Source organism: Myodes glareolus, chromosome 11 (genome assembly GCF_982192425.1).
Source record: "Myodes glareolus chromosome 11, mMyoGla1.1, whole genome shotgun sequence".
Lineage (NCBI taxonomy): Eukaryota > Metazoa > Chordata > Mammalia > Rodentia > Cricetidae > Myodes > Myodes glareolus.
Genome location: NC_142036.1, coordinates 7,461,570 through 7,605,748, shown reverse-complemented (window position 1 = coordinate 7,605,748; position 144,179 = coordinate 7,461,570). Strand labels below are relative to the sequence as shown.

At 38.2% G+C, this 144,179-nt stretch overlaps 1 protein-coding gene, 1 pseudogene and 1 gene segment (V, D, J or C); 1 reads left to right on the top strand and 2 right to left on the bottom strand.

Moving 5' to 3' along the window:
• Positions 1-28,184: 28,184 nt before the first annotated feature.
• Positions 28,185-123,045, bottom strand: LOC125395292 (immunoglobulin heavy variable 1-84-like). The segment is given in 2 exon segments: positions 28,185-28,528; positions 122,921-123,045. Coding segments are annotated over 2 exon segments (375 nt in total).
• LOC125395291 (Ig heavy chain V region 186-1-like) lies at positions 68,692-69,180 on the bottom strand (annotated as a pseudogene). The gene is made up of 2 exons (XR_015004374.2): positions 69,097-69,180; positions 68,692-69,022 (listed from the first exon to the last, which is right to left on the bottom strand). The product of XR_015004374.2 is annotated as an Ig heavy chain V region 186-1-like (transcript).
• Positions 123,046-129,151: 6,106 nt separating the features above from the next.
• LOC148120339 (endogenous retrovirus group K member 5 Gag polyprotein-like) lies at positions 129,152-130,132 on the top strand. Its single transcript, XM_087911839.1, has one exon. The coding sequence runs from the start codon at positions 129,152-129,154 to the stop codon at positions 130,130-130,132; it is 981 nt and encodes a 326-aa protein (XP_087767965.1).
• Positions 130,133-144,179: the final 14,047 nt, after the last annotated feature.

Genomic DNA, 144,179 nt, shown 5'->3' with positions numbered 1-144,179 from the left:
GCCAGATATTTTTTTCTGATATTATTACTGTAAAGGCAGGTAGAACTCTGGGGAAGCTATTCTGGAGATTTTTACATGTGAATGAGGTTAAATTTTGCCTTTTCTACCTTTTGTTCTTGTTCACCAAATTCGACCATTTTCTCAATCTTTTCAAATCTGTTTATCATTGCCTTTTTTAATATCTTGGGCTATATAAAATGCAAGCTATTGAGATAGATAAAAGCAATTATGAAGGTTTGAGGATGAGAAAGTTTAAGTAATGATACAAAAGTGATTGAGTATGTAAGCAAGAAACACGTTCCTGATTTTTTTCTATTGCTATTCTGCTGTTATACTGGGACTCCAAGGGTTCTTAATTTTAACAGAAATTAATAAAATCTGATAAACTATTATTCTGATTCTGACAAAATATCACTACTATTAAAATAACCACAAATTATAAAAATGTTATGTACTTGTATTTTTTTGTCTCTATGAAGGTTCTTATAGGCTCTAAATTTCACCATGAATTCACCAATACCCATAGGTGGAGATAAACTCAAGAAAAGTCCCACTGAGCTGTGATTTGTTCCCCATCAGCCTATTTTCTTAATGTCTCTCTCTCTCTCTCTCTCTCTCTCTCTTATAAATCTGTATTCCCATCTACCAAGACTATTTCCCCACTATAATTTTTTCCTGAACTAGTTAACTGTATTTCTGTCCCTAGTCTATCTGTCCAACAGGTTTCAAATCAACCACAGACACCTCCAGTAAATCCAACATCAACTTTAGCTGTTTCCTCAGAATCAATATCCTGGTCCAGCATCACAGAATACAAATCCCTAGTCTCAGATGGTCTTACAGGGCATGAGCAATGAGAGAAACAAACTGAATTTACTGGACTTGGCTAATATTGTACTTTTTTTGGCTTCCCAACTACAATGCCTTAATTTCAGCATGAAATAGGAAGATGATAAATTGTACCTTGTCATTCATTTATTATCAACAAAAAATCTACAGAATTAATTTCTTAACTTAGTGCCTATGGATGAACCTTTTATCATGAGTAATAAAAGAAATTACTAATGTTCTTAGTAAATCTAAATAACTTAATGCTGCTTTATTTGGGCATTATTATACACATTACTACTATAAGAACTGTTGTATATACAACTTCCTTTGTACAACAGGTTCCTACTACAAAGGATGTTAATTGACTCTCAAAATTTGTTGTCTGAAAATTCCAATAAATCTAAAAGACAGGGCCCTTCAGGATCATGTCAATGCTTTGGAAGAAGCTTCTACTTTACAGGAAGTCAGGTGAACGATATTAATCTTAGACTTTGTGTTCATTGTCATTCAACCTTTAAATGAATTTCTGTGACTGTTCTTCCTTATAATGCCAGAGTATATGATTGGGGTCAAGTTCAGGCACATTTATAGAGTAGTTGGAATAATTCTGCTTTATCTATGCACATAGATTCCTCCCTTCACCAGAAAATCTCAGACAGGATCCCTCTGTGCACAAATTATGGCTGTCTCTGCTTCCTTCATTGTCGAAGGTGAAAGTGAGTACATGCTTCAAGAATGAATAGTGATCTGTGCCTCAGTTGATTTCCAGATCTCCATGAAACCCAGTCTTTTCTTTGTTGGATATAGGTGTAGCAGTGAACTCTGAAAACGAAGTGAGTTGATAGACAGCACAATTGAGTGATGATATTCACAAGTACTCTACCATTCAAAAATGAAAACACATTGTAGAACAAAGGTGACCCCAGGTTGATATCCAGAGGCGATGATGTATCACTATAATTCTATGTTCTATAAAGGTTTGGGACTGTGGGGCAGGTTTCTGAGAGGGAGAAAGAAGTAAAATGGGACCAAGGACTAATGTATGATCTCAGAACATACCTCAATTAACATGAACATACATTGATTTGATTAATGATTTTGTGAAAAAGAATTTAATATTACTCTTTGCTAACGTACAGGAAGTATATTCATATGCAGTGTATTTTGACATATATCTAACATTCCAAGAGACTAGAACTTCTGCAGGACAAGACAGCCAGAGTTAGCTCTAAATCTAAATTCATGTAACATTTGAGACTCTGAAGGACTTTTGTTTCTCCAGCAGTTATTATTTGAATTGTATTGCTCAAATCCATATTTCAGTTTATTAAAAACTACCTCCAAAATGTCCCATCATTTTAGAATCCAGAGATGAATATTTTTTTACCATACTTCATAATCACAGTTCTCACTTTTAATTGTTTAGTTAATGGAGAAACATTTCAATAAATGTGGTCAGTGGTGAAGAGTTTGTGAAGGTGTGGTGTACACTAGTCATCCTAAATCAGCATCCCTTCATTCACAGATATAATTTTGAAAAGTTCTTATAAAAAAGTAAGAGATAAAACAACATTCAGAATGACTGTTTCTGTGAATGTCTTAAGGCTCATCTTCTCTCTCATGTCAGTGCCAGGGCAGCTTCCTGCTCCTCCAGGGTTTCTGACACACCCAGGATGTGGTTGCAACACTGTGTCTTGCACAGTAATAGACTGCAGAGTCTTCAGATGTCAGGCTGCTGAGCTCCATGTAGGCTGTGCTGGAGGATTTGTCTGCAGTCAGTGTGGCCTTGCCCTGGAACTTCTCATTGTACTTAGTATTACCATTTCCAGGATAAATCCATCCAATCCACTCCAGGCCCTGTCCAGGCCTCTGTTTCACCCAGCTAACATAGTTGCTAGTGAAGGTGAAGCCTGAAGTCTTGCAGGTCAACTTCACTGAGGTCCCAGGTTTCCCCAGTTCAGGCCCTGACTGATTAAGCTGTACCTGGGAGTAGACACCTGTGAAGAAATAGAGTAGATTGTTAGAGACCTTGTCACTTCAGTCCCTGTCTTCTCCTCAGGTTTGGAATTAGAAAACCCTTACCTGTCACTACTGACACAAGAAGAGAATGATATAGCTCCATTCCATGGTGTGGGCCTAGCGTGCTCAGTGACTGTGGAGAAGGCACTGATCGTATGTTGTTGTTGGGTGTGGACATTCTTGTATTTACAATAATAGACTCAGGAAATTTGCCTATTCAAGAACAGGGAACTTCTTAAATAAGCACCTAGTTCAGTTTGAGAAGGTGGTGTAGGACACTTGAGTCAAGCAACACAATGGTGAAGTTCAAGGCCTGATCCTGTCTGAAGAAATATATCTCACACCATTCCCTCAGCTCTGCAGATGCTGTGGGTGTAACAATAAGGACCTAAACTCTCAATAGATAACTGGCCTGAGGCAGTTTCTCCACTTTGTGACAAGGTTGTCTTCTTGATTTAGAGAAGGAAGTTGTGATGATGATGGTGGTGAAGTTTAAAAACTTGCTAAATTTTTAGAAATTATAGCCTCATTTCAAATGTTTAATATTTGCTATATCAGAAGGTTCAATAGAAAAACTAACTGAAGTGACCGAAAGAAGCACATCTCAGAAATATTTACACATTAATGTTTAATACAGCACCATCTATCATAACTTATGGAAATAAGCTTCATGTCTGTCAGGAGAAGATTGCACAAAGAAGACATGACTGTATGTGTGACACAACAGGAATAGGTCATTGGAAAGAATAAGAAACTTATACCATCTTTCAGAAAATCAATGTAACTGGAGACAACTGTATGAATTAAAATTATGTATGAAATACAGATACTATATGAAACTCTAAGTAGTTTTTATATATTGGATAAGTACACAGAACTATTTGTGCAAATATCTAACAGCTTAAAAATGAAACTCTTTAGCAGAATATAGCAAAAACAAGAATATCAATAATAAAGGGTAGGAGTTGTAGGGGAAATAAGCACAGTGTAAAATGGGCAAGTATAAAAACTCTAAACATATATTAAATTGTTATCTTCATTTTTCAAAATAATTGTGCTTATTCTATAAAATTTTCCTTCATGTATAAATTATATTGTGATCATGTCTATCCCCAACTATGTTACTCTGAATTCTTTGGAACCTTCCAAAAAGTCTTTGTTTTGATTCATAATAGCAGAGTAAGTCCAAGCTGTGCTATGTATATAAAAATAGGTGTGTCGTTCCATAGTAAAGAAGGTGATGAAGGAGCCTCTAGAGACCTTCCCAAAAGTGATTATACTTTTTTCATCACTCATTCAATACCATTAGAGTCAAAGTTTGGAGTATGAACTGAATTTGATGAAGAATCCCTGTCTAGTATGTTGCGATATTTCTTCAAATTTTTAATTGTTTTCTCATAAAGTACATCCCAATCAAAGTTTCTTGCTATTCTTCTCTCTCACCCATACTTCTGTCTCCCACAGATGCATCCTGTTCTGTCTCCACCTAGAAAATTGCAGACATTCCAGAAAAATCCATAAAATATGGCATAACAAGCTACAATAACACCAGGCAAGAACCATATCATCAGCCTGAATTAATCACCCCAGTAGAAAGAAAAGTGTCCAACATGTACGGCAAAAAATCAGACATTTACAGTGTCAATGGTTTTGTGACTGGTTTGGTGTTTTACAATTTTCACTTTAGACCTTGCATGGTTACAGAAAGTATTCTATTCAGAAAAACTGGTGCAATGGAAAATCTATGCAATCTATGAAGCCAATCCTATGAAATATTTCTAAAAATAGGGGACACTGAGCCATTTATTATTTTTTTTATTGTTACATTGTGTTTAATGGTGAAAGCAAGGCACAAATAAATCAAGATACCTATAAAAACCATGGAATAGAGATTATGAAATTCAATTCTCATTTCTACCAAGTAGATACAAAGCAATTCAAGCAATATTTCCAAGCTTACAAGTAGACATCTTTACTCACTCAGTTACTTCAAAGACTCTCGTGCTGTAATGTTGACTTGCTTGGTTTGCTGAGATCATGAGCTGGTAACTGTTGATGCTGAGAGTTCATATGTATAGTAGCTATGTCAGGTCCTGAAGACAGTATTTCATGACTACCCACCCCATATTTTGGTTCTTAAATTTGATCACATCTTTTTTGTGAAGGTCCCTTAGTTTTTGGTTTAAAGTGGATACAGATGGCTCATCTATAGATGAGTACTCAGTTTTCCATTATTAGCACTTTGACCAGGTATGAAAGTTTTACATTAATTATTACTCACTGCACACGGAAGTTCTTTTGAGCATGGCTGAGAGCAGGACTAATCTATTCGTTGTAAAAATAAATATTTATATTGCAATTTGACAACATGACTGTTATCAATGAAACTTGGGTAGGGTCTACTAGGGCCTATTTTACCCCAAGCCATGGGCTTTTGAACATGTTTACCTGAGATGAATATTTACAATGAATTACTCAAAGAATATAGTTAGATTAAAGTTGATCATCACATAACTCTCAGGCACTAGTGGGTATATCTTACTAGAAGGCTGTTATTGAAGACCACAAAATCTGGTACTTTAGAAGATCATTGATGTCCTTTCTCCCAATGCAGACTGAATAACGCCTTCCCACGTTAGGAAAGGTAGATGAAGGGAGAATTTTCCATTCCATTTCTGATTGGTTTCTCTATGGCATACAGTGATACAGTCCTTATCTCACAGTGAAATGCAGTTCATAACAACTTTAACATTCCATTTTTACCTCAGTTAACATGACTATGAACAAGAAAATAAATGATAACAAATGCATACTTGGTTATGGAGAAAGGGTGATCATCATGCACTGTTGATGACAGTATACACTAGTGTCCTGACTTTGAAAATTTCATCAAAAATACTAAATAAAACTATTCTGTGCTTTAGCTTTATCCCTCCAAGTATACTCAAAAGACTCTAGAGCTTACTGTAAAGACACTTGCACATCAATATTTATTGCTACTCTATTCACAACAGATGGGAAATGGAATCAACCTAGATTTCCACCAAAGGACAAATAGATAATGAAAGGTGGGCACATAAACAATGGGCTATAACTCAGTAGTAAAACAAGAATTATGAACTATATAATTAATGGATGAAACTGGAATGAAAATGCTGAATGAGGTCACCCATGTTCATGAACACAAATGCTTCATGTTCTGTCATCAATGTGATTCCATGATTTGAATACTTGCTTTGTGGGTTTCATTTGTAGAAGCCAACTGACTAGAGATGCGTCATTAGTGCCTGAGGTATTAGTGGAGAAATATAATAAAACAGGGACAAAAGAAAACCGGAGGGGAACCCTGGAGAAATAAAGTCTCAAGCATGAAGGGGCACTTGGGGATTGAGAAATCAGTAACTGGTATAAGGCAAGCCAAAATTAGGGGTGATAAGAAAGCTATGTGTAAATATAGGATCTTGCAGCAGAAATAAAAAATAAAGATGTAGTCTACATGGAGTGTGTGTTGCATGACAAAATGAAGTTATATTGCTTACAGAAAAGTTAAGTATACTATGCAATAACGAAAAACATATATTACTTTTTTGCTTCAATAACAGAACGTGTTGAAATAATAAACAGTAAATAATTGTCTTGTTCTAAATTTGCAGTTTTCCTTTGTTGACAATATTTTAGTGTTAAGATAATAACATGATGAGGGAGCATTTACATAAAAACTAATGAATTAAAAAAACTGTGGACAAATCTTGTCATATCTAGATAAGACTTGTAGTTTAGCTGTTAGTGCTATATCAGTGGTCTGTTCTTATCATGATCTATGGTTATCTGGGTTATTGCAGAAACCTGAGCAGAAAGTACAAGGATTAACTATGAATTTGATTTTAACCTGTGAGCCTTTCAACAAAGGTACCTTCCTGGGTGAACAGTGCTGCTTTCCAAAAACATGAGTTATTAATTTATTATCTCAATGCCAAATTAAAATAACTCTCTATGAGTTAGTGGTCAGAGAAACCTGACAGGTATAAAATCAGTATAAGGTATTGAAATTGTCCTTAGTTGACCCCCAAAACTCAATAGTTAGACTGGAAACAAATAAAAACTCAATAGATTGAAGGAGCCAGAGCAGATTATGTTTCCTAAGGAAAATATCTTAGAGACATAACAGGACTGAAGCAGAAGTGAACTTACAGAGATTATGAAAGCATGCACAATGCCTGCAAAGATTCGATCCAAATGTGTTTCCATTGATGAGAGAGGGAGGGAGACTGACAGACACAAGCTCTTAACCCAAAGGAAGAAGTTTCAGCAATTTTTGCTTGTGAAGGAAGAATTAGTTTACTGTAATTGAGTGTCATTAGGTATATTAACCACTCTTAAGGGTGAATTCATGCCCAGGAGTAGATGGCCAACACAAAAGGACCGCAATTGTATGTTTGTAGATATTTTCTAGCATATGAATTTATACTGCATTTTTCATCTAATATGTTTTTGCTTAGTACTATGGTTCGAGGGTTGAATTGCTTAAATTTTTTGGTTGTTTTGGTGTACATTAGTTTTGGTTTCTCTCTCTCTCTCTCTCTCTCTCTCTCTCTCACTCTCTCTCTCTCTCTCTCTCTCTCTCTCTCTCTCTATCCCTATCTCTCTTTCTCTGTGTGTTTATTTGTGTGTTTCTGTATTCTTTGTATTTTTTTCTTGTTTTAATCCTATTTTTAAACCTTTTTGTTTATGTGTTTGCTTTCTACAGAGTGAAAGAGCTGGATGTTAGGGAAGAAGGAAGGATCTAGAAAAAGTTAGAAGATGGAAATCAGTAATTATAATATATTGCATGAATACGTATGGTAAATGAAAACTGAGTAAAATAAGTAAGAAAATTTAAACCTCCGAAAATTTAATAAATAATTTTTATTGTTCTTGAGCATGGAAACATCACATGTCAACCACAGCAGGTGCAGAGCAGCTAGTAGATTTTAAGTTAGGATACCACAGAGAATACAGAGTAGCTTCCACTCAAACCTCATAATTTTACTGTGGATTCTTGGTACCATTGTGCCCCCTTCTGGTTCTGAGATCCCCTGCAGGTTGGTTTGTCAAGGCTTACACAGGGGTGGCCTTGTCTGTCATGAGCACCAGCATCCCTGCAACTTCAGTGCTCACAGAGCTCAGCTGCAGGGAGAAATGGCTCTGATTCTTAGGTGATGCTGACTCGATATTAGATAGACTGATTTTAAATTATGCATATATGATTGTCAATGTCTCTCTCAATGCCAGGCTCTGCTTGGGTGAATCAAGTTCTAGCTGTTCCTGCTTATAATACACAAAATAAGGACAGACCTGTGTCTTTATAGCTTTCATCTTGTGACAACTGGGGGAGAGCACCTGAACTCAGAGAAGCTCAGTGGATCTTGAGTTCAGCTGTATTCCCTCAGGTGTTCATGTATGAATTCCTGAGACACTCAGACACAGGAGTCAAAAGAAAGAGGACTAACAACTATGACACTCATAGATTAGGTATAACTCAGGAAAAATGTTTCACATTCAGAAGATGAAAGTCAGGTCAATTTGAAATTCAACCCAATATATTTACCATAAAGTATTTAAGAGAATGAAAGAGGAGACATAATCTTTTCACAAGGATCCTCATGGGTAGAGAATATATCTCTTAAGATACTTTTCTCTCTCTCTTTCTACCCCTCTGAATTCAGGATCTTCTTATTCTTGGACAGACAATGTGTTAGCAAAGCTTTACAGGAGTTGAATGTTTTCACAAGGAAGGATGAATTTGGAAGGTGCTTCCAGGAATGAGAAAATCCAAGAACACTACATAGTATTATGTCAATATGCCTGTTTAAATTTCTGAAGTGTAACTACAAATATTATCACAAAAATTCAAGCTACAGAAAGACAATCTACTCATGTATGTTTTGTTCTAACTTCAGGACCATGAATCATTTGTGCCTAATATTCCAGAATTAAACAGCTTGAACCAGTCAGTTACATGGTTTCTCTTCTATCACTGACCATAATTGGTGGTAAGTCTTTGGGTCTTTCAGTTCATAGGGCAGCACCCTCAGGGCAACATCTCATTATAAAGGAACAGTTCTCCATAGAGTTCAGGGTGCTGAAAGGACTTAAGTTGGCATTTTTTATTCTGTTCTTGTCAGAGTGGTGTCCATAAGTCTTCACCTCATAGTCTAGTTTGATGGGATGCTGATGGCTATCATGTGTGACAATTTACAGAAGTCTTACAGCCTGCTTAATCCATATGGCTTCACAGAGACAGCCTCCTCATATAACGAAATATTTTCACAAAATTCTGGGCCCTGAAATTGTTGAGAGATGGCATGAGAGTCTGCTCCTAAGGTAAACCAATGTGCGTATTGTAGCATGTCCTCTTCTGATGCAATATCTGTTGAACTATGTCAGACTTATCCAAAATACATGAACACATTGATTTCTAGCATTCTCACACACTTTTTCCTTGTGGATTATTTCCAAATTCACATCTGTCTGGGGCCTTGTTTTATTAACCAGAAATGCACAGTAATTCCTTGTGTTATTGTTTTTATGTTTGATGCATCTTCATTACTGAAGTTTTGCACATGATTTTCACTATTCCTGAGTCCCTTTGCAGATAGGTTTGCATCTGAAACCTGGATCATACCTTCTCCCTCTGTTTCACTCACAGAAGGAAACAGTATGGTTTCCTCAGTGGTCAGATATCTCAGCTGAAACAAGAACCAATTTAGATGTGTTTCTGCAGTTGTCTGGAGTGTCTGCTAGGCAATTCCTGAGAAGGAGGTTAGAGATATTGTCTACATTCCTCTCCTCTGGAACATAATGAATCACTATCTGGAATTACTATCTGGAATTACTACTGATAGAACACCTAGAATGCACAAATCAAGGAGAATGTCTATGAAGGTTTATTAAATGTGGACCCAATACTTCTTATGGATGGGACACCTGATGGCACAATTAGATCACCAAAAAGCATATAAAGCAATTACAGGCCACCAATGTGTAATCATACGAGAATAATCATTAGAAAGATGTAGCACATTGATTGGCATCTGCAAAATTTTAATGAAATACATATGAATTTTTGGTGTTCTAAGGAAACAGAGAGTCAATACTAGGATATGGATATTTCCTATCTGTCGAAAAGAGACTTAATGCAGACAAGATATTATATGCTTTGAGTATGTGAGGAATAAGAGTTGAAAAAAAGAACACGATAGAATTCCAAGATTCATCAAGTAAGAAGTAACCCTACGTTTCCTCACTGAAAGTGAACTGTTTTCTGAAATCCCAAGGAGTAAGTGTTCTTGGAAAAGCAACTGTCATCACAGAAGGGAAACACAAAAAATATGTATATATGTACTCTGGGGTCATGAGAAGTCCTAAGTAGTAATACATGTCTCTCCTACCCACCAATTTATTCCTATGGACCCAACACTCATTATCATCTCAGAAGCCTGAGGTGTTTTTGATGTGATATAAAACGTTGTGGCCCTTCTAGCAGCATTGTAAAGCAGCTATGTAGTTGGACCTTCAGTTAAAGGCTTGCAGCCATGGTGGATGCTACACTCATTGTGTTTGCAGAGTCTATTCACTTCTGAATTAGAATGTTCCTAATTTTTCTACATATTGATCAATCTCCATGTTGCCATTGGAGGAAAGCAGTAATGTGTTTTGGAAACTCACTGGTATTTTATGCATTATTTCTTATTTTCAATGTTTATATAAATTTGCTTATTTTACATAATGGCCACAATTTCCTTCTCCCTTTCTCTCTTCCCAGTCCCTTCCCACAAACATTCCTTTTTCTACTCCTTCTCTATTTCTCTTGAGGAAAGGACAGTTCTCCCATGAGTATCAAGAAAATGTGGCTTATCAAATTGCAGTAAGACTAATCACCTCCATGTACTTTGACTGTGCAAGGAGACAGAGTGTGACAATTAGGGTCCCAAAACCAGTAAAAAGTGCTTTAGACATTCCCTGTCCCCACTGTTAGGAACACCACAAGAGGATCAAGATACCCAATTCTAACATATATGCAGGGGACCTAGACCATTCTCTGCAGGCTGTCTGGTTGTCAGTTCAGGTTCTGTGAATCCCTATGATCCCAGGTTAGCTGATTCTCTGAGATTTCTTGTTATGTCCATGGCCTCCTGGCTCCTACTATCCTTTCTTCACCTCTTCTGTGGGATTCTCAGTGTGTCTGCTTCTCTTTACATATTTTGATGAATGATGCCTCTCCCAGAATAATTGGACCAAACTACAATCAATGAGTGTAGCAGAATTTTAATTCAGCACACAACTGCAAAGTTCTAACTTAGAATTGGAGAAGAATATTCACACTTGCTAAAAGGTATTAATAGAATGATAACATCTATTCAGAGCATTCAGATTTCTCATGGGGAGAAACTCTGTGTTGGAAGAACATGCAGAACAGGTCACTGTTCTCAGCTACCCTTCTCAATGCCAAGCCCCAGAGATCACAAGTGCCATGTGTCTCTATGCTTCTCCTTGCTTAGATAGTCATTCAAACTGAGTATGTATCCTCAAAACTGTAGAACAGGTTATTGTGGCTCTGAGGTTCAATGAAATGCAATATGCTATGAGTACAAGGCAGGGTATTGGGACTTGGGAAGACTATGAATGTTGAACATGTGACCAGCGGTTAATCTCTGAACCTACCTCCCAGAGACCATGAATAAAAACCGGGATGATGAAATCCTTTTTGTTAGTAACTCAAAAATAATTTTAGACATCTCCTGAGATTTAGACTTTGATGTATTAGGCGATCAAACACTTCTACTCCAAGATATTTGCCCAGTTATGGTAGTAATCTGAGCTGATATTAATATCAACATGGGGATATGTATCAACTTTAGTAAAATGAAGCTTCCTCCTCTCTATATCTTGAATGAAGTGTCACTAGGAAATTAATATGCTCTAGAATTCATTCTTAGTCCTGTTATTACTTTCCTCAACCGTTATCCGCTCTTTTGAGCAAGTCTTCATGTTACTCTTCTCTCTCCTCTCAGTAGCAAAAAAGCTTCTTGCTCCTTCAGAGTTTCTGACATGCTTCAGATGTATTCTGTGACCCTGTGTCTTGTACAGTAATAGATAACAGAGTCCACAGGTGTCAGTATGTTGAGCTCCATGTAGGCTCTGTTGAATATGGTGTATGCATAGACTGCGGCTCTGTCCTCAAACTTTTTGCCTATAGTATATTCTACCAATGGTTGGGAGTGTGATTCTAATCCATTCAAGCCCAAATGCTAGCATCTGCCTCACCCCACTCATATTGGTGAAGGCATGAGTCAAAATCCTTGCAGGACACCTTTACTGAAGTTCCATAATCCCTCAATTCAGACACAGACTTCTGCAGATGAGACTGAGATTAGACTCCAGTGGAGAGGAAACAGTGGCTGTCACTGTCTTTTCACCCACATTCCAGTTCTGAGGCCTAAAACTAAAGATTCACTTATCTGTAGCTGCTGCCACCAGGCCAAACATGATCCAGCGCAAGTTCATGTTGAAAACATGTGTGCTCAGAGAATAGGGACAAATGTGTAAAAATATGCTGCTGTAGAGCTTATGGAGATCTGTTTATATACAACCAGAAACTCTATTATTTACAACTAGAACTTCTGTAAGTTATATATTCATGAGGGAGGGTATCTTAGGTCAAAAATTGATCCTGTTTGAGACAGAACAGAAAGAAAATTTTGTTTTAGGCAGCAACGTGGTGAAATATGAGCCTCAAATCTGTATAAGGAAATGCATTTTTTGCTCCATCCTGGTCTTTGTGCACACAGAGGACTTCCATTCCACTGAGAATCAGTTCATCACATGCATTAATGTAAATTACCCTTCAGTGATTCTAGGGAGACCTGAATGTCCTTAGTTTCAACAATTCGTTGTGATGTGAGAAGATCCATTGAGATAATCATGGTCCAATAAGACACTAGCACAGAATATTGGAGACAGCTGTCCACGACAACACCAGTGATCAGCAGGACTATGGATACCTATGATATCAGCTGAGAAGTCTTGGGATACTTTTTCCCAAAAAGGTTTTTCAGGCTTGTGAGGCCCACATAACCTTAATCTATGCTGATAAGTGTTTCATGTGTATACAGAGACAATAGGAATGCAATGTGGTTTTTGTTGGGTTAACAAATGGGTAATGTCAGCTACACCATAAGTTCTGAGTGTAATAAAATTGTGAATGGAAACCAGGCTCTGTTGAAATCTCAATGTACAGCTTCCTGTTCTACTGCTGCTGCCAATTACTTTATAGGGATTAGTGGGTCTACAATGACCCCTTCCAGTCTTAGGACCCCGTTTCTTTACCTTTGTCTATGCTGTCAGACAAAGTCCTCTTATAATGGCTCCTCCTTCTCTTTTTCATTCTCTAACTGCTGGTGTTGAGTAGATATTTAGTGAACAAATGATAAGAGGGGATTTCCTCTTTCTGCATATTAAATTGTCCTGCAGTGCCATGGGTAGTGACAGAAATGACTTCTATTATGAATGCTATGGCTGTATATTCGTGTCTATATTCCTTAATTTTATTTCAACATGTTTACTTTTATTTGTATAATTTAGTGTTTGAAATTATTTTAAAAGATATTTGGAAATACTATTTATGCACATTCCTGATTAACATCACATACATAAGAACATGAATTTGATTCTACTACTCAAAAATAACAAAATAAAAAAACACTATTCAAAACACTGAAAACTATATTCACATATCTATTGGCTACTTTTGTTGAGAGTTTGTACAGACACTAGCATTGTGCTCAGCATTCAAAGTGAAGTTTCTTGTTGCATTAGATTAATAAAGAAATCTGTAATTAAAATAAAGAAATCTATAACTGCTGAGGATGTGTTATATTGGAGGGTTTGACCCTAATGTAACAGCTATATCAACTCATCTATGTCTCAATGTGCACTGGAGAATAGGGGATAGAAAACAAGTATGATAAAAGAATGAGAATATATGTGCATCAGAGGTGTTTCCTATACATAAAGTAGCTATTTATTCAAGAAGTAGCTATGGTTCTATGTATGATTCCCGCAGATTGAGAACCTCTCAGGTTCATCATGGACAGTGGCAGAGTATCCAAGGCTTCACTCCTTCCTGAATGACTATTGACAAAATGTATGTTGCAAAACGTGCTGTCATTTCTTCAGTCATATACCATCTGGAAACACTTTCAGGATATCTACTTCCCCCATTCAGTCAGCATAAATACAATTGGTTACATATAAAGGAAGACAATGATGTGCAACAAAAAAAGGAAATGATGAGAAAGAAGAATGAGAGTGAAAGTAACCAAACTCCTTTACACATATTTATAAAACTTCCTAATAATTATTTCAAAATTGAAAAAAAGAAATTAATTGGAAGTAATGTAAAATCATCTATGGTGTTAAGGTTTTTATCTATATAAGAGCAGGCAGATCAAAAGGGAAATGAGTTCAAGGAGCAAATATTAATTTACCTCACAATGAAAAGCTTCTAACATATGTTTGGCCAAAGGAACTCACTTTCGCCAGAAGACAATCTTAGCATGATACTCTCCATATTAGTCACATAGCATCTTATTTGTTCCTGGAGAGACTGACTCCTAGAGGAACCTAATTAGTGACTGTTTAGTAAAGAGACATCCTAATGATGTTTTTTATTTTGAGATGTTAGTTTTTTTCACATATTTTTTTTCAAAGTATACAAAGGAAGAAAGAAAGAATCTTTAACAAATGGTGCTGGCATAACTTGATGTCAACCTGTAGAAGAATGAAAAAAGATCCGTATCTATCATCATGCACAAAACTCAAGTCCAAATGGATTACAGACCTCAATATGAATCTGAACACACTGAACCTGATAGAAGAGAACATGGGAAGTAGTCTACAGCACATGGGTACAGGTCTACATAGGAGACCACATCCTATGTAAAACTCCTGTAGCACTGACAATAAGAGCAACAACGAATAAATGGGACCTCCTGAAACTGAGAAGCTTCTGTAAAGCAAAGGACACTGTCATTAAGACAAAAAGGCAACCTACTTATTTGGAGAATATCTTCACCAACCATGCAACAGACAAGGGTCTGATAACCAAAATATATAAAGAACTCAAGAAACTAGACATTAAAATGCTAATTAATAACCCAATTTAAAAATGGAGCACTGAACTAAGAAATCTCAACAGAAGAAGTTCAAATGGCCAAAAGACACTTAAGGTCATGTTCAACCTCATTAGCAATCAGGGAAATGCAAATCAAAACAACTTTGAGATACCATCTTACACCTGTCAGAATAGCTAAAATCAAAAACACCAATGACAGCCTTTGCTGGAGAGGATGTGGAGTAAGGGGAACACTCATCCATTGCTGGTGGGAATACAAATTTGTGCAACCACTTTGGAAATCAGTGTGGCAGTTTCTCAGGAAATTCGGGATCAACCTACCGCAGGATCCAGCAATACCACTCTTGGGAATATACCCAAGAGAAGCCCTATCATACTACAAAAGCATTTGTTCAACTATGTTCATAGCAGCATTGTTTGTAATAGCCAGAACCTGGGAACAATCTAGGTGCCCCTCAATGAAAGAATGGATAAAGAAAGTGTGGAATATATATGCACTAGAGCATTACTCAGTGGTAAAAAACAATGACATCTTGAAATTTGCATGCAAATGGAGGAAAATAGAAAACACTATCCTGAGTGAGGTAACCCAGATCCAAAAAGACGAATATGGTGTGTACTCACTCATAAGTGGATTCTAGGCATAATTTAAGGACTTTGAGCCTATAATTCATGATCGTTGAGAAGCTAAATAAGAAGATGACCCCAAAGAAAAACATATAGTTATCCTCCTAGATATTAGAAGTAGACAAGATTGCCAGGCAAAAATTGAGAGATTGAGGGTGGTGGTGGGGTGGACATAAGGGGAGATGGGGAGAGATAAGTGAGAAGGGGAGGATGGGGAGTGCTTCGGGGATTGGAACACTTGGGAAGGAGGAAGGGTAGATATGGGAACAGGAAAGTATATATCTTAATTAAGGGAGCCATTTTAGGGTTGGCAAGAGACTTGACTCTAGAGGTGTTCCCAAATGTCCAAGGAGATGCCCCCAGCTTGTTCTTTGGGCAGCTGAGGAGAAGGCGTCTGAACTGGCCCTATCCCATAACCACATTGATGAATATCTTGCATATCACCATAGAACCTTCATCTGGCGATGGATGGAGATAGAGACAGAGACCCACATTGGAGCACTGGACTTAGCTCCCAAGGTCCAAATGAGGATCAGAAGGAGGGAGAACATGAGCAAGGAATTCAGGACACAAGAGGTGTTCCCACCCACTGAGACAGCAGGGATGTTCGAATGGGAGCTCACCATGGCCAGCTGGACTGGGACTGATAAACCATGTGATAAAACCGGACTCTCTGAATGTGGCTGGCAACGAGGGCTGACTGAGAAGCCAAGGACAATAGCACTGGGTTTTGATTCTACTGCATGTACTGGCTTTGTGGGAGCCTAGTCTGTTAGGATGCTCACCTTCCTAGACTTGGATGGAGGGGATCAGGACCTTGGACTTCCCACAGGGCAGGGAACACTGACTGCTCTTTGGAATGGAAAAGGAGGGGAGGGGGAGGAAGGAAGGAAATGCGAGGAAGTTGAAATTTTTAATTAAAAAAAGAATGACACTTATCAAAAATAAAAATAAATAAATAAATAAATAAAGATACTTTTGGGCCTTTGTGATAAATTTTATTGAGGGTAAATTAAATTTGATATTTTGTTAGTGCTGACTGAAACAATTTTTATTAAATTTTTAGTGCTTGCTTATGTTAACAACATAGAGTCTTCCAAACAATCCATTTCTTTTTTCTTATTCAAATTTTTTGTTTGTTTGTTAATTAGTTTTATTTTCCATTCATTAAATTGCACTTCCTCCCTTCCTCCCATTCCCCTCCCACTTTCCCATTCACCCTCCTTCCTCCCACTCCCTTCTTGAGAGAGGGCAGGGAACTCTGCCCTGTGGGAAGTCCACGGTCCTCCTCCCTACATCCAGGCCTAGGAAGCTGTGCATCCAAATAGAGTAGGGTTGCAAAAAGCCAGTACATGCAATAGAAACAAGTCCCAGTACCTTTACCAATGGCTTCTCAGTCAGATCCCATTGTCAGCAACAATCAGAGAGTCCGGTTTGAACACATGCTCCTTCAGTCCAACTGGATTTGGTGAGCTCCCTTTAGAACAGGCACACTGTCTCAGTGAGTAGACCAACCCCTTGTGGTCCTGACTTCCTTGCTCATCTTCTCTCTCCTGTCCTTCAACTGGACCTTGGGAGCTCAGTCCATTGCTCTGATGAGGGTCTCTGTCTCTACCTCCATCCTTCGCCGGATGAAGATTCTATTTGATAGTGGGTCAAGGATAGTTCAAGCATCCTCTCCTTTGCCACCCAAGGACATACCTTGGGACATCCCCTTTGACACATGGAATCCCCTCTAGAGCCAAGTCTCTTGACAAACCTAAAATATCTCCCTTAATGTAGATATATTCTTCCCTGCTCCTATATCAGCCCTTCCTCCATCTCTACCCTCTCATTCCCACAAGCTCTCCATAGACTTTCTCATCTCCCTTCCTTCTCCCTGCCTCCCCTTCCCCCACCAGTACCCCAACCCTATCCCCATCCCCACGCTCCTAACTTTTGCCTTGCAATCTTGTTTGCTTCCAATTTCCAGGAGGCTCTCTATATGTTTTTCTTTGAGTTCACCTTGTTATTTGACTTCTCTATGCTTGGGAACTAGAGGCTTAATGTTCTTTGTTTGTGGCTATAGTCCACTAATGAATGAGTACATACCATATGTCTTCTCTAATTTTTTCACAATATTTGCTATGTTGAACTTTCACATTGTTTTATTCCTTGCTGCATAAGTTGTTTTCTTTTTTTATTATCTAAAAATTACCAGTCCAAATTCCCACTTCCTCCTCTCCTCCCAGTCCCCTTCAGCTCCCTCCACAGACCTTCCCCTTACCCCTACAACTCTAAGGGAGTGGAATGCACCCTACCCTGTGAAAAGTCCAAGGCCCTCCCTACTATGTCTAGGTTGAGCAAGGTTTACATCCAAAGAGAAAAAGATCCCAGGAATCCAGTTTATGCAAGTAAAGACACATCCCAGTGTCATTATCAATGGCAGGGCTAGGTCAACGTATGAATCAGTATATTCCATTATATAAATAAACTGAAAGAAAAAAAAACCATATGATCATTTTATTAGATGCTGAAAAAGCATTTGACAAAATCCAACACTGAAAATTCTCGTGTTGAGAATTCTCTGTTTAGATTTGTACTCCAATTTTAAATGGATTATTTAAAATTCTGATGTCTAATTTCTTTAGTTCTTTATGTATTTTGGAGATTAGTCCCCTGTATGATGTAGGACTGATGAAGATCTTTTTTTTTTTTAAAAAAAGGAATTCTATTAAATTATAAAAGTTTCCATTTACGCCCCTCTTCCCAACACCCTCCCACTCCCTCCCCCTCTCCTCCTCCCTCTTTGGTCCCTAAGGGCAGTCAGGGTTTCCTGCCCTGTGGGAAGTTCAAGTTCCTTCCCCCTTCCTCCAGGTCCAGGAAGGTGAGTATCCAAACAGACTGGATCCAAAAAATCCAGTATATGCAGAGGAAACTAGTCCCAGTGTCATTGTCAATGGCTTCTCAGAAAGACTCCGGGCCAGCCACATTCAGAGAATCTGGTTGGATCACGTGCTCATTCAGTCCCAGTCCAACTGCCCTTGGTAAACTCTCATTAGAACCGACCCCTTGAATCAGTGGGTGATAGCATCCCTCGCAGTCCTTCGTCATTTTCTTCGTCCTTCTGCTCCTCATTTGGACCTTGGGGGGCTCAGTCCGGTGCTCCAATGTGGGTCTCCGTCTGTATCGCCATCCGTCACCAGATGAAGGATCTATGGTGATAAGCAAAATATTCATCAGTATGGTTATGGGCCAAGGCCAGTTCAGGCACCCTCTCCTCTGTCCAGAGAACAATCTGGGGATCTCTCCTTGGACCTGGGATCCCATATATAATCAAGTTTCCTGTAAACCCTAAAATGACTCCCTTAGTTGAAATATATTCTTCCCTGCTCCCATATTCATCCTTCCTCCCTTTTCCCCATCCCGGTCAACCGAGCTTTCTCCATTCCTCCCCTACTCCCTTCTCTCTAACCCTCTCCCCTTCCAACAACCCTCCCATCCCCCCCCATGCACCCAAGGATACCTGGGACTCTTGACTATTTCCTACCTCCTGGAGGATAGCTAAATAATTTTCATCAGGTTCGTCTTCTTATTTAGCTTCTCTAGGGTCACGAATAATAGGCTCAAAGACCTTTAATTATGGTTAGAATCCACTTATGAGTGAATACATACCGTGTTCCTCTTTTTGGGTCTGGCTTACCTCACTCAGTAAAGCTTTTTCAATGTCCATCCATTTGCATGCAAAATTCAAGATGTCATTATTTTTTACCGCTGAGTAAAACTCTAATGTGTATATGTTCCACACCTTTTTTAACCATTCTTCTATTGAGGGGCACCTAGGATGTTTCCAGGTTCTGGCTATTACAAATAGTGCTGCTGTGAGCATAGTTGAACAAATGCTTTTGCAGTATGTTAGGGAATCTCTAGGGTATATTCCCAAGAGTGGAATTTCTGGGTCCTGAGGGAGGTTGACTCCCACTTTCCTGAGAAACCGCCACACTGATTTCCACAGTGGCTGCACAAGTTTGCATTCCCACCAACAATGAATGAGTATTCCCCTCACCCCACATCCTCTCCAGCATAGGCTATCATTGGTGTTTTTGACTTTAGCTATTCTGACAGATGTAAGATGGTATCTCAAAGTGGTTTTGATTTGCATTTCCCTGATCGCTAAGGAGGTTGAGCATGACCTTAAGTGTCTTCTGGCCATTCGAAGTTCATCTGTTGTGAATTCTCTGTTCAGTTCAGTACCCCATTTTTTAATTGGGTTAATTAGAGTTTTAGTGCCTAGTTTCTTGAGTTCTTTGTATATTTTGGAGATCAGACCTTTATCTGATGAGGGGTTGGTGAAGATCTTCTCCCAGTCAGAAGGCAGCCTTTTTGTCTTACTGACAGTGTCCTTTGCTTTACAGAAGCTTCTCAGTTTCAGTAGATCCCATTTATTCATTGTTTCTCTTATTGTCTGTGCTGCTGGGGTCCTACTTAGGAAGAGGTCTCCTGTGCCTATATCTTGTAGACTAATTCCCACTTTCTCTTCTATCAAGTTCAAAGTGGTCAGATTAATGTTGATGTCTTTAATCCATTTGGACCTGAGTTTTGTGCATGGTGATAGGTGTGGATGTACTTTCATCCTTCTACAGTTTGACATCCAGTTATGCCAGCACCATTTGTTAAAGATGCTTTCCTTCTTCCATTGTATACCTTTAGCTCCCTTGTCAAAAATTAGGTGCTCATAGGTTTGTGGGTTAATATCCGGGTCTTCTATTTGATTCCAAAGGTCGATTTCTCTGTTCTTATGCCAATACCAAGCTGTTTTCAATACTGTAGCTCTGTAATAGAGTTTGAAGTCAGGGATGTTAATGACTCCTGAAGTTCCTTTATTGTGTAAGATTGTTTTGGCTATCCTGGGTTTTTTGTTTTGCCATATAAACTTGATTATTGTTTTCTCAAGGTCTGTGAAGAAGTTTGATGGGATTTTGATGGGGATTGCATTGAATCTATAGATTGCTTTTGGTAGAATTGCCATTTTTACTATGTTGATCCTCCCAATCCAAGAACAAGGGAGATCTTTCCATTTTCTGGTATCCTCCTCAATTTCTTTCTTCAAAGACTTAAAGTTCTTGTCAAATAGGTCTTTCACTTCCTTGGTTAGAGTAACCCCAAGATATTTTATGCTATTTGTGGCTATCGTGAAAGGTGATATTTCTCTGATTTCCCTCTCTGCTTCTTTATCATTTGTGTATAGGAGTGCCACTGATTTTTTGGAGTTGATCTTGTATCCTGCCACGTTACTAAAGGTGTTTATCAGCTGTAGGAGTTCTTTGGTAGAGTTTTTGGGGTCACTTATGTACACTATCATATCGTCAGCAAATAACGAAAGTTTAACTTCATCCTTTCCAATTCGAATCCCCTTGATCTCCTTATGTTGTCTTATTGCTATTGCTAGAACTTCAAGCACTATATTGAAGAGGTATGGAGAGAGTGGACAGCCTTGTCGTGTTCCTGATTTTAGTGGAAAGGCTTTGAGTTTCTCTCCATTCAATTTGATGTTAGCTGTCGGCTTGCTGTATATTGCTTTTATTATATTTAGGTATGATCCTTGTATCCCCAGTCTCTCCAACACCTTTATCATAAATGGGTGTTGAATTTTGTCAAATGCTTTTTCAGCATCCAATGAAATGATCATATGTTTTTTTCTCTCAGTTTATTTATATGATGGATTACATTGATAGATTTGCGTATGTTGAACCAGCCCTACATCTCTGGGATGAAGCCTACTTGATCATAATGGATAATTTTTCTAATGTGTTCCTGGATTCGGTTTGCCAGGATTTTATTGAGAATTTTCGCATCAATGTTCATGAGTGAGATTGGCCTGTAATTCTCTTTCTTGGTTGTGTCTTTGTGTGGTTTTGGTATTAAGGTAATTGTAGCTTCATAAAAGGAGTTTGGCAATGACAATTCTGTTTCTATATTATGGAATACATTAAGGAGTATAGGTATTAGCTCTTCCTGGAACTTCTGGTAGAATTCTGCATTGAAACCATCTGGTCCTGGGCTTTTTTTGGCAGGGAGATTTCTGATAACTGCTTCTAATTCTTCACGACTAACAGGTCTATTTAGATTGTTCACCTGTTCTTGGTTCAACTTTGGTATATGGTACTTATCTAAAAAAATGTCCATTTCTTTTACATTTTCCAACTTTGTGGCATATAAACTTTTGTAGTAAGATCTAATGATTCTCTGAATTTCCTCTGTGTCTGTGGTTATATCCCCCTTTTCATTTCTAATCCTATTAATTTGCATGTGCTCTCTCTGCCGTTTGATAAGTTTGGATAGGGGTTTGTCAATCTTGTTGATTTTCTCCAAGAACCAGCTTTTTGATTCATTGATTCTTTGGATTGTTTTCTCTGTTTTTATTTTGTTGATTTCAGCCTTCAGTTTGATTATTTCCAGTCTTCCACTCCTCCTGGGTGAATCAGCTTCTTTTTTTCTAGAGCTTTCAAGTGTGCTGTTAGGTCTCCAATGTGTGCTTTCTCCGTTTTCTTTATTTGGGCACTTAGTGCTATGAACTTTCCCCTTAGCATTGCTTTCATAGTGTCCCATAGGATTGAGTATGTTGTGTCTTTATTTTCATTAAATTCAAGGAAGACTTTAATTTCTTTCTTTATTTCTTCCTTGACACAGGGGTGATTCAGTAGTTGACTGTTCAACTTCCATGAATTTGTTGGCATCCTGGGTGTAGCACTGTTGTTGAATTCTAACTTTAATCCATGGTGGTCTAATAAGACACAGGTGGTTACTAATATTTTTTTTGTATCTGTGGAAGTTTGCTTTGTTACCGAGTATTTGGTCAATTTTCGAGAAGGTTCCATGAACTGCAGAGAAGAAGGTACATTCTTTCCTATTTGGGTGGAGTGTTTTATAGATGTCTGTTAAGTCCATTTGATTCAATACCTCCAATAAATCTCTTAATTCTTTGTTTGGTTTCTGTCTGATTGACCTATCCATTGGTGAGAGAGGAGTGTTGGAGTCTCCTACTATTAGCGTGTGTGGTTTGATGACTGCCTTGAGTTCTAGAAGAGTTTCTTTTACATATGTGGGTGCCTTTATATTAGGGGCATAGATAATCAGGATTGAGACTTCTTTCTGATGAGTTGTTCCTGTTATGAGTATGAAATGTCCATATTCATCTCTTCTGATTGATTTTAGTTTGAAGTCGATTTTGTTAGATATTAGAATGGCCAAGCCCGCTTGTTTCTTAGGTCTGTTTACTTGGAAAACCTTTTCCCAACCCTGTACTCTGAGTAGGTGTCTGTCTTGTGGTTGAGGTGTTTTTCTTGTAAACAGCAGAATGTTGGATCCTGTTTTCGTATCCAATCTCTAAGTCTGTGCCTGTTTATAGGTGAATTGAATCCATTGATATTAAGAGATATTAATGACCATTGGTTGTTGACTCCAGTCATTTTTTGGGGGGGGGTAATAGAGTGTATGTGTTTTCCTTCTTTGAATTGTGCTAGTGAAGGGTCGCTAGCTGTCTGAATTATTGTAGTCAGTGTTAGCAATGTTGGATTCCTTGGGATGTAATTTTCCCTCTAATATTCTCTGTAAGGCTGGATTAGTAGTTACATATTGTTTAAATTTGTTTTTATCCCGGAATATTTTGTTTTCCTCCGTTGATAGTGAATGAAAGCTTGGCTGGGTATAGTAGTCTGGGCTTGGATCCATGGTCCCTTAGTTTCTGCAGTACCTCTGTCCAGGACCTTCTGGCTTTCATGGTTTCTATAGAGAAGTCTGGTGTAAGTCTGATAGGTTTACCTTTATAGGTTACTCGACCTTTTCCCTTTGCAGCTCTTAATATCCTTTCTTTAATCTGAATGCTTTGTGTTTTGATTATTATATGGCGAGGGGATTTTTTTTCTGATCCAGTCTATTCGGTGATTTGTATGCTTCTTGAACCTTCATAGGAATATCACTCTTTAGGATGGGAAAGTTTTCTTCTATAATTTTGTTGAATATATTTTCTGGACCGTTGATCTGCAATTCTTCTCCTTCTTCTACTCCTATTCTTCTTAGATTTGGTTTTTTTTATTATGTCCCATATTTCCTGAATGTTTTGTGATGAGAATTTGTTGGATTTGCTGTTTTCTTTGGTCAGGGCGTTTATTTTCTCTATGGTGTCTTCATAATCTGAGATTCGTTCTTCTATCTCTTTTATTCTATTGGTTATGCTTGATTCTGTAGTCTCTGTTCGTTTACCTAGATTTTCCATATCCAGCCGGCCCTCAGTTTTTGTTTTCTTCACTGCCTCCATTTCAGTTTTCAATTCTTGAACTGATTCCATTACCTGTTTGATTGTTTTTTCTTGGCTTCCCAGGGTATCATTTACGAATTTACTCATTTCTTCAAACTTTTTGTTATATTTGTCTTCCATTTGTTTACTCATTTCTTCCATCTTTTTGTTATATTTCTCTTCTATTTCTTTAAGTGAGTTATTCATACCCTGTTTAAGAGACTCTATTGCTTTCATAATGACACTGTTTTCCATTTCTTCCGGAATAGTGCGTTCAAGTCCTTCTGTCGTAAGATCGCTGGGATCTGGTGTTTTCATGTTGTTTTTAAGATTGTTGGAGGAATTCTTGCCTTGACGCCTGCCCATCTCTTCCTTCAGATGCTCTCCAATGGCTCTTCCCTCCGCTGGGTCTTCTTCTACTGGATTAGTGCCCCTTGCTATCCAGGAATCACTTTGCCTGCAGCCTTAGCTTACTGCAGGCAGGCTATTAGAACAAAGGGACTTTCTTCCCTTTGCACTCACCACCTGTCCCGACCCACAGTGCCCACCCCGGCTGAGATGGAGGAATTTAAGCCCCGAAAAAGGGAGAGAGGACAGGAGGGGTTCGAGGCCGAAAGCTGGGATGGCGTAGCAGGAGAGAGGGATTAGCTGGGGGAAGCTGCCCCTTTGGAGTAGCCAGGGAGATAAGGATGGTGGGAATATTGTGTGTTCCCTAACCGGACTTGTGTGGCGGTCAACACACTTACCCCTCCACAGGATCAGAGCCACTCTCTGGTCAGAGGTCTCCCTGCCTGCAGTCTTAGCTTGCTGCAGGCCGGCTATCAGAACAAAGGGACTTCCTTCCCTTTGCACTCACCACCTGTCCCGACCCGCGGTGCCCACCCTGGCTGAGATGGAGGAATTTAAGCCCCGAAAAAGGGAGAGGGGAGGGGAGGGGTTCCAGGCAGAAAGCTGGGATGGCATAGCAGGAGAGAGGGATTAGCTGGGGGATGCTGCCCATTTGGAGTATCCAGGGAAATAAGGATGGCGGGAATATTGTGTGTTCCCTAACGGGACTTGTGTGGCGGTCAACACACTTACCCCTCCACAGCATCAGAGCCCCTTGCTGGTCAGAAGACTCCCTGCCTGCGGTCTTAGCTTGCTGCAGGCCGGCCCTCCACAGGATCAGAGCCCCTCGCTGGTCAGAGGTCTCCCTGCCTGCAGTCTTCTGAAGATCTTTTCACATTCAGTAGATTACCTTTCTGTCTTATTGGCTGTGTCCTTTGTTTTACATAAGCTTCTCTGTTGTCAGGGTTTCTGTCCCGCCCAGTCACCCAGTCCAGTTCCCACAATCAATAAGTCCCAAATAAATCACACAGAGGTCTACATTAGTTATAAACTGATTGACCCATTAGCTCAAGCTTCTTATTAACTCGTTTAACGTATATTTGTCCGTTATTAGTCATTGTTCTTATCTGTGTCAGCCATGTACCTCATTAAGCAGTACAGTCACATTTTGCCTCTTCTCTGTTCAGATCAGGAGTGCAGAGGAATGGGCTTCTTCCTTCCCAGAATTCTCCATTTCTCATCGATCCACCTCTATTTCCTGTCTGGTTGTCCTGCCTATATTTCCTGCATGGCTACTGGCCAATAACTGTTTATCCAGACTATCTGTGTATTTTTCATCTTTAAGTGGCTTTATTTTAACCTCTATTTCTTTTATTTTTTAATTTTTTGGCTTTTTGAGACAGGGTTTCGATGTATATCTTTGCCCTGGAACTCCCTCTGTAGACTAGGCTGTCCTTGAACTCACAGAGTTCTGCCTGCCTCTGTCTCCCATGTCTTGGGATTAAAGATGTGTACTACCACATCCAACTACTCTCTTTTTTCTTTTTTCTTTTAAGGACTTTACCCTTTTTCTTTTCTCTCCCAGGCCTGACTGTATTTTTTACCACATTGTAAACCATTTAGAGGATTTTTTGTCTTTGAATCAATTTTTACTGTTCATCTCTCTCTTTTTCTGACCATGTGAATCTTTAATTGACTAAGCAATATGGAGAGGATTAAAGTCATGGCTTTGATGGCTAGATCCTGCCCATTCCTTAGCTTTCTGAGATTCCAGGCTTATGGCAGAGGTATTGGCTGGAGTCATGTTTATTCCCACAACTCTATGTCATTAACAGGTCTCTGCCATCAAACAAGCTATAGCCGTCAAATAATAAACCACATTCAAATGCTCTATAGCTGGACCTCCTCCCTGAAAGAGTCAGAGTTTGCCCTGGCAGGATGGCGCAGAAAGCCAGCATTTTAAAATGGTGCAGCATTTTTCCTGCTATGGCAGAAAACCAGAAAGCATTCAGTCAGCTTTTCATCAACACTATTTATGTGTTTTGTGGCAGGACCACTTAAATAAGCTGCAAACAACACTTCTCAGTTTTAGGAAGTCCCATTTATTTATTGTTGCTCTAAGTGTCTGTGCTACTGGTGTTATATTTAGAAAGTGGTCTCCTGTACCCAAGCAATATAGGATACTTCCAACTTTCTTCGATTAGGTTCAAGGTAAACAGATTTTTGTTGAGGTCTTTAATCCATTTGTTCTTGAGTTTTGTGCATAGGAATAGGTATGGATCTATTTTCATTCTTCTACACTGACATTGCCAAACTCTTTCTATGAAGCTACAGTTACATGGATACTAAAACCACACAAGGACTCAACAAAGAGAAAGAATTACAGAACCATCTCCCTCATGAACATTAATGCAAAAGTACTCAATATTATACTGGCAATTTGGGTCCAATAACACTTCAAAAAATCACTCACCATGATCAAGTCACCTTCATTCCAGTGATGCAGGGATTGTTCAACATATAAAAATCTATCAATGTAATCTACTATATAAATAAACTGAAAAAAATAACATGATCATCTCATTAGGTGCTGTAAAAACATTTGACAAAATCCAACACCTTTTTATGATAAAGGTCTTGGAGAGATCAGAGATACAAGGAACATACCTAAAGATAATAAAAACAATATACTGTGAGCCAACACTCAACATCAATTTAAATAGAGTGAAACTCAAAGTAATTCCACTAAAATCAGGATCAAGACAGGAACAAATCATCTCTGTTCAACATAGTTCCTAATGTTCTAACTAGAGCAATAAGACAACAACAACAAAAAATCAAGAGGATGCAAACTGGAAAAGAAGTAAAAATGCAAATTTTATCTGTATCAAGATTCATTCTGAAGTTGCTAATGCCTCTCATACCATTGCTGATTTTATAATACCATGACAAAATGATGGCACAGAGAAATATAAAGTTCAAACTCTGTCAGTGTCCTTGTAACCTCCTATATGTTTTCAATGTGAAGGGATATAACCATTTTCAAATATAATATAAGCAAAACACGTATAATCATCTTCAGTGTAGTAAATTTTCTCTGAAATACCTGAAAAATGTAAAATGCAATTTCACTAATCCATTCAGTGCCAATCAAGAAGTGGTGACAAAGACAATCAAATATCAGGAAACAGGGGAATGAGCAACCAGGGCTACTGATGACAGGATCAGGCCTGTAACATTCCCAGCTTGGTATCCTACTGTTCTTCCCCAGGGCTGTCTGTGCAGGAGCCCAGCTTGTTGTGAAAGCAGCAGACCCCTCACCCTATGAAATTCACAGCATGACACTCTGTTCCATCAATAATGATAAGACAGTAAGAGGTTTAATTGCTACTCCCCAAAGAAATTCATGATCATACGTATAAATAACTAAAGATGTAAAATTATATCTCATAGGAAAGTTTAAAACATCTGCTCTCAAAACTTCTGAAAACTGTCTGTACTTGTTTGAGGGAAACCAAATTGGACTATGAAAGGGACTTTGGTAGTGCACATGCTGTTGTTTTGTCTTTAATGGCCTACTCCATATTAGAGCATATTCCCAGCTATTTCAGCAACACTTTCATTCTCTTAGTTTTAAGAGATATTTATATCATAATGTAATGCCACAATCATATTGTCCTTATTTACTTCATAAAAAATTAATCATGTCAATGGAAGTGGTGACTGGCAAACAGCGGGTCAAGATATAGCCTACTCTAAAAGCATTCTGAATTAGCATCACGTCATTCCTAACAGTCCTTTTGAAAACCTGACAAAGACTCTATAAGACTGTGAAGTGATCAAGGGACACTTAGAGTTCTCATTTTGGAGCAACGCTAAGGGACAATCTTCTCTGCAATCTTAGACTCAGGGCAGCTTCCTGCTCTTCCAGGGTTTCTGACACACTCAGGATGTAGTTACAGCACTGTGTCTTGCACAATAATAGATGGCAGAGTCTTCAGATGTCAGGCTGCTGAGCTCCATGTAGGCTGTACTGGAGAATGTGTCTGCAGTCAGTGTGGCCTTGCCCTGGAACTTCTGATTGTACTTAGTATTACCATTTGCAGGATAAAAATACCCAATCCCCTCCAGGCTCTGTCCTTGCTTCTGCTTCACCCACTCAATAGTGTAGCCAATGAAGGTGTAACCAGAAGCCTTGCAGGACAGCTTCACTGCGGACCCAGGTTTTCTAAGCTCAGGACCAGACTGCTGCAGTTGTACCTGAGAGTGGACACCTGTGAAGAAAAAGACATAATGTATATCACTGTCACCTCAGTCCCTGTTCCTTCTTCAGGTTTGGAACTGGAAAACTCCTTACTTGTAGTCATAGACACAAGGAAGAGAGTGGTCCAGCTCCATCCCATATTGAAGACGTGTGTGCTCAGTAACTGACAAGCAGATACTTGTCATATGTTGTTCCTGGGTATGAACATCCCTGTATTTACCATAACAGACTGAGGTTATTTGCATATTCATGAGCAGGGAACTTGGTAAATAAGGACCCAGTCCAGAAGGAGGAGAAAAAGATAGAGGAGACCTGTGAAAGGCAATAGAATGCTGAGGGCCAAATCCTAATCCTGTCTGAGGAAATGTATAACATGTTCCTTCTCTGAGCCCTGTACAAATGCTGAGGATGTAAATAAGGACATAAGTCCTCAATAAATTTTAAGCCTGAGACAGTTGCTCCTCTTTGTGAAAAACTTATCAGTCTGATTAATAGATAGTGGTTGTGATAATAATGACAGTTATGAGAAATTTAAAACTCCTATCTTTGAAATTCTTCAGATTGATACAATTAATATTTGTCTTTCAAAAATATAAACTAAGAAAATCATCAAAATAAACAAAAGTAAATGTACTTTAGCAACATTTGACAATGATTATTGCAGCAACATCACAAAAACAAAATTATGGAAATAAATTATGTATCTTTCAACAGAGGATTCTATTAAGAAGACATATTTATATAAAAAAACATGTTTATATAAACAACACCTGCAAGAAATATGGAACTTAAATCACTTATAGAAAAATTGATGCAACTAGTGATAAATATATTAAGAATATATAAGTAACACAGACATAAAATGAGACTCAAGAAAATCAAGAAAAAGAAGGAGGGGAAAAATTATGGGTAGAAATTATAGCAGAAATATACACTTACAAAATACACATGTATGAACATTTTAAACATATATAAAAATGTTTTTACATTTAATTATTAATATTCTTTGAAATTTTATTCCATGTATAAAATATAGTATAATCATATCTACATCCACTATGCCTTATTGATTCCTTTGAAATCTTCCAATAAGTCTCTCTCCCAACTTCATGACTTCTTTTGTATCATTAATTAATAACCCAATGAGTACAATCAGTGGTATCTATACACACATAGGTGGAGTCATTGACTAATACATAGGAATCCTCCAGAAAAACTCCCAAAGAAAATTGATTATATTTTCCTCATCAATAATCAAATAACAATGGATTCTCAAAATGATTTGTGTCCTCAAGAGTTTTTATCCATCCATGTTATAGTTCCAAAAGTTGTTATACCATCTTTATTACTCAGAAGAGTGCACACATGCAGCAACATGTATTGTTATCCTTAGAGGAAAACTTATGCAATTCAATTTTAGTGTACTACTATCATGCGGGTCCAAGTAGTCAAACTGGTGTTGATAAGCTTTGCAGTAGATTTCTTTACCTCTCCAGGTACTTTACAAGCTCTCAGCTCTCACAAAACAAAATGAACTCAATGGCATTTATAGATATATTTTCTCTCATATCATCACATTGTGCATTTTTGTCTTACTTGTTTTTTTGCCTATGTAACATGATTATATAGAATTTTGTATATGCTGTGTGTAAGAGTCTGTATTATTTTATTTCACTTTGGTTTTAACCCATTTTTAAAATAGTTTTTGTCTGTTTGGGTTTTTTTCCTAAAAAGAGAAAACCAGGTTATGGAGTTGGGTAGGAAACAACAAAGGAAAGATCTGGGAAGAATGGGTAGAAAGGAATCAGTGAGCAGAACACACTGCATGAAATTTGTCAAAATATCTGTAAAGAACAAATAAAAACTGAATAAAATAAACAAGAAAATACAAACCCATAAAAATTTTAACAAAGAATCTTTACTGTGTTGAAGCAAGGAAACATCACTTGTCAATCACATCAGTTGTAGGTCAGCTATTGTACTCAAGAAAGGTAATCACAGAGGACACAGAGCTCCTTTCAAACCAACCTCATCTCTCTACTGGGGATAATTGACTCTTTTCTGCCCCCTGATGGGCCTGTGCTCCCCTGAACTTTGGTTTCTCATGGCATGCACTGAAGTTGCACTGTATCCCTTGAACAGTAACACATCCCTACAACTTCAGTCTCACAGAGCTCCATTGCAGGGAGAAATGGCTCTTGTTTACCTTGAGATGCTGACTAGAAGTTTCAGAGATTGATTTTAAGATGTCCTATACTATCATCAATGGCCTTCTCAATGGCAAGATCCCCCCTGATGACATTGCTCTAACAGTTCCCACTTGCAGTAAGGTGACAACAGAAGAGAAAAAAAGCCTTGACTACCTTCATTAGACTTTACCAGGGACAGAGCAGCTGATGTCAGAGAACCACAATGAATCTTAAGCTCAGATGCAGCCCCCCATAGATCCACTTATAAATTCCTGAAGCATGCAGATAAAGTGACCAACAGAAAGAAGAAAACCCACTGTTGTATTCAAAGAAAAATAACAAATTCAGAAAAATGTACTCACATTAAGAAGGAAGAAAAAGTGAAGAAAATATATGCTGTGACTCAATCTGTTTCCCACATTACATTTAAAATAATTGGGTGGGGATATCCTTAACAAGGATCCTAAAGGGTGTTGGATATCTCTGCTTACAACGATTTATATCTCCATGTCTACTATTCCAACTCCAGAATCCTCTTATCCTTGGACAAGGCATGTGTTAATTATGATTCTCAGAAGTTGAACATTTCCATGGAAGAGAAATGGATTTGGAATATGCCCCTAGGAATAATATAGCCAATAGCACTATGTAGGGATATGTGTGTTTAATTAAAAGGTTTGAAGCAAAGCTGCAATGTTAAAAAATACATACTAAATAAATTCAGGATATTCATGTATATTTTATTCTGAATAAGTCATGAATCAGATACACCTAATTTTCTAGGGTAGAAGGAAATGAGACCAGACTTATGTATGTCTTCTCTTCTCTCACCTGTCAGAATTGATATGACGTTTTATGGTTTGTTAGTTCACAGGTTAACATCCTCTTCTCAGTGTAGAGGAATTAAGGTTCCTACAATTTATGGAGACATTCTCCTCTTACAATATAAACCTTCCACAAAAATCTGAGCTTTATGATAATATGAATAGATACTATGAGCTCATTCTCCTGAATTAAAGTATATTAAGATTGTAATATGTACATACCTGGTGCAATGAACTTGAAAGTGAATGGAGGTTTCCTTGAATATATCATCTAATGATTTCTAGCATTTCTCCATTCTCCCTTTATTCTGTGGACTATTTTCCAATCTTTATGGCTGGACGATGATTTTATTAACCTCTAGCAGTTCCTGATGTAACTGTTCTATATTTTATTCTTCTAAACACCACTTAATGACCTGAGCACCACCTTCACAGTCCTTAGGACCTCCACAGGGAGGTTTCTTTCTGGCTGCCCGCTCACATGTCCTCATTCAGATTTTACTTAATAATGAGAGAAGCACACACATGCACCAAGTGGAATGCATTTATTTATGGGGCAATTTAAGAAATTAAATTTTTGTTTTCTACAATGTGGCAGCAAGCAATCAAAGCAGTATTGTCAAGACTTCCAGTAGACACCTTTACATGCTCAGCAATTTCACAGTCTCTCAGTCTGTCTCTGTGTTTGGCTGGATTTGTTCATGTCTTGTGGTGGAAACTATTGTGATTGTTAGCTCACATGTGCAATGGTCAAGGTAAGTGGTAACATTAGAATTCCATGAATTTCTGCCCTATATTCTGGATCTTACATTCTTTCAAGTGACTCTTGGTAATGATCGTTGTGCTTCAGGTGGGAGGTTTAATGACTCAACTGAGATTGTGTACTCAAACATTCATTTTCAGCACTTTGAGTAGTCATGAATATCTGCAAAAATCATGAAACACAGCACAGAAGAAATTCTGGGATCAAGGCTGAGAGCAGCTTCAACTTACTGGGAATAAATATAGATATTTTTAAGACAGTTTGACAATCTGGCCATTAGCGATACAAGTAGGATCTACTAGGTAAGAAGTATGTCACATCCAGTCATGGGTATTTTTTAATTTGTTTACCAAGGATGAATACATTTTTATGAATCTGACCACAAATTCAAGTAGAAAGTAGTCCATTATTACATTACTACTAGGCACCAGTGGAAACATCTTCGCTGAAATCTGATATTGTAGATCATGAGATCTGCTACTGTGTAAGATTATTGATGCCTTTTCTCTCACTTCAGGCTGTATAACACATTTCTACAATAGAAAACTTACCAATCAGAGAGAATTTCCTGTTCAGTTCAGTGTTGGGGAAAGATTGTTTACAGGTTGATGTAAGAATAAATTAGTGTAGTTACAGGGAAAATCAGTTTGTAGATTGTCACCAAAATTATTCAATAAAATTATGCAGTGTCGCAGCCATATCCCTCCAAGCATGTGCTCAATGACTCTATATCTTTTTAAGAGTAAGTTCTTTGTCCATGTTTATTGGTGTTCTATTATCATCAACTGGAAGATGGAGAAAATCTATATTTCCCAAAAAGGACAAATAAATAATGAAAATGTTGGTTGTATAAACAATAGAATAATAAGCAGTTGTAAAATATGAACTAAGAAATCTATAGATAAGTGGATGGAACTGGAAAAATATGCTGAGTGAGGTCTCTCTAGACCATAAAAACAAATGCTGCATTTCTCACTTATATGTGATTGCAAGATGTGAATATTATGTTTGTGTGTTTCATTTATATAAACCAGGAGACTTAAAATCTGCCTTTGGGGTTTGAGGAATTAAGGTAAAGGATATACTAAAATATACATGAAATGAAAGGAATTCAGGAAAACACAGGAGACAGAATTTCAAATTTGAAATCATTTGCAAAATGGACACATAAAGTGATGGTGTAAGAGAAACACAATTTATGTTGTAAGAAAATCATATTAGAATGGGCATCCTGAAGCATACGTAAACATATAAATGTAAAGGATATAGAATGCATTTGCATAACATAAGAAAGCAAGACCATGAAAGTAAAGAAATTTAGACTATGGAATAAGAGAAATGTAAATCATAATGTTATTGTTATAACAAAATTTCAGGAAATAAGGAAGATTGCCTAGATGCCTCGTTTTACATTGGAGATTTTCTATGTATTGGCTGAATAAAGTTTGTGTTCAGATTTCGGTGTGGTTTTATGGATCTGTTGTTACAGCATTGTTATCAAAAAATATATTTTAAAGAAAATTGTATGAAAACAAATAAAATATAGATAAACTTGTCATTTAGTTATTAGCATTGCCCCTGTGGGTTTTCTGATCATGTTCTATGGATATAAGAGAAATATGATTCCAAAAATATGAGTTAGACAGCTCATAGATGAGATTTGTAGATGATGAGTTATGCTACTGTATAAGATCCTTGATGTCTTTTCTCACCCTTCAGGCTCCCTAGTTCCTTGCTACACAAGAAAAATGACCCATCAGGGAGAATTTTCTGTTTAGTACAAAGTTGGTTTCTAATTAACTAATGAGTGTTTGAACACAGATACCTGCATGGCTGAGCTGTTCTGCTCCCAGAAACCCTGAGTTATTAATGAACACATCTGTTTGGGCACAAGACAGCTCTCTACAATAATAATCGGGGAGGCCCCACAGGCATGAAAAACAGTGTTCAGCTGCATATATAAATGGGTTTTGATTCTCCTGGAGATGCTGAATGGATGTTTTAGAAATTGATTTTATATTTTGCCTACATAATTATGAATGTCCTTCTCAAAACTAGGCATCACCCTGGTGACAGTTGTATGTATCCAACTCTAGCAATCCCCCTATGTAACCACAGGAAAAAGCAGAACCTTGGCTGCCTTCATTATTCTATAACTGGGGCAGAGCACCTGACGTCAGAGAATCACACAGTCTTGAGCTTAGTTCATGCTCCCACCTATTTCCAGACACAAGAGCCAACAAAAAGAGGAGGCACCACTGTGGTATCTATAGATCAGTTAACAACTTCAGAAAAATTTATAAAGAAGGAAGTAGAAATCTAGTGAATGTGTTAAAAGACATTACTGACTGATCAGATGTTACAGTCTACCATAGCTGTGCAGTATTCTGTAAGCTGGACAACACAGAGATCTCCCTCCATACAGCACAAGTTTTCTGCTTTCTACTTAGGCTTACAGGGGAGATGTCTCGAGGCACAGAATTCCTGACTTATCTCAAGGGTTACCCTTAACACATCTCCTGCAAATATTCTTCCCTTGATGAACTACATAGTAATTAGGCAAGTGCTCTAGAAATTTTATAGGGTCATGCTTCTACTAACTTAACTGTACGATTGAACCTTGCAACTTAATGCAAATCATGGTATCTCCCCAGACTCCGAAATTCTTCATATTGCCATACCCTGGAATAAAGTTGAGCTTTTTCATCAAAAGCAGTCTCCCAGAGGGCTTTCTCCATTCCTGTTAAAAGTCACTTACACAGCTTTCTTTCAACACTTTTTCCCTTTTGTTGTTTGTTGCCTGTTAGACAACAAACCAAGATGGATAAGAGAACACTCACAGATTGTATGCCATGCCTCAATCTGTTTCTCATGCTGCACTTTTGACAGGTTCATAAGTATGGTTCCATTCTACCTTGACTCAGTTATGGACAACAGTTCAAATACCATACATGGCTAATATGCAGACTTGCTATTTCAGATGTGAAGAAGTAGATCTGGTTGGACCATATCTGGCAAAAAAATTGTGTTAGTAAATCATTTTAGGAATTGAATAGTTTCAATTATGAAGAATGTTTGAGATTGTACTCCCAGGAATGAGACAAACTACCAACACTATGTAAGATTTTGTGTGCTTGTATGGTTAAATATCAGAAATGGAGTTTCACAGAAGAAAACAAAAGTGTCTGCTATAGAAAGTGAAACTCTTCACATAGGTTTTGATCTAACTTCAGGATCACAAATCATATGCACCTAATATTGCAGGATAGAAGAAGCTGGGATCAGTCCAATGCGTGACTTCCCTTCATATACAAATTTATATGATGTCCCTGGAGTGTCAGAACACTGAGAAACAACCTGAGAGGACAATATTTTCTTTTCATTGTAGAGGAGCAGTTATCCCTACAATCCAGGGTGATGGAGGTGGAGGTGCTCCCCTTGGATTTCAGCATTTCTTCTCTCCTGGGAAAAGTGTATAATGGTGTGCTTCATATTCCATCATCATGGGATGCAAGTGGCTATCGTGAGTGTGAATGTACAGGAATTTCATCTCATTAAGCAGTGCAGATTTACAAAAACATTTTCCTCTCATCACCGATTCATGCACTAAAGTCAAGACACAGTGACATCATTAAAAAAATGGCATGAGTTTTTTTCCTAAGTTAAACTAAGGTGAGGATCTCAATACAGACTAAGGTTGTGTGGTGTGTATGAAACTGGGCAAAATGTTCATTAAAATACATGCATACATTGATGTCTAGCATTCTCATTCACATTTTTATGTGATTTTTTTCCATACTCCTTTGATTGAGATCGCTTTCACTCAGCAGAATTCTCAGCAGTTCTTTCTGTCACTGTGCTATAAATGATGCTTTTCGACATTACTGAAGGGCCTGAGAACCATTTCCACCCTTTATAACACTATTTGCAAAGAGGATTGCTTCTGGAACCTAGTTCTGATCTCCTCTCTCTGAGTCACTCAAAGATTGATATACCATGATTTCCTCAGTGTTCATATACCTCAGGTGCAAGAGCAAAAGTTTGGATATGTTTCTAGAGGGCTGAACAATTTCCTCCAACAAAAGTAACAAACAAGGTCTGCAGGTTTTTCATCACAGAAAATTCATGACTTTTTTGAATCAGTGTCATCAAGTACAGGAAAGTTGTTATCTATGTCAAGTAGTGATATCTTTAACCTTCTCAACTGAAGAATGATGTTATGTTCATGGTAAATCACTTTGCACTGTTTTATAGACAAAGTAAAGAATTGCAAATTATTGAACAGGAGAATGAGAACATTGATATAAATGAGTAAATACTGATTCATCTCAGGACTGGGTGACCCTTAGTGCTGAAACAATTTTGAACTTAGTACTGAAACAGGCCTGTGTTTCCAAGAATAATAATTACTGACAAATTGACTTAGAAAAATTAAAATGAACCAATGGTAGGAAGAGTGTGAATCTCAGAGATCTGCACTGGACCATGAATCCTGTCCTGATGATGTCATGTAAGACAATGAGAAATTAGTGGATGAAAACTGAATTGTAGTCCTTAATATAAATAACAAAGATTTGTTTGACTGTGTCTGTGCTTGAGTGTATCTGGAAGGGAGCACTATTCTATAGTGATTCTGCCCATGTTGTGATAAAACATCTAAGCAGTAAAACATTTAGAAATCTTTATACATTCCTACTGGATTATAAGAAATGGAATCAACAGTTCAGTAGGAAACTGACAAGAAACTGGAAGCTCTCAAACCAGCTTGTTCATGTGCATGCCAGAAACATTTATAAACATGTTTAGTCTATACACAATATCTTCACATATTGAAAAATTCAATACACAATTTTGGAGGCGGATTCTAGCGTGTTTCAATTAAATTTTCTTTGTTGAAAAAATTGTTTTCAATCAGTACACTCTGGCCATACTTAGTCTTTTTCCCAACTGCTTCTAGATGCTCCTAACCTCCCTACTATCTAAATTGCACAGCCTTTCTTTCCTTCAAACTTTAAAAACCAACACCATCACTCATTGACTCTCTGAATCTCTATCTCTGTTCCTCTCTCTCTCTCTCTCTCTCTCTCTCTCTCTCTCTCTCCCACAAATTCACAAAAAACACAAGAATAAGAAAGCAAAATAAATTAACAAAAGACCAGCAAAACAAGAAAATGCCAAAATAAATTTATGTGGTTAAAGAACATCTTCAAAAATATCACTCTGTGATTTATTGGTATTAGTATTAAACTTGTTGGGAAGCATGTTTAATTCAGCCAGTTAAATTCCCAGAAGCACACTAATATTTCTTTGCATGTTCATACCAAGTGTAAATAATTTCTTCATTAGGATTGAGAGTCATGTTTATATCTGCTCTTGACAGTAGAATTCCCAGTGGCTTGATCATGTGCAAGACCTGTGTATACTTCCACCGTTTGTTCATATGTGCATCAATTCTATTGTGTCTGGAAGAGACTGTTTCTTTGGATTCATTCAACACCTCTGGCTCTTAAAGTCTTTCATGTTCTTCTTCTAAATCATTCCCTGAGTAATGAGAAGAACATTTGTTTAAGGCAACAGATTTATAACTGAGCTGTCCAATATCTCTCATGCTCTATAGACTGTCCATTTGAGATTCATTATGTTATTTCCCATATTATGAAAGAACATGATAGTTTTGTCATGTATGCAGATTAATATGCATATCCAGGCATGTCATTGGGAATTAATTTATTGTTATATTCCTTTAGAACAGTGGCCCTCAACCTTCCTATTGCTGCAGCCCTGAAATATAGTTCCTCAAAAAAAATCATAACCCCCTAACCTTAGAATCATTTTATTGCTATTACATACCTGTGATTTTTGACTATGGATCAGATATGTAAATATTTGACTTGCAATGTACCTCATATATGAACCCTGTGAAAGAGTTCTTCGATATACGTGAAAGAATTGTTCAAATCCCAAAGATGTCATACCCCACAAGTGGAAAACAATGGCTTTAGCATAACATTGGTTTTCCCATAAGAAGACTCACTACAAGTTCTAGAATGTTCTAGTAGTTTTAAGCATGGTTTACATTCATGGAGTGGTCTTTAAATCTAATCAAAGAATGGCTGATTTCTCCCCCAATATTTGTGCCACTGATGAATACACAATCATATCTCACAGGCAGATCAGCATTGTAGGTCACAGATTGTTGTTAGGTTTGTTTTTACACTTCTCTGAGAGCATGCCAAGTACTTTCTACTGCTATGAACAGTAGTCAGTAGATAAGACCTCCAGTAAGGTGCCAACTCAAATTCCCCATGATCAATGAGATATATAAGTGTTGTCTTTAGCAATAGGGATTTACCATCAGTTTCTGTAGAGCAACCAATAGCCTTGGCTATAGCCTTTGTTATTTTGGGATTTACATGAAGTCACTTTGGACAATAATACAATTAAATACAATTAATGAATGTTTGTCCAGGAATTCCAATCTTCCAAATATCCAGTAGTTTACTTAATATTGCAATAATTTGGAATCTGCTCTTTGGGGAATTTGAGGCCAAAGACTAAATGTACGAACATCTCTAAACCACCTGGGTTAGAAACAAGTCATCCTTGATACTTAAAAAACTGTTGGAGACCAGCTTGAGCAAAAATACCACTTACCAGGGTGGAGGTATGGAGATTAGAAAAGTCAGTAATGAGTATGAATACATACACGAAAATAATAAAATAGAACCATAGTATCAGGAAGGAGTTCCAGTAAATACTGAAATTTATCTGCATTTAACTTTTCATACATGTTTATATCCCAATACAACTGGGGGAAAAAGACAAACAACAACTTTAACAATGCAAAAGACAACTAGAACAGTTATTTCCTTTAATACTATGACATCAAGTCATTCGCATTCAGTTGTTTAGGCAGTGAAATCACCCTAGATCAAGTATCCTGAAGGCAGTCATTCTCAAGGTGAAAATCCTATTTCAAAATAAGGATGTATAATGCCTGTATTGTAGAAGGAAGACACAGAGTGGAGAAGTAGGCGGAACTACTGACTAGCTGTCAGCTCAGGCTGTGTCAATGTGCTCTCCATGCACAGTAGTATGTAGCAGTATCTGCAGCATACACACTGGTGATCTTGAGGAATACTCGGTGGTTTGAAGACTGTGAGTTGGCTCTTCAGGGGTGTTTTGTAGAACTTAGTATCATCCCACCAAATGTTTGCAAACCACTCCTGAGACTGACGGATCCAACCGATATCTATACCAGAAACACTCACTAAAAACCCAGAGAAAGGGCAGGTCAGTATGAGATCCTGGGAGAGATGCAAATGCTCAGGGCCAGGTTCCTTCAGGATAACCTGGGAAAGGACAACTGTGGAGAAAGGAAAGCAGAGGATGAGGTTGGAATAGGTGATAATATAGAAGTCTGCCTCTTAGTGAGCCCTGGCACTCACATGCAGGGCAACTCAGCAACAGGAATGAAGAAGGAAGTCTGTCCATGTCTGCAAACCAGTAAGTACCCAGACCCATTTTGTCTTTTCAACTCAAGAGAATCCAGGAAAGATTTGCATTCTATGCCAGACACTGACTTTGATGAAGGACTTAAGTTTTAGGACTCAGGGGAGCCAGTCTGTGAGATGAGGCATAGAAGACCTCACTGGAGTTTAACTTTTACCCAGGGAAAGTAACCCACATTGTGGAGCCAGGTATTCAGTGTACAACCCATCTCATGATTATTGTGTGAATGCAGCAGGAAAGAGTAGGTGCCCTGGCAGGCTGGCAGATATGCAGTCTATCATTGCATGGAAGAGAGTGATATTACATTGACTTCTAATCTGTTAATTTCCTGCCTCATGTATTTGGGATTTCTATTTATTCAATATTAGTAGCTTCATCTTTATACTGCCCTCTAATTCTTTAAAAACAGTACCAACAGAAAACATAAACTGTAGGCAAAGACAAAGTTAGCTCAATTCTCTCAGACCTCGAGCATACTGGAGGAGGGCCAGAAGGACAGAAGACATTGAAAGTCACCACACAGGGCCTAGGATTTTAGTCACTGGTACTGTGATGTTAAAACGCAATGTAACTTCTTTTTCTTGCCACTATGGATGTTTTAGAGTTAAGAAAGACAATGATTTGCCTAACTTTCAACACCTTTCACTGTGACTTTGTGGTATGAACATGACTGAAAATGTAGAAAAAAAACCTGAGTAACTGATTTCCTTAAATAAATCTATGTCAAAAATGATCAACTCATTCATAGGAATAAACTATCTTCTTGTTTAAATGTCTAAAATATAAAGACATTGAGATATGTCTAAACCATAAGTTTGCACTTGTCACACGTTATAGTAACACTGTATAAAGAAACTAAACCCTCAAGGCTAAGAAACAGCTGAGGCACTGAACCCTCATGAAAAGATGGGCAATAAGACCTTCACTTACACTTGGTTCACTTTTCGGGGCATTTCAATGTCACAATGACTTTTCATTTATGATTAAATTATATATATTGAAATAGGAATGTATTTGACATTATCTCCATGATATTCAAAGATCATCATAAATATCCTCATCAAAGACAGGGAGTAGAATGTTTCCACAAGAAATAAAAAAGGATTCTGGAATGGATGATAATAGGAGCAAAGATGCTCTTTCCAATGTCTGGCAATTATCTGTAGAGTACCAGTGAACATTATTGAGTGAGTACCCATAGTAGGATGTAGAGTCATTTGTGTGTATGCTCCAGAGTGGTGTAGCTGGATGCTGGGTAAGTCAATTCCAATCTTCCTCTGGAGCAGTCACACTGATTCCATAGTGGCTGTAGAGAGTGGGGAGTATGAGGTGTTTATGTTTGTAGCATAAGGGGTTTGGGCACTTCAAAATGGCTATGCAGCATGCAACAGACAACTGCTAGAATCAAGGTCTCACAGTCGCTTGACTGACTCATTACATTGACGAGTCTTGTTCAATTTAGATGACAGAATCAGGAGATTCCATTTCCAGCTGGACATTAATGTTTTCCTGTTGGTGGACACAGGAGAGTGATTTATGAAGACAGTATTTTAAATTCAACAGAGGTTTAAATGTCTCTACCATATAATAGGCCAACGGGATTCATGCCTATGAAGATTGTGCCATAGATATTCATAACATAACATTCATATTTCAAGGTGATTTATGTTGGTTATAGGAACATGCCACCTATCCCTAAAAACTACAGAGATTTCTTACTGAATCAACTCCTTGAAACTATCAAGTATCACAGGATACCATGTTGCTTGTTATTGGTCCTGGTATTCAAAATCAATCACTTTATAGATAAGAGTGACTTCATCATATCCAAAGGGACGACAAGGATGGTGTCATTGTCAGAGTAAGTCAATACCTGTAAAATCCTGAGACTGTAGGTCAGGATACTGGTTCTCCAAAGGTAATAAACTTAAGGTCAGATGAATATGAATGACGTCAAACATATTCTTAACTGACATGTATACACACTGGGTAAATAAATCAGTTGTATGGAAAGTAATTTAATATTTTTGACAACTTATAAGATTTACACTTTTGTGGTAGTACATTTAAGATGTAAATATCTCTTCCATACTGAGAAACTGAGATTCTGCTACACAACACAGGTAGAATTTAATTTATTTTTTTCTTTATTTATTTATAAAAATTTTCACTTCTGCCCCTCCTCCCAATACTCTCACACTCTCCCTATTCCCTCTCCTCCTCCATATCCAATCCTAAGAGCAGTCAGAGTTTCTTGCCCTGTGGGAAGTCAGAATTCCTCCCACCTCCCTCCAGGTATGGGAAGGCAAGCATCCAAACAGACTAGGATCCCAAAAAGCCAGTACATGCAGACAAAACAAGACTCAGTGCCATTATCAATGGCTTCTCAGTCAGTCCCCATGTCAGACACATTCAGAGAATCCAGTTTGATCACATGCTCATTCAGTCCCAGTCCAGCTGGCCTTGGTGAGCTCTCATTAGATCAGTCCCCTTGTATCAGTGGGTGATCGCACCCCTCGCGGTCCTGAGTTTTTTTTTCATGTTCTTCCTCCTTCTGCTCCTCATTTGGACCATGGGGGGCTCAGTCCGGTGCTCCAAATTGGGTTTCCATCTGTATCGCCATCTATCTTCGGATGAAGGATCTATGGTGATAAGCAAAATCTTCATCAGTATGGTTATGGGCCAAGGCCGGTTCAGGCACCCTCTCCTCTGTCCAGAGAACAATCTGGGGATCTCTCATTGTACCTGGGATCCCATTTATAATCAAGTCTCCTGTAAACCCTAAAATGACTCCCTTAGCTGAAATATATTCTACCCTGATCCCATATCCATCCTTCTTCCCTCCCCCCATCCCCGTCCACCAAGCTTTCCCCATTCCTCCCCTACTCCCTTCTCTCTAATCCTCTCCCCTTCCAACAACCCTCCCAACCCCCCCATGCACCTGAGGATACCTGGGACTCTTGTGTATTTCCAATCTCCAGGAGGATAGCTACATGATTTTCATCAGGTTAACCTTCTTATTTACCTTCTCTAGGATCACGAATAATAGGCTCAAAGACCATTAATTATGGTTAGAATCCACTTAAGAGTGAATACATACCATATTCCTATTTTTGAGCCTGGCTTACCTCACTCAGTAAAGCGTTTTCTATTTCCACCCATTTGCATGCAAAATTCAAGATGTCATTGTTTTTTACCGCTGAGTAAAACTCTAATGTGTATATGTTCCACACCTTTTTTAACCATTCTTCTATTGAGGGGCACCTAGGTTTTTTCCAGGTTCAGGCTATTACAAATAGTGCTGCTATGAACATAGTTGAACAAATGCTTTTGTAGTATGTTAGGGCATCTCTTGGGTATATTCCCAAGAGTGGAATTGCTGGGTCTTGGGGGAGGGTGACTCCCAGATTCCTGAGAAACTGCCACACTGATTTCCACAGTGGCTGCACAAGTTTGCATTCCCACCAACAATGGATGAGTGTTCCCCTCATTCCACATCCTCTCCAGCATAGGCTATCATTGGTGTTTTTGAGGTTGGCTATTCTGACAGGTGTAAGATGATATCTCAAAGTTGTTTTGATTTGCATTTCCCTGATCGCTAAGGAGGTTGAGCATGACCTTAAGTGCTTTTTAGGCATTGGAAGTTCATCCGTTGTGAATTCTCTGTTCAGTTCAGTACCCCCATTTTTTAATTGGGTTAATTGGAGTTTTAGTGTCTAGTTTCTTGTGTTCTTTGTATATTTTGGAGATCAGAAATTTGTCTGATGAGGGGTTTGTGAAGATCTTTTCCCAGTCAGAAACTTGGACGTACTTGCTATAGACTTAGTGAATGAAAGCTGTGCAACTACCAACTTCAAGAAATTAGTGGAACCACTATATATATTGCTGCATGTTGAGGTGAATTTGTGAATTCGACTGGATCTAAGCAGAGTGATCATGAATTGAATACATTTCACTCCCACATATGTTAATGTTTTATTGAAAAGTAAAAGGAGCTCATAGTACTCAATTTTAAATTTCTGTATGTGAAGTGCTTTGAACAACATGTATTCAACACTTGCTACAAAGAAGTGTTGTTGAAGTCAAAGTCATTTTATAATATATGTTTCACATTGTAGATGTTTTGTTGCATCTCTCTGTTCTAGATATTATTGTCACTTATTCTTTTAAAAACCATTGCATACTAATATGTATATTGTTTGTATGACAGTGAGACAAACAACATACATCCTTAAATGAATAACATTATCCAAAATTCTTTTTAAAAGCTCATCAAATATTGTGTTTAGTGTCTTCACAATTTTTCATCATCCACATGCATGATTATTCAGGATTGCCTGGAGATTTGGAAGATATTTTAGTTTTCCCTCTGTTTTTCTTTATCCATGTCTAAGGGTCAGTAACTGGAATTCTCCAATTCACAATCCTGCTCCATTACTGGAAACAAGATTTCAGATTACCAGTATTGAGAAAAAAGTTATACAATGTCCTGATTGTTTTAAATTGGATACCAAACCATTTTACACAGGGATTCTCCTACAGGCAGACCAAATGACATCTAACAAATGAATACTATTATAATCCCAGAATTTGGTGAGCAAAAATATGTCCAAGTCTCTGCAAATACTTTCTCCATCATGACACAGAAAAAAACTGAACTGGAAAAGTATGCTCTTTGTGCCATATTACATTTAAAAGCTTTTCTTTTCCTTTATAGGCATTCATAAGATAATCAAAGCTAGTAATGATCTTCTATTCCTATCTCAGAAAATTGAACAAAAAATTGTTTTCTTCAGTTATTCACAAAATTGAGATAATATATAAATGTAAAGACAACATAAGTTACTGTAGAACACAAAGACTGCACCTATATACATTGAATTATTACAGGATAATGAATACTTTCCAGTATGATTTCCCTATTCTTTAAACTCAAATGATGTTATGATATTGATAACACCTGCTTACTGATCCACCCTAAACTTTGTTGCCTAGATCAGTTGATTCTATGAAATGTTGCATAATTGGCTGTGAAATATAAGTTGGATGTATATAACATATACACAAGCACATATGTATGAAATATTTGACTCCATAACAGTGGGACCTTTAGGAAGTAGCTGCGATCACAACAACTCTCTTATCACCTTTGAAACAGAGGTCGTAATTGAAGAGATTTTCCAAACCATTTTTAAGCTATTGTCATTGTGCCTCCCTGTCTTCTAATAATGGCAAAAGAAAGTCCTTCTCCTTGTCCAATATCTTGGAATTTCGCACCAGAAGAATGATGATTTAATTCACTTCTATTTATGGTAAATAACTCATTTTGCATGGTTTTATAGACAGAGTAAAGAGTTGTATAAGAATTTTACAGAAAATGAAGAACATTGATATAAATGTGTAAATATTGATTCATTTGAGAACACGGATTATACTTAGAAGCTGAAACAACTTTTAACTTTGTAATAAAACAAGCCTGTGTTTCCAAGGATGGATAATGCTTAGAGAAAATTAAAATGAACAAACTAAAGGAATAATCTAAATCTTAGAGATTGGTACTAAAAATAACATCAGAATTACAGCATAGATATGGACCATAAAACCCATCTTGATGATTTCAGGTAGTACAATAATAAATAATCAGATGGAATCTAAGATATAATTTTTGCTTCAAGTTAGAAAAACCTACCTAACTGTGTCTAAGTTTGAGTAAGTCAGGAAGGGAGCATTATCCTTTGATTATGCTCCAAATGATTAAAAAAGGAGCAGGCTATGTTCCCGCCTGGATTCTGGCTCCCCAGCTAGCTTTCCTGAAATAATAACATGGAAACTGTATTCATTCAAACACTGCCTGACCCATTATCTATCTGTAGCCTCTTATTGGCTAACTTTTACATATTGATCTAACCCATTTCTAATAATCTGTGTAGCACCAGAAGGTGGTGGCTTACCGGGAAAGATCCTAACCTACATCCATCTCAGATTGGAGAGCCATGGGGTCTACTTCATTGCCTTCTTCCCAGCATTCTGTTCTGTCTACTCTGCCCACCTAATTTTCTGCCCTATTAAAAGGCCAAGGCAGTCTTTTTATTAAACAATGGAAATAACACATAGACAGATGACCCTCCTACATCATTTCCCCCTTTTCTGTTTAAACAAAGAAGAAAGACTTTTACTTTAACATAGTAAAATTGAGTATAGCAAAACAGTTATCAAGCAAGAATTACAGTTACAATATTTATATCTATTTTATCTTTTATTATAACTAAGGAAAACTATAACTATCTATTTATTTTTCAACTCCATCAAAGACTCCAGAAAGATATATTATTACCTAAGTAAACAACTTCCAAACTCTAGAAATGACAGAGACGTCTTGGTGCCTGGACAGTCACCCAAAGTTCTTTTGTACCATTGGGGCATCCATCTTCAGCCTACAGGACCATAGTATCCAGCAGACATTTCCGTGAAGAAGGAAATTTAAAAGACAGTTCAGTCACTTTTTTATGTATCCTGCAGAATGTCTCACAGACTCTTTCATGAATCAGGATCCCTGAAAGCCCATCTCACCTTTAGGTAAGTTCAGCAATCCTCTCTCTGTGGATTTTTCATGTCCAGTTTATGCAGCAGTTCAGGCAAGAGCAGTTTCTTGCCCAAATGGCTATCAAACTGCATAAGGAGCCTCTTTGATGCCCATCTTCCCCTTGAAGTAGATTGGTGCTGCAAGGAACAAACGTATCTCATTGTCATGAAAAGCCCTAAGTTATAAAAACATTAAATGCCATATTCTGCAGTCTTTGAAAGATATGAAGAATGCCTATCTGAAATATATCTAACCCCATCTAGAAAATCTAACTAACATGACTACAGGCTTGACTATTATTGATGATTATACATTAGCAACCTATACTTCCTAATTATGCATTACATTTTTAAATGAATTATGCAATCACAATACCTTAATCAAGATGAGAAATACATTTACATATAACAAAATTGACCTTAAAATCCATACCAAAGCAAATTATTCATATCTAAATCATATCCCCCTTTAAATGTAAAAGAACATTGATAAACAATATTTGGGGATATGGGAACAGTTATTTCTCTCCAAACTTCTTCCTTGTGTATAGGGGCGCTGTTAATCAGATCTTTTATGGTATAACCTGTGTGCGAGGTTAATCTCAGTCGACAGTTGAGTGAACTAATTTTTTGAGGCTGTTTATAGCAACCTTTCAGGAGGGCATGGTCTATCATACCATATTGGGATAGAAGTGACCCACCTTCATCACAAATGTTCTAAGGAAGCATCTGAGCAATGGAACATTTAGAAAACTCCATAGATTACTTCCTGGTTATTATCATTGCAGGAAGACAGAAATGATAAAAGAAGGAATTAATAGTGCAGTAGGTAACTGACCAGAAATTGTTGGGAACTCTCCAATCAGCTTGTTCATGTGCATGTCAGAAACATGAAGAAACATGATTTGTCTATCCATCATGTCTTTATTTACTGATTGTGAATAAACATACAATTCTGAAGAAAAGATTTTAGTGTTTCATTTAAATTTTCATTGGTAAAAACTAGCTTTTAAACAATGCATTATGATTATACTATGTCTGTTTCCCAAGTAATCCTAGATCCCCCTCACATTCCTAATAACCAAATACCACAAAAACATCTTCTTTCTCTCTATCTTACTCTCTCACTCACAAATTCATAAAGGCATAATATCAGAAACCATATTATACAAAGAAAATATTAACAAGACCAAAGAATGCCTAAATTAAGTTATGTGAGCTGGGTGATTGTGGCACATGCCTTTAATCCCAATGCTTGGGAACCAAAGGCAGGCAGATTCCTGTGAGTTTCAGGCCAACCTGGTCTACAAGAGCGAGTTCCAGGACAGACTCCAAAGCTACACAGAAACCCTGTCTCAAAAAACCAAAATAAGTTATATGAAACAAAAAATCTACAAAAATACCATTGTGTTAGATTTGTGTTGGTTTTATGTATGAGACCTAGTGTGAAGTGTGTTTAATACAGCCAGTGACATTCCAATGAAGTGCACTAATTCTCCTTTGCATGTATGTACCAATTGCAAACAACATCCAGGTTAGGGTTGGAATTCCATGTCTATTTTCTCCTCTCTGCACTAGAATCCTATGTGGCATGAACCTGTGCAAGCCCCGTGCTTACTTCCAGAGTCTAGTGAGTTCATGCGTGCATCAGTTCTATTATGTCTGGAAGAGATTGTATCCATGGTCTCATGCAACACCTCTGGCTCTTAAAGTCTTTCTGCCTTCTTTTCTGCATCAGTCTCTGAGTCCCTCAGTCCATTTATGACTGAGTATGCCGATTGTCCATTTGATATCATCTATGTTAGTTCCCATATTTTGCAAGAAGAAGCTTCTCTAATGTTAGTCATATGAACCACAAATTAATGTGTGCATGTCATTAGGAATTACTTTTTTTGTTGTATATCTTTAGCACAATGGTACTCAACCTTCTTTCGTTGCACAGTTCCTCATGTGGTTGTGACCCCAAATATAAAATTATTTTGTTGCTACTTCATAACTGTAAATTTTCCACTATTAATCATAATGTAAATATCTGACATCTAGGATATTTGATGTGTGACCTCTGTGTAAAAGTTCTTCAACTCCTATGAAAGGGTTGTTTGACCCAAAGGGGTCACTCCCCACAGGGTGAAAACTACTGCTTTAGCAGAAAATTTAGTTTCCCCATAAGCCCATGGCCTATCTTTTCTCAGGTTCTAGAATATTCTGGTAGTTTTAAGCTTGGTTTATGTTCATAGAGTGGGCTCTATCAATCAAAGAATGATTGATTACCCACACAATGTCTGTGCCTCTATTGCATCAGCGTATCTCACAGGCAGGTCACCATTGTAGGTCACATGCTGTTGATAAGTTGATTCTTCTCTAAGAGAATTCCAAGTAACTTCTACTATAACAAACAGCAGTCAGTATTGATAAAGCCTCCAGTTAGGGACCAATTCAAATTGCTTGTATTCAAACAGATATGCAAGTGTTGTCTTCAGCAACACAGTGTTACCATCAGTTTGTGAAGAACAGTAAATAACCTCGGAGGTATTAGCCTGGGATATTTTGTGTTTCCATGGATTCACTTTGGCCAATGACTCAATTATGGATGCTTATAAAGAAATGCCAATCTTCCACTTAATCAGTAGTATAATAAAGGTAAGTGTTATGATAACTTTTAATCTGCTGTTCCTGGTATTTGAGGACAAAGGCTGAGTGGAATCACAGCTCTAAAGCAACCTGGGTTACTAACTATACACACTTATTCTTCAAAATGACAAACTGACAGCTTCTTATTTCTGGACAATTTTTAAAGGGGCATCCTTTTATGACAAAAAAAAAACTGGGCTCTAAAACTCAGAGTGACGTGAAAACCCCAGATGTTAGCAGGACACGTGTGTCTACTCCATAATCTCTGAATTGTAGAAAGATGGCACAGAACTATGAAACGTTCTGAAATATTGTGCAGCTGTCAATTGAGACAGTGTCAATAGTTCTCAGAGCACATTAGTATATGACTTTATCTGCAGTGTTCACATTGGCGCTCTTGAGGAATACTCAACTGTTAAATGTATTATTAGATATTGTGAGCTGGATCTTCAGGGATGAGTTGCAATACTTATCATTATCCCTACAAATGTGTACCAGCCACGCCAGACCCTTCCCTGATGGCTGATGGATTCAACCTACACTCATACTAGAAGTACTCAGTCAAAATTCAGAAAATGAGCAGTTCAGACTCAGAGACTTGGAGGTCTGGAACAACCCAAGATCAGAGTCCTTCAGGGTACCCTGCGTCAGAAAATTTGTGGAAACTAAAAGTGTGGGTCTTTTATTAGAATAGGTGAGAAGATGAAAGTCTGTCCCTTAGAGGGACTTGGCACTCACATGGCAGGAAACTCACCAGCAGGAACGAGGAAATAAGCCTGGACATGGCTGCACACCAGTGAAAACACATTCCCAGCTGTGATTTTTCACCCAGGATTGGATGGAGCCAGGACAGATTTGCAAACCCTCAACAGGGATTAACTCTGATGATAGATCTAAGTTTTAAGACTCAGGGGGAGAAAATCTGAGATGCAAGTCACAGAGGAGCCCTCAGGGTAGTTCACCTTTGTTCCCCATAGAAAGTAACCAACACTGTAAGTCCCCAGGTCCTCTGTATACAGCACATCTGATAAGTACTGTGTGAATGCAACAAGGTAGAATATGTGCCATTTGTAAGCTATATGTGGAGACTGCATGTTCTTTTCCCTACTGTTCAGAACTAAAGTGATCACACAGAAACTACATTAATTACAACACTGCTTGGCCTATTAGTTCTGGCTTCTTATTTTAATTCTTACATTCTGAATTAATGCTTCTCCATTATTTTGTATTTTACGATGAGGCTTGTGGTTTACCAGTAAGGTTTCCAGGGCAGGTTGCATCTTTCTCCTTTGGTGGCTACATGGCCTCTATCAGACACTATGTCTCTTCTTGCAGTATCTTCCTTGCTCTATGTTGAACTACAGTAAACCCACAGCAGATTCTCTATTAGCCAATAGTAATGAAACATTGACAGCACACAGAGGGGAATCCCACATCAGCAAGCTGTCATTTATACAGTCTATAATTATATGGAAGTAAGTCATATTTCATTGATTTTACTAATCTTTCAGTATGCTGCCTCACATATTTGAGATTTCTATTTATTCAGCATTAGTAGCTTTATCCTTAGATTGCCCTCTTTTTCTGAGTTGTTAAAAACATTGGCAGAAATCATAAACTGTAACTGGTTAGATCATGACTAGTCATAGCATGACTAGTTATTTTAGATATATCAGATGATGAACATCCCATAGGAGGAAGCAGGAGAACAGAAGGTACTGGAGGTCACAAGATACAGGACCTATGAATTTTCCTTACAGATTAAGTGATATTAGCATAATTTATTATTTTTTCTCATTACTATTGTTATTTTAGACCTTAGAAAGAAAATGATTTGCCTAACTTTGGAAACATTTTTCAGTGACTTTGTGATATAAATATGGTGGAAAATATGCAAAGAATATTGTGTGAATTGCTGATTTCTTTAAAGAAAGCTACATCAAAAATGATCAACTCATTTACATGAATAAATCAGCTTCTTATTTAATGTTTAGAATATGAAGCTATTAGGATGTATCCAAACCATGCATAAGAACTTAACATAACTTGTAGCACTGAAATAAGGGGAAAAAATCACACAATACTAAACACAGGCTTAGGCTCTGAACCCTTACCATAGTATGGGCAATTAGATCTGCACTGACTCTTCGTTCATTTTCTAGAGCATTTTAATGTTACAGTGAATTTCTTCTATAATTAAATTATGTATCTAGAAATAGGAATATAAATGTCATTCTTACTATGGAATTCAAAGATCATCACACCTATCCTTAGTAAAGGCAGGCAGTAGAAAGGTTCCACAAGAAGGAAAAGACCCTGTAATAGATGATACTGGGACAAAGTTGTGAAGTTTGGATGAATGTGCCAGAGGGCCAGATAAGCAAGGACTGCTGGTTCCTGAGTATTGGAAAGACAGGCACCAGCCTATTCTGAGAATCTTCATTTCTAACAGGGATCACTGATTGAGTTACAGGTGCTTTTGTCCATGGAAAACACAACAGTGTGATGCTCTGTCTTAAGTCTGTGATATGAGCTGCAGTGTAAGCAAAAATTTTTACTGATTTTTTTCAGTAGTGTTTACAGTAATCTGGGTTCAAGGCTAAACATGTGAGGAATATATGGACTATGTGGTGTAAAAATTAAAATTCTTAAATTTATTACAACAAATAATTTATAAATTTAGATGGTAAGCATACTACCAAGGTCAAAAATTAGAAAATATTATTATAAATTTGGAGCAGAATAACTCATCCATTCACACTTCACTGAATTGCTTTATCGCTTTCAAAATTACAGATCTCAGATATATCCAAGTTAAAAGTCTATTTAGTGTATTTGTGATCAGGGCTGTATGCATGATTGACTCTCCCTGTTCATCACAGTGATATGAGTGGTGAAAATTATTAGAGAGGGAATAATTGATAGATAAAATGCTGCTGATGTTGTGATGACAATGACTGGATGTCGGACACTGCAGGTTTAAAAAATTGTATCTTTCTTATATGTATATAAAATTGAAGTTTGTCCTTCCCACAAAGCTCTTGTATAATGACTAAAACACATAAGTGCAAGATAACTTAACAAAGAATGTTTGCTCTACAAAGTTTCGAGTACTCCCACAGTAACTACATCCCAAGCATTAGATGGTCACTTTAATCATTTATCTACAACACCCCTGCTGGTCATGAGAATACTCTAATGCATTTGTTTCTGAGCACACAGGAAATCTGCTCACTGTGTCTGCTGCACAGTAATTCAATGCTGTGCCTTCACTGGTCAGAGAGCCCAGCATCAGGGTGAACTGGTTCTTGACTCTGTCTATTGACATACTGATGGACATTTCAGGGACAACTGCACACTTTCAACCTGACTTTATCCCTTTTTCTCTCAGGTCAGGCAGGGTCTCCATGAAGGTCAACAGCCAGAAGGAGGATGCCATCTCCAGGGAGCCAGGTTTTTTTTTTTGTGCCCTAATTAGTTTAATCAGAACTCTATAAGTAACAATGGGAGTAAGATTATTTAAAGGATCCCCATGGTTTCCATTTGTTCCGGATTGAAACAGGTTCCCAAGATCTCCCATGTGCCCTGGAAATGGCTGTGCACTCAGACTTGCCATGACCTGCTAATCTTCCTTGCCTACACCTCCTGAGTGCTGGGATTCTTGACTTCTGCTCAATAAGCCAGACTATAAAGGAAATGGTATCTTTTTTATTTTACTTTTGAAGTCATTTTGTGTTTGTGAGAGCCTGTTTCCTTCCAAATTTATCAGTATACCTTGTTCATGCTTGGAACTTTTGGAGTACAAAAATGGTTTTTGGAAACCATGGAAGAAAAGTTACTAAAATTTATAACCTGCTAGGTGGGTGCTGGGCACTAGAAACAAGTCCTCAGGATGAGCAGCCATTTCTCCAAGGTCCTGTGTTACTATTTATGTTAACATTCTAAGATAATACAACCCTTTCTACAAATAATTATTTCTGATTATTTTCTAAGAGATAAAATATTTGGTTTAATTTGATTTGATCTAAAAGTGCTTCATTCCATGATTATCATTTTCACTTTATTGAAAAGAGATATTTTTCATGCTATAAATCCTGCTAATGATTTCCCTTTTGTTTATTCATCCAACTTCTCACCCATACTCAGTCATGAAATTCGAATTAAATTCAATGGGTCACAAATAAAAAGAGTTACAAAGTGAGACATGCTGATGAAAAGAATGTCTTTTAGAAAAGAGGTACAGAATAAGAAAGGAGAGTAAGAGTCAAGGTGACTAAAGGTAATTAAATGTATTTATAAAACTGTCAAATATAAAATTGAAAACTGAAGAAACACAGAAAATTACTGGCATAAAAAAGAGCTCAGATCCTCTGGGTTTAAATTTCACAACTATAAAGATGGAATCAGGTTGGATGTCAATCGATTTTGGAATTTAGTCACTGGGCCAAGATTGCCTGTGGGCTCCTGAATCTCAAAGACTGAAATAGAGAATCGCACTGATTGGCTGTCTCTCATCAGAAAAAAATTCTCCAGATTCCTTCAGAATTCCTCAGATTCTAATGCAAGGGGCCATGGGAATGTACAGCAGGTGACAACTGGTATTCAGCTGGTTGACCCACCAGACATATGATTCCCTGGTAGGGAGCCCCACATGGAACGGCCATGCAGTCACTAGCTGTGGACCAGTTGCTCCTGACTGTAATTTCTCTCATAGCAACTTCATTTCGTTCCTAAGAACAGCTGTGGGGTTCTTTCTATGACACTTTGACAGTGAGTTTTACATTTATTTGGGTGGGTATAGAGCTGTGAGTGGCCAAGACAACAAATTCTTTTTAGGCTGTATAACTTTGATGAATAGACACAATATTAGAATATTTTGGCATTACTCAGACTAAGATAGGTTCTCAGTCACAAAGATGGCCTTTTATCCAGACAGTAAGTTTTAGACTTTAGAACAGATTTAAAGCAGTTTGGTGACAGTTGGAGGCAAATATTAGGATGCCCCTAGAGACAAAAAAGTAGTCATTTTCCTGGGTGGTCTTTGTTTTCTTATTCAAGGTCAGATCTTGAAGCAACTTTAGTCTGCATATGCTCCCTACCACTCAAGGCCAAGCTAATTCATGGTTATTGTTAATTCTTAAGTTTAAATGCTATTTTCTGTCTGGCAAACCTCAACAATTCAGAGCAAAAAGCATGGGACATTGTGAAATCACTGGCCAAAGAGAAACTGCATGGCTTATCATGGGGTGTGAGAATGGGTCGGGCCCTGAATATGTGACAATATTGTCTAGAGTTTAGGCTGTGAGATATCAGCATTGAGGAGCAGCAGTGGCAGTATGGAGATAGACAGGGATGATTGTGTGGAGCTATGTGAGAGCTGATGCAGAATGTGAGTGAAAAGAGTGTGTTCTGAGTGACTGATGAAGCATGGAAGAAATATGAGAGAGTGAATGAGTGATACTGAGTGAATGAAGGGAATTGAACAATGTAGGGGTGTGTGTGTGTGTGTGTGTGTGTGTGTGTGTGTGTGTGTGTGTGTGAACAAATTTGTGAGAGAGCTGTGTGAACGAACAGTTGCTACTATGTATAGGAGCTGTGACAAGGAAGTTTGTGAAGTGCAGAATTGTGTGAGAGAGAGGGAAATGAGATGTTTACCTGTGTTTATATTTGTAACTGTGTGGAGGAAAGGAAAATAAAGCTGTATAGAAAAGAAATATATCTCCTGTATTTTAAAAGCCTGCCTGAGGACAGGTAGGCCCTGGGTCAGCTCAGCGACATTCTTGACCAGCAAGGGGCATTGACTTCTAGCAGACAGACATCAGAGGTGTGAGTTTGCTTCTGGCCCACGGCAGGAGGCCGGCGAGGAAGAGTTCAGAATCTCCCCGACCCCCTAGACTCCCAGGTCAGCCTGCAGTGATGGTTCCACCCTGCTAAGCTCTCCCACCTGCCATCCCAGCTTCCATCTAGGTACACCTTCCTGAATTTCTCCCTTCCCCCTGGGGCCATAAAATTTCCCCAGCTCAGCTGCCTTGAGTGCTGGGCCTGGGCTGTAGGCGCATACCTGCAGGAGGCAGTTCCTGTGTTTTAAAAGCCTGCCTGAGGACAGGTAGGCCTTCTGTCAGTGAAGTCCCTGCCCAGCTAGGGAACATGACCCCGTACCAGAAGATCCAATAGAGAGCATTTGAAGGAAGAGATGGGCAGACACCAAGGCAAGGACTCCTCCAACAATCTGAATAACAACATGAAAACACCAGATTCCAAAAACCTTGCAATAGAAAGACTTGATCACCTTAATACAGAAGAAGTGGGAAAATGTGCCATTATGAAAGCAATAGAGTCCCTTAAACAAGATATGAATAAATCCCTTAAAGAATTAGATGAGAAGTATAACAAAAAGTTTGAAGAAATGAGTAAATCCGTGAATGATACCCTGGGAAACCAAGAAAAAACAATCAAACAGGTAAAGGAAACAGTTCAAAATTGAAAACTGAAATGGAGGCAATGAAGAAAACACAAACCGAGAACCGGCTGGATATGGAAAACCTAGGTAAATGAACAGAGACTACAGAATCAAGCATAACCAATAGAATACAGGAGATAGAAAAACGAATCTCAGATTCTGAAGATATTATAGAGAAAATAAACGCTCTGATCAAAGAAAACGGCAAATCCAACAAATTCTCTTCACAAAACATTCAAGAAATCTAGAACACAATAAAAAAAACCAAATCTAAGAATAATAGGGATTGAAGAAGGAGAAGAATTGCAGATCAAAGGCCCAGAAAATATATTCAACAAAATTATAGAAGAAAACTTTCCCAACCTAAAGAATGATATTCCTATGAAGGTCCAAGAAACATACAGAACACCGAATAGACTGAATCAAAAAAAAAATTCCCTCGCCATATAATAATCAAAACACAAAACATACAGTTTAAAGAAAGAATATTAAGAGCTTCAAAGAAAAAAGGTCTAGTAACTTATAAAGATAAACCTATCAGGCTTACACCGGACTTCTCTATGGAAACCATGAAAGCCAAAAGGTCCTGGATAGACATACTGCAGAAACTAAGAGACCATGGATGAAAACCCAAACTACTATACCCAGCCAAGCTATCGCTCACTATCATCGGGGAGAAAACAAAATATTCCAGGATAAAAATAAATTTAAACAATTCATAGCCACAAACCCAGCCTTACAGAAAGTAATAGACAGAAAACTGCAACCCAAGGAATCCAATATCGCCAACACTGCCTACAATAACCCAGACATCTAGTAACCCTTTACAACCACAATTCAAAGAAGAGAAACACACAAACTCTACTACACACACACACACACACACACACACACACACACACACATAAATAATAACCGGAATCAACAACCACTGGTCATTAATATCACTTAATATTAATGGACTCAACTCACCTATAAAAAGGAACAGACTAAGAGATTGGATATGAAAACAGGATCCAACATTCTGCTTTTTACAAGAAACACACCTCAACCATAAAGATAGACACCTACTCAGAGTAAAGGGTTCGGAAAAGGTCTTCCAAGCAAACAGAGCTAAGAAACAAGCAGATGTGGTCATTCTAATATCTAACAAAATTGACTTCAAACTAAAATCAATCAGAAGAGATGGAGATGGACATTTCATACTCATAACAGGAACAATTCATCAGGAGGAAGTCTCAATCCTGAATATCTATGCCCTTAATATAAAGCCTCCTACTTATGTAAAAGAAAAACTCTTAGAACTCAAGGCAGTCATCAAACCACATACACAAATAGTAGGAGACTTCAACACACCTCTCTCATCAATGGACAGGTCAATCAGACAGAAACACAGCAGAGAAATAAGAGAATTACTGGAGGTAATGAATGAAATGGACTTAACAGACATCTATAGAACACTCCACCCAAATAGGAAAGGATATAACTTTTCTCTGCAGCTCATGGAACCTTCTCGAAAATTGACCACATACTCGGTAACAAAGCAAACTTCCACAGATACAAAAAATTATTAGTAACCACCTGTGTCTTGTCGGATCACCATGGAATAAAGTTAGAATTCAATAACAATTCAAACACCAGAAAGCCTACAAACGCATGGAAGTTGAACAGTCAGCTACTGTTAAAGTCTTCCTTGAATTTGATGAAAACAAAGATGATGAAAATAAAGATGATGAAAATAAAGATGATGAAAATAAAGACACAACATACTCAAACCTATGGAACACAATGAAAGCAGTGCTAAGAGGAAAGTTCATAGCACTAAGTGCCCAATTAAAAAAAAACAGAGAAAGCACACATTGCAGACTTAACAGCACACCTGAAAGCTCTGAAAAAAAAGAAGCAGACTCACCCAGGAGGAGTAGAAGACTGGAAATAATCAAACTGAGAGCTGAAATCAACAAAATAGAAACACAGAAAACAATCCAAAGAATCAACGAAACCAAAAGTTGATTCTTGGAGAAAATCAACAAGATTGACAAACCCCTAGCCAAACTAATCAAATGGCAGAGAGAGAACATTCAAATTAATAAGATCAGAAATGAAAAGGGGGACATAACCACAGACACAGAGGAAATTCAGAGAATCATTAGATCTTACTACGAAAGTTTATTTGCCACAATGTTGGAAAATGTACAAGAAATGGATTGGTTTTTAGATAAATACAATTTACCACAGTAAAATCAAGCCCAGGTGAACAATCTAAATAGACCTGTTAGTCGTGAAGAATTAGAAGCTGTTATCAAAAACCTCCCAATCAAAAAGAGCCCAGGGCCAGATGGTTTCAATGCAGAATTCTAAAAGAACTCCCAAGAAGAGCTGATACCTATACTCCTTAAGGTATTTCAAAATATAGAAACAGAAGAGTCATTGCCAAACTCTTTTTATGAAACTATAATTACCCTGCTACCAAAACCACATAAAGACACAACCAAGAAAGAGAATTACAGACCAATCTCACTCATGAACATCGACGCAAAAAATCTCAACAAAATCCTGGCAAACCGAATCCAAGAACACATTAGAAAAATTATCCATTATGATCAAGTAGGCTTCATCCCAGAGATGCAGGGATGGTTCAACATACGCAAATCTATCAATGTAATCCATCATATTAATAAACTGAAAGAAAAAACCATATGATCATTTCATTAGATGATGAAAAAGCATTTGACAAAATTCAACATCCCTTTATGATAAAGGTTTGAAGAGATTGGGGACACAAGGATCATACCTAAATATAACAAAAGCTATTTACAGCAAGCCGACAGCTAACATCAAACTGAACGGAGAGGAATTCAAAGCCTTTCTATTGAAATCAGGAACAAGACAGGGCTGTCCACTCTACCCATACCTCTTCAATATTGTGCTTTAAGTTCTAGCAATAGCAATACAACAACATAAGGGGATTAAGGGGATTCGAATGGGAAAGGAAGAAGTTAAACTCTCATTATTTGCAGATGATATGATAGTATATATGAGCGACCCCAAAAACTCTACCAAAGAACTCCTACAGCTGATAAACACCTTTAGTAATGTGGCAGGATACAAGATCAACTCCCAAAAATCAGTTGCCCTCCTATACATAAAGGATAAAGAAACAGGGAGGGAAATCAGAGAAACTTCACCTTTCACGATAGCCACAAATAGCATAAAATATCTTGGCATAACTCTGACCAAGGAAGAGAAAGACCTATTTGACAAGAACTTTAAGTCTTTGAAGAAAGAAATTGAGGAGGATACCAGAAAATGGAAAGATCTCCCCTGCTCTTGGATTGGGAGGATCAACATAGTAAAAATGGCAATTCTACCAAAAGCAATCTATAGATTCAATGCAACCTCCATCAAAATCCCATCAAACTTTTCACAGAACTTGAGAGAACAATAATGAAGTTTATATGGCAAAACAAAAAATCCAGGATAGGCAAAACAATCTTATACAATAAAGGAACCTCTTGAGGCATTATCATTCCTGACTTCATACTCTATTACAAAGCTACAGTATTGAAAATAGCTTGGTATTGGCATAAGAACAGAGAAGTCGACCTATGGAATCAAATAGAAGACCCGGATATTAACCCACAAACCTATGAATACCTGATTTTCGACAAGAGAGCTAAAGGGGTGCAATGCAAGAAGGTAAGCATCTTTAACAAATGGTGTTGGCATAACTGGATGTCAACCTGTAGAAGAATGAAAGTAAATCCATATCTATCACCATGCACAAAACTCAAGTCCAAATGGATTAAAGACCTCAACATTAATCTGACCACTTTGAACCAGATAGAAGAGAAAGTGGGAATTAGTCTACAAGACATAGGCACAGGAGACCACTTCCTAGGTAGAACCCCAGTAGCACAGACAATAAGAGAATCAATAAATAAATGGGACCTCCTGAAACTGAGAAGCTTCTGTAAAGCACAGGACACCTTCAGTAAGACAAAAGAGCTACCTTCGGACTGGGAGAAGATCTTCACCAACCCCTCATCAGATAAAGGCCTGATCTCCAAAATATGCAAAGAACACAAGAAACTTGACACTAAAACTCTAATTAACCCAATTAAAAAATGGGGTGCTGATCTGAACAGAGAATTCTCAGCAGAAGAACTTCGAATGGCCAAAAGACACTTAAAGTTATGCTCAACATCCTTAGCAATCAGGGAAATGCAAATCAAAACAACTATGAGATACCATTTTACACCGATCAGAATAGCTAAAGTCAAAAACACCAATGATACCCTATGCTGGAGAGGATGTGGAGAAAGGGGAACTCTCATCCATTGTTGGTGAGAATGCAAACTTGTGCAGCCACTGTGGAAATCAGTGTGGCAGTTTCTCAGGGAACTGGGAGTCAACCTCCCTCAAGACCCAGCAATTCCATTCTTGGGAATATACCCAAGAGATGCCCTATCATACCACATAAGCATTTGTTCAACAATGTTCATAGCAACACTATTTGTAATAGCCAGAACCTGGAAACAACCTAGGTGCCCCTCAATAGAAGAATGCTTAAAAAGGTGTGGAACATATATACTTTAGAGTTTTACTCAGCAGTATAAAACAATGACATCTTGATTTTTGCATGCAAATGGATGGACATAGAAAACCCTTTACTGAGTGAGGTAAGCCAGACCCCAAAAGAGGAGTATGGTATGTATTCACTCATAAGTGGATTCTAGCCATAATTAAAGGTCTTTGAGCCTATTATTCGTGATCTTAGAGAAGCTAAATAAGAAGGTGAACCTGAAGAAAATCATGTAGTTATTCTTCTGGCGATTGGAAATAGACAAGAGTGTCAGGTAACCTCGGGTGCATGGGGGCGTGGAGGTGTTGTTGGAAGGGGAGAGGATTAGAGAGAAGGGAGTAGGGGAGGAATGGGGAAAGCTCGGGGAACTGGGATGGGGGGAGGGAGGAAGAATGGATATGAGATCAGGGAAGTATATATCTCAACTAAGGAAGTCATTTTAGGGTTTACATGAGACTTGATTATAAAGGGGATCCAAGGTCCAAGGAGAGTTCCCCAGATTGTTCTCTGGACAGAGGAGAGGGTGCCTGAACCGGCCTTGGCCCATAACCATACTGATGAATATTTTGCTTATCACCATAGAACCTTCATCTGGCGATGGATGGCGATAGAGATAGAGACCCACATTGGAACACTGGACTTAACTCTCTAGGTCCAAACGAGAAGCAGAAGGAAAGAGAAGGTGAGCAAAGTAGCTAAGATCAGAGCGAACCTTCACCCGACGATGGACGGCGATACAGACGGAGACCCACATTGGAGCACTGGACTGAACCCCTCAAGGTCCAAATGAGGATAGAAGGAGGAAGAATATGAAAAAGGAAATCAGGACTGCGAGGGGTGCGTTCACCCACTGATACAAGGGTACTGATATCTAATGATAGTTCACCAAGGCAGTTGAACTTGTACTGAACGTGCACGTGATCCAACCAGATTCTCTGAATATGGCCGGATTCTCTGAAGGTGGCTGGCACTGGGTCTTTCTGAAAAGCCATTGACAATGACACTGGGACTTGTTTCCTCTGCATATACTGGATTTTGGGGATCCAGTCTGTTTGGATGCTCACCTTCCTGGACCTGGAGGGAGTGGAGAGGAACTTGAACTTCACACAGGGCAGGAAACCCTGACTTCTCTTAGGGATGGATGGGGAGGAGGAGAGGGAGTGGGTTGAGTGGGAGAGTGTTGGGAGGAGGGGCAGAAATGGAAAATTTTATAAATTAATAAACTTTGAAAAAAATAAACAAAAAAGAAAATAAATATAGAAGAGAAATGTATATAAAAGAAAGATGTGCAGCCATGTGAAAAGAGATATAACTGAATGTGGAAATATGTAACTGTGCTGGAGAGAGATCCTTGTATGTAAAGAGAGATATGTTGTTGTATGTTGTGAAGGTAACCGTGTAGAGACAGATTTTCAGAGAGTATTTTTAAGAAGAAGTAAAAGAGAAAGTTACCACCAGAAAAACTTGCACTTCTTCCTTTTTTCTTAGGTTACCCATAGAAAGTTAGTTTCCTTATTTTCCCCTCAGATAGAAAAAAGTCTAGCCCCCAAGGCATTGGAGATTCTTTACATACCCTGGTGCAGTTGGTTTTTAAAGTAAACCGATATATTTGGGGGAAGCTCAAGGTCCCAAAGGAAATAAACCCTTCCTTAGTCACTCTCTGCACCTGCTCCTGGACTGACCCTGAGTTCCTGTGTTCTGTGTGCTTCCTGCTGGAAATGAGCTCAAAGTTGCTCCTGAGCAAATGCAGGGAATGTTGTGTGCATGACTGTGATGTCCTTCAGTGTGCTCATCACAGTAATATTTGGCAGTCACTCCACTAACACAGAATTCAGGACAAGTCTTCTTTAAATGTGTTTCCGGAGGTGAATATGAAGTTGCTCTGATGACACAGGAAGCCATCCCTTAGATCTTGATGAGGGGTTGAACACTGAGTTTAGTGTGCAGTAGTCAGAAGGGGAATTATCTATTTGATCAGCGAAAAAGAAGACATAAAGTTGAAATACGGTAATGGAAAGAATTTGATTCAAAATATCAAGCCTATCACTTCTAGATTTATATGTGCAGTCCTCAAGAAGAGGAAAGGGGCTTGGACAACTCAGAGTGTTTACCTGTGACAGAGCCCGGATCCCCTTCCATTTAGTACCATATGAATTACTGACATTTTTCCTGTCAAGGGTCCACTCTAACCTCAGTATGAGGGCTAAGTTTATCTGAGGTTCCTGAGCTTAGCCAACAGCTGATCCTGGTAACCATAGGGAATTGCTCTTGCTCTCATTGACAAGTTCTGCATTTTCCTCAAGTGAGACATGATATACTTGTCTTTAACAATGTAATCACAAAAAGATGTATTTTTTTTTTATTTTTAGAGGCTTGACCAATTCCTAGAGTCTATAATTGTAAAGAGGATCCCCAGAAAACCATCAGATGAATAAGGTGCCCATATAAGAAAGAAAATTTGTGCATACCCCTAATTTTTTATCTTTTTAAATACATTTTTACTGATATTTATTGAGCTCTACATTTTTCTCTGTTCACCTACCTGCCTTTCCCCTCCCCCCTTCAACCTTCCTGCAATGTCTCCATGCTCCCAATTGACCTGGGAGATCTTGTCTGTTTCTACTTTCTACTTCCCATGTAAATTAAATCTTTGTAAGTCTCTCTTAGTGTCTGCATTGCTGTCTAAGTTATCTGGGATTGTCGTTTGTAAGCTGACTTTCTTTGCTTTATGTTCAAAAACAACCTATGAGTGAGTACACATGATAATAGACTTTCTGTGTCTGGGTTGCATCACTCAAAATAATGTTTTCTAGCTCCACCCATTTTCCTGCAAAATTCAGGCTGTCATTATTTTTTTCAGCTGTGTAGTACTCCGCTGTGTAAATGTACCATATTTTCTTTATCCTTTCTTCAAGGTCAAGAAGCGTTTAGCTTGTTTACAGCTTCTGGCTATGACAAACAAAGCTGCTATGAATGTAGTTGAACACATGTCCATATGGTATGATTGAGAATCCTTTGGGTATATATCCCAAAGTGGTATTACTGGGTCTTGAGGAAGGTTGTTTCCTAATTTTCTGTGAAATCACCACACTGACATCCAAAGGGGTTGTATCAGCTTTCATTCTCACCAGCAATGCAGTTCTGTACTCCATTTTTTTAGTAGGTTATTTGTTCTTTTGATGACCAATTTCTTGAGTTCCTTGTACATTTTGGAGATCAGACCTATCTAATGTGGTGCTGATGAAGATCCCTTTCCATTTTGTAGGCTGTCGTTTTGTCTTGTTGACCATGAACTGTGCTTTACAGAAGCTTTTCAGTGTAAGGAGGTCTTATTTATTAATTGTTTCTCTCAGTATCTCTGCTGATGGGGTTATATTTAGGAAGAGGTCTCCTGTGCCAATGCATTCAAGTGTACTTCCCACTTCCTCTTCTATAATGTTCAGTGTGGCTGGCTCTATTTTGAGGTCTTTGATCCATTTGGACTTGAGTTTTGTGCATGGTGAAAGATATGGGTCGATTTTCATTCTTCTACATGTTTATGTTCAGTTAAGTCAGCACCACTTGTTAAATATGCTTTCTTTTTTACTATTTAATATTTTTTGCTTCTTTATAAAGATCAGGTGTTCAAAGATGTGTGGATTGATGTCTGGGTCTTCTATTCAGTTACATTAGTCCTCATGTCTGATCTTATGCCAATAACAGGCTGTTTTATGTATTTTAGCTTTGTAGTAGAGTTTGAAGTCAGGGATTGTGATGCCTCCAGAAGTTCTTTATTGTACAGGATTGTTTTAGCTATCCTGGGTTTTGTGCTTTTCCATATGAAGTTGAGTATTGTTCTCTCAAGTTCTTTGAAGAATTTTGCTGGGATTTTGATGCACATTGCCTAGAACCTGCAGATTGCTTTTTTGTTATGTTAATTCTGCCTACCCAAGGGCATGTTATATCTTTCCACTTTCTGATGTCTTCTTCAATTTATTTCTTCAAAGATTTAAAGCTTTTGTCATACAAGTCTTTCACTTATTTGGTGAGAGTTACTCGAGATATTTTATGCAATCTGTGCCTATTGTGAAGGGTGTTGATTCTCTGATTTCTTCCTCAGCCAATTTGTCATCTGTGTACAGGAGGGCTACTGATTTTTTGAGTTAACCTTGTATCATGTTACATTGCTGAAATTGTTTAAGAGCTGTAAAAGTTCCTTGGTAGAACATTTGGGATCACTTATGTAAACTATCATATAGTCAGCAAACAATGAGAGTTTGACTTCTTTTTTTTCCAGATTGTTTTCCAAACTTACCTCCTTTTGGTGTCCTATTGTTCTAGCTAGGACGTCAAGAACTATGTTGAATAGATATGGAGAGAGTGGACAACCTCGTCTTATTCCTAATTTCAGTGGAATTTCTGGAAGCTTTGCTCCATTTAGTTTGATGTTGGCTTTTGGCTTGCTGTATATTGCCTTAATTATGTTTAGATTTGTTCCTTGTATCTCTGCTCTCTCTAAGACCTTTATCGTGAGGGGATATTGTATTTTGTCAAAAGCTTTTTTGACATCTAATGAGATGATCATGTGGTTTTTATTTTTCAGCTTGTTTGTATGGTGGATTATGTTGACAGATTTTCATATGTTGAACCATCTTTGCATCTCTGGGATGAAGCTGACCTAAACATGGTGGATGACAGTTCTGATGTGTTCTTGTATTCGATTTGTCAGTATTTTATTTAGTACTGTTGCATCAATGATCATAGTGAGACTGGTCTGTAATTTTTTTCTTAGTAAAAAAAATTCCTTTCTGTGGTTTGGGTATCAGTCTAATTGTAGCCTCATAAAAAAGTTTGGCAATGTTTTTTCTGTTTCTATTGTGTGAAGTCGTTTGAAGAGTAGTGGCACTAGTTCTTTTTTGTAAGTGTTGTAGAATTCTGAGCTGAAACCAATTGGTCCTGGGTGGTTTGTTGTTGTTCTTGTTCTTTTGTTGTTGTTGTTAGACTTTTGATGACTGTCTCTATTTCTTCAGCAGTTATAGGTCTGTTTAATTTTCTTATCTGTTCTTGATTTAATTTTGGTAAGTGATATTTAGCCAGAAAGTTGCCCATTTACTTAAAGTTTTTCAATTTTGTAAAGCTTATATTTTCAAAATATGACATGATATTTCTCTGTATTTCATGAGTGTCTGATATTATGTTCCCATTTTCATTCTGATTTTGTTAATTTGGATATTCTCTCTGTCTTTTGGTTGATTTGAATAGCGGTTTGTCTATTTTGTAGATTTTCTCAAAGAAGCAACTCTTTGTCTCATTGACTCTTTATATTGTTTCCTTTGTTTCTATCTTGTTGATTTCAGCTCTCAATTTGATTTTTTCCTGCCATCTAGTTCTCTTAAGTGAGTTTGATTCTTTTTCTTTCAAAGTTTTCAAATGTTCTGTTAAATGACTAGTGTGAATTTTTTCTAGCTTCTTTATGTAGGTATTTAGTGCTATGAAGGTTCTTTTTAACACTGCTTTCATTGTGTCCCATAAATTTGGGTATGTCCATTTTCATTGAATTTTAGGAAGTCTTTAATTTCTCCCTTTATTTCTTCCTTGACCCATTGATGATTCAGGTGAGCATTGTTTAATTTCCACGTATTTGTGGGTTTTCTGGAATTAGTACTGCTGTTGACTTCTAGTTTTAAACAATGGTGATCTGATAAGGTACATTGGGTTAATACAATATTTTTTTATTTGTTGAGGTTTGTTTTGTTACCAAGTATGTGGTCAATTTTTGAAAATATTCCATGAGGTGCTGAGAAGAAGGTATATTCTTTTCTGTGTGGATAAAATATTCTATAGATGTCTGTTAAGTCCATTTGAATCAAAACATCTGTTAGTTCTCTTATTTCTCTGTTCATTTCTGTCTGATTGACCTGTCCAGTGGTGAGAGGGGAGTGTTGAAGTCTCCCACTATTAGTGTGTGGGGATAAATATATGATTTTATCTTTAGAAGTGTTTCTTTGTCATATGAGGGTGCCACAAGGACATGTGCTAAACTATGTTCATAGCAACTTTGTTTGTTATAGCCAGAACCAGAATACAGCCAGCCTACAAACCACAGTCCCAGATGGGGTACAGATCTAAACAGAGAATTCTCAATAAAGGATTGGAAATGACCCAAAGATACTTAAGGAAATGTTCAACATCCTTAGCCATCAGGGAAATACAAATCAAAATGACTCTAAGATACAATCGTATACCAGTAAGAATGACTAAAATCAAAAACACTAATAACAGATTATGCTAGAGAGGATATAGAGTGAAAGGAACACACCTCCATTGCTGGTGTTTGTGCAAACATTATCAACCACTTTGGAAATCAGGATGATGATTTCTCAGAAAACTGAGAATCCACCTAACTCAAGACCCAGCAATACCACTCTTGCACATATACACAAAGGTTGTTCAATCACATTATAAGGATATATGTCCAACTATGCAGCATTGTTTGTAATAGCCAGAACAAAGAAACAATCTAGATGCCCCTCAACTGAAGAATCAATAAAGAAAATGTGGTATACTCATACAGTAAAGTACTACTCAGAGGTAAAATTAAAAATGATATCTTGAAATTTGCACACAAATGGACAGAAATAGAAGAAAACATCGTGAATGAGGTAAACTGAACAAAAAAAAATGAACATGGAATGTCTCACTCCTAAATGTATAGGAGTTGTGAAGCAAAGAATAATAAGCCTGTAATCCATGGTCCCAGAGAAGTTAGGTAACAAAGGGAATACAAAGAGAAACATACATAGACTACCCTGAGAAAGGGAAGTAGACCGGATCTTCTGAGAAAATTGGGAGTGTGTGGGGAGGGGAGAAGGGCTTTTGTGGGGAGGGATTTAATCCTGCCTCAAAGCAATGTGCTAGACTTTGTTGATTCTCCATGTGAAGCCTTATCCTCTCCAAGGAATAAATGGGAGTGTAATGAAGGAGACCTTGGTTGGAAGGAGCAGAACGAGGTGAAGGAGTGGTAACTGGGAATGGAAAGTAAAATAAGAAAAAAGTTGCTTTTTAAAAAAAATAAACAAGTCCTTTTTAATATCAAGAAATGTAATAGATAGATGGTTTGAGGGTTATTTCTCTTTAGAAATAATAGATGTTATACCAAATATGTATGAAAGGAAACTTTGGCCTGGCAAGCCCAAATGAAAACAATTCCCACCACCCCTCATTTTAGACTATGACTTTAGTAATGGATGGATATTTCCCAGTCCACTGCTTCTCATATCCAAAGCATTTACACCTTGAAAATAATATTCTTATCATCAGTTTATCAGACAAGGTAATTTCCAAACAGTGGCCCAACAGCTCTAGTGCCCTTAGACGGTAAACAATCAAAGTAGCCAAGCTGCTATAAGAACTTGGAATAAAGTTCTTGATATTAATGCTTCCAAGACATCTTTACCACTATAGACAAAACCTACAGATCCTTTTATGACTTTGTAAGTCATCTACAAGAAGCTATAGAGCAGCACATTGATGATAAAGAAGCTGCTTCCACCCTGTCTCTGTCATCTGCTAATTAAAATACAAATCTATACAAAGATTCATTGTGTAGTTGCTAATGCCTCTCCTAATATAGTTGATTTTATACAAGCATGCCAAAATGATGGTGCAGAGGAATAAAAATGTCAGATTCTGGCAGTTTACTTGTGGCTTCCTATGTGGTTCATATGTGGAAGGAAATAAAAATTCTCAAAAATAATATAAACAAAAACTTGACAATCACCCAGGATAGAAAACATTCCTCTAAAAAACCTGCAAAATGTAAAATGCAATTTCACTGATCCAGTCAGTGTCAGTCTAGATGAGGTGACAAAGACAATCCAATTCCAGGAAGCACGTGAATGAGCAACCAGGGCTGCTGATGAACAGGACCAGTCCTCTTATAGTCCCAGGTTCAAATCCCACTGCTCTGCCCACAATGCTTTCTATGGAGAAGGCCAGTTTGTTGCCAAAGTAGCAGATTCTATGCCCTCAGGATTCCAGAGCTTGACACTCAGCTCTATCCTTAATCCTAAAACAGTAAGAGATTTGATTGCTACCCAAAAGCAATTCATGATCACAGTGTATCAATAACTGAACATATACAATTTGATTTCATAGGTGAGGTTAAAGAACCTAACCCAACATCTATAAGGACCCATTCAAACAAACAGCTATTGCTTGTTTGTGGGAAATCAAACTGGACTATGAAAGGGGCCTTAGTTTGACCAAATGCTGTTGATTTGTGTTTTACTGACATGATTGTAGCTTATTCCCAGCTACTCCAGCAACAGTTCCAGTCCCTAAGATTTAAGAGATATTTAAATCATAATGTATTGCGACATTTTGTCTTATTTTCTTTAGAGAAAAAATCATGTCAATGGAGTTGGTCATTGGTAAACATCTTGTCCGGTTATGGCCTGCTCTGAGGCATCCTGAAGCAGCATCACTTAATCCCCAGCAGTTTTTTTGAGGAAAAAAAAGAAAAGGTGGCAAAGACCCTGAAATACTGATTTGAGAGACAAAGAGACACTCCTAGTGGTTATTTCTCAGCAAGTGTCCAGGCTAATCTCTCTGTCATCACAGACTCAGGACAGCTTCCTGCTTCTCCAGGGTTTCTGACACACTCAGGATGTGGTTGCAACACTGTGTCTCGCACAGTAATAGACCGCAGAGTCTTCAGATGTCAGGCTGCTGAGCTCCATGTAGGCTGTGCTGGAGGATGTGTCTGCAGTCAGTGTGGCCTTGCTCTGGAACTTCTGAGCATATTTAGTTTCACCATCTGCTGGGTCAATCCTTCCAATCCACTCCAGTCCCTGCCCAGGCTTCTGCTTCACCCAGTGCATATAGTACCCTGTGAAGCCTTGCAAGACATCTTCACTGAAGCCCCTGGCCGCACCAGCTCAGCCCCAGACTGTAGCAGCTGGATCTGTGAGTTCACACCTGCAGAGAGAAAGGCAGAGTGGATGCCATTGTCACCTGAGAGTGAAGAAATCTGTATTTGGGGAGCCTTTTACCTGTAACTGCTGTCAATAGGAAGAGGACACTATAGCTCCATCCCATGGTGAGGACCTTGTGTGCTCAGTGACTATGGAGAGGACACTGATCATATGATGTAATGCTGTGTGCATCCCTTTATTAAGCACCATTTGCTCATGTGATTTGCATATTCATGAGCAGGGACTTCTTAGATAAGGACCTAATCCAGTTGGAGAAAAAAGAGGTACAGGGCACCTGAGTCAGGTAGCACGATGTTGAGGTTCAAATTCTAAACCTTTTTGGGGAAATGATATCATACTTCTTCCCTGAGCACGGTGCAGACCCTCTGTAAATCACATCAGGGCCTAAGATCTCAATTGATTTCAGGCCTGAAACAGTTACCTCGCCTTGAGACAAGGTTATCAGATTGATTTATAAGAGGTGACTGTGATTATAAAGACGATGGCAATTAGTAATTCCAATACATGCTAAATTTTCAAAATTTATAGCCTCCTTTCAGATATATACAATTTATATTTCCTTTGCACTTTGTTACATACAAAATAAATAAAAACTGGTATAAATGACCAAAAGGGAACATACCATAGAAACATTTGTATATCGATGTTTTTTACATCACTTTTTCTAATAACTGAATTATGGAAACAAATATAATTGTAAACAGATGATTCCAGCTAGAAAACATGTTTATATACGCAATACAAGAGAAATATTTTATCAAAAGGAAATAAAAAGATGGCATCACTGTCAGGAAACTCAATGCAACTGTAAATAGCTATATTTGTTAAAGACCAACTTAAAAATGTAGATATTATAACAGTATTTCATTATTAGGTCTTAAATTTTGTGCCACAACAATTACATATACCAATATATACAATTGTTTAAAAGAAACTGTCTAGCATAATAAGTAGAAAAACAGGTGGGTCAAGAAATAAAAGAGCAGAGATTTTCAGGAAATTTACACAGTCTACAATATCAATTTGAGTGAAAATTTTAGACATACATTAAAATAGTTTCAGTTTTCAAGATAATTTTGTTTATTCTCTAATTGTTTATTGATGTATGAAATATATTTTGATCAAATCTACCACAAATATGTCCCTCTGGCTCCACTTGGGATCTTCCAATTAATCTCTTTAAAAAATTCCTGACCTCTTTTCTTCATTAACGCAGTGAATCCAATCAGTGCTATATGAGCACATAGATGTGTGATCATTCACAAGTATGCAGAGAACCTACAGATACCATACCAAAAAAAAGTGATTATAATTTTCTCATCAGTCTTGAAAAGCAAACAGACTTCCACATTTGTGTGGGCCTTCATGAGTCCCTCTCCATCATATTGCAATATTTTAAAATATTATTGCATTTTATTTAATGATGAGAACAGCACACACATGCACCAAGGGGAATACATTTATTTATGGGGCAACTTAAGAAATTAAATTTTTGCATTCTTCAGTGTGGCTACAAGCAATTAAAATAGTATTGTCAAGACTTCCAGTAGACACCTTTACATGCTCAGCAATTTCACAGGCTCTCAGTCTGTCTTTGTGTTTGGCTGGATTTGTTCATGTCTTATGTTGGAAACTATTGTGATTGTTAGCTCACATGTTCAATAGTCAAGGTAAGTGTTAAAGTTAGAATTCCATGAATTTCTTCCCTATATTCTGGATCTTACATTCTTTCCAATGCCCCTTTGTAATGATCATTGTGCTTCAGGTGGGAGGTTTAATGACTCATCTGAGATTGTGTACTCAAACATTCATTTTCAGCACTTTGAGTAGTCATGAATGTTTGCAAAACTCATGAAACACAGCACAGAAGAAATTCTGGGATCAAGGCTGAGAGCAGCATCAACTTACTGGGAAAAGACATAGATATTTTTAAGACAGTTTGACAATATGACCATTAGTGATACAAGTAGGATCTACTATGTAAGTAGTATGTCACATCCAGTCATGGGTATTTTTTTTTAACTTGTTTACCAAGGATGAATACATTCCTATGAATCTGACCACAAATCCAAGTAGAAAGTATTCCATTTTTACATAACTACTAGGCACTAGTGGATACATCTTAGCTGAAGTCTGATATTGTAGATCAAGAGGCCTGCTACTGTGTAAGGTTATTGATGCCTTTTCTCTCCCTTCAGGGTGCATAACACATTTCTGCACTAGAAAACTTACCAAGCAGGGAGCATTTCCTATTCAGTTCAAGGTTGGTTTTTCTATGCTCTACAACTAAAGTCCTCAACTCACAGTGAAATATAGATTGAATCAACTTTGTTGTTCTCTTTTTACCTGAGAATGATTATAAATAAGAAATCAAAGTGCAGTGAACACAGTCATGAGCTGGGGAAAGATTGTTTACAGGTTGATGTAAGAATAAATTACTGTAGTTACATGGGATATTAGTTTGTAGATTTTCACCAAAATGATTCAATAAAATTATGCAATGTCCCAGCCATATCTCTCCAAGCATGTGCTAAATAACTCTATATCTTTTTAAGAGTTAGTTCTGTGTCCATGTTTATTGGTGTTCTATTATCAGCGACTGGAAGATGAAACAAACCTATATTTCAAAAAAAGGACAAATAAATAATGAAAATGTTGGTTGTATGAACAATGGAATAATAAGAAGTAGTAAAATATGAACTACGAAATCTATACATAAGTGGATGGAACTGGAAAAATATGCTGAATGAGGTCTCTCTAGATCATAAAAACAAATGCTACATGTTTTACTTAAATGTGATTGCAAGATGTGAGTATTATGTTTGTGTGTTTCATTTATATAAATCAAGAAACTTAAAATCGGCCATTGGGGTTTTATTAATTAAGGTCAAGGATATAATAAAATATAGATAAAATTGAAGGAGATCAGGAAAACACTGGAGACAGAATTTCAAATTTAAAATCATTTACAAAATGAAGACATTAAGTGATGGTGTAAGAGATACACAATTTAAGTTGTACGAAAATCATATTGAAATGGGGATCTTGAAGCATAAATAAACATATAAATGTAAAGGATATAGAATGCACTTGCATTACATAAGAAAGCAAGACCATGAAAGTAAAGAAATGTAGACTATGGAATAAGAGAAATGTAAAGCATAATGTTATTGTTATAACAAAATTTCAGGAAATAAGGAAGATTGCCTAGATGCCTTGTTTTATATTGAAGATTTTCTATGTATTGACTGAATAAAGTTTATGTTCAGATTTTGGTGTGGTTTTATGGATCTGTTGATACAGCATTGTTATCAAAAATATATTTTAAAGAAAATTGTATGAAAACAAATAAGATATAGATAAACATGTCATTTAGTTATTAGCATTGCCCCTGTGGGTTTTCTGATCATGTTCTATGGATATAAGAGATATATGCTTCCAAAAATATGAGTTAGACAGCTCATAGATGAGATTTGTAGACAATGAGGTCTGCTACTGTATAAGATCCTTGATGTCTTTTCTCTCCCTTCGGGCTGCCTACCTCCTTCCTACACAAGAAAAAATGACACATCAGGGAGAATTTTCTGTTTAGTACAAAGATGGTTTCTAATTAACTAATGAGTGTTTGAACACAGATACCTGCATGGGAGAACTGTTCTGCCCCCAGAAACCCTGAGTTATTAATGAACACATCTGTATGGGCACAAGACAGCTTTCTACGATAATAATTGGGGAGAACCCGCAGGTGTTAAGAACAGTAATAGGTATTGCCAGTGTTCTTTTTAGTCTACAGTAGCTTAATAGTTCGACCTTGTTTCTGAAAAAGAATTTAAAATGTGAATAAATCTTAAAAGCTAAATGTGGTGCATAACTCCAAGAAAAGAGTGTCTTCCAGACACCACAGGACTGATGCACATATGAAGTCACAGAGACTGGAAAGCATGCCGAGTCTGCACAGATTCGATCCTAAGGGGGTCCCAAGGATCAGAGAGGAACATGTACACAGGTTTTTATCCCTTAACCAAGAAGATCTATAATTGATTCATCCTTGCAATGGAAATGTTTGTTTTCTCTATTGGAGTGTATTTACTTCACTCAGAACTGGACACAAGTCTTGCAGTAGATGGCTAACACAGAATAAATGCAATATTTTACAGATATTTTCTCTGATTTCATATTGTGCATTATTTCTTCAATCTCACTCATCTTTTACCTATATAAAATAATTAGATAGTTGAGTGTTGTTATGGGTTATATGAATGTAAGTTCCCGTTTTTGTTTCTTACATAAATGCTTTTCTATTTTAATTTTTCTTTTTTGATTGTTTGATTTCTGCAGAAAGAAGGAGAGAGTGTGAAATTGGGGGAGATTCAGTAATCAGAATATATTGTATAATTTTTGTGAAAAAAATATGAAATAAATAAAACTGAATAAAATTTTAAAAAAATACACAAACCCATGAGGAGTTTGACAAGGAATCTTCACTATGAGTGACCATGAAAATATCATATTTTAATCACAGCTGTTGCAGGTCAGTTAACAGACTTTAAGAAAGGAAACCACAGCAGATACATAAACCCTGCCACACTTCACCTCATCTCTGTAATGGAGATTCTTAGCTTTTTTGTGCCTCCTGCTGGTCCTTTGCTGCATTGCAAGTTGATATGCCATGTCTTACAATGAACTTGCATAGTCTGGTTTAACATGTAACACAGGCATGAAAAACAGTGTTCAGCTGCATATGTAAATGGGTTTTGATTCTCCTGGAGATGCTGAAAGGATGTTTCAGAAATTGATTTTATATTATGCTTGCATAAATTATGAATGTCCATCTCAAAACTAGGCATCACTCTGGTGACAGTTGTATGTATCCAACTCTAGCAATCCCCTTTTGTAACCAGAGGAAAAAGCAGAATCTTGACTGCTTTCATTATTCTATATGTGGGGCAGAGCACCTGACGTCAGAGAATCACACAGTCTTGAGCTTAGTTCATGCTCCCACCTGTTTCCAGACACAAGAGCCAACAGAAAGAGGAGGCACTACCGTGGTATTTAAAAATCAGTTAACAACTTGAGAGAAATATTTCAAGAAGGAAGTGTTTAAAGACATTACTGACTGATAAGATGTTAGAGTCTATCATAGCTTGACTGAATTCTCTAATCTGGGAAGCAAGGAGATCTCCCTCCACACAGCACAAGTTTTCTGCTTTCTACTTAGGCTTATCTGGGAGATGTGTTGAGGCACAGAATTCCTGACTAATCTCAAGGGTTACCCTTAACACATCTTCTGCAAATGTTCTTCCCTTGATGAACTACATAGTAATTAGGCAAGTATTCTAGAAATTTTTATAGGGCCATGTTTCTACTAACTTAACTGTATGATAGAACCTTGCAACTTAATTAAAATCATGGTTTCTCCCAAGACTCCCCAATTCTCCATATTGCCATACCCTGGAATAAAGTTGAGTTTTTTCATCAAAAGCAGTCTCCCTTAGGGCTGTCTCCATTCCTGTTAATGGTCACTTACACAGCTTTCTTTCAACACTTCTTCCCTTTTGTTATTTGTGGCCTGTTAGACAACAAACCAAGATGGATAAGAGGACACTCACAGATTGTATGCCATGCCTCAATCTGTTTCTCATGTTGCACTTTTGACAGGTTCGTAAGTATGGTTCCATTCTATCTTGACTCCGTTATGGTGAACAGTTAAAATACCCGATATGACTAATATCCAGACTTGTTATTTCAGAGGTGAAGAATTAGATCTGGTTGAACCATATCTTGCAAAAAAATGTGTTAGTATATCATTTTAGGAGCTGAATAATTTCAATTATGAAGAATGTTTTGGAATGTGCTCTCAGGAATGAAAGAAGCTAACAACACTATGTAAGATTTTGTGTGCTTATATGGTTAAATATCAGAAATGGAATTTCAAAGAAGAAAACTAAAGTGTCTGCTATATAAACTAAAACTCTTCACATGGGTTTTGATCTAACTTCAGGATCACAAATCACATGCACCTAATATTGCAGGATAGAAGAAGCTGGGATCAGTCCAATGCTTGACTTCCCTTCATATACAAATTTATATGATGTCCTCTGGACTGTCAGAACACTGAGAAACAACCTGAGAGGACAATATTCTCTTTTCATTGTAGAGGAGCAGTTATCCCTACAATCCAGGGTGATGGAGGTGGTGGTGCTCCCATTGGATTTCAGAGAAGAATCTCCTGGGACAAGTGTATAATGGTGTGCTTCATAGTCCAGCATCATGGGATGCTAGTGGCTATCATGAGTGTGAATGTACAGGAATTTCAGCTGATTAAGCAGTGTAGATTTACAAAGACATTTCCCTCTCATCACCGAATTCATTCACTAAAGTCTAGACACAGTGACATCATAAAAAATGGCATGAGCTTTTTCCCTAAGTTAAACTAATGTGAAGATCTCAATACAGGCTAAGGTTGTGCAGTGTGTATGAAACTGGGCAAGAGGTTCATTAAAAAGCATGCATACATTGATTTCTAGCATTCTCATTCACATTTTTATGTGATTTTTTTCATACTCCTTTGCTCGGGATCACTTTCAGTCATCAGAATTCTCAGCAGTTCTTTCTGTCACTGAGCTATACATGATGCTTTTCAACATTGCTGAAGGGACAGAAAACCATTTGCACTATTCATGACACTATTTTCAGAGAGGATTGCATCTGGAACCTAGTTCTTATCTCCTCTCTCTGAGTCATTCAAAGATTGATACAGCATGATTTCCTCAGTGGTCATATACCTCAGGTGCAGGACCAAAAGTTTGGATGTATTTTCTGAGAACTGTACACTTTCCTCCAACAAAAGTAACAAACAAGATCTGCAGGTTTTTCATCTCAGAAAATTCATGAATTTCATGAATCAGCATCATCAAGGACAAGAAACTTGTTATCTATGTCAAATAATGATATCTTAAACTTTCTCAACTGAAGAATCATGTTATGTTCATGGTAAATCACTTACTTTGCACTGTCTTATAGACAGAGTAAAGAATTGCAAATTACTGCACAGGAGAATGAGAACATTGATATAAATGAGTAAATACTGATTCATCTCAGGACTGAGTGACCCTTAGAGCTGAAACAATTTTGAACTTAGTACCGAAACAGGCCTGTGTTTCCAAGGACAGATAATGAGTGCCAACTTGACTTAGAAAAAAATGAAAATGAACCAACAGTAGGAAGAGTGTGAATCTTAGAGATCTGCACTGGACCATGAATCCTGTCCTGATGATGTCATGTAGGACAATGAAAAATAAGTGGATGAAAGCTGAATTGTAATCTTGAATATCAGTAACACAGATTTGTTTGACAGTGTCTGTGCTTGAGTGTATCTGGAAGGCATCACTATTTTATAGTAATTCTGCCCATGTTGTGATAAAACATCTGAGCAGTAAAACATTTAGAAATCTTTATAGATTCCTACTGGATTATATGAGATGGAATCAACAGTTCAGTTAGAAACTGACAAGAAACTGGAAGCTCTCAAACCAGCTTGTTCATGTACATGCCAGAAACATTTATAAACATGTTTAGTCTATACAAAATATTCTCTTTTATTGAAAAATCCAATACACAATTTTGGAGGAGGATTCTAGCGTGTTTCAATTAAATTTTTTTTATTAAAAAAGTTGTTTGCAAGCAGTGCACTCTGGCCATACTTATTCTTTTTCCCAACTGCTTCTAGATGCTCCTCACCTCCCTGCTAACTAAATTGCGCAGTCTTTCTTTCAAACTTTGAAATACAACCGCACCTCTCTTTGACTCTCTGAATCTCTATCTCTGTTTCTCTCTCTCCCTCTCTCTCTCTCTCTCTTTTTCTCACTCTCTCTCTCTCTCTCTTTCTCTCTCTCTCTCTCTCTCTCTCACACACACACACACACACACACACAAACTCACAAAAAACACAAGAATCAGAAAGCAAAATATATAAACCAAAGGCCAGCAAGACAAGAAAATGCCAAAATAAATTTATGTGGTTAAAGAACATCTTCAAAAATACCACTCTTTGATTTATTGGTCTTAGTATAAGACCTGTTGGGAAGTGCATTTAATTCAGTCAGTTAAATTCCCAGAAGTACACTAATATTTCTTTGCATGTTCATACCAATTGCAGATAATTTCTTCATTAGGATTGGGAGTCCTGTTTATTTCTGCTCTTGGCATTAGAATTCCATGTGGTTTGAACATGTGCAAGACCTGTGTATACTTCCACAGTCTAGTAAGTTCATATGTGCATCAATTCTATTGTGTCTGGAAGAGTCTGTTTCTTTGGATTCATTCAACGCCTCTGAGTCTTAAAGTCTTCCTTTTTTTTCTTCTACATCATTCCCTGAGTCATGAGGTGAGCATTTGTTTAAAACAACAGATTTATAACTGAGTGATACAATATCTCTCATGCTCTATATACAGTCTATTTGAGATTCATTATGCAATTTCCCATATTATGAAAGAAGAAGCTACAGTAATGATAGTTGTGTGATGTACAGATTAATATGCATATCCAGGCATGTCATTGGGAATTATTTTATTTTTCTATTCCTTTAGCGCAGTGGCCCTCTGGTGTGGGAGAATTGTCTGCATTCTGTCAATCATATTTTAATAAACGCTGATTGGCCAGGCAGGCAGTATAGGCGGGAAAGCCAGACAGGAAGTAGGGGTGGAGCAAAGAGACTGGGAGTATTCTGGAAAGCAGGAAGCTCCCTCCGCAGTTCTGAGCAGACCACTGAAGAGGTAGCGTGCAACTTGCCCAGCTGAGAAAGGTACGGAGCCATGTGGCTAATGTAGATAAGAATAATGGGGTAACATAAGTTATAAGAGCTAATAAGTAGCCTGACCTAATGGGCCAATCAGTTTATAATCTTAAGGAGTCTGTGTGATTTCTTTGGGAGTTGCCAGCTGTGGGGTTCCGGGCGGGACAAAAACCCCAACAAGCTGGCACTCATGTTACAGATGGCGCCCAATGTGGATAACTGAATCCATAGAAAGCTTGAGAAAGCTTGGGAAAGAATAGAGTAACGCATGTTTTTTTTGGTGGCAACAATTTCTTGGATCTGCTCTGCTTGCTACAGGCAAGCAGGCACTCTCATCTAAGAGAGGCTTCCTGACTCAGCTTTAGCTGCAAAACATTGCAGCTCATTAAGAGGTCCTGCCACGAAACACTTTAACGGTGTTGATGAAAAGCTGAACACATGCTTTTCAGTTTTCAGCCATAGCAGGAAAAAAGCTGTGCCATTTTAAAATGCTTGCTTTCTTGGCTGTCATGCCAGGGTGAACTCTGACTCTTTCAGGCAGGCAGTCCAACTGAGTGTGGTCTGTGAGCAGAATACTGCAGCTTTCTTGCTGGCAAGGACCTTGAAATACCACAGAGTTGTGGCAGTGAACACAGCTCTGTCTGGTATCACAGCCATGAGGCTGGAAAGCTATGGAATGGGCTGGATCTAACTGTCAAAGCTACAGCTTTAGTCCTACCCATTGAAGACTCGTGTGGTCAGAAAAAGAGGGACATACAGTAAAGAGAGATTCAAAGAGGAAAAAAACCTCTAAATGGTTTACAGTGTGTTAAAAATATATGCAGGCTAAAAGTTAAAGTTCTTAAAGTAAAGAAAGAAAGAGAGTAGTTGGGTGTGGTGGTACACACCTTTAATCCCAGCACTGGGGAGGGAGAGACAGTGGGATCTCTGTGAGTTCAAGGACAGCCTGGTCTACAGAGTTCTTCCAGGACAAAGATATACAGAGAAACTGTCTCAAAAAGTAAAAGTAAAACTAAGAGAAATAGAGGTTAAAATAAAGCCACATAAAGATGGAAAATACACAGAGAATCTTGATACTGTGTGCTATTATACTCTCTTTGAATTGTTTGATTGCTGAGGAAGGAGCAACAGCTGCTAAAAGACTTTTGTTTTCAAATGCTACTGAACTAACCCAAGATAGGTATTTTGAAAATACCTTGGTTTCAAAATTGAAGTCAAAAGGTATGTTACTTTGGAGAAGAGATTTTGCTTTTGTTTCCACAGAAAATGAGAGGCTATGGATTCATTCTGAGTTAAGAAAAATCAGGTTCGAAAAAGGAAGACCATCTGAGAAATATCCGATAGGAATAGATGGCCCAGATGACAGAGTTCTACATCCAGAACAGATTCAAGTCTGCTACCTGAGATGATTAAGACTCACAGGATACTCTAGTCAGGACTTGATTATAACTCTAAATTTTCTTTAGGTCCCCATAAGATCATCAGCACCCTCAACCAGCAGGAAGTAGCCTGAAATACTACTCCCACATTCCCAACAAATGGATTATAGGTATTTTCCTTTTTTTAAAAAAAAAAAAGAGGGAAATGGTGTGGGAGAATTGTCTGTATTCTGTCAATCATATTTTAATAAAACGCTGATTGGCCAGGCAGGCAGTATAGGTGGGAAAGCCAGACAGGAAGTAGAGGTGGAGCAAAGAGACTGGGAGTATTATGGAAAACAGGAAGCTCCCTCCGCAATTTTGCCCAGATCACTGGAGAGGAAAGATGTAAGCTGCCCCGCTGGAAAAGGTGCTGAGCCATGTGCTAACATAGATAAGGATAATGGGGTAACATAAGTTATAAGAGCCAATATGTAGCCTGACCTAATGGGCCAATCAGTTTATAATATTATGGAGTCTTGTGTGTAATTTTCTTTGGGACTTGCCGGCTGTGGGGTACCGGGAAGGACAAGAAACCCCAACAAACCGGCCCCTCATGTTACAGCCCTCAACCTTCCTATTGCTGCAGCCCTTGAATATAGTTCCTCAAAAAAATCATAACCCCCTAACCTTAGAATCATTTTATTGCTATTACATATCTGTGATTTTTGACTATGGATCAGATATGTAAATATCTGACTTGCAATGTACCTCATATACGAACCCTGTGAAAGAGTTCTTCGATACAAGTGAAAGAATTGTGCAAATGCCAAAGATGTCATACCCCACAAGTGGAAAATAATGGCTTTAGCATAACATTGGTTTTCCCACAAGAAACTTCACTACAAGTTCTAGAATGTTCTAGTAGTTTCAAGCATGGTTTCCTTTCATGGAGTGGTCTTCAAATCCAATCAAAGAATGGTTGATTACTCCCCCAATATTGTGCCACTAATGAATACACAATAATATCTCACAGGTAGATCGGCATTGTAGGTCACAGATTGTTGTTAGGTTTAAATTATTACACTTCTCTGAGAGCATGCCAAGTACCTTCTACTGCTATGAACAGCAGTCAGTAGATAAGACCTCCAATAAGGTGCCAACTCAAATTCCCCATGATCAGTGAGATACATAAGTGTTGTCTTTAGCAATAGGGATTTAACATCAGATTGTGGAGATCAACCAATAGCCTTGGTGATAGCCTTAGTTATTTTGTGATTTATATGAAGCCACTTTGACCAATGATACAATTTATTAATGTTTGTCCAGGAATTCCAATCTTCCAAATATCCAGTAGTTTAAAGAATGTTGCAATAATTTGGAATCTGCTCTTTGGGGAATTTGAGGCCAAAGACTGAGTGTACGACCATCTCTTATCCACCTGGGTTAGAAATAAGACACCCTTGATACTTAAAAAACAGTTGGAGACCAGCTTGAGCAAAGATACCACTTACCAGGGTGGAGGCATGGGGATTAGAAAAGTCAGTAATGAGTATGAATACATGCATGAACATAATAAAATAGAAACATAGGATAGTATCAGGAGAGAGTTCCAGTAAATACTGAAATTTATCTGCATTTATTTTTTTATACATGTTTATATCCCAATACAACTGGGGGAAAAAGACAAACAACAAATTTAACACAATACAAAAGAAAACTGGAACAGTTATTTCCTTTAATACTATGACATCAAGTCATTAGCACTCTGTTGTTTAGGCAGTGAAATCACCCTAGATCAAGTATCCTGAAGGCAGTCATTCTCAAGGTGAAAATCCTATTTCAAAATAAGGAGTCAAAGTATGCTTGAAAATCATGATCATTGGTCAGGGTAGAGTGGATCTACCTATATGGGCCATCCTAATGTCAAAAGGACCAAGTAATCACACCTAGTAACACCCTAGGTCAGGATGTATAGTCACATTTGTCAATAACATTGGGCAGGCAAAAACTCTCTGACCTTCAGACAAGGTGAAAACAGGCTCACATTTTTAGGTCTCCACAAAAATCTTAGCAGCAGATTCTCATTTCTGAACAATTTTAAAATAGGACTTCATTTGTGTATCAGGAAGCCAGGGCTCAGAAACAAAGAGTGGAGAGAAAACCCCTGAGGCTAGCAGGAAAACTGTGTCCACTCTCATGCCTGTGGAGAAGTAGCTGGAACTACTGACTGTAGCCTGTCAGTTCAGGCTGTGTCAATGTGCTCTCTGTGCACAGTAGTATGTAGCAGTATCTGCAGCATACACACTTGTGATCTTGAGGAAAACTCGGTGGTTGGTGTACTTAAAGACTGTGAGTCAGCTCTTCAGGGGTGTTTTGTAGAACTTAGTATCATCCCACCAAATGTCTGCAAGCCACTCCAAACCCTTTCCCGAGACTGAGGGATCCAACCAATATCTATACCGGAAGTACTCACTGAAAACCCAGAGAAAGAGCAGGTCAGTATGAGATCCTGGGAGAGATGCAACTGCTCAGGACTGGGTTCCTGCAGCACAACCTGGGAAAGGACAACTGTGGAGAAAGGAAAGCAGAGGATAAGGTTGGAATAGGTGATAATATACAAGTCTGTCTCTTAGTGAGCCCTGGTACTCACATGCAGGGCAACTCAGCAGCCGGAATGAATAAGGAAATCTGTCCATGTCTACACACCAGTGAGTACCCAGACCCATTTTGTCTTTTCAACCCAAGAGAATCCAGGAGAGACTTGCATTCCATGCCAGGCACTGACTTTGATGAAGGACTTAAGTTTTAGGACTCAGGGGGAGCCAGTCTATCAGGGGAGGCATAGAAGACCTCTCTGGAGTTTACCTTTTCCCCAGAGAAAGTAGCCCACATGGTGGAGCCAAGTATTCAGTGTACAACCCATCTCATAAGTATTGTGTGAATGCAGCAGAAAAGAGTAGGTGCCCTTGCAGGCTGGCAGTTATGCAGTCTATAATTGTATGGAAGACAGTGATATTACATTGACTTCTAATCTGTTAATTTCCTGCCTCATGTATTTGGGCTTTCTAGTTATTCAATATTAGTAGCTTCATCTTTATACTGCCCTCTTATTCTTTAAAAACAGTACCAACAGAAAACATAAACTGTAGGCAAAGTCAAAGTTAGTTCAATTCTCTCAGACCTCGAGCATATTGGAGGAGGGCCAGAAGGACAGAAGACACTGAAAGTCTCCACACAGGGCCTAGGATTTTAGTCACTGGTACTGTGATACTAAAACACAATGTAATCTCTTTTTCTATGGATGTTTTAGAGTTAAGAAAAACAATGATTTGCCTAACTTTCAACACCTTTCACAGTGACTTCGTAATATGAACATGACTGAAAATATAGAAAAAAAAAACTTCAGTAACTGATTTCCTTAAATAAATACAGGTCAAAAATGATCAACTCATTTTTAGGAATAAACTATCTTCTTATTTAAATGTCTAAAAAATAAAGACATCAAAATGTGTCTAAACCATAAGTTTGCACTTGCCACATGCTATAGTAACACTGTATAAAGAAACCAAACCCTCAATGCTGAGAAACAGCTGAGGCACTAAACCCTCATGGAAGGATGGGCAATAAGACTTTCACTTACACTTGGTTCACTTTCCAGGGCATTTCAATGTCACAATAAATTTTCATTTATGATTAAATTATATATATATATATATATATATATATATATATATATATATATATATATATATATATATTGAAATAGGAATGTATCTGACATTATCTCTATGATATTCAAAGACCATCATAAATATCCTCATCAAAGACAGGGAGTAGAATGGTTCCACAAGAAATAAAAAAGGATCCTGGAATGGATGATAATAGGAGCAAAGAAGCTTTTTCCAATGTCTGGCTATTATCTGTAAAGTAGCAGTGAACATTACTGAGTGAGTGTCTCTAGTAGGATGTAGAGTCTTTGGGTATATGCTGCAGAGTAGTATAGCTGGATGCTGGGTAAATCAATTCCAATCTTTCTCTGGAGCAGTCACACTGATTCCAAAGTGGCTGTACAGATTGGGGAGTATGAGGTGTTTAATTTTAAAGTGTAAGGGGTTTGGGCACTTCAAAATGGCTCTGCAGCATGCAACAGACAACTGCTAGAATCAAGGTCTCACAATCACTTGACTGACTCATTACATTGATGTGTCTTGTTCAATTCAGAGGACAGAATCAGCAGATTCCCTTGCCATCTGAACATTAATGTTTTCCTGTTGGTGGAGACAGGAGAGTGCTTTATGAAGACAGTATTTTACATTCAACAGTGGTTTAAGTATCTCTACCATAGAATCGGCCAACGGGATTCATGCCTATGAATTATGTCATAGATATTTAGAACATAGCATTCATATTTCAAGGCGATTTTTGTTGGTTACAGGAACATTTCAAACTATCCCTAAAAACAACAGAGATTTCTTACTGAATCAACTTCTTGAAACTATCAAGTACCACAGGATACCATGTTGCCTGTTATTGGCCAAGATATTCAAAAGCAATCACTTTATAGCTCAAGAGTGATTTCTTCAAATCCAGAGGAATGATAGGGATGGTGTCATTGTCAGACTGAGTGCTTGTAAAATATGAGACTGTAGGTCAGGTTACTGATTCTCCAACGGTAATAAATTTAAGGTCAGATTAATATGACTGACCTCAAACCTATTCTTAACTGACATGTATACACACTGGGTATATAAATCAGTTGTATGGAAAGTAATTTAATAATATTTTTGACAACTTATAAGATTTACACTTATGTGGTAGAACATTTAAGATATAAATATCTCTTCCATTCTGAGAAACGGAAATTCTGCTACACAACACAGATAGATTTTAAAAACACACATTCATATTACCTAAGCCAGTGAGAGGAGTTTTGGTTTGTTCAGATGCTGTTTATGTGAACTTTACAGGTAAAATTCATATTATACATTATTCAAAGCTACTCCAAAACCTTCAAATCTCTTCAAATCCAGAAATAATGCTGTCACTATGCATTAACACAGTTTTTCCCTTCTTTAGTGTTTTACTACAGAGAAAAATGTAAATGGGGGTCAATTAGGGTCATTTAATATCATTTTATTTATAGAAAAGTAGGAGAAAAAAAGAGACACTCAGAAATATTATTTCTGAATAAATCTTCAGGCTAGTCATTTCTGCCATCTCAGGCCCAGGACAACTTCCTGCTTATTCAGGGTTTCTGACACACTCAGGATGTGGTTGCAACACTGTCTCGCACAGTAATAGACCGCAGAGTCTTCAGAAGTCAGGCTTCTGAGCTTCATGTAGACTGTGTTGGAGGATGAGTCTGCAGTCAGTGTGGCCTTTCCCTGGAAGTTCTGATTGTATTTAGTATTATTATCTCCAGGAAACATTCTCGCAAACCACTCCAGGCCCTGACCAGGACTCTGCTTCACCCAGTGAATATAGTAATAACTGATATCGTCAGATACCCTGCAGGACAATTTCACTGAGGTCCCAGGCCTCACAAGCTCAGGCCCAGACTGCTGCAGCTGAGAGTGGGCATCTGTAGAGAAAAGACAGTTTAGGTGTCATTGTCACCTCAGTACCTGTTTCCTCTTCAGATTTGGAACTGGAATGCCCGTTTACCTGTTGTTAGTGACATGAGGAAGAGAGTAGTCCAGCTCCACTCCATGGCTAGGACCTGTGTGCTTGGTGACTTTGGAGAGGACACTGATCATATGTTGGTCTGGGATGTGAACATCTCTATATTTACCGCCATAGACTCATGTGATTTGTATATTCATGAACAGTGTACCTCTTACATAAAGTCCTAGTACAGCTTTAGAAGAAAGAGGTAGAGGACATTGGGTCAGACAGCAGGATGCTAAAGTCCAGTTCTAATCCTGTCTGAGGAAATGAAACCCATACTATATCCCCAATCCTTGTGCAGACCTGAGGATATAACATCAAGTTATAAGCTCTCAGTTTACCAAAGACTCTAGCCAGAGACAGTTGTTCCTCTTGTGACAAAAGATTTGCAGTTAGTAGTTGTTAAAAGGATTTCAAAACTTGTAAAATATGTGAACTTCTAGTCTTTTTTCATATATATGACATTAGCAAGTATTTCTCAAGAAGATTGCATACTAAAACACTTACACAAATGATCAAAAGTGAAAATGTCTCAGAAATTTTTGCACACAAATGTTATTTCTGCATTGTCTACAGTAGATACACTATAGAAACAAACTACATGTCTTTAAATAAATGACTTTATCAAAATACATGATATATATGCTACAAAACATAATTTATTCATCAGCAATGTATAAGAAACTTATATAACTTTGAGGAAAATGAGTCAGTTGGTGATGACATTATTAAATAATTTAAGACTTTCTCATAAACAGATATTGTCCAAGTACTATTTGTAGTCCTTAGATATCGTATAGTTAGAAATAATTATGAATGAACATATTGTAAGGACGTAGAACTGAAAATGTACAAAGGAATAAAAGTGGCAAATAAATATGGAGGGGCAAGAAAATAATAGGTTAACTATATAGGGTAAATATGTACAGTGGACATTATACACCTATATGAAAATTCTAAACTTATGGAATATTGCTATTTCAAAATGATTTTGTTCATTCCTTGCAATTTTCATTCCTGAATACAATGTATTTTGATCATATTCTCAACCACTATGTCCCTCTAGCTCCCCTTATGATCTCCCCGAAAAAGAGGTCTTTCCTCTAAAATATTGATCTCTTTTGTTTTATTAATGAATAACTTATTAAGTCTAATAAATGCTGTCTGTATGGATATAGTGGGTGTTATCCACTAGCTCTTAAGTAACCACCAAGTGGGCATACTTCTAAAAACAGTGATTCTAAATTACTGTGCATTCTTCCCATCCTAACATCTCCTCTACTGGCAGTGATACATGGGGTGTCCCTCCAGACCTGTGTTGTAGTCTTTTAAGATATACTTTGTTTAGTATGGGGAGGGGGCAGGGCACACATGAGTCAAGGAACTTAGATGACCACTTATGGAGTTCTGTTCTCTTTCTGAGGTGGCTATCAGAAATCGAACTAATATTGTCAGTTTTGTTAAGAGACATATTTAACATCTTAGCCTATCCACAGGCTTTCACGCTGTAATTTTATTTGATTTGATTTTGTACAGGCCTTATGCTGGTAATAACAACTGCTAAGAGGTCATTTATGCAATGAGAATACATCAGTCTCTGTAGATAGAATTCCATGATGCTCAACCTCATTCTTGAACCTTATATTCTTTTGTTTCTCTGTTTCATGATGATCCTTAATTTGTGGGAAGGAGAAGGTTGATAAAGAGGATTCACTGTGTCTGAGTACTCAGTCATTCATTCTCATCACTTTGACCACTCATGAATGTCTACAGGGATCATTACACACTGCACACAGATGCTTCTGTGTCAAGGCTGAAAGCAGCACTAATCTATTATATATAAACATATAGTTATAGGCAGTTAGACAACGTGACCATTAGTAATACAACTAGGGTCTGTAGTGAGGGGCTGTGGGCAGGCCTGCTTTTCACCTCACCTGGTTCCCGCACGGCTAGCTTAGTCCCAGAAATAACAACACACAAATTGTATTCATTTAAGCACTGCCTGGCCTAGAGAGTTAGTTACTGACTAACTCTCATATCTTGATATTAACCCATTTCTAGTAATCTGTGTAGCACCACGAGGTGGTGGCTTACCGGAAAAGATTCAGCATGTCACTTGCCCAGCTGAGAAAGATACGGAGCCATTATGTGCTAACATAGATAAGGATAATGGGGTAACATAAGTTATAAGAGCTAATAAGTATCCTGACCTAATGGTCCAATCAGTTTATAATCTTATGGAGTCCTGTGTGTGATTTTCTGGATTGACTGGCTTGTTGGGGTACCGGGCGGGATAGAAACCCCAACAAGTCGGCCTTCATGTTACAAGGGTCTACTTGGACTATATAATTCCTAGTCTTGAGTCTTTGAACATGTCTATCTGGGATGGTGTCTTTTCTATGGAGCATTTCACTAATCCATTTAGAAGTCAGTTATTCGGCATGTAACAGGAACCACTAGTTTGTACCTCTTACCTGGAGACTGATAGAGTAGACTACAAGGTCTGGTACTCTGTGAGATTATTGATGTCTTTCTCTCCCTGCATGCTTCATAGAACCTTCCTGAAGTAGAAAACATAACCAGCAGGGAGAATTTCCTGTTCATTTCAAGACTGAATTCTCTATGGCCTACAAACAAAGTCCTCAGTTCGCCCATGAAATTAAAATTAAAACAACTCCAATAATACATTATTGCTTCAATAAGAATGACTATAGTCAAGAAAATAAAAGACAACAAATGTAGGCATGCATGTGTGGAAAGGGTAATCTATAGTCACATGTTGATGTAAGTGTAAACTTGCATAGTGACTTTGGAAATTAGTTTGCTGACAGCCAAAATAATCCTGTGCAATAAAAGAAATTCTAGACGTATCACCATCTCTGATTTTAAACTGTACTATAGAGAAAAGTAATAGAAATTATATCATATTGATATAAAAACAGACAGGTTGATAAATGGAATTGAACTAAGGCCCAGATATAAATCCACACACCTAGGGACAATTGATTTTTAAGAAAGAAGCAAGATATATACAATGGAAAAAAGAAAGTATTTCAATGGTCTAAATAGGTGTCACCATGCAGAAGACAGCAATTAGATTCATATCTATCACCCTGCAAAATACTCAAGACAAACTGGATAAAAGACCTCAACATAAAACAAGATGCACTGTATCTGATAGAAGAGAAAGTGAAGAATACCCTTGAACACACTGTCACAGAAGAAAATTTCTTGAACAGAACATCAATTGCAGAGGCAATAAGGTCACCAATTAATAAATGGAACTAAAAAACTTTTGTAAGGCAAAGGACACTATCAAAAGAACTAAATGGCAGTTACAGAGTGATAAACATCTTTACCAACCCCATATGAGACCAAGGGTTAATATTCAAAATATAAAGAGAACTCAAGACTAGACATAACAAGACAAACAATTCAATATGAAAACGGGATACAAATCTAAACAGTTTATCTTCAACAGCGGAATCTCAAATGTTGGGTAAGTTCTTAAAAAATTTTCAACATTGTTAGCCATCATGAACACTGAGGGGACACTGAGGCTGGCACTGAGAGGTCCCCAATAAAAATAAATCCGAGATTCCATCTTACACCTGTCAGAATGACTAGCATTAAAACCACAGCAACACATCATGCTGGAGAGGATATAGAACACGAGAAACTTTTCCACTGATGATGGGAGTGCAAACTTATGCAGCCATTCTAGAAATTAATATGTTAGTTTCTCAAAAATGGGGAACCTATACCTCAAGATCTACCTATACCATTTACCCACAGGACATTCTACCCTAACTCAAGGGCACTTGCTCAACTATGTTCATAGCAGCATTATACATAATAGAAAAGAACTGTAAAGAAACTCGATGGCCCTCAAACAATGAGTGGATAAAAAAAAATGTGATACATTTATACAATGAAGGAATACTCAGCTATTAAAAAATGACATCATGAAATTTGCAGACAAATGGATAGAACAAGAAAAATTCATTCTGCATGAAATAACCCAGATTTGAAAGACAAACATGGTATGTACTCATTTGTAAGTGGATATTATCTGTAAAGGAGAACCATGCTATAATCCACAGACAATCAAAGTAACAAGAAGAGTTCAATGGGTAACATATGAACATATTGTTATGTTCATCATATCCCTGGGATGGGAAAAGAATAGACAACATGGTTGGAGGTGAGGCTTACATGGGACATGAATAGAAGGAGTCAGTTGTAGGGAGGATGGAGACAGAGTGCTGGGAGAGACAACAGAATTTGGGAGGCATCTCAGGGACAATATAGACACCTGTCACAATAGAAATTCCATGGAATCTGTGAAGGTGACCCTAACTGAGAATCCTAACAATAGGACATACAGAATCTGAACTGACAATTTTCCATAATCAGGTAAGACTTTCTTTTCAGTGGAGGGATTGGGACACCCAGTCATCTACAAAACCTCCAGGCTGCAAGATATGCTAGGGTAGAGGTGGCACAGAAATTGTGGGAGTGATCAATCTATAACTGGTCTGGATTGAGACCCATGCGACACAAGGGAATCCACACTTGATACTGCTTGGAGGACCATGATCCAGAGTAAGGATAGCCCAGAGGCCTAAGATAAAACCACATGTGAACTCTCTTTCTCCCCTCCCCCTGGGACCACAAGATCTCCCCAGAGCTGCTCCCTGGCACTCTGAGCCTGGGCTGTGGGCTCAGCCGGGCAGGGGCAGTTCCTGTGCTCTGAGAGCCTGCCTGACAGGCAGGCCCTGAATCACCTCAGCCACATTCCTGGCCAGCAAGAGACAGTGATCTTCTAGCAGACATCCATTAGAGGAGGGGTGAGTTGCTCCTGGCCCGAGGACTTCGGCTAGGAGGAATTCAGACTTTTCCCACCCCCCTCGACTTTCTGGTTGCCCTGCAGTGGTGGCTATACCCTGCTGAGCTCTCCCGAATCCCATCCCAGCCCTCATCCAGGTACACCTCCCTCTCTTTCTCCCCTCCCCCTGGGGCCACAAGATCTCCCCAGAGCTGCTCCCTGGCACTCTGAGCCTGGGCTCTGGGCTCAGCAGGGCAGGGACAGTTCCTGTGCTCTGAGAGCCTGCCTGACAGGCAAGCCCTGAATCACTTCAGCCACATTCCTGGCCAGCAAGAGACAGTGATCTTCTAGCAGACATCCATTGGAGGAGGGGTGAGTTGCTCCTGGCCCGAGGACTTCGGCTAGGAGGAATTCAGACTTTCCCCACCCGCTTCGACTTTCTGGTTGCCCTGCAGTGGTGGTTATACCCTGTTGAGCTCTCCCAAATCCCATCCCAGCCCTCATCCAGGTACACCTCCCTCTCTTTTTCCCCTCCCCTTGGGGCCACAAGATCTCCCCACAACTGCTCCCTTGCATGCTGGGACGGGGCTGTGAGTGCAACCCGGCATGAGGGAGTGCCTGTGTTTCAATAGACTGCCTGAAGAAAGGTAGACATTCTGTCAGTGAAGTCCCTGCTCAACAAGGGAACCTGACCTGGTACCAGAGGATCGAATATAGAGCAGTTGAAGGAAAAGATGGGCAGACGCCAAGGCAAGACCTCATCCAACAATCTAAAAAACAACATAAAATCACCAGATCCCAACGACCCTACAATAGAAGGACTTGAACCTCTTAATTCAGAAAAATTGGAAAAAAATGCCATGATGAAAGCAATAGAGTCCCTTAAACAGGATATGAATAATTCCCTTAAAGAACTGGATGAGAAGTACAACAAAAGGATTGAAGAAATGAGTAAAGAAATGGATGAGAAATATAACAAAAAGTTTGAAGAAATGAGTAGATTCGTAAATGATACCCTGGGAAACCAAGAAAAAACAATCAAACAGGTAATGGAAACAGTTCAAGAATTGAAAACTAAAATGGAGGCAATGAAGAAAACACAAAACGAGGGCCGGCTGGATATGGAAAATCTAGGTAAACGAACAGAGACTACAGAATCAAGCATAACCAATAGGATACAAGAGATGGAAGAACGAATCTCAGAGTCTGAAGATACCATAGAGAAAATAAATGCTCAGATCAAAGAAATCAGCAAATCCAACAAATTCTCATCACAAAACATTCAAGAAATCTGGGACACAAAAAAAAAAACCAAATCTAAGAATAATAGGGATTGAAGAAGGAGAAGAACTGCAGATCAAAGGCCCAGAAAATATATTCAACAAAATTATAGAAGAAAAGTTTCCCAACCTAAAGAATTATATTCCTATGAAGGTTCAAGAAGCATATAGAACACCGAATAGACTTGATCAAAAAAAAACATCCCCTCGCCATATAATAATCAAAACACAAAACATACAGATTAAAGAAAGAATATTAAGAGCTGCAAAGGAAAAAGGTCAAGTAAATTATAAAGGTAAACCGATCAGACTTACACCAGACTTCTCTATGGAAACCATGAAAGCCAGAAGGTCCTTGATAGAGGTACTGCAGAAACTAAGAGACCATGGATGCAAACCCAAACTACTATACCCAGCCAAGCTATCATTCACTATCAATGGAGAAAACAAAATATTCCAGGATAAGAACAAATTTAAACAATTCGTAGCCACAAACCCAGCCTTACAGAAAGTAATAGAAGGAAAATCGCAACCCAAGGAATCCAACATCGCCAACATTACCTACAATAACTCAGACATCTAGCGACCCTTCACGAGCTTAACTCAAAGAAGGGACACATACAAACTCTATTAAACAAACAAACAAAAAATAATAATAACTGGAGTCAACAACCACTGGTCATTAATATCACTTAATATTAATGGACTCAATTCACCTATAAAAAGTCACTGACTAAGAGATTGGATACGAAAACAGGATCCAACATTCTGCTGTTTACAAGAAACACACCTCAACCACAAAGACAGACATCTACTCAGAGTAAAGGGTTGGGAAAAGGTTTTTCAAGCAAACGGACCTAAGAAACAATCAGGTGTATCCATTCTAATTTCCAACAAAATTGACTTCAAACTAAAATCAATCAGAAGAGATGGAGACGGACATTTTATACTCATAACAGGAAAAATTCACCAGGAGGAAGTCTCAATCCTGAATATCAATGCCCCTAATATAAAGCCTCCTACTTATGCAAAAGAAACACTTCTAGAACTCAAGGCAGTCATCAATCCACAGACACTAATAGTAGGAGACTTCAACACTCCTCTCTCACCAATGGACAGGTCAATCAGACAGAAACCCAGCAGAGAATTAAGAGAATTATTAGAGGTATTGAATCAAATGGACTTAACAGACATCTATAGAACATTCCACCCAAATAGGAAAGAATATACCTTCTTCTCTGCAGCTCATGGAACCTTCTCGAAAATTGACCACATACTCGGTAGCAAAGAAATCTTCCACAGATACAAAAAATATTAGTAACCACCTGTGTCTTATCAGACCACCATGGATTAAAGTTAGAATTCAACAACAGTGCTACCCCCAGGATGCCAACAAATTCATGGAAGTTGAACAATCAACTACTGAATCACCCCTGGGTCAAGGAAGAAATAAAGAAAGAAATTAAAGTCTTCCTTGAATTTAATGAAAATAAAGACACAACATACTCAAACCTATGGGACACTATGAAAGCAGTGCTAAGAGGAAAGTTCATAGCACTAAGTGCCCAATTAAAGAAAACGGAGAAAGCACACATTGCAGACTTAACAGCACACTTGAAATCTCTAGAAAAAAAAGAAGCTGATACACCCAGAAGGTCTAGAAGACTGGAAATAATCAAACTGAGGACTGAAATCAACAAAATAGAAACACAGAAAACAACCCAAAGAATCAATGAATCAAAAGGCTGGTTCTTGGAGAAAATCAACAAGATAGACAAACCCTTATCCAAACTAATCAAACGGCAGAGAGAGAACTTGCAAATTAATAAGGTCAGAAATGAAAAGAGGGACATAACCACAGACATAGAGGAAATTCAGAGAATCATTAGATCTTACTACGAAAATTTATATGCCACAAAGTTGGAAAATGTAAAAGAAATGGACATTTTTTTAGATAAGTACCATACCAAAGTTGAACCAAGACCAGCTGAACAATCTAAATAGACCTGTCAGTCGTGAAGAATTAGAAGCTGTTATCAAAAATCTCCCAACAAAAAAAGTCCTGGACCAGATGGTTTCAATGCAGAATTCTACCAGAACTTCCAGGAAGAGCTAATACCTATACTCCTTAATGTATTTCACAATATAGAAACAGAAGAGTCATTGCCAAACACTTTTTATGAAGCTACAGTTACCCTGATACCAAAACCACACAAAGACACAACCAAGAAAGAGAATTTCAGACCAATCTCACTCATGAACATTGACGCAAAAATACTCAATAAAATACTGGCAAACCGAATCCAAGAATACATTAGAAAAATTATCCATTATGTTCAAGTGGGCTTCATCCCAGAGATGCAGGGTTGGTTCAACGTACGCAAATCTATCAATGTAATCCGTCATATAAATAAACTGAAAGAATAAAACCATATGATCATTTCATTGGATGATGACAAAGCATTTGACAAAATTCAACACCCCTTTATGATAAGGGTGTTGGAGAGATTGGGTTTATGAGGATCATAACTGAATATAATAAAAGCAATATATAGCAAACCGACAGCTACCATCAAATTGAACGGAGAGAAACTCAAAGCGATTCCACTAAAATCAGGAACACGACAAGGCTGTCCACTCTCTCCATACCTCTTCAATATAGTGCTTGAAGTTTTAGCAATAGCAATAAGACAACATAAGGGAATCAAGGGGATTCGTATTGGAAAGGATGAAGTGAAACTTTCGTTATTTGCAGACGATATGATAGTGTACATAAGCGACCCCAAAAACTCTACCAAAGAACTCCTACAGTTGATAAACACATTTAGTAATTTGGCAGGATACAAGATCAACTCCAAAAAATCGGTTGCCCTCCTATACACAAAGGACAAAGAAGCAGAGAGGGAAATCAGAGAAACATCACCTTTCATGATAGCCACAAATAGTATAAAATATCTTGGGGTAACTCTAACCAAGGAATTGAAAGACCTATTTGACAAGAACTTTAAGTCCTTGAAGAAAGAAATTGAGGAGGATACCAGAAAATGGAAAGACCTCCCCTGCTCTTGGATTGGGAGAATCAACATAGTAAAAATGGCAATTCTACCAAAAGCAATCTATAGATTCAATGCATTTCCCATCAAAATCCCACCCAACTTCTTCACAGACCTTGAGAGAACAATAATCAAGTTTATATGGCAAAACAAAAAAACCCAGGATAGCCAAAACAATCTTATACAATAAAGGAACTTCTGGAGGCATTACCATCCCTGACTTCAAACTCTATTACAGAGCAACAGTGTTGAAAACAGCTTGGTATTGGCATAAGAACAGAGAAGTCGACCAATGGAATCGAATAGAAGACCCGGATATTAACCCACAAACTTATGGACACCTGAATTTGACAAGGGAGCTAAAGGTATACAATAGAAGAAGGATAGCATCTTTAACAAATGGTGCTGGCATAACTGGATGTCAACCTGTAGAAAAATGAAAATAGATCCATATCTATCACCATGCACAAAACTCAGGTCCAAATGGATTAAAGACATCAACATTAATCCGGCCACTTTGAACCTGATAGAAGAGAAAGTGGGAAGTAGTCTACAAGATATAGGCACAGGAGACCACTTCCTAAGCAGAACCCCAGGAGTGCAGACAATAAGAGAAACAATGAATAAATGGGACCTACTGAAACTGAGAAGCTTCTGTAAACAAAGGACACTGTCAGTAAGACAAAAAGGCTACCTTCGGACTGGGAGAAGATCTTCAGAAACCCCTCATCAGACAAAGGTCTAATCTCCAAAATATACAAAGAACTCAAGAAACTAGACACTAAAACCATAATTAACCCAATTAAAAAATGGGGTACTGATCTGAACAGAGAATTCTCAGCAGAAGAACTTCGAATGGCCAGAAGACACCTAAGGTCATGCTCAACCTCCTTAGCGATCAGGGAAATGCAAATCAAAACAACTTTGAGATATCATCTTACACCTGTCAGAATAGCCAAACTCAAAAACTGATAGCCTATGCTGGAGAGGATGTGGAATGAGGGGAACACTCATCCATTATTGGTGGGAATGCAAACTTGTGCAGCCACTGTGGAAATCAGTGTGGCGGTTTCTCAGGAAACTGGGAGTCAACCTCCATCAGGACCCAGCAATTCCACTCTTGGGAATATACCCTAGAGATTCCCTAACATACTGCAAAAGCATTTGTTCAACTATATTCATAGCAGCACTATTTGTAATAGCCAGAACCTGGAAACAGCCTAGGTGCCCCTTAATAGAAGAATGGTTAAAAAAGGTGTGGAACATATACACATTAGAGTTTCACTCAGCGGTAAAAAACAATGACATCTTGAATTTTGCATGCAAATGGATGGAAATAGAAAACGCTTTACTTAGTGAGGTAAGCCAAACCCAAAAAGAGGAACACGGTATGTATTCACTCATAAGTGGATTCTAACCATAATTAAAGATCTTTGAGCCTGTTATTCATGATCCTAGAGAAGCTAAATAAGAAGATGAACCTGATGAAGATTATTTAGCTATCTGTCAGGAGGTAGGAAATAGACAAGAGTCCCAGGTAACCTCGGGTGCATGGGGGGGGGGAGGGTTGTTGGAAGTGGAGACGGTTAGAAAGAAGGGAGTAGGGGAGGAATGGGCAAAGCTCGGTGGACCGGGGTGTGGGGGAGGGAGGAAGGATGAATATGGGATCAGGGAAGAATATAGTTCAACTAAGGGAGTCATTTTTGGGATTACAGGAGACTTGCTTATATATGGGATCCCAGGTCCAAGGAGAGATCCCCAGATTGTTCTCTGGACAGAGGAGAGGGTGCCTGAACCGGCTTTGGCCCATAACCATACTGATGAATATTTTGCTTATCACCATAGATCCTTCATCTGGAGATGGATGACGATACAGAAGGAGACCCACATTGGAGCACCGGACTGAGCCCCCCAAGGTCCAAATGAGGAGCAGAGGACGATGAAAATGAAAAAAGAAATAAGGACTGCGAGGGATGCTATCACCCACTGATACAAGGGGACGGATCTAATGAGAGCTTACCAATGCCAATTGGACTGGGACTGAATGAGCACTTGATCCAACCAGATTCTCTGAATGTGGCCGGATTCTCTGAATGTGGCTGGCCAGGAGTCTTTCTGAAAAGCCATTGACAATGACACTGGGACTTGTTTCCTCTGCATATACTGGATTTTGGGGATCCAGTCTGTTTGTATACTCACCTTCCTGGACCTGGAGGGAGGGGGAGGAGCTTGAACTTCCCACAGGGCAGGAAACCCTGTCTGCCCTTAGGGACGAAGAGGGAGGAGGAGAGGGAGTGGAGGGAGTGGAAGTGTGTTTGGAGGTGGGGCGGAAATGGAAACTTTTATAATTTAATAAAATTATTTTTAAAAAAACCCACATTTGAGTATAAATAATAATGAAATGATTACTATCTCTATTCTGCCTTACCCATTGATTGGTACTTAGTTCAGTTGTCATCAGAGAGGCTTCATAAAATAGCTAATAGAAACAAATGAAGAGACCCACAGTCAAATGTTAGGCAGACTCGGGTAATCCTGTAGAAAAGGAGGAGGAAAGATTGTAGAGTCCAGAGGTGTTACGACCACTACAAGAAATGTCAAAAAGTCAACTTCATCTCATAAGGGCTAACAAGTCTTAAGTGAAAAGCAGAGCCTGCATTGAGCTGACCCAGTACCTCTGTATATGTTAAAATTATATTACTTGGTCTTCTTGTAGGATTCTGAAAAGTGGGATGGCATCTGTCTCTCACACTTTTAGTGGCTTTTGGGACTCTTTTCCTCATATTGAGTTGCCTCACCAACTTGCTATACCATGTTTTTATGATAACCACAGGAAAGCTGCCCTCGACTGAATAGAAATGGAGAAAATATAAGTAGGGATTGGAGGGAGAGGAAGGAAGGAAAGCAGCAGTTTGGTGGAATGCTGGTGCCTATCATGGGTGACAATACAGAATTACTTCCCTGATTAAGCAGTATAGATTCACAGAGACATCCTGTTCTCACAGGGAATTCATTCACAAAGTCCTGGACTCAGTGAGATTGTGGAGAAATGATAAAAGCATCTTCTCCTAAGGTGGTCAAATTGTGTATCACAATATGTGACAGGTTTGTGATTACAGGAAGTTATTGAGACTGGAGTAGTCTGTGTGAAATGCTTAAACTCTGAATCTATTTCTCAAAGCATATAAATATGCATTGGATTGATGAACCAGTGTTATTAATATCCCAAAAGCAATATTGGTCATGTCCTAGGAGTTAGACATTTTTTTAATATGTGATCAAACATTTCTGTTCTAAACTGTTGACCCAATTATGACAGAAACATGTGTTGACACTGACATTAGCAGGGGAATATGTGAGTCAACTTTAAAATTTTAAAACTGATTTTTGCATGCATGGTGATTAGGAAATTTTCTTATGCAATGAGAATTAATTTTATTCCTATTATTCCTTACATCAATACTTAACCACAAGTATTGAGCAAGTCTTTAGGTTACGTTTTCCTGTCTGTTCATCCCAAGACAGTCTCCTGCTCCTTCAGAGTTTCTGAAACAGCTCACAGAAAAATAAGGGTTCTCTGAGTAAGTCAGTGGAATGGTGATTTCCAGGTCCTAAACCTCTCTGGGGAAATGCATTCCCTGTTTCATTATTTCACCTTTGCAGACAGAGCTCTCCCATCCCACTGAGAACAATGTCACCACATCTAGGTTTGTTAATGTGACCCACATGTCAGTGGTTCATGGGCTATCTGATCCTCCTCAGAGTCCACCATAACAGTGATGCTGTGAAGATGCATTGACCATCCTGTCCCCAACAGAAGCAAGCATAGAACACTGGAGACTGCTGTTGTCCATCCACTACCAGGGTTCTGCAGAACAGTGGACAAACCTGAGGTATCAGCTCTGTGTTTTTGGGACAATTTCCCCCCAAATATTTCCCATGATCCTGAGGTCCAAATACTCTTAACCTATAATAATGAGTGGTTCATGACCTAGCTTCCTAACCAGTGGCAATAGGATTCCAATTTGACTCATATATTACAATTTGACCTCATGTATTGATTGAAATAAACAAAGAACCTCTCAAGTATTGTAGCACAGGGACCTCACATTTCAACTACTCCACAGTCTCTGAATGTAATGATGTTGGCAATGGAATCCACAGAGGAAATCAGTCAGTGCACAACTTCCTTATCAGATTTTGCTCTCTTTTATTTCTAAGGCATTGGTGGATGGATCTACAGTGTCACCTGCTGGTTTGGAGAATCAGCTAATACAAGTTTATATATGAGTTCACACACAGTGTCAAAACTATGGCTCTGGCATCTGTCTTCAGTGTCCTAAGGTGATGTTGATTATAAGCTTCAAGGATGAATGGTGAGCTGAGCATAGCTGTTTTCCACATCTCCATGAATCCCAGTCTTTTCTTAGGTGTTATGGGATATAACTGTAGCAGTCACCACTGATAATGAAGTTGATAGACAGCTCAACTGATGCTTTGAGTCTACACACACTCCACCAGGCCAAAATCTAAACACACTATACAACAAGGTGACCACCAAGTATCCAGTGCCCCGTGAGAGCTGATGCTGTATCAGTATAGATTTATGTTCTGTTAAGACATAAGACTGTAGAACAGGTTTCTGAGACCATGAAGGAATGGAATAACGTATGATCTCAGATCTTACCTCAAGTAGAAAGTACATTGATTGACTTAATAATTATGGGGGAAAGTACTTCATTATTACCAACTTACAGTAATTGCATTTTTTATTTATTTATTTTTATTTTTAAAGACACTGTGAACAGTACTAGTATTTTTAAAAATAAAGTAAATATTTAACTGGGGCTCTTTTACAGTTTCAGAAGCTTAGCTAATTCCTATCATTGAGAGCATGTGTTGAAGTAACCTGGTATTATTGTAGTGTCTGTTTATGTTTGGTACCCCTTGTTTCTTTTTTTTTCAAAGTTTATTAAATTAAAAAAGTTTCCATTTCCGCCCCTCCTCCCAACACCCTCCCACTCCCCCCACTCCCTCTCCTCCTCCCTCTCCATCCCTAAGAGCAGTCAGGGCTTCCAGCCCTGTGGGAAGTTCAAGTTCCTCCCCCCTCCCTCCAGGTCCAGGATGGTGAGTATCCAAACAGACTGGATCCCAAAAACCCAGTATATGCAAAGGAAACAAGTCCCAGTGTTTGTAATATGAAAAAACTGAAAAATTATAGTACTATTAGGATGAGGCAGAAAGTGGACACTCAGATGATTATTTATGAGCAAGTCTCCAGTCTAATATTCTCTGTCATCTCTGTCCCAGAACTGCTTCATGCTACTCTTGGACTTCTGACACATTTAGGATGTGGCTGTAACATTGGGTCTCACGCAGTAATTGACTGCAGAGTCTGCTGCTACTGAGCTCTATGCAGGATGTACTAAAAGGTATATCTGCTGTAAGTATGGTCTGTTCCTGGAGCTTCTGAGTGTACTTACTTTAAACATCTTCAGGATCAATTAATTCAATCCACTCCATGCCTTGTGCAGTCCTGTGCTTCACCCAGGTAGTAAAGTAGTCAGTGAAAGTATAGCCAGAAGTCTTACAGGACAACTCACTTGGGCCCCAGGTTTTCCCAGCTCAGGCCCAGACTGCTGCAGCTGGGCCTGGGCATGGACACCTGTAAAGAAAAGGCATTTTAGATGTCATTGTCACTTCAGTCCCTGTTCCTTCGGAAGTTTTGGAACTGGAATGCACCTTACATGTACTTGCTGACCTGAGGAAGAGAACAATTCAGCTCCATCTTATGGTGAGGATCTGTGTGCTTGGTGACTGTAGAAAGGACAATGATTATATGTTGTTGATCTGGGGTGTGGACATCCCTGTAGTTATCATAATAGATTCAAATAGATTTGGGTAATTTGCATATTCATGAGCTTGGAACTTCTTAGATAAGGACTACTCCAGCTGGAGAAGTTTGAGGTAGCACACTTGGGTCAAGCCACAGAAAGCTGAGGACCAAGTCCTATTCCTGTATGGAGAATACATCCCATTCACCTTCACTCAGCTCTGTGCAGATGCTTTGGGTGTTACATCAGGACCTAAGCTCACAAAACATTTCCGGCCTGAGGCAGTAGTTCTACTTTGTAACATGGTTATCAGACTGATGCTCAGAAGGAGATCGTGATGATGATGGTGGTGACTGGAAATTTAAAAGTCTGCTAAGTTTTGAGAATTCACAACCTCTTTTCAGATACTTACAATTAATATTGTCATTCCAGAAGAATGCAAAGGAAAAAAAAACCTTACTGAAATTACCTAAAGGGAACACTTCTCAGAAATGATTATACAATGTTGTTTATTTGGCACTATCTTCAATAACCTACAGAAATAAAGTTCATATCTATCATTAAATGATTAAATCAAGAAGATATGGATATACATGTAACAAAAGAGAAATATGTCATGTGAATGAATAAGAAAATTATACAACTTTTCTGGAAATTGTTGAAAATGGAGAGAACTGTATTAAGATTATTTCTGAAACACAGACATTATATGAGACTCTAGCTTTTAGAAATTGAAAAGGTACACAGAATTATGTATGTAAATATATAACAATGTATAAATGAAAATGTGTAGCAGAATATAGCAAAAAAAAAAAGAACGTTACAAAAAAAGAAGGTTAGAAATTTGTGGGAAATAAACATAGTGTACAATATGAAGGTATAAAAATTGTTCATATTTCAAAACAATTTTACATATTATTTGAATTTTCCAATCATATGTTAAATATATTGTGTTCCTGGTGTGGGAGAATTGTCTGTATTCTGTCAATCATATTTTAAATAAATGCTGATTGGCCAGGCAGGAAGTATAGGCGGGTCAACTTGACAGGAAGTAGAGGAAGGGCAATGAGTACAGGAGTATTCTAGAAAGCAGGAAGCTCCCTCCGCAGTTCTGCCCAGACCACCTGAGAGGCAAGATGTAAGCTGCCCCACTGAGAAAGGTACTGAGCCCTGTTGCTAACACAGATAAAAATAATGGACTAACATAAGTTATAAGAGCTAATAAGTAGCCTGAGCTAATAGTTTATAATCATGTGGAGTTCTCTAGGTGATTTTCTTTGAAACTTGCTGGCTGTGGGGTCCCGGGTGGGACAGAAACCCCAATAAGCAGGCCCCTTCATATTACGTGTTCCTGCCTATCTCCAACTACGTCCTTTTGACTTCCCTTGGGACATTCCAATAAGTCTCTCTCCCAACTTCTTGACCTCTTTCTTTCATAACAACAGAGTGCTATCAGTGCTAGCTTTCGACAAACAGGTTGTCATCCACTAGTGCATAAGGAACCTTTAAAAGCCTTCCGAAACAAAGTGATTTTATTTTCCTCATCAGTATTCAAATGCCAATAGAATGAAAGCTTGGTGGGGCCCCAAACAATCCCTTCTCATCACATTGTAATGTTATTTTAAAAATTACTTTACTTTTTAATTCTTCTCTCATATATTACATCCTGACCACAGTACCCCCTCATGGTCATTGAAATGCAAATATTGATTCACACACCACCTATCTGCATGCCCATCTCCATATCCTCCAGTGCTGTTGTTATTATTAATTCCAGGAATGTATTAAAGAGTACTTATAACAGGAAAATTCCCACAAAACTCTTACAATTAACTTAAACTAACCACATAGTTCTCCACAGGCTTTGACTTATGCAAATGCATCTTTATAGGCATTTTCTAGTATTCTTGCCATTTTCTCTGAATACCTGTAGAGCCTCATTATTTCCCAAAGTACTTTCCTTCAAATGCTATCAAACACATTCCTTAAATCAATGTAGAAAACATATAAGTCTTTGCAAATTCTTCATATTTTTTCTTCCAGGTGCCTGAAAGTGAAGATCTGATAAGTTATGCTCTGAATCAGCAATAGGCCTCTGCTAGGATTTTCTCTGTTTTGCTCTTGGTCCTTTTTAGCACAATGGAGGAGAAGATCTTACTGAAAGATGTTCACTTACTGACATATCTTACTGACCATAATCACTACTTGCTGAAAGTCCAAATGAGCTGAAGATCATGGTAAATAGAGTGGTGGTAGTAAATAAAAACCCTGGAATGAAAGTAAAGAATGAAGACTGAGATAAAATACATGGGAGGGGCACTTAAGGTAATGGTCAACATCCTTAGCTGTCAGTGAATTGCAAATCAAAAGAATTCTGAGATACCATCTTACACCTCACAGAATGGTTAAGATCAAAAACACTACTTGTAGCTTAAGCTGAAGAGGATGTGGAGTAAATAAAACACTCATCCATTGCTGGTGGGAATGCAAACTTGAACAACTGCCTTACAAATTAGTGCTGCAGTTTCTCAGAAAATTGATCTTTTTTAATATCAGCATGATTATAAGCAAGAAAACAAAGTATAGCAAATGCATGCATGAACTGGAGAAAGATTGTTTACAGGTTGGTGTAAGAATAAATTAGTGTAATGACATGGGAAGTCAGTTTGTAGATTTCCACAAAAGTTAATCAATAAAACTATGCTGTGTCCCAGCCATATCCCCCCATGCATGTGCTCAATAACTCTGTATCTTATTAAATAGTCAGTTACATGTCCATGTTTATTGGTGTTCTATTCACAGGGAATAGAATTTGAAGCAACCTGTATTTTCAACATAGGAGAAATATATAATGAAAATGTTGGTTGTGTAAACATTGGAATAATAAGCAGTAGTAAAATATAAACTAAGAAATCTATAGATAAGTGGACAGAACTGGGAAAATATGCTGAGTGTGGTTACCTTGTCCATAAAGACAAATGCTACATGTTCTCACTTATATATTGACTGAAAGTTGTTAATATTATATTTTTGTGTCTAATTTATATAAACCAAGAGACTAAAAATCAGCCACTGGGGTTTGAGTAATTAAGGTCAAGAATATAATAAAATATAGATAAAATTAAATGAGATCAGGAAATCACAGGAGACAGAATTTCAAACATGAAAGTTATTTCAAAATGGAGATGTTAAGTGTTCGTGTAAGAGAAACACAATTTATGTTGTAAGAAAATTATATTAAAATGAGGATAATGAAACATATCCAAACATATAAATGTAAAGTTTGTAGAATGCATGTGGCATGACATAACAAAGGAAGAACATAAAAGTAAAGGAAAGTGGACTATTGAATAAGAGAAATGTAAATTATGTTATTTTCATAACAAAATGATAGAAAATACTGATCATTTCCTAGGTGCCTAGTTTTACACTTGAAATTTTCTATGTGTTGAGGGAAGAAATTTGTGTTCATATTTTGGTGTGGTTTTATTGATTTGCTGATACAGCATTATCAAAAATAATATTTTTAAGACAATTGTATGAAAACTAGTGAGATGTAGATAAAATTGTCATTTGTTATTAGCATTTTCCCTGTGGTTTTCTGATCATGTTCTATGGATATAAGAGATATATGCTTCGAGAAATATGAGTTAGATAGCTCATGAATGAGATTTTAGAACATGAAGTCTGGTTCTATGTAAAATCATTGATGTCTTTTCTCTTCCTTCAGGCAGCATAGCACCTTCCTGCACTAGGAAAATTGACCATCAGTTAGAATTTCTTGTTCAGTTCAAGTTTGGTTTCTAATTAACTAATGAGTACTTGAAGTCACATACCTGCAGGGGTAAATTGTTCTGATCCCACAAGATAAGAATTATTAATTGAACACCTCTGTATTGGGCATAGACAGCTCTCTATAATTGAATGATCAGGGGGGCACCAAAGGTATGGGGTATTGCCAATGTTCTTATTTGCCTACAGTAAATTAATAGTTAGACATTATTTCTGAGAAAGAATTTAAAATGTGAATAAATCTTAAGAGCTAGAAGTGGTGTATAACTCTAAGGAAAGAATGTCTTCTAGGTCCTGTAGGAATGGTGCACATGTGAAGTCACAGAGACTGGAAAGCATGGTGAGTCTGCACAGAGTAGATCCTAATAGGGTCCCAATGGTCATAGCAGAACATAGACACAGGCTTTCATCCCCTAACCAAGAAGTTCGATAATAGATACTTCCTTGCAATGGAAATGTTTGCTTTCTCTATTGGAGTATTACTGAGTGTATTAACTTCACTCAGAATTGGAAACAACTCCAGCAGTAGATTGCTAACACAGAATGAATGCAATATTTTATAGATATTTTCACTGGTTGCACACTGTGAATTATTTCTTCAGTATTACTCATCTTTTACCTATATAACCTAGTTTCATAGTTGAGTGTTGTTATGGGTCATATGTATGTAAGTTCCTGTTTTTATTTCTTATATTTTATTAATACTTTTCATTTTAATTTTTCTTTTGTCTGTTTGCTTTCTACAGAAAAAAGAGGGTGTGAAACTCGGTAGGGATTTAGTAATCAGTGTATTGTACATTTTTTTCAAAAAATGCGAAAAATAAATAAAAGTGAATAAAATTTAAAAAGAATAGATAAAACTGTGAGGAGTTTGACAAGGAATCTTTACTATGTTTGAGCATGAAGACATCATATTTTAATCACAGATGTATACCTGTGGTGTGCTTTATAATAAAATAAGCAAAAAACTCTTTCATTTTCTTAGATTCCTATGCTGGACCATTGTCTGTCTTTATTTGTGCTAGAATGCCCATGATGGCCATAACTTCTAATAAATGTGTGATTACTAAATCACCCTTTTCTGAGCTCAAGGCATTGGTCCATTGAAAACCTGAATATGTGTCTATGTTGTGGTATACATATTTTAATTTACCAAATTCAGTAAAGTAGAACACAAATATCTGCCATATTTCATTTTTTGAGAACCCTTAGAGATACTCTCTGCAGGCAATGGTGTTTGATGATAAGAAAGAACAAGTAGGACACATGTCTATAATCTCCTTAGCTTGTTGCCATGTAATAGAAAACTATTTCTTTAAACCTTTGCTATTGACATGATGGTTTTTATGAAATTCAGAGGCCTGCAACACACTTCCAATCACTTATTAATCAATTTCTGTAACACCTTGTGGTAGAGTACCTGGCAGACCCATTTGGGATCAGATGTATGTTATGTATATAGGACAAAGCCTATTCCTGATTATGTCTTGCATCTGGATGATCAATTCTGTATCATCTGGTATAAATTCAGCAGTTTCAATATGTAACACAATTTTTTCTGCATATTGTGAATCAGTAACTATATTGAGAGGTTCTTTCAAATCCCTTAGTACCATAGGATTAGCATATAATTCTGCCTTTTGGACAGAATTATAAGGCCTTTGTTTCATCTTACTTAATTCTTATGGTTTGTAAACTGCCTTTCCTGTTTTATTTGCATCAGTATAAAATGTACAGGCTCCAGTTATTGGCACATCATATAAAATTTGAGAAAAAATCCAAAAAATTCTGTTTATAAGGTTAAATCTAACGCTTTTGGGATAATTGCTATTAATTTCTCCAAAAAAAATAGCACAAGCGCTTTGCCAGGGTTCATTGTCTTCACATAACCTTTTTATTTCATTAGCAGTAAGAGGCACTCTAATCTCTGCTGGCTCTATATCTACTAATTGACACAATCTCAATTTACCTTTTATGATCAATTCAGAGGTTTTTTCCACATAAGTTTTTAATTTTTTAACTGATTTATGAGACAAAAAGATCCATTCTAAGACAATATCATCCCTCTGCATGAAAATTCTTGTATGAGAAATTCTGGAATGCAATATGACTAGAATACAATTAAGATTTGGATTCACCGTATCCCCATGTGTCCCCTATAATTTCTACTCAACAGTTTCCAATTACTTTTCTGCTTTAACTGTAAATTCTATGGGACTATTCAGGTCTTTAACACAATCTAAGTTTTGTTTAAATGAATTTTAAGATCTGGTGTTATCTCAACAGCTGATCATAGACCAGAAATGTCTCCCAATAATCTTTGAAAGTCATAAAGTATCAGTATCCAGTCTCTCCTAATGTATGCCTTTTATGTTCTAATTTTCTGTAAGCCTATTCTATAAACTAGGAAATTAACAGAATCTCTTCTTTGAATCTTTTTAGAAAAAAATTGTAATCACCATTTAGGCAAGACTTTCTTTACTTCTTCAAACATTCTTTCTAAAGTATTTGTATTTGAATCATATAACAAAATATCATCCAAATAATGATAGATTATAGATCTAGGAAATTGCTTATGTATTATTTCCAATGGCTGGCTGGCAAAGTATTGGCACTGGGTGAGGCTATTGAGCATTCCCTGTGGAAGAATGGTTCATTGATGTCTTCTAGTAGGCTGAGAATTATTATAAGTAGGCACTGTGAAGGCAAACTTTTCTCTATCTTTTTCCTGTAAAGGTATAGTGAAGAAACAATCCTTTGAATCAATAACTCTGAGAGGCCATCCCTTTGGTAATAGAGAAGGCAGAGGAATTCAAGATTGTAGAGGGCCCATAGGTCAAATAACCTTGTTGATAGCCCTTAGATCTGTCACCATTCTTCATTTTCCAGATTTCCTTTTAACAACAAATACAGTAGAATTCCAAAGGCTGGCAGATTCTTCTATATTTGAGCATCTAGTTGCTTTTGTACCAGCTGTTCTAAAGCCTTCAACTTTTCCTCAGCTAGAGGCCACTGCTTAATCATTGGTTTCTCAGTTAACCATTTTAAATGTAGGGCTGTTGGTGCTTCTCAATTTTTATCAATTGCTTTGTATTCTTGTACAACCTGAATGGCTGGTGTCAGTCTTCTGTAATATCTTCTAGTATTATCCTCAAAAATATAAGTTTGGGGGTTTATAGGAATGTTAATTTTGGTATTCCATTGCTGCAGTAGGTTGTGACCCAACAAAGTCGCTGCAATACTAGTTATATATGTCTTCCTATAGGAAGACTTAGTCTTCCTATTTGCCCTTCTGGCACTAAATATTCAACCCATCATATGCTTTGTTTTACCCAATATAGTGTTCCAATTTCCAGGAACTGAACATCTACCTCTTAGAGAGGCCAATTTGAAATCCAAGATTCTGGAATAATGATACTTACATTCATGCCTGTGTCTAATAAACCTCCAATAAATACGCCTTTTATACAAACTCTTAGCTTTGGTCTTTGATCATTTATATAAGTCTGACAAAATATACGTTTCCTCTGTCCTACTGGAATTTTTTACTTATCTTTCACATTTAACACATCATTCATACCAGTATTGCTTTTTAAAGCAAGCATTGGATTTTTAAATTGTCCAGTCAAGACATGTTCTCCACAGTAACTGGGAATGACTGACCACATATGTCATGAGGACCTTCAAGAGGACCCCCATGAAATTTCCCAATGATATTGGGTTGTCTTGTCAATCTGTAATTGACCTACATTTATTGCCACACCTCCTACATATACCTGGAGGCTGAGCCCTCTTATTTATGCCATTCCCAGATGAGGCATTATTCCTAGAAATCCGTTATCTACAATCCATTTTCAGATGTCCCATTCTACCACAATTAAAACATCTGGTATTCTGATGTCATCTCTTACCATTGGAAATTGCTTCTCCTACCTACACTTCAGTACCATAGTCAAGTGTCTCAACATTCATTTATGCAAGACCCATTCATCCATGGAAGCTGATCTGATTTTTAAAGGTCAAAACTCAATGTTGGCATTCTAATAAGCCAAATATTTAATTATTATACATCTTGCTTCTGGGTCAGTTACCCCTATTTGTACAGCCCCAGTTAGTCTTTGCAAAAAGTCACTAAAAGGTTCTCTCTGACACTGTTTAACCCTGATATATGATTCAACTCTCTTTCTAGCATCCTGAATCCTTTCTGAAGCCTTTAAAGCTTCTGTGGTACATAGGAACAAGGTGTGGTCAATTATAAAGAAATTGATCCTGAGGATCAGAGTAAAGTCCTTCACCTAGAATTTGATGTAGGGAAATCTCAAATCCTTTTGCTTTATCTAGTTGCTCTAAAATATTTGCCTCCTCTTTTAAACAGCACCTCCAAAACAATTGTAGTTTTTCTAGGACTGCTGAGATTAACTGAACCCAATCTTGAAATGTGGCTTTGCTAATGAAAGCCCACGTTTTAGCCATTTCCCTAACTAAAGATGAATGTAGTACATAAGCTACAATTGCTTGTTTAATTTCTTTTGGATAAACCACACGATTGGGCCCCCATGTATATTCCTTGACAACTTTAGAGTACTTGGAGCCAGATACTTTTTCTGATATTATTACTGTAAAGGCAGGTAGAACTCTGGGGAAGCTATTCTGGAGATTTTTACATGTGAATGAGGTTAAATTTTGCTTTTTTAACCTTTTGTTCTTGTTCACCAAATTTGAACATTTCCTCAATCTTCTCAAATCTGTTTATCATTGCCTTTTGTAATAACTTAGGATATATAAAATGCAAGCTATTGAGACAGATAAAAGCAATTATGAAGGTTTGAGGAGGAGAAGGTTTAAGCAATGATACAAAAGTGATTTGAGGTATGTAAGCAAGAAACACGTTCCTGATTTTTTTCTATTGCTATTCTGCTGTTACACTGGGACTCCAAAGGTTCTTAATTTTGACAGAAATTAATAAAATCTGATAAACTATTATTCTGATTCTGAAAAAATATCACTACTATTAAAATAACCACAAATAATAAAAATGTTATATATTTTTAGTCTCTCTATGAAGGTTCTTATAGGCTCTAAAGGTCACTGTGAATTCACCAATACCCATAGGTCGAGATAAACTCAAGAAATGTCCCACCGAGCTGTGATATGTTCCCCATCAGCCTGTTTTCTTAATGGGACACTTTCTCTCTCTGTCCCCCCCCTTCTCTCTCTTAAAAATCTGTTTTCCTATCCACCAAGACTATTACCCCAAGGTAATTTTTTTTCTGAACTAGTTAACTATACTTCTGTTCCTAGTCTATCTGTCCAACAGGTTTCAAATCAACCACAGACACCTCCAGCAAATCCAACATCAACTTTAGCTGTTTCCTCAGAATCAATATCTTGGTCCAGCATCACAGAATACTAATCCCTAGTCTCAGATGGTCCTTCAGAGCATGAACAATGAGGGAAACAAAATGAATTTACTGGACTTGGCCAATATTGCAGTATTTTGGGATTCCCAACTACAATGCCCTAATTTCAGCGTGAAGTAGGAAGATGATAAATTGTACCTTGTCATTCATTTATTAACAACAAAAAGTCTACAGAATTAATTTCTTAACTTAGTGCCTATGGTTGAACCTATATAACATGAGTTATAAAAGAAATTACTAATGTTCTTAGTAGGTCTATATAACTTAATGCTGCTTTATTTTGGCATTGTTATACACATTACTACTATAAGAACTGTTAAATATACAACTTCCTTAGTACAACAGTTTCCTACTACAGAGATGTTAATTGACTCTCAAAATTTGTTGTCTGAAAATTCCAATAAATCTAGAAGACAGGGGCCTTCAGGATCATGTCAATGCTTTGGAAGAAGCTTCTTCTTTATAGGTAGTCAGGTGAACAATATTAATCTTAGACTTAGTGTTCAGTGTCATTCAACCTTTAAATGAATTTCCGTGACTGCTCTTCCTTATAATGCCAGAGTATATGATTGGGGTCAAGTTCAGGCACCATTGTAGGGTAGTTGGAATAATTTTGCTTTATCTATGCACATAGATTCCTCCCTTCACCAGAAAATCTCTGACAGGCTCCCTCTGTGCACAAATATTGGCTGTCTCTGCTTCCTTCATTGTCTAAGGTGAAAGTGAGCACATACTTCAAGAATGAATAGTGAGCTGTGCCTCAGTTGATTTCCAGATCTCCATGAAACCCAGTCTTTTCTTTGTTGGATATAGGTGTAGCAGTGAACTCTGAAAATGAAGTGAGTTGATAGATAGCGCAAATGAGTGATGATATTCACAAGTACTCAATCATTCAAAAATGAAAACACACTGTTGAACAAAGGAGCCCCCCAGGTTGACATCCAATGGCATTGAGAGGCGATGATGTATCACTATACTTCTATATTCTATAAAGGTTTGGGACTCTGGGGCAGGTTTCTGAGAGGGAGAAAGAAGTAAAATGGGACCAGGGACTAATGTATGATCTCAGAACCTACCTCAATTAACATGAACATACATTGATTTGATTAATGATTTTGTGAAAAGTAATTTAATAGTACTCTTTACTAACTTATAGGAAGTATATTCATATGCAGTGTATTTTGACATGTATCTAATATTCCAAGAGACTAGAACTTCTGCTAGACAAGACAGTCAGAGTTAACTATAAACCTGAAGTCATGTAACATTTGAGACTTTGAAGGACTTTTGTTTCTCCAGCAGTTATTATTTGAACTTTATTGCTCAAATCCATATTTGAGTTTTTAAAAAACTACCTCCAAATTGTCCCATTCTCTTAGAATCCAGAGATGAATATTTTTTTACCATACTTCATAATCACAGTTCTCACTTTTTATTGTTTAGTTAATGGAGAAACATTTCAATAAATGTGGTCATTGGTGAAGAGTTTGTGAAGGTATGGTGTACACTAGTCATCCTAAATCAGCATCCCTTCATTCACAGATATTATTTTGAAAAGTTGCTACAAAAAAGTGAGAGACAAAACAACATCCAGAATGATTGTATCTGTGAATGTCTTAAGGCTCATCTTTTCTGTCATGTCAGTCCCAGGGCAGCTTCCTGCTCCTCCAGGGTTTCTGACACACTCAGGATGTGGTTGCAACACTGTGTCTTGCACAGTAATAGACTGCAGAGTCTTCAAATGTCAGACTGCTGAGCTCCATGTAGGCTGTGCTGGAGGATGTGTCTGCAGTCAGAGTGGCCTTGCCCTGGAACTTCTCATTGTAGTCAGTACCACCACTTCCATAAATCCATCCAATCCACTCCAGGCCCTGTCCAGGCCTCTGTTTCACCCAGCTAACATAGTTGCTAGTGAAGGTGAAGCCTGAAGTCTTGCAGGTCAACTTCACTGAGGTCCCAGGTTTCCCCAGTTCAGGCCCTGACTGATGAAGCTGTACCTGGGAGTAGACACCTGTGAAGAAATAGAGTAGATTTTTAGAGACCTTGTCACTTCAGTCCCTGTCTTCTCCTCAGGTTTGGAATTAGAAAACCCTTACCTGTCACTACTGACACAAGGAAGAGAATGATACAGCTCCATCCCATGGTGTGGGCCAAGTGTGCTCAGTGACTGTGGAGAAGGCACTAATCATATGTTGCTGTTTGGTGTGGACATTCCTTTATTTATGATAATAGACTCAGAAAATTTGCCTAGTCAAGAACAGGGAACTTCTTAAATAAGCACCTAGTTCAGTTTGAGAAGGTGGTGGAGGATACTTGAGTCAAGCAACACAATGGTGAAGTTCAAGGCCTGATCCTGTCCGAAGAAATGTATCTCACACCATTCCCTCAGCTCTGCAGATGCTGTGGGTATAACAATAAGGACCCAAGCTCTCAATAGATAACTGACCTGAGCCAGTTTCTCCACTTTGTGACGAGGTTGTCTTCTTGATTTAGAGAAGGAGGTTGTAATGATAATGGTGGTAAAGTTTAAAAACTTGCTGAATTTTTAGAAATTATAGCCTCATTTCAAATGATTAATATTTGCCATATCAGAAGGTTTAATAGAAAAACTCACCAAAGTGACCTAAAGAAGCACACCTCAGAAATATTTACACATTTATGTTTAATACAGCACCATCTATCATAACTTACTTATATAAACTTCATGTCTGTAAGGAGAAGATTGCACCAAGAAGACATAGCTGTATGTGTGACACAACAGGAATAGGTCATCTGAAAGAATAAGGAATTTATATCACCTTTAGGAAAATCAATGTCACTGGCAATAACTGTATGAATTTAAATTATGTATGAAATACAGGTACTATATGAAACTCTAAGTAGTTTTTATATATTGGATTAGTACACAGAACTATTTGTGCAGATATCTAGCAGCTTAAAAATGAAACTCTTTAGCAGAATATAGCAAAAACAAGAATATCAATAAAATGAAGGGTAAGAATTGTGGGGGAAATAAGCACAGTGTAAAGCAAACAAGTATAAAACAAGTATATAAACATATATAAAATTGTTATCTTCATTTTTCAAAATAATTGTGCTCATTCTATAAAATTTTCCTTCATGTATAAATTATATTGTGATCATGTCTATCCCCAACTATGTTACTCTGAATTCTTTGGAACCTTCCAAAATGACTTTGTTTTGTTTCATAATAGCAGAGTAAGTCCAAGCTGTGTTATGTATATAAAAATAGGTGTGTCTTTCCGTAGTAAAGAAGGTGATGAAGGAGCCTCTAGAGACCTTTCCATGGAATAGAGATTATGAAATTCAATTCTCTCTCTCTCTCTCTCTCTCTCTCTCTCTCTCTCTCTCTCTCTCGCCCTATCTCTCTTTCTCTGTGTTTATGTGTGTGTTTCTGTATTCTTTGTATTTTTTCTTGTTTTAATCCTAGTTTTAAACTTTTTTGTTTATGTGTTTGCTTTCTACAGAGAGAAAGAGCTTGATGGTAGGGAAGAAGGAAGGATCTAGAAAAAGTTAGAAGATGGAAATCAGTAATTATAATATATTGCATGAATACGTATGGTAAATGAAAACTAAGTAAAATAAGTAAGATAATTTAAAGCTCTGAAAATTTAATAAATAATTTTTACTGTTCTTGAGCATGGAAACATCACATGTCAATCACAGCAGGTGCAGAACAGCTAGTAGATTTTAAGTTAGGACACTACAGAGAATACAGATTAACTTCCACTCAAATCTCATCTTTTTTCTATGGATTCTTGGTACCATTGTGCCCCCTTCTGGTTCTGAGATCCCCTGCAGGTTGGTTTGTCAAGGCTTACACAGAAGTTGCTTTGTCTGCCATGAGCACCATCATCCCTGCAACTTCAGTGCTCACAGAGCTCAGCTGCAGAGAGAAATGGCTCTGGTTCTTAGGTGATGCTGACTCGATATTGGATAGACTGATTTTAAATTATGCCTATATGATTTTCAATGTCTCTCTCAATGCCCAGCTCTGCTTGGGTGAATCAAGTTCTAGCTGTTCCTGCTTGTAATACACAAAATAAGGACAGACCTGTAACTTTTCAGCTTTCATCTTGTGACTACTGGGGGAGAGCACCTGTACTCAGAGAAGCTCAGTGGATCTTGAGTTCAGTTGTATTCCCCCAGGTGTTCATGTATGAATTCCTGAGACACTCAGACACAGGAGTCAAAAGAAAGAGGACTAACAACTGTGACACTCATAGACCTGGCAAAACTCAACAAAAAGTGTAAGGAGCCACCAGGATGTCGCCTTGGCTAGATAGTGCCAGCAGTCCTACAGCCTGGAGATACACAAATCCTTTGATGTTGCCACACAGGCCAGTGTGCTTGGAGCCTTGTTTTGCATTTCAGAGACTTGGTTTCCTGACCTGTCCTGTGGCCTTGGGCCCTAGCAGAATGGCATCAACCAATCAGCCTTCGAGCCTCTCACCCTAGAAAAGCGGCTGTCTTTGGGTTTTTCGCTCTCTCTCTAAGCTCTCTCTAATCTTTCTCTCCTCCCTGTGCTCTCTCATTGCTCTCTCTGGCTTCCTCTCTCTAGGTTCTCTAGGTTCTTTCTGGCTTCCTGCTCTCTCTAATCTCTCTTGTCCCTGTGCTGTCAGCTCGCTCTCTCTCTGAGTCTTTTCTCCCCAATTTTCCTCAACCGAGTGCTCCGAATAAAGACGTGATAGGGAAGGAATCTTGTTTTCGTGGCCGTTCATTCCTGCTGGTCAGGAAGCGCGTCGCAAAAAATAGTTTCACATTCAGAGGATGAAAGTTGGGTAAATTTGAAATTCAACCCAATATATTTACCATAAACTATTTAAGAGAATGAAAGAGGAGAGATAATCTTTTCACAAGGATCCTCATGGGCAGAGAGTATATCTCTTAAAACAGTTTTTCTCTCTCTGTCTACCCCTCCGAATTCAGGATCTTCTTATTCTTGGACAGGCAATTTGTTAGCAAAGCTTTACAGGAGTTGAATGTTTTCACAAGGAAGGATGAATTTGGAAGGTACTTCCAGGAATGAGAAAATCCAAGAACACTACATAGTATTATGTCAATATGCCTGTTTAAATTTCTGAAGTGTAACTACAAATATTATCACAAAAATTCATGCTACAGAAAGACAATCTACTCATGTATGTTTTGTACTAACTTCAGGACCATGGATCATCTTTGTGTAATATTCCAGAATAAAACAGCTTGAACCAGTCAGTTACATGATTTTTCTTCTATCACTGGCCATAATTGGTGTGATGTCTTTGGGTCTTTCAGTTCATAGGGCAGCACCCTCAGGGCAACATCTTATTATAAAGGAACAGTTCTCCATACAGTTCAGGGTGCTGAAAGGACTTAAGTTGGCATTTCTTTTTCTGTTCTGGTGTCCACACATCTTCAGCTCATAGTCTAGTTTGGTGGGATGCTGATGGCTATCATGTGTGACAATCTACAGGAGTCTTACAGCCTACTTATTCCATATGGCTTCACAGAGACATCCACCTCATATAACGAAATATATTCACAAAATTCTGGGCCCTGAAATTGTTGAGAGTCTGATCCTAAGGGAAACCAATGTGAGTATTGCATCATGTGCTCATCTGATGCAATATCAGCTGAACTATGTCAGACTTATCCAAAATACATGAACACACTGATTTCTAGCATTCTCACACACCTTTTACTTGTGGATTATTTCCAAATTCACATCTGTCTGGGGCCTGGTTTTATTAACCATAAATGCACAGTAGTTCCTTCTGTTTTTATTTCAATGTTTGATGCATCTACATTACTGAAGGTTCTGCGCATGACTTTCACTATTCCTGAGTCCCTTTCAGATAGGTTTGCATCTGAAACCTGGATCATATCTTCTCCCTCTGTTTCACTCACAGAAGGAAACACTATGGTTTTCTCAGTGATCAGATATCTCAGCTGAAACAAGAACCAATTTAGATGTGTTTCTGCAGTTGTCTGGAGTGTTGCTAGGTAATCCCTGAGAAGGAGGTTAGAGATATTGTCTACATTCCTCTCCTCTGGAACATAATGAATCACTATCTGTAATTACTATCTGTAATTACTAATGATAGAACACCTAGACTGTACAAATCAAGGAGAATGTCTATGAAGGTTTATTAAATGTAGACACAATACTTGTTCTGAATGGGACACCTGATGGCACAATTAGATCACCAAAAAGCATATAAAGCAATTACAGGCCACCAATGTGTAATCATATGAGAATATTCATTAGAAAGATGTAGCACATTGATTGGCATCTGGAAAATTTTAATGAAATACATATGAATCTTTGGTGTTCTAAGGAAACAGAGAGTCAATACTATGATATGGATATTTCCTATCTGTTGAAAAGAGACTTAATTCAGACAAGATATTATATGCTTTGAGTATGTGAGGCATAAGAGTTGAAAAAAAGAACACGATAGAATTCCAAGATTCATCAAGTAAGAAGTAACCCTACGTTTCCTCACTGAAAGGGAACTGTTTTCTGAAATCCCAAGGAGTAAGTGTTCTTGGAAAAGCAACTGTCATCACAGAAGGGAAACACAAAAAATATGTATATGCACACTGGGGTCATGAGAAGTCCTAAGTAGTAATACATGTCTCTGCTACTCACCAATTTATTCCTATGGACCCAACACTCATTATCATCTCAGAAGCCTGATGTCTTTTGCATGCGATATAAGATGTTGTGGTCCTTCTAGCAGAATTGTAAAGCAGCTATGTAATTGAACCTTCAGTTAAAGGCTTGCAGCCATGTTGGATGCAATACTCATTGTGTTTGCAGAATCTATTCACTTCTGAATTAGAATGTTCAAAATTTTTCTACATATTGATCAAACCACATGTCACCATTGGAGGAAATCAGTAATGTACTTTGGAAACTCACTGGTATTTTATGCATGATTTCTTATTTTCAATACCTATATAAATTTGCTTATTTTACATAATGGCCACAGTTTCCTTCTCCCTTTCTCTCTTCTCAGTCCCTTCCCACAAACATCCCTCTTTCTACTCCTTCTCTATTTCTGTCGAGGAAAGTACAGTTCTCCCATGAGTATCAAGAAAATGTGGCTTATCAAATTGCAGTAAGACTAATCACCTCCATGAACTTTGACTAGGCAAGGAGACAGAATGTGACAATTTGGGTCCCCAAACCAGTAAAAGTGTTTAAGACATTCCCTGTCCCCACTGTTAGGAACACCATGACAGGACCAAGATAACCAATTCTAACATATATGCAGTGGACCTAGACCATTCTCTGTAGGCTGTCTGGTTGCCAGTTCAGGGTCTGTGAATCCCTATGATCCCAGGTTAGCTGATTCTCTGAGATTTCTTGCTGTGTCTATGACTACCTGGCTCCTACTATCCTTTCTCCACCTTTTCTGTGGGATTCTCAGTGTGTCTGCTTCTTTTTCCATATTTTGATGGATGATTCCTCTCTCAAAATAAATGGACAAAACACCAATCATTGAGTGTAGCAGAATTTTAATTCAGCACACAACTGCAAAGTTCTAACTTAGAATTTGAGAAGAATATTCACACTTGCTAAAAGGTATTATTAGAATGATAACATCTATTCACAGCATTAACATTTCTCATGGAGAGGAACTCTGTGATGGAAGATCATGAAGAACAGGTCACTGTTCTCAGCTACCCTCCTCAATTACAAGCCCCAAAGATCACAGGTGCCATGAGTCTCCATGTTTCTCCTTGTTTACATATTCATTCAAACTGAGTATGTATCAAACTGTAGAACAGGTTATTGTGTCTCTATGGTTCAATGTAATGCAATATGCTCTGAGTACAAGGCAGGGTATTGGGACTTGGGAAGACTATGAGTGTGGAACTTATGATCAGTGGTAATCTCTGAACATTCCTCTCAGATCTCATAAATAAAAACTGTAATAATGAAATCATTTTTAATTGTAATTGAAAAGTAATTTTGGACATCTCCTGAGAATTATACTTTGATTTACTAGGTGATCAAACACTTCTGCTGCAAGATATTGACCCAGTTATGGTATTAACCTGTCCTGGTATTAATATCAACATGGAGATATTTATTAACTTTAATAATATGAATCTTCCTCCTCTCTGAATATTTTATGAAGTGTCACTAGGAAATTTCCTATGCAATATAAATCACTATTAGTCCTGTTATTACTTTCCTCAACAGTTATCCACTCTTTTGAGCAAGTCTTCCTGTTACTCTTCTCTCTCCTCTCAGCAGCAAAGCAGCTACTTGCTCCTTCAGTGTTCCTGACATGCCTCAGATGTGTGCTGTGACTCTGTGTCTTACACAGTAATAGATAACAGAGTCCACATGTGTCAGGATGCTGAGCTCAATGTAGGCTGTGATGGACATGGTGTATGCACAGACTGTGGCTCTGTCCTCTATCTTTTTGCCTATTGTTTATTCTACCAATGGTTGGGAGTATTTTCTAATCCATTCAATCACACATGCTAGCATCTGCCTCATACAACCCATATAAAAATTGGTGAAGCCATGAGTCAAAATCCTTGCAGGACACCTTTACTGAAGCTCCAGAACCCCTCAATTCAGACCTAGACATAAACAGATGTGCCGGAGAATGGACACCTGGGGAGAGAAAATAGTGGCTCTCACTTTCGCGTTACCCTCATTCCCCCCTCAAGTCTAAGACTAAAGATTCACTTATCTGTAGCTGCTGCCACCAGGCCGAACCTGATCCAGCACCAGTCCATGTTGAAAACATGTGTGCTCAGGGACTAGGGAGAAAAGTGTAAAAATGTGCTGCTGTAGAGCTTATGGAGATCCTTTTATTTACAACCAGAAACTCTATTATCTACAGCTAGAACCTCAGGAAATTAGACATTAAAATTCTAAATAACCAAATTAAAAAGTGGTATACTGAACTGAACAAAGAATTCTTATGAGAGGAATTTCAAAAAGCCAAAAGATACTGAAGGACATGTTCTAATTTCTTGAGCTCATTATATATTTTGGAGATCAGTCCTTTGTCTGATTTGGGGTTGGTGAAGATGTTTTTCTCATTTAGAAGGCTGCCTTTTTCTCATATTAACTGTTTTCTTTGATTTACAGGATCTTCTAAGTTTCAGGAGGTCCCTTTTATTTATTGTTGCTCTTATTGTCTGTGCTACTGAGGTTATATTTAGGAAGTGGTCTCCTGAGCCCAAGCATTGAAGGTTTCTTCCCACTTTCTTCTCTATCAGGTTCAGTGTGGTCAAATTTATATTGAGCTCTTTAAACCACTTGGACTTGAGTTTTATGCATGGTGATGGCAATCAGAAGAGATGAAGAAGAATATTTTATATTTGTAAAGGAACAATTCATCAAGATGAAGTCTCAATACTGAACATCTATGCCCCTAATACAAGAGCACAAACATATGTAAAAGAAACATTACTAAAACTCAAATCACTTATCAAACCCCACACACTAATCATAGGAGACTTCAACACTCCACTCTTGCCAAAGGACAAATCAACTAGACAGAAACTTACGAGAGAAATAAGCAAACTAACAGATCTAATTAAACAAATGGACTTAACAGACATATACAGAACATTCCACTCAATCACAAATGAATATACCTTCTTAACAACTCATGGTACCTTCTTTGAAATTGATCACATTTTCAGTAACAAGTAAACATACACAGATATAATAAAAATTGAAGTAACCCCCCTGTGTCTTATTTGGTCACCAGGGAATAAATTTAGAATTTAACAACAATATTACTTTCTGAAAGCCTACAATTTCTTGGAAATTAAACGGTCAATTCCTATACCACCCCTGGGTCAATGAAGAAATAAAGAAAACAATTAATGTATTCCTTTAATTTAAGAAAAATGAAGATGCAACATATCAAAACCTATGGGACACTGTTAAATCAGTGTTAAAAGGAAAGTTCATACCACTAAGTGTCCACATAAAGAAAACAAAGAAAGCTCACACTAGTGACTTACCAGCACATATGAAAATTCTAGAACAAAAATATGCAAACTCACTCAAAAGGAGTAGACAACAAGAAATAATCAAATTGAGGGCTGAAATCAACAAATAGAAACAAAGAAAACAACACAAAGAATCAATAAAACAAAGAGCTAGTTCTTTGAGAAAGTAAAAATATTGACAAACCCTTATCCAAACTAATCTAAAAGCAGAGAGAGATCATGCAAATTCACAAAATCAGAAATGAAAATGGGGACATAACAACAGACACTGAGAAAATTCAGACAATTATTAGATCTTACTACAAAAACTTGTACTCCACAAAATGGGAAAATGTAAAAGAAATGGATAATTTTTTAATAAGATACCATATACCAAAATTAAGTCAAGACAAGGTGAGCAATTTAAATATACCTATAAAATGCAAGAAATAGAAGCTGTCATCAAAAACCTCAAAACGAAAAAAAAAGGACAGGGCTTGATGAATTTAGTGCAGAATTCTACCAGAACTTCCAAGAAGAGTTAATTCTTATACTCATCAAAGTATTTCACGTAATAAAAACAGAAGGGACATTGTCAAACTCTTTTATCTATTTTATTTTATTTTATTTTTTTATTGATCTTCATTGAGCTCTACATTTTTCTCTGATCCCATCTTGCCTCTCCTCTCCCTTTCAACCTCCCCCAAGCTTCACATGCTCCCTATTCACTCAGGAGATCTTGTCATTTTCTACTTACCACGTAGATTAGATCTATGTATGTCTCTCTTAGTGTCCTAATTGTTGTCTAAGTTCTCTGGGATTGTGATTTGTGGGCTGGATTTATGAGGCTGCAGTTACCCTGACACCAAATCCACACAAAGCCTAAACCACGAAATAGAATTACAGACACAAAATTCTCAATAAAATGCTGACTAACAGAATCCAAGAACACATTAAAAATCTCCATCGTAATCAAGTAGGGTTCATCGCAGAAATGAAGGGCTGGTTCATGATGAAAATCTGTCAATGTAATCCATCATATAAATAAAATGAAAGAAAAACTATATGATTATTTCATTAGATGCTGAAAAATCATTTGACAAAATCCCACACTTAAAATTCTTCTATTGAGAATTCTCTGTTTAGATCTGTACCCCAATTTTTAAATGGATTATTTGGAATGTTGATGTCTAATTTCTTTAGTTCTTTATATGTTTTGGAGATAAGTCCCATGTATGATGTAGGACTAATGAAGATCTTTTCACATTCAGTTGATTGCCTTTTTGTCTTACTGACTTTGCCCATTGTTTTACTTAAGCTTCTCTGTTGTCGGAGTTTCTGTCCCACCTTTTCCTCCAGCCCAGCTCCTATAATCAATAAGTCCCAAAGAAATCACACAGAGGTCTACATTAGTTATAAACTGATTGGCCCATTAGCTCAGGCTTCTTATGAACTTTTATAACTTATATTAGCCCATTATTAGCCAATATTCTTATTTGTGTTAGCCATGTACCTCATTCAGCAGTGCAGTAACATCCTGCCTCTTCTGTGGTCGAGTCAGGACTGCAGGGGAATGAGCTTCCTCCTTCCCAGAATTCTCTGTTCTCATTGACCCACCTCTACTTCCTGTCTGGTTTTCTTGCCTATACTTCCTACCTGGCTACTGACCAATCAGTGTTCATTTAAAATATAATTTACAGAATAAAGGTCATTTTCCCACACCACTATCCCCTCTTTTTTTTTAAACAAAGGAAAGTACCATAGTGCGTTTTTTGGAAATGTGGGCATAGGTTTCCAGGCTACTTTCTGATGGTTGGGTGGCACTGATAATCTTATGGGGACCTAAAGAAAATTTAGAATTATTATGATCGAGTTCTGACTGAAGTATTCTGTGAGGCTTGATCCAACCTCAGACAGCAGTCTTGAATATGTTCTGCATGTAGAACTCAGACACATGGGCCATCAGTTTCTTCCAGAGATTTTTTAGTGAGTGTTCCTTGATAAAAACGTGATTTTTCTTAACTCAGAATTAATCCACAGCCTCTCATTTCCTGTGGAAATAAAAGCAAATCTGCTTCTCCAAGGTAACATATATTTTCACTTCAATTTTAAAGTCAAGGCATTTTCAAAATACCTATCATGTATTAATTCAGCAGTACTCTTAAGCAAATATATTTTAACAGCTGTTGCTCCTTCCTCAGCATTCAAATAATTCAAAGAGATCATAATAACATACAGTATCTAGACTATTTGTGAAATTTTTTTTCTTTACGTGGCGTTATTTTGACCCCTATTTCTTTTATTTTTATTTTTATTTTTATTTTTTTTTTGCTTTTTGAGACAGGGTTTCTCTGTGTATCTTTGTCCTGGAACTCACTCTGTACACCAGGCTATCCTTGAACTCGCAGACCTCTGCCTACCTCTGTCTCCCAAGTGTTGGGATTAAAGATGTCTACCAACAAACCCAACAATTCTATTTTATTCTTTTTTATTTTAAGAACTTTACCATTTTTCTTTTCTCTCCCAAGCCTGAATATATTTTTAACACAGGGTAAACCTTTCAGAGTTTTTTTTGTCTTTGAATATATTTTTACTGTATATCTTTCTTCTAAATCCTCTCAAATATCTGAAAAATGTAAATTGCAATTTCACTGATCCATTCAGTGTCAATCAAGAAGTGTTGACAAAGACAATCAAATATCAGGAAACAGGGGAATGAGCAACCAGGACTACTGATGACAGGATCAGGCCTCTAACATTCCCAGCTTGGTATCCTACTGTTCTTCCCCAGGGCTGTCTGTGCAGGAGCCCAGCTTGTTGTGAAAGTAGCTGATTCCTCACCCTATGGAATTCACAGCATGACACTCAGCTACATCCCTAATGATAAGACAGTAGGAGGTTTAATTACTACTCCCCAAAGCAATTCATGTTTAATGATCATATGCATAAATATCAAAGATGCAAAATTTTATTTCATAGGAAAGTTTAAAACATTTGCCACCAAAATTGCCAAAACTGTCTGTACTTGTTTTAGGGAAACAAAATTGGGCTATGAAAGGGGCTTTGTTAGTGCACATGCTGTTGTTTTGTCTTTACAGGCCTATTCCATATTATAGCTTATTCCCAGCTATTTCAGCAACACCTTCATTCCCTTAGATTTAAGAAATATTTATATCATAATGTAATGCTACATTCATATTTTCCTACTTTATTAAAAATTAATCATGTCAATGGAGGTTGTCACTGTTAACCACCAGGTCAATGTACTCTAAAGGCATTCTGAATTAGCATCATTTTATTCCTAGCAGTCCTTTTGGAAACCTGACAAATACTCTATAAGACTGGGAAGTGATCAAGGGACACTTAGAGTGATCATTTTGGAACAAGCATCCAGGACAATCTTCCCTGCCATCTCGGTCTCAGGGCTACTTCCTGATACTCTAGGGTTTCTGACACACTCAGGATGTGGTTACAGCACTGTGTCTTGCACAGTAATAGATGGCAGAGTCTTCAGATGTCAGGCTGCTGAGCTCCATGTAGGCTGTGCTGGAGGATTTGTCTGCAGTCAGTGTGGCCTTGCCCTGGAACTTCTGTGCATAGCCAGTATTACCATAATAAGGATTAATATATCCAATATACTCCAGGCTCTGTCCTGGCTTCTGCTTCACCCATTCAATAGTATAGTCAGTGAAGGTGTAACCAGAAGCCTTGCAGGACAGCTTCACTGAGGACCCAGGTCTTCTAAGCTCCGGACCAGACTGCTGCAGTTGTACCTGAGAGTGGACACCTGTGAAGAAAAAGGCATAGTGTATATCACTGTCACCTCAGTCCCTGTTCCTTCTTCAGGTTTGGAACTGGAAAGCTCCTTACCTGTAGTTACAGACACAAGGAAGAGAATGGTCCAGCTCCATCCCATATTGAAAACCTGTGTGCTCAGTGACTGATAAGAGGACACTGGTCATATGTTGTTCTTGGGTATGGACATCCATGTATTTACCATAATAGACTCAGGTTATTTGAATATTCATGAGCAGGGAACTTGGTAAATAAGGACCCAGTCTAGGAGGAGTTAGAGAAGACCTGTGAAAGGCAAAAGAATGCTTAGGGCCAAATCCTAATTCTGTCTGAGGAAATGTATAAAATGCTCCTTCTCTGAGCCCTGTGAAAATGCTGAGGATGTAAATCGGGACATAAGTCCTCAAAAAAATTTCAAGCCTGAGACAGTTGCTCCTCTTTGTGAAAACCTTATCAGTCTGATTTATTGATAGTGGTTGTGATAATAAAGATTTTTGAGAAATTTAAAACAGCTTAGTTTGAAATTCTTCAGATTGATGCAATTAATATTTGTCATTCAAAAAAATATAAACTACGAAAATCATCAAAATGAACAAAAGTAAATGTACTTCAGAAACATTTGCACAACAATGATTACTGCAGCAACATTCCCAAAACTAAATTATGGAGATAAATTATGTATCTTTCAACAGAGGATATTATTAAGAAGACATATTTATATAAACAACATGTTTATATAAACAACACCTGCAAGAAATATGGAACTTACATCACTTATAGAAAAATGGATACAACTAGTGATAAATATATTAAGACCATCTCATAAACACAGACATAAAATGAGACTCTTATTAGTAGTTTATGTGAAATTCTCTAGCAGAATCAAGGAAAAGAAGGAGGGAAAAAATTAAAGGTAGAGATTATGGCAGTTATATACACTGTGTAGAAAATATACATGTATAAACATTTTAAACATATGTAAAATATTTTTACACTTAATAATTAATATTTTTGAAATTTTATTCCATATATAAAATATAGTATAATCATATCTACATCCACTATGCCTTACTGATTCCTCTTGGAGTCTTCAATAAGTCTTTCTCCCAACTTAATGATCTTTTTTGTATCATTTACTAATAACCCAGTGAGTACAATCAGTGGTGTCTATATACACGTAGATGGAGTCATTGACTAGTACATAAGAACTCTCCAAAAAAAACTCCAAAAGAAAATTAATTATACTTTTCCTTATCAATAATCAAATGACAAAAAATCCTCAGGATGCTTTGGGTTCTCAAGAGTTTCTGTTCATTCATGTAATAGTTGCAAAAGTTGTTACACCTTCTTTATTACTAAGAAGAAGGAACACATGCATAAAAATATAAGTGTTACCCTTAGAGGAAAACTTATGGATTCAAGTTTTGTGTACTACTATGATGTTGGTCCAAGTAGTCAAACTGATATTAAAAAGTTCCGCAGTAGACTCCTTTACCTCTCCAAGTACTTTACAAGCTCTCTGCTCTCACAAAATAAAACAAACTGAATGGTATTTATAGACATATTTTCTCTCGTATCACAGAGTGCATTTTTTGTCTTACTTGTCTTTTGCCTTATGTAACATGATTATATAGGGTTTTGCATGTGCTTGTGTGTAAGACTATGTATGTTTTATTTCAGATTGGTTTTAATCTATTTTGAAAATATTTTTTGTCTATTGGTTTTTTTTTCCTATGAAGAGAAAACCAGGTTATGGAGTTGAGTAGGAAAGGACAAAGGAAAGGCCTGGGAAGAATAGGTAGAAAGGAATAAGTGATCAGTGCACACTGAATGAAATTATTCAAAATATCTGTAAAGAGCAAATAAAAGCAATAAAATAAGCAAGAAAATACAAACCCATAAAAATGGGGATAATTGACTCTTTTCTGCCCCCTGATGGTCCTGTGCTCCCATGCACTTTTGTTTCTCGTGTCTTACACTGAAGTTGCACTGTCTCTCTTGAACAGTAACACATCCCCACAACATCCATCCTCACAGAGCTCCATTGCAGGGGGAAATGGTTCTTGTTTACCTGGAGATGCTGACTGGAAATTTCAGAGATAGACTTTAAGATGTCCTATACTATCATCAATGCTCTTCTCAATGCAAGCTCCTCCTTGATAACAGTTGCTGTAACAGTTCCCACTTGTAGTAAGGTGACAACAGAAGAGAAAAATTGTCTTGACTACCTTCAGTAGACTATACCTGGGACAGAGAACCTGATGTCAAAGTATCACAATAAATTTCATTAAGTGCAGATGCAGCCCCCCATAAATACACTTATGAATTCCTAAGGTATGCAGATAAAGTGACCAACAGAAATAGGTAACCCACTGTTGTACTCACAGAAAAGTTAACCATTCCAGAAAAATATGCTCACATTAAGAAGGAAGAAAAAGTGAAGGAAATATATGCTGTGACTCAATCTGTTCTCCACACTACATTGAAAGGAATGAGGAAAATCCTTGACAAGGATCCTCATGGGTGGTGGATATCTGTGCTTATACAGATTTATCTCTCCATGTCTGCCATCCGAAGTCCAGAATCCTGTTATTCGTAGACAGGGCATGTGTTAATTGAGCTTCTTGAAAGCTGAACATTTCCATGGAAGAGGAATGGATTTGGAATATGTCCCCAGGAATAATACAGCAAATAGCACTATGTAGGTATATGTGTGTTTAATTTAAAGGTCTGAAGTAGACCTGCAATGTTAAAGAAATACATACTAAATAAATTCAGGATATTCATGCATATTTTGCTTTGATGTCATGTCCTGAATCAAATACACCTTATGTTCTAGAATGAAAGGAGCTGAGACTAGACTGATGTATGTCTTCTATCACTCATCAGAACTGATATGATGTTTTGTGGTTAGTTAGTTCACAGGTCAACACCCTCGTCTCACTATAGAGAAATTATTATCCCTACAATTTATGGAGACATCCTCCTCTTACAATATAATCCATCCACAAAAATCTGAGCTTCATGATAATATGAATAGATACTGTGAGCTTATTCTCCTCAATTAAAGCAATGTTAGGACTGTATCCATTACAGACCTCGTGCAATTAATATGAAAGCGAACAGGAGGTTCCCTTGAATACATCATCTATTGATTTATAGATTTCCCCATTCTACCTTTATTCTGTGGACTATTTTCCATTCTTTTATGGCTGGACCATGATGTTTTTATTAACCCCTAGCAGTTCCTTATGTAATTGTTCTATATTTTTTTCCCTTCTAAACACCACTTAGTGATCAGAGCACCACTTTCATAGTTCCTTAGGACCTCCACAAGAACGTTTGTTTCTGGCTGCCTGATCCTATGTCCTTATTCTGATTCCCTCACAGGATGATTGACCAGTATTTCCTCAGTGGTCAGATATATAAGATTCAGAAAGATCCAATTTAAAGATATTTTTGGACATTTATGGAGTGTTCACTCTGTAAGAATGTTGCATAGAAATTTGCAACAAGCCTCTGTAGCCCATTCCTCTGGGAAAATGTTGTGAATCAATGACGCTAATTACTAAACAGTCTTTAGCGAGAAGCAAGGATGACTGTAACACTCAAATATCCCTAAGACTACAGGAGATGGTCTTGTGTCACTGTGTTCACTATTCTGTAACGCACTGTGATTATAGGACAGGATACTGAGACTGGGGAAGACCATGAATGTGGAGCCAGTGATCACTGTTTAATCTTAGAACCAATTCCTAAAAACTCACAAATGTAAACTGGTGTGATGAATAATTCTTTAAATGAATGCTCACCAGTAACTTTCTTCATCCCCTAGGAATTAGGAATTCCTAATTCCTAATTACTGAATTACTGAATTCAGTAATTGCTTACTGAATCTTGCAAGCAGGGTGACAAAAATCTTCATGTAATAGAATTAATGCTTATTTTGTTGTTCTTTTCCTTGGTACTTAAACATAAATATTGTGAAAGTCTTCAGGTTAATCTTCCCTGTCCTCTCATCCCGAAGGCAGCTCTTCCTGATAATTCAGGGTTTCTGCCACAACTCAGAAATGTATTGTGACACTGTTCTTAAGATAGTAATATAGGGCAGAGTTCTCAGGTGTCAGCCTGCAGAGCTACACATCAAAGGACTTGAGTATTTTGTTGTATTCAGTATGGCTCTGTTCTGAAACTTTTATCCACCGTTTATTGGGCCAATGCTTGGGGGTATCCATCAAATCCTTTCAAGCTCAAGTCTAGGTACTGCCTCAACCAGTTCATATAGAAAATGAGGAAACTATCTCTGTCAAAGACCTTTATGGAATACTTTATTGAATCTCCAGGACTCCTCAGTCTAACTCCAGAGAGCTGCAGCTGAACTTAGGAGTGGACCTTGCATGTAGAAAAGATGCCCTAATCACTTCAGTCTCTGGCTCCCATCAACCCTGTTACATGTAAAGCATTTATCTACAGCTGCTGCCACCAGGTAGAGGACAGTATGAACTCAATCCACATTAAGAACCTATATGTTCAGGGACTGTGAATAAATGAGGATTAATGTGATACTGTAGGTTGTACAAATATTCCTGTATTTACAATCACAAAATCTGTAGTTTCTACACTCATAAAAACTGGTATTTCTTATATCAAGACCTCGTTCTTTTTCAGAGAGAAAAGGTAGAGCATTACTACTCTAGTCAATGGGAGGATGAGGTTCAAGAGTTAAACCTGTCTGGGGAGAAGCATTCCCTGATTCCTCTTAGCTTCTCTATTGAGAAAGCTGTTCCATCTGATCAAAAATCTAGTCACCACATCCATGTTAAAGTGAACCATACTTTAAGGGGTCAAGGGTCATGTGAATTATCTTAGATACAACCATATTTGTGATGATCAGAAGTTGCATTGACCATTCTTCTCCCATCAGTCACTGTCCCATGTAGCTACCAAAGTTTCTTCCCTTCTCTCCTGGTGATTCACAGGGCCGTTTGACCTCCGGCTCCCTGGAGACTCTGCATTAGCTCTGGCTTGAGGGGATAACTTAGCGAGAACCTGGTTCTCTTTGTTATGGTGATTCCACTTGTATTCAAGGTTTTAGCAATGGGCCCTTAGCCTGGCTCCCCAGCTGACCCTGCCCGAGGCGCCGGGAAGACTTTAATCTTCCCTCCTGCTCCTGGATGGGAGGAGGCCTTGCATTTTCGATCCTTCTAGCCCATTGGTATAAATACCTGACTTGAGTTTAATAAAGTTGCCATTTACTCTGGTGAATGAGCAAAGGTCTCTTTTGTGTGTGTGTCTCTTTTACAACCCTCAGGACAATCGTCCATTCTTGTGGGCTCGAGTTTGGGAAAGCGCGCAGCCTGAACCGGGTGTGGGTATCCATTGGGAAGTCCAGACTCTTACAGATGGCGTCTCTGGGTGGGCTTTAAAGAAGAATTGAAGGGTCGAGTCCTGCCGTCAGTGGATCCACCACGAGAACCCCAATAGAGGTGAGGGCCCCCCCACGATCCGGAATCTGGCCAGATTTTGCAGCTTTGTAATGTGCATTTGTGCACGGGTGATAAGGGGGTGAACAGGTTGAATAGTTTGATTTTTAGGAAAATGGGTGCTGATATGTCCACTCCGGAGCTAGAAGAGCAGTTAGCAGATCAGCTACTGCAGCTCATGGAAAAGCTAGGCACCAGGATCAAAGGTGACACAGCACAAGGGACCATCAAGGTAATTTCAGAGCTCAGTCCTTGGTTTTCTCTAACTGGAAACCTTAATATCGAGGACTGGGAACAAGTTAGGGCTGATCTACGTGTTGCACAGAGAGAACAGGGAACTAAAGCCGTCCCCCTAGCGATCTATTCTCTATGGCGTCTTATCAGAGATGCCTTCCTTAGTGAAGATGTTTTAGTGAAGGAACAGTTAGAGGTTTTAAACAAAACCCTTGAGGAAATTCAAAAAGTAGAATCTGTGAGCTCTATCAGGAGTTTTGAGGATCAAGAAGTCAAAAGCATTGATAATATAGATGAAGAAGAGGAAATATTAGAAGGCGAAATCGCACTTCTAACCAAGCAGCTAGAGAAGGAGGAAGGCGGGGCCACTAACAGAGATGTCCCCATTAGGCCCCCTCCACAAAGAGCATTTTCTGCTACCCTAAACCGCTGTGCTACAGCTTTTGCCCCTGTAAATCTGGAGGCGGGAGCTCAAGAGTTTTCAAACAGGTCTGATAATCTCGGTAGAGATAGGTCGGTCTATCCTACTGAAGGAACTCTTGGCCAGCAAGTACTTAGTATCAGACAGCCTAACTCTCTGACCTTTAAAATGGTCAAGCAATTAAAGGAGGCGGTCGTTGCTTATGGTGCTCGCGCTTCCTTCACTATAACATTGCTGGAGTCCTTCCTTAAGTACAACCTTGCGCCCAGCGATTGGATACAACTTTGCAAAGCCTGTCTCTCTGGGGGTGAATTTTTACTGTGGAGAGGTGATTTGCAAAGGATTTGCAAGGAATCCGCGGGGCTTAATGCCGCCTACGCCATTTTCTCCCAGCATGACCTCGATGTGCTACTTACAGGGGGTCAATATTCTGATCTCACAGTGCAAACCACTTATGATCCTGCAATTTGCGCTCTAGTGGCAACAGCGGCAATAAAGGCCTTGGCATCTCTACCAGTTAAAGGAACAGGAGAACTACTCTCAAAAATTGTACAGGGACCCACAGAGTCTTATTCTGCATTTATAAACTGCCTCTTAGAGGTTGGCAGCCGTACTCTTGGGGATATTAATTCTTACTTGCCAACAATAAAGCTATTAGCCTATGGAAATGCTAACAGGTCTTGCCAGGAAGTTTTGCGCCTGCATAGAAACAAGGACCTGGATGATTTTATTCATCTGTGCAGAGGCATTGTTCCTCCTACTGTGGGGGGACAGGTGATTGCTTCTGCCCCTAGGGAGGTTGCAGCCAAAACTGGATCAAAAAATTGCTTTCAATATTGGAAGCCCGGGCATATTAGAAAGGACTGCCCAGCTATTAAAGGAGTGGTCGGTCCTTCCAGGAGCAGCCCTGATGTCTGCCCCAGATGCCAGAAAGGAACACACTGGGCTAGCAACTGCCGGTCTAATACCGACAGTCAGGGCATTCCGCTACCTGTGTCAAAAAATGAGAGAAGGGGCCAGTCTCAGGCCCCAAAAACACAAGCATACGGGGTTATGAGCAAGCCAAATGCTCAGATCAGATTCGTCCCTCAAAAAAGCGCCTCACTGTCTGCAAACTTGCTCGAGGCTCCCCAGGAGGTACAGGATTAGCTCTCTGCACCTCTGCCCGGGCAGTATTAACACCGCAGATGGGGGCACAAGCATTGGGAACTGAGGTGTTTGGACCCATTCCGGAGAACTCTGTAGGCTTAGTACTGGGCCAAAGCAGTTCCGTGCTTAAAGGAATTAAAGTTTACCCAGAAATTATAGACAACAATCATTCCGGAGAGATTAAAGTTATGGTGGAGGCCACCATGGGGGTCCTTGTCATCCCCCACGGGGAGAGGATAGCCCAACTGGTTCTCCTTCGCAGTTTTCACTCTGCTAATCCCTTAGATAAACTGGTACGAGAAGGAGGCGAAAGGCTTGACCCCGGCAAATCCCCTGGGACGTTCTGGGTTGCTAGTCTGAAGGACCGCCCTGCTCTCACTTTAGCCATCCATGGGAAGAAATTCACTGGTTTCCCTGACACAGGGGCTGACTCGTCCATGGTTGCTAAGAAACATTGGCCCGCTTCCTGGCCCCTTCAGCTGGCCTGCTCTGCGTTACAAGGGGTCGGCATAGCCAGCTCCCCGGAGCGCAGCATGCAATACCTTGATTGGAAGGACGAAGAGGGCCACGCTGGCGTTTTTAAACCTTATGTTCTAGAACACCTTCCTCTTAACCTGTGGGGAAGAGATGTATTGCAGGCCATGTGAGCGGTGCTGACCACGGAACCCGTGCAGCGCATGCTAGCTAATCAGGGCTTAGTCACCGGCAGAGGTCTGGGTAAAAATCTCCAGGGAGACGTTCAGACTTTAGCCGACAAGAACTTGATCCAGCAATTGCCTGGACAGCATACAGGGCTAGGAAATTTTTCTTAGCGGCCATTGCAAAGCAGCCAGATTATATACCTATTAAATAAAAAACTAAAAAACCTATATGGATTGAGCAATGGCCCCTTAATAAGGAGAAACTACTGGCTGCTCAGACCTTGGTCCAGGAACAGCTGGAGGCGGGGCATATAGTGCCCTCCACCTCCCCCTGAAATACACCTATTTTTATAGTTAAAAAGAAATCAGGTAAATGGAGATTGTTACAGGATCTCAGAGCCATAAATGATTGCATGGAAATTATGGGTAGCACCCAGCCAGGTTTGCCACAGCCGGTGGGTATCCCTGCAGGATACCATCTGTTAGTTATTGACCTGAAGGATTGTTTTTTCACCATTCCCCTTCATCCTAAAGATTCTGATAAATTTGCTTTCAGCATGCCTTCCACAAATCTCATAGAGCCTTTCAAACGCTACCAATGAAAAACCTTACCACAGGAAATGTCATACAGTTCAGTCATTTGTCAGGTGTTTATGGCAAGGGTTATTGCCCCTATCAGACAGAAATATCCTCAATTGTACATTATCCACTATGTTGATGACATACTTCTCACTGGACAGGAGCCAAAAGTAGTTCTTGAGGCCTTTGCTGACCTGCAGGAATGTCTAACACATGCTGGGTTGGTGATTACTGCTGATAAGGTACAACAGTAGTTCCCATATCAATATTTAGGGCATCAATTGTTACAAACAGGAGTAAAACCTCAAAAGGTCACTCTCCAACTAGACAAGTTACAAACTTTAAATGATTTCCAAAAGCTTCTTGGAGACCTCAATTGGATCCGGCCTTATTTGGGTATTCCTACTGGAACCCTAAAGCTGCTTTTTGACATCCTGCAGAAAAACTCTGACTCAACTTCCCCTCGAGAGTTAACTCCCCAGGCAAGACAATGTATCTCACTGATTGAAAAAAGGCTTGCCTCTGCTCATGTCCAGTATATAGACTATAATCAACCTCTGTTCTTAATAATTTTTCCTTCTCAGCATAGTCCTACTGGAATGTTTTGGCATCAGGGCAAATCCTATGGGTGCATGAACACATGTCACCTACAAAAATTGTTATATCTTATCCATCAGCTGTGCTGCGCATTATTCAAAAAGGATATAAATTATGTCTGCAGACCTTTGGTATGTTACCTGATAAAGTTATTACACCGTATACCCAGTCAGAAATAACTTGGCTGCAGAATTTTGCTGAGGATTGGACCTTATTTCTATGCACCAATCCCTATAAGTTTGATAATCATTACCCTTCTAATAAGCTAGTCACCTTCTTCAAGAATCATCCGGTATGTTTCCCTAAAGTTATTTCCTTAAAGCCTTTGGCTGGGGCTAGAAATGTATTTACTGATGGCTCCTCCACCGGAAGAGCTATGGTGTTCTCCCCGCCTGATGTATGCACTCAAGCCGTTGATACTAACTCTGCTCAGATAACTAAATTAATCGCAGTACAACTGGCCTTGGAAAAATATGCTGACATTCCATTTAACCTCTATACTGACAGTCAATATATTAGCAAAATTCTTCCACCTTTAGAAACTACAGCTTATATTGTTTCTGTGTCTCGAGTCCAGATTCAGCTTCTGGCTATTCAAGCATTGCTTTGAGCCAGGTCTGTTCCCATATGCGTGGGACATTTGAGGGCACATAGCGATCTTCCTGGCCCCCTAAATGAAGGCAATGCCTTGGCTGATAAACTCACTCACCAGGTTTATACAGTTAGTCAAGAATCTTATAAAGCTGCTAGGAAAGCTCATGATCGATTTCATCTCAATGCTGGGTCTTTAAGATTTCATTATAAAATATCTCGGGAGCAAGCCACTGATATTATTAAGAAATGCCCTTTATATGTAAAACTTTTAACTGTTCCCCATTTGGGAATTAACCCGCGTGGGCTGGCTCCCAACCACTTATGGCAGATGGATGTTACCCACGTTCCTTCTTTTGGACGTTTGCAATATGTTCACGTAACTATGGACACGTAATCACACCTTATCTTTGCCTCAGCTCATACAGGAGAAAAATTATGGGATGTTAAAAGCCACTGCCTGCAGGCTTTTGCCTACATGGGGGTCCCTAAATCTCTCAAAATGGACAACAGACCAGCCTATACCAATGCTGGTTTTGCTAAGTTCTGCCAGGAGTTTCATATTTCTCACAAAACTAATATACCCCATAACCCCCAGGGGCAGATGGTCGTAGAGAGGACCCACTGCACTCTTAAGGCTTATCTGCACAAAACTAAAAGGGGGGATTACAGTTCTACCCCCAGAGAGCATCTATCGTTCATTTTATACATTTTAAACTTTCTGACTGTGAATTCTGGCTCCCGTACGGCTCCCGTACGGCGGCTGAGAATCTTTGGCAGCCTAGCTCCCCCGGGAAGCCCTTAGTGAAGTGGAAAAATCTGGCAAACATCACTTGGTGTGGTCCGGACCGGGTCTTAATCTGGGGCAGAGGGGCGTTTGTGTATTTCCACAGGATGCAGAGTTCCCAATCTGGGTTCCTGAATGGCTGGTGAGGACCGTGGATTCCTCTGTTCAGAAACCTGAGGACGAGACGAGGTCGAGAGATCCCACGGACACGGCGGCAGAGGCGACAGCGGAGTTGGCAGATTCCTGAGAGATGATCCAGCGCCTGATTTTACCCCTTTCCCAGCTTTCTGTCTCTCTGCCTGATCTGTCCCTTTCAGCCAAGGCTGCTTGGCCCCCTGAGGGGAAAACAGCTACTTCCCCCTGCCCTGATAGCAGCTTGGATGCTCAAGGCTAAAACCTTGCCAGATACACAGAATTACCATACTATTCAAAGTATCTAAATTCACAATTGGACGTTGTAGTCAATCTTTACAACTGGGTGTGGATTTTAACCTCTGCTGGTCACAGGTTAAGATTTTGCTGCTATTTCTCGGACCCCGGAATACAAAATTGCTAATTGGCTCTAATTTAGTTTGGCTAGTCATACCAGGGGTCCCATTTTCCGGTGCTGTAGCCCTACCCAAGGGCACTATTCTGAGCCAACGTTTCAGATATTGGGCAAGCGCTGTCTCTTTCAGGAATGCTTATGCATGCATATGCTGGAATGTCTTCTCCTGGCCAGTGGCTTCAGGTCCACCACGGCCTGGCCCTAGGAGGCGTTCGCCTTAGAGTATCTTTCAACATAAATGTGGCTGGATTCTATGTATGACTAGTGAAGCAATGACGGGTTTATTGCACGGGGGGGCGGTCTTGCCTAAGACAAGGGTGTGTTTGGACCTGAACACATTCCCGTAGACGGGTTTAGAGACCTGACTCAACGACCGACATGCCTAAGACAGCTGCTAGTCATCATATTTATATAAAAATGGAGACTTGTAGCTACCAAAGTTTCTTCCCTTCTCTCCTGGTGATTCACAGGGCCGTTTGACCTCCGGCTCCCTGGAGACTCTGCATTAGCTCTGGCTTGAGGGGATAACTTAGCGAGAACCTGGTTCTCTTTGTTATGGTGATTCCACTTGTATTCAAGGTTTTAGCAATGGGCCCTTAGCCTGGCTCCCCAGCTGACCCTGCCCGAGGCGCCGGGAAGACTTTAATCTTCCCTCCTGCTCCTGGATGGGAGGAGGCCTTGCATTTTCGATCCTTCTAGCCCACTGGTATAAATACTTGACTTGAGTTTAATAAAGTTGCCATTTACTCTGGTGAATGAGCAAAGGTCTCTTTTGTGTGTGTGTCTCTTTTACAACCCTCAGGACAATCGTCCATTCTTGTGGGCTCGAGTTTGGGAAAGCGCGCAGCCTGAACCGGGTGTGGGTATCCATTGGGAAGTGCAGACTCTTACAGTCCCAGGGCTTTGCAGGCTGCTCCCCACTCCATAACAATGTTCAGCAGGAATATGCACATCTCTGATATCAGCTGTGAACTCCTGGGACAGTTTCCACAAAATGTCGCTTAGCATCCTGGACCTCTAATATCCTTAAATGTTACTGGCAAGTCTTTTTTTTTCAAAGTTTATTAAATTATGAAAGTTTCCATTTCCGCGCCTCCTCCCAACACCCTCCCACACCCCCCTCCCCCTCCTACTCCCCCTCCATCTCCAAGAGGAGTCAGGGACTCCAGCCCTGTGGGAAGTCCAAGTTCCTCCCCCCTCCCTCCAGGTCCAGGAAGGTGAGCATCCAAACAGACTGGATCCCAAAAATCCAGTATATGCAGAGGAAACAAGTCCCAGTGTCACCATCAATGGCCCCCCAGAAAGGCTCCGGGCCAGCCACATTCAGAAAATCTGGCTGGATCACATGCTCGTTCAGTCCCAGTCCAACTGGCCTTGGTGAACTCTCATTAGATCAGTCCCCTTGTATCAGTGGGTGATCGCACTTTTTTGAACTAGAATCTTATCCATCAACAGCAGGAGTTTATTCTGGACCTTGGTGATGTCACAATGGATTTCATTTAATAAATAACCTCTCCAGTGTTGTAACATAGAGATCTTACAGTCAACTAGACCATGCTCTCAGAATGTTATCATATTGGTAATGAAGATCAGAGAGATATCCACAAATATCAGCTGGGAACTGAACAACATTCTTAGCTTCTTCTGCTGTCTTCTAATCCTTAGAGAACTGGTGGATCCACAGTGCCCCCTGCTCACTTCTGTAAGTTCTCACACAGGTCTCTCACTAAGACTCTTCTTTCTCATCTTTGTAATATGCCTGGTGATGATGAGTAGGTATTAAAAAATGAATGATGAGCTGTGCCTCAAATGTTGTCTTCATGAACCACAATCCTTTTTCTAAGGGCAGTTAGATCGAGCTTTAGCAGTGACCACGTGTGATGCAGTGAGTTACCATAGAGGACAAGTGATGCAATAGAATTGTATTTGCTCTAAAATGTACTTGCCCCACTCATGCAGCTGCACTTGGAACAGAGAACTCACAAGAACATGAAGATGAAAAAATGTGGTAGTTACAGATAAGTTTTCAACTACAGAAAATATTTTCGTAATAGAGAAGTGACCAGAATTTAGGATCATTTGGACTGTGGTTCCATCTGTTTTCTAATTCTGCATTTGCATTATGGAGGGCTGTAGAGCTGTATGTGAAGAATAAAAGCAATTGTTTGTCCCCCTGCATGCATTTTTCTCGGTATAAAAGCTGTCTGTGTTCTCAGGCATCTTTCTCTTTGGATCTAGTTTTTCCATGTACAGCATCCACCAGAATTTAGGATCATTTGGACTGTGGTTCTATCTGTTTTCGAATTCGGCATTTGCATTATGGAGGGGTGTAGAGCTGTATGTGAAAAATAAAAGCAATTGTTTGTCCCTCTGCATGCATTTTTCTGGGTATAAATGCTGTCTGTGTTCTCAGGCATCTTTCCTTTCTCTTTGGATCTAGTTTTTCCATGTACAGCATCCACCAGAATTTAGGATCATTTGGACTGTGGTTCTATCTGTTTTCGAATTCGGCATTTGCATTATGGAGGGTTGTAGAGCTGTATGTGAAAAATAAAAGCATTTGTTTATCCCTCTGCATGCATTTTTCTGGGTATAAATGCTGTCTGTGTTCTCAGGCATCTTTCCTTTCTCTTTGGATCTAGTTTTTCCACGTACAGCATCCTCTTATTCATGGAAAGTCATGGCTATTGATTTTCAGAAACTTGGCTGTACTTAGTGAATGAGAGCTGTGCAACTGCCAACTTCAAGGAATTAGTGGAACCATTATATATATATATATATATATATATATATATATATATATATATATATAATGCTGTTTGTTGAGGTGAATTTGTGAATTTGTCTGGATCTAAGCAGAGTGATCATGAATTCAATGCATTTCACTTCCATACATGTTGATGTTGCATTAAAAAGTGTTTAGGGTCTCAAAGTACTGAGTTTTGAATTTCTTTATGTGATGTGCTTTGAATAACATGTATTCAAAGCTTGCTACAAAGAAGAACTGTTTAAACAAGGTCACTTTTTTAAAGTATGTTGCACTTTGTACATGCTTTTGTTGCATCTCCCTTTTCTAGTTATTATTGTCAGTTATTCTTTTTAAAACCATTACATAGTTACATGTATGTTGTTTGTATGACAGTGATACAAACAACATACATCCCTCAAATTAATAACATTATCTAAAGCTATTTAAAAACTCATCAAGTTTTGTGTTTCAGGTCTCCACAATTTTTCATCATCCACATGCATGATTATTCATGATTGCCTGGGGCTTTGAAAGATATTTTAGTCTTCCCTCTGTGTATCTTTACACATGTCTGAGAAACACTAATTGGAATGCTCTGACTGACAATTCTGCTCTAATACAACAAACAAGATTTCAAATTACCGGTAATCAGAAAAAAAATAGTTATACAATGTCCTGATTGTTCTAAGTTGGGTACCAAACTATTTTACAGAGGGATTCTCCTCACAGACAGACCAAATTACATCTAACCACTGATTACTACTATAATTCCAGAATCTTGCAAGCAAAAATATGTCCAAATCTGTACTAATGGCAAAAGAAGTACTTCTCCTTGTCAAATATCTTGGAATTTGTACCAGAAGAATGATGATTCAATTCATTTTTATTTACGGTAAATAAATTATTTTGCATGGTTTTATAGACAGAGTGAAGAATTGCACAGGAATTGTACAGAAGAGGAAGAACATTGATATAAATGTGTAAATATTGCTTCATTTGAGGACCTGACTGATTCTTAGAACCTGAAACAACTTTGAACTTTGTACTGAAACAGGCCTGTGTTTCAAAGAAAGGATAATGAGGGGCAGCTCTGCTTAGAGAAAATAAAAATGACCAAATATAGGAATAATCTAAATCTTAGAGATTGGCACTGGAAATAACACCATAATTACAGCATAGATTTGGATCATAAAACCCATCCTGATGATTTCATGTAGTACAGTGATAAATAAGCAGATGGAAACTAAAATATAATTTCTGCTTCAAGTAACAAAAACCTATCTGACTGTGTCTATGTATGAGTAAGTCAGGAAGGGAGCATTATCCTGTGATGGTGCTCCAAGTGTTCTAAGGAAGCATGTGAGCAGTGAAACATTTCGAAAAATCCATAGATTACTTTCTGGTTATTATCATTGCAGGGAGACAGAAATGATGAGAGATGGAATTAACAGTGCAGCAGGCAACTGACCAGATATTGCTGGGAACTCTCCAACCAGCTTGTTCCTGTGCATGTCAAAATCATAAACAAACATGATTTATCTTTCCATTATGTCTTTATTTATTGTTTACGAATCAATATACAATTCTGGAGAGAGGATTCTAGTGTTTAATTTAAATTTTCTTTGGTAAGAAATGTTTTTTAAACAATTCATTCTGATTATACTTTATCTGTTTCCAAAGTGATTCTAGATCCCCCTCACATCCCTAATAACCAAATACCACAATAAACATTCTTTTTCTATCTTTCTCTCTCACTCACAAATTCATAAAAGCATAAAATCAGAAACCAAAATATACAAAGAAAATATTAACAAGACAAAAGAATGCCTAAATTAAGTTATGTGAGCTGTAGAATTGTGGCACGTGCCTTTTATCCCATTGTTCGGGAGGCAGAGGCATTCCTTGATAGTGTGAGACCAGCCTCATGTACAAGAGCTAGTTAAGGACAGACTCTAAAACTTCAGAAAAACCCTGTCTCAAAAAAACAAAAAAAGAGTTATATGAAACATAATATCTACAAAATACCATTGTGTTAGTTTTGTGTTGGTTTAGGTACTTACTCATGTGAAGTATGTTTAATACAGTCAGTGACATTCCAATGAAGTGCACCAATTTTCCTTTGTATATATGTACCAATTGCAAACAGTTGCCAGGTTAGGGTTGCTATTCCATGTCCATTTACTCCTCTCTGCACTAGAATCCTATGTGGCATGATCCTGTGCAAACCTTGTGCTTACTTCCAGAATCTAGTGAGTTCTTGTGTGCATCAGTTCCATTGTGTCTGGAAAAGATTGTATTCATGATCTCATCCAATACCTCTGTCTCTTAAAGTCTTTCTACCTTCTCTTCTGCATCAGTCCCTGAGTCCTGAGGAGAACGATTTCTTAAATCACTCCATTTATGACTGAGTATGCGGATTGTCCATTTGAGATCATCTATGTTACTTTCCATATTTTGCAAGAAGAAGCTTCTCTAATGATAGTCATTTGAACCACAAATTAAAGTGCTTATATTGTCATGTCATTAGAAATTGTTTTATTATTGTATACTTTTAGCACAATGGTACTCAACTCCTTCCCTCCCACCCTTTAATGTAGTTCCTCTTGTTGTGGTGACCCCCAAATATAAAATTATTTTGTTGCTACTTCATAACTGTAAATTTTCCACTATGAATAATAATATAAATATCTGACATATAGTATATCTGATGTGTGATCTCTGTGAAAAAGTTCTTCAACTCCTGTGAAAGGGTTGTTTGACCCAAAGGGGTCACTCCCAACAGAGTGAAAGCTACTGCTTTACCAGAAAATTTAGTTTCCTCATAAGCCCACGACCTATCTTGTCTCAGGTTCTAGAATATTCTGGTAGTTTTAAGCATGGTTTGTGTTCATAAAGTGGGCTTTATATCCAATCAAAGAATGATCAATTACCCCCACAATGTCTGTACCTCTATTGCATCAGCATATCTCACAGGCAGGTTACCATTGTAGGTCACATTTTGTTGATAAGTTGATTCTCCTCTGAAAACATTCCATGTACCTTCTACCATAACAAACAATAGTCCATATGGATAGGACCTCTAGTTAGGGACCAATTCGAATTATGTGTATTCAACAGATATGCAAGTGTTGTCTGCGACAACACACTGTTACCCTCAGTTTTACTCCAAGTTTTCCTTGGAGGTGATAGCCTGGGATATTTTGTGTTTCCATGGATTCACTTTGGCCAATGACTCAATTATGGGTGCTTATCTAGAAATGCCAATCTTCCACTTAATCAGTAGTATAATACAGGTAAATGTTATAATAACCTTTAATCTGCTATTCTTGGTAATTGAGGACAAAGACTGAGTAGAATCACAGCTCTAAAACACCTGGGTTACTAAATATACACAAGTATTCTTAAAAATGCCAAACAGTCAGATTCCTATTTCTGAACAATTTGTAAAGGGGCATCCTTTTTAAACAAAATGTCTGGTTTCTAAAACTCAGAGTGAAATGAAACCCCCAGATGTTAGCAGGATAAATGTGTCTACTCCCAACCCGTTGAATTGAAGAAGGATGGTACAGAATTATGAACCATCCTGAAATATTGTGCAGCTGTCAACTGAGGCAGTGTCAATATGATCTCAGAGCTCATTAGTATATGGCTTTATCTGCAGTGTCCACAGTGGCTATCATGAGGAATACTCAATAGTTGAAGTTATTCTTAGATAGTGTGAGCTGGATCTTCAGGGACAGATTGTAATACTTATTATTATCCCATCAAATGTGTGTCAGCCACTCCAGACTCTTCCCTCAGTGCTGATGGATTAAACCTACACTCACAATAGAAATACTCAGTAAAAACCCAGAAAATGAGCAGGTCAGACTGAAAGTCTTGGAGGACTGCAACAACTCAGGGTCAGGGTCCTTCAGAGTACCCTGGGTCAGGAAATTTGTGGAGACCAAATCTGTGGGTAAGATTGGAATAGGTGAGAATATGAAAGTTTGTCCTTAGTGGGACTTGGCACTCACATGGCAGGAATCTCACCAGCAGGAATGAGGAAATAAGCCTGGACATGGCTGCACACCAGTGAGAACACATTCCCAGCTTTGGCTTTTCACCCAGGATTGGATGGAGTGAGGAGAGATTCACATACACTCAACAGGTGTTAACTCTGATGGTAGACTTAGGTTTTAAGACTCAGGAAGAGAAAGGCTGTGATGCAAGGAACAGAGAAGCCCTCAGGGAAGTTCACTTTTGTTCTCCATAGAAAGTAAGCAACATGGTAAGTCCCCAGGTCCCCATATACAGCACATCTTTTTTTTTAATTTACTTATTTATTTGTTTATAAAAATTTCCAGTTCCTCCCCTCCTCCCAATACCCTCCCATTCCTCCCACTCTCTCTCCTCCTCCCTCTCCAGTCTTAAGAGAAGTCAGGGTTTCCTGCCCTGAGGGAAGTTCAATTTCTCCCCCCTCCCTCCAGGTCTAGGAAGGTGAGCATCCAAACAGACTAGGATCCCAGAAAGCCAGTACATGCAGACGAAACAAGACCCAGTGCCATTGTCAATGACTTCTCAGTCAGCCCCCATGTCAGCCACATTCAGAGAATCCGGTTTGATCACATGCTCGTTCAGTCCAAGTCCAGCTGGCCTTGGTGAGATCTCATTAGATCAGTCCCCATGTATCAGTGGGTGAACGCACCCCTTGCGGTCCTTACTTCCTTTTTCATGTTCTCCCTCCTTCTGCTTGCTACACAAGAAAAATGACCCATCAGGGAGAATTTTCTGTTTAGTACAAAGTTGGTTTCTAATTAACTAATGAGTGTTTGAACACAGATACCTGCATGGGTGAACTGTTCTGCTCCCAGAAACCAAGAGTTATTAATGAACACTTCTGTATGGGCACAAGACATCTCTCTGTGATTTAATAATCAGGGAGGCTCCCCAGGTGTTGAGAACAGTAATAGTTATTGCCGGTGTTCTTGTTTGTTTACAGTAGCTCAATAGTTAGACCTTGTTTCTGAAAAGAATTTAAAATCTTAAAAGCTAAAAGTCGTGCATAACTCCAAGGAAAGAGTGACTTCCAGACACCACAGGACTGATGCACATATGAAGTCACAGAGACTGGAAAGCATGCCGAGTCTGCACAGATTTGATCCTAATGGGGTCTCAGTGATCAGAGAGGAACATGTACACAGGTTTTCATGCCTTAACCATGAAGCTCCATAATTGATTCATCCTTGCAATGGAAATGTTTGTTTTCTCTATTGGAGTATTATTGGGTGTATTTACTTCACTCAGGACTGGACCCAAGTCTTGCAGTAGATGACTAACACAGAATAAATACAATATTTTACAGATATTTTCTCTGATTTCACATTGTGCATTATTTCTTTTATCTTACTCATCTTTTATCTATATAAAATAATTTCATAGTTGAGTGTTGTTATGGATTATATGAGTGTAAGTTCCTGTTTTTGTTCCTTACATAAATGCTTTTCTATTTTAATTTTTCTTTTTTGACTGTTTGCTTTCTACAGAGAGAAAGAGGGAGTGTGAAATTGGGGGAGATTCAGTAATGAGAATATATTGTATAATTTTTTCAAAAAATTTATGAAATAAATTAAACTGAATAAAATTTTACAAGAATATACAAACCCATGTGGAGTTTGACAAGGAATCTTCACTATGTGAGACCACGAAAACATCATATTTTAATCACAGCTGTTGCAGGTCAGTTAACAGACTTTAAGAAAGGAAACCACAGAGGATACAGAAACCCCGCTGCACTTCACCTCATCTCTCTAATGGGAATTCTTAGCGTCTCTGTGCCCCCTGCTGGTTGTTTGTTGCATTACAATTTGATATGTCATGGCTTACACTGAATTTGCATAGTCTGGTTTAACTTGTAACACAGGCATGAAAAACAGTGTTCAGCTGCATATGTAAATGGGTTTTGATTATCCTGGAGATGCTGAAAGGATGTTTCAGAAATTGATTTTATATTATGAATAAATTATTATGAATGTCCATCTCAAAACTAGGCATCACCCTAGAGACAGTTGTATGTATTCAACTCTAGAAATCCCCCTTTGCAACCACAGGAAAAAGGAGAATCTTGGCTGCTTTCATTATACTATCTGTGGGAGCACCTGAAGTCAGAGAATCACACAGTCTTGAGCTTAGTTCATGCTCCCACCTATTTCCAGACACAAGAGCCAACAGAAAGAGGAGGCACCACTGTGGTATCTATAGATCAGTTAACAACTTCAGAAAAACATATAAAGAAGGAAGTAGAAATCCAGTGAATGTGTTGAGAGACATTACTGACTGATCAGATGTTACAGTCTATCATAGCCTGGCAGCATTCTCTAAGCTGGGCAACATGGAGATTTCCCTCCACACAGCACAAGTTTCCTGCTTAGGCTTATCTGGGAGATGTCTCGAGGCACAGAATTCCTGACTGATCTCAAAGATTACCCTTAACACATCTCCTGCAAATATTCTTCCCTTGATGAGCTACATAGTAATTAGGCAAGTGCTCTATAACTTTTATGCCTCAATCTGTTTCTCATGCTGCACATTTGACAGGCTCATAAGTATGGTTCCATTCTACCTTGACTCAGTTATGGTCAACAGTTACAATACCAGACATGACTAATATCCAGACTTGCTATTTCAGATGTGAAGAAGTAGATCTGGTTGGACTATATCTGGCAAAAAAAATGTTTTAGTAAATCATTTTAGGTGTTGAATAGTTTCAATTATGAAGAATGTTTTGGAATGTGCTCCCACAAATGATTTTTGAAAAGGAAGAAAAAGTATGCAATGGAAAAAAAGAAAGCTTCTTCAACAAATGGTGTTCTAAATAGTTGTCAACATGTAGAAGAGTGCAAATAGGTCAATATCTATCACTCTGCACAAAACTCAAGTCAAAGTTGACAAAAGACCTCAACATATAACCAGATACACTGAACCTGATAGAAGAGAAAGTAGGAAATAGCCTTGAACAAATTGGCACAGGAGAAAATTTCCTGAACGGAGCATCAATTGCACAGGCAATGAGATCACCAATTAACAAATGGCACCCTATGAAACTTAAAAGCCTTTGTAAGGCAAAGGAAACTATCAAAAATAACTAAATGGCAGTTTACAGAGTGGAAAAGATCTTTACCAACCCAACATCAAAGAGAGGGTTAACATTCAAAATATATAAAGAACTCAAGACTAGATATGAAAAGCAAATAATTCTGGTTGGCTATGACAAACAATGCTGCTATAAACATAGTTGAGCACATGACTTAAATGCTCCTCGACCACACCCTTCACGGTCCTGACTTCCTTGCTCATGTTCTCACTCCTTCTGCTCCTCATTTGGACCTTGGGAGTTTAGTCCACTGCTCCAGTGTGGGTCTCTATCTCTATCTCCATCCATCACCAGAAGAAGGTTCTATGGTAATAGTCAAGATATTCATCAGTGTGGCTATAGGACAAGGCCAGTTCAGGCACCCTTTCCTCTGCTGCTCAAGGAACAAGCTGGGGACAGCTCCTTGGACACCTAGGAACCCCTA

What these genes read in the sequence shown, in the direction of transcription:
- LOC148120339 (XM_087911839.1), top strand. Translation starts at nt 129,152, where the DNA reads ATGGTCAAGCAATTAAAGGAGGCGGTCGTTGCTTATGGTGCTCGCGCT.